This window comes from Platalea leucorodia (assembly GCF_965183815.1).
Source record: "Platalea leucorodia genome assembly, chromosome: 11".
Lineage (NCBI taxonomy): Eukaryota > Metazoa > Chordata > Aves > Pelecaniformes > Threskiornithidae > Platalea > Platalea leucorodia.
This window is the reverse complement of record NC_138833.1, coordinates 11,493,966-11,635,249: the sequence shown is the minus strand read 5'-3', so window position 1 is coordinate 11,635,249 and position 141,284 is coordinate 11,493,966. Positions and strand designations below refer to the sequence as shown.

Below are 141,284 nucleotides of genomic sequence, written 5' to 3'. Positions count from 1 at the left end.
AGATCAGCCCATTACATTAATCATGTAGAAGTATTGAAAAATTATATTTAATCATTTCTATTTGAAAATAAAACCTGCTCAGAGCTTTGAAACCTGCACGAAACCTAGAATTAAATTTCATACAACATTTTCTGCAACAATATACCTAATTATTCAATAATTCCACGTTTGTCTGGTGTTCAGTAATCTCTCATCTCATTTTCTCTGAATTGTGAGTTGTATTTAATCTTTTTTATTTAGTAGTTTTTGCTTAGAACATTCCAGATTTAATAAGGAGAACTAGTAAGATGTATAAAGCCCTATCCTTTGATCAAGACAAGCTGAACAGCAAAACAGCTCCTTCCTGAAACCCAGTTCTGATCTGACCACCACCAGGACACTAACACAGCTTCAAACACCTTCTGTGCTTATCCCAGCCTCTGCAAGAAGAGGAGGTACCCTTGCAGCATTTCTGCTGGCATGCTAGGCTGGGAACACAGTGTCTTCCTATAGAGTACCACAAATTTCCTTCAGGACCATGTGTAAGGATGACTGTCCATTCAGCAACTGGATGAAGAAAGCAAAGATGTGGCCTACTAGAGTTTGTCACTAGAAGTGTAGTGACAATGGAATTGTAAGCGGCATTAGTAAGATTAGTAAATTCTTTTGAATGCCACCCACTTAGAGAATGAATTTTTCCCTATATTTGACTTCTGAGAGCACCGAACTACACTGCATTTCAATTTGATCTGTCTGACAATTAAACTTTCCAGGCTTTGCTATACTCTGCCTGTATAAAGTCAAGAGAAAGCCAAGTCTGAAGACACAAGCTGCTCTTCAACAGGCCAAAAAGCGGAAGTTCTGCCTTGTACTTCTGGCAGGCTCACATGCACCATAAGCCAACTCATGCTAACATCTTTCAGATGTTTGAAAAGCTAAATACTGTATACCAATATGCCTAGTTTGTGGCATATGAAATCAAATGGAAAATGAGTGAGCATGATTCCTAATGACTCAGAATATATTGTCATAGAGCTTTACTTATGTCATAACTGCAGGAACAGTCCATAAAGTCAATTCTTGAAAAGCTGGGATCTGCAAATAAACGAACATGTACTTAATTAGAAAATAAATCTATGAAAATATAATAATGCATTTATGAACTCTAACAAGCCAAGTGTGTGTGTGTCTAGAATACATAAACCTATACATATAATTGAAAGCTTTTTCTTCAGAATTTTAGGGTCTCTGCAAAGGAAGCAAAGAATAAACAATTGATATAATACTAACAAGCTCAGCTTTTAGCTTTGAACATTAATAACTTATTTGAAATAGCTCAGCCTCCTGTATATGAGCCACCCTGTAGTGTTTCAGCTGATTTTGATTCTCTTCATGCAGAAACCTTTTAGCTAATCATTTTCATCTCTGTGTGTCAATAAATCTTGCATCTCTAGGGCAATGACTTTTACTCAGCAAATGTTAAGCAGAAATAAAACCACCCAGAACAGTCTAAGCATGAGAATTTCCGTAAGAATTTAGCAATATATTGATCCACTTCTCCCCTTTCTGACTTTTCATTACTATGTCGCTTTAACCTCCTGAATTCAAAAAGATAAAAAGCTAAAATAGCATGTGACTTATGGGCTTTAGTCAACCCTACTGAAATTATTTTTGAAGAGCTTCTTCACCAACAGCAAACTCAAAAAAAAAAAAAAAAAAAAAAGGTTTTGTAATACTAAAGGTGCTAGAAAATGGTCAATAATCTATTCTGGACGGGAAGAATTGGCAGTCAGACTACAAGTGAATGACCTCTTCTATAAATGTATACAGAATAAAAAGCAGAAATTAGAAGATAAAAAATTAATATATACAATAGTAGGAAAACAAAGCTTGTAATGAAAGCCATGTTTCTATGGATTTCTAAATGTAACATATTATTACATAGCCTACATTTCCTCTTCCTTGGAAGCCAGTTGACAAAGTATTTACATTTTACACTGTTCCTTAAATAAAGTAAAATTAAGTTAATGTAACTCTTGTGTAATTACTTATAAGCATCTACTACCTAAGAGCCACTTGGATGTGCCAAATCACAGTTCTGCACAGCAGTTGAACAAATACTATTTCCATTCCCCTAATATTTATCAATGAGAACCAGAAGATAATCAATAGTCACAAATAAATTTGATTGAAAACCCATCCTACTATTAAAATGGTCATTGAAAAATTTCTCACTGATCTTATTTTCAAGTTTTGAATTCTAGCATAAACAGATGGTAGATATGTGGTTTAACCCCAGCCGGCAACCAAGCACCACCCAGCCGCTCGCTCACCGTCCCCGCCCCAGTGGGATGGGGGAGAGAATTAGAAGGGCAAAAGTAAGAAAACTCGTGGGTTGAGATAAGAACAGTTTAATGACTGAAATGAAATAAAATATAATAAATAATAATAATAATAATAATAATAATAATGAAAAGGAAAACAACAAAAAGAGAGAGAGAAATAAAACCCAGGAAAAACAAGTGATGCAACCGCTCACCACCCACCAACTGATGCCCAGCCAGTCCCCGAGCAGCGATTGCTGCCCCCCGGCCAACTCCCCCAGTTTATATACTGAGCATGACATCATATGGTATGGAATAGCGCTTTGGCCAGTTTGGGTCAGCTGTCCTGGCTGTGCCCCCTCCCAGCTTCTTGTGCACCTCCTTGGTGGCAGAGCATGGGGAGCTGAAAAGTCCTTGACTTAGTATAAACGCTGCTTAGCAACACCTAAAACATCAGTGCGTTATCAACATTATTCTCATGCTAAATCCAAAACACAGCACTATACCAGCTACTGGGAAGAAAATTAACTCTATCCCAGCTGAAACCAGGACAAGATACTATGCCTCTTCAGTCCTAACACACAAGTATGATAAACAGTGATGAGCATCAAATCTTTAAGTTCACAACGTAGATAATTGTCTATCTCTATGGTCATCACCATTCACTATTGGGAAAATCACCATGCATATAATACTACGCTCTCATCAAAACCTATTGAGTACAGTTGAATTAATATACAGTTGAATTAATGTACAGTTGAATTAACAGTGACTGCCAGAGGAATTACAGTATTTACTGTATAGTGCCACAGAATGAGCTGTTAAAAATTTTTAAATAATATTTACTGATAAAAATGTATTATAAACTAATTTGAATCATTGCCTTAGCAACAAAAATTTCATAGAAGCCAGCACATCTAGCTTCTTTTGTCTTGTTTCTATTTTCCACCATTAAAATAAGTCACATTATCCAATTACATAGCAAGCATTGAAGAAAGGAATTATTTTCTTTAAAAAAAAATCATATAAAATCATTTTAATCTATGTAAGCACATGAAGTCTGATCCAGATAAATAGAAGTTAAAGACTACAACATCAATGATCTTTTTTAACCTCTCAAGTAGAAACCCATAATCAAAGCAAGGTAGTGTTTTTTACCATGTGTTTTTGGCCCATAACTACCTTTGGTTTATAACCAATTTTCTTCTGTCAAAACTGTTATTCAAACTATATAAGCCTCAAAAAATAAGTGAAGTGCATGCTATATTTCTTTATCTAATAGCCAACCAAATATTACGTACATAATTGTATCTAATGTGTTGGCTAACTCACCACTTGTGGTTTATCAGATTGCAATCTTGCAGTCTGATGTGGTTAATTTTAAAGCACTGTACCATTTTGTTGTCATCGTGAAAAGGAAGCATGGACACAACAGACAGTTAATAGAGCCACACAAATGGGCCACTTTGCAGCTGATGCAACCGCTGGTTCTGGGGAAGTCAGTGTAATTGGGCTGGTTGAGTTGAACCGAAGATCTGTCCCAAGGCACAGGCTATCAATTTCAGCAGAGTGACATGGACTGGCATTAGCTGGAATCTGATCACAAGAATCCAATGCAGTCATTAGTTTAAGTTTAAATTCTGTAAGTCTAAGAAGTTGCATTCTTTTACAACAGTGTTACACTGTTCATAATCCTGTTGCATTAACTTTCTCTGAATCACCTCTATTACATTTTCCTGATTACTTCCATAGAACAGGGGTTACTGATGATGTATATCAATAGCATGTTAGAGAAAAATATAGAGAGAAATCTATTTCAGTTCTACCAAGTATCAATAAGACAGACAGCTTTCCCACAAATATCTGTTTGGAAAGCATAGTAGTAATTATATTATATTATGACTGACAGCAAGAACAGACTGCTTGAAAAAATGAAAATATCTTGGTATTTACCAAAGTCAATAGGAAGTAATCTATACTGTTAAATATCAGTTTAGTACTGGTGTTTGATCCTCATGAAAGACTCGCTGTTAGACGCTGAAAATGTCTAAGGGTCCGTTCTTTATGAATTCTATACAAATAAACTGTTGTTTGCAACTGTCTGCAATTAAGAAAAGCATGACTAATGACTGCAGCGAGACCTTCTTCATACAACTCAGGCAGCCATCAATAAAGGCGTACATTCTCCTTTGATAATCACCCTCAGTTACACTTCTGACTTACATAGTTCAAAAGTGTCTTTGAAAGTTTGTTCAGGAATTCTTGCAAAATTCAAGTGTTACAGCTACTCTAATAATCTAAGAAAATTAAACATTGTACTGGTGCTGGGTCAGGTGTATTTCTAACCCCTCCGTGAGCTCATTCAGTTCAGCCAGTGGCACAAAACTAAGCTGGGCAAAAAAACCCAGGGAGTGGTCAAAGCCAGCACTAAGGACAGCAGTATGAAATTCCATGAGGTGCTAAGAGCCACGATTTCTTCTGAAGGACATTTAAACAGCTGGTTGATGGCACAAAATATCACATATAGGATATTAACTTTCAGACTAAAATTCAAAAGACTCTTTATATCATTCTCCCTTCATCCTCTTAAGTCATCTGGTCCTGCCATATCTACTAAAGGCTTTTTTCTTTTTTTTTTTTAACCAAAACCATTTCAACAGAGCAAGGTTAGAGAGTTACTATGCATGCTATTGAAATACATGAACTCTTCCTCGGGGCTCTTCTCAGATTTGGACTACCAGCTCCTTGTCAAGCTTGTTCCTAGCTTTTTTTTCCATGTACTTGTCCTTTTCTCTTCTTCATTGTTATCTCATACAGGCACCCCTCTTCCCAGCCCTCCCTTCCCACTAATAAGACTCCAATATCAATTTGTTATAATGGTTTTCAGCTTTTTTCCATATATAGAAACACTTCACAATGGAGGTGTAGACTCCAATAGAAGGAGTTTCAGCATAGCTACAACAGGTTGTTTTTGTTGATTCTTAGAATAGTCCACAGAAAACTGAGAGTCCACGCACCACCAAGTGAAACTACTGAGCCATAATATTGACACAGAGATACAAAACCACAAAAAGTATTTATCACACAGTTTCATTTTCTGATCAAGAAACAATTGTCTTCGCTTGCTGTCTTCTCTGCTTGCCTCTTCCCCTGCCAATGGAAATGGCTGAGGTCTGCAAACACAGAGTGTGATTTTCTTACCTTCTTTCAGAGTCTCCTGGAATCAGTTAACTGGAGAACAATTACAAAGCTTTCTATAAGTCATTAACAGTTACGTTACACCTCTCTAGAGGCCTTTGGAGTATCCAGTCTGTGTTTGCTCTGAGCCGAGTGAAATGCAAATCATTAGTACTTATTTCTGCCACAGTTATTCAAACCACAAGGGCTTCAAGACATGTCCAAGTTACTGAAGAACTACACATGACAATATATCAGAGAAGTACTAGGGGGCAGCAGTTTTCAGCAGGATTTGCCAACACACAGCTGGGCCCAGACAGAAACTGATAACCTATAATCCAGCTAAGCTGTAACAGGAACAGTGTGACTGACCATTCTCTGTCAAACTGATGTCACAGCACAACTTCACAAAGAGATTATGAGTTCTGGCACAAGATCTACTTTCTTTCAGTTTTAGCACAGACCTACCAAAGTGGGGTCATGATCCAAAATTTACACTCCCACATGTTTTTCCTGCAAATGTTGAAAAAATGGCAATGAAAATAAATGAATTTGGCCATGAAATGGAGTCTATATGCCAAAAGGTAGAAAGGGATAAATAATCCAAGGCAAAAGGACTATTTGCAACAATGTTACTAAAACTTAGAAGTAAAACTAACAGTATTCATAATGTCCTGTATATTTTGTGACAATGGTATTACTTTGTTTCCCAAAGGATCAAGGACATGTAGTTACATACCAAGGTGCCTGGAATACACCAAAATGAAGTCTTACATAGCAAAGCAGCCATTGGAAAAACTATGTTGCGCTATCATAGACAACTTTTTTTCCAGCAATGTGTCAGTTTAAGCAAAGCTGCATTAAGAACTTGCTTTTGAAAGTGCATTGCTTCCTATCCTGAGATGAAAACAAAACATGGAATTCAGAGCTTCCTACAGACTGAAAATTACAAGTTTATATCAGCTCCATTCGGCATAAAAATGCCAATCCAGTACTGACTGAAATCTCCTACACCTATTTCTGCAAGATGATAAACATAAGCTTCAGTAACACAAAACAATCAAGTTTTGTATGCTATGGCCAAGCAAAATGTTAACTAATCAACTTTATAATGATAAGTTGATCTCATCCTCTCCAAGCATCACTTTCAGCATCCAACGAATGTTAATCACATTTGTCCTAGCACAACATAACATTTCAACAGAATGCATACCAACAGGGTCTTTATGTAAATATTCAGAAAAGTTCCCTGGGGCATATTTTCCTGCAGCACTTCATGCAAGCCTGTGTACTAGTTCATTGATTTTGGTACATATCTGCCTAGAAAATACCAGTAATGGTTTTTATTTATTCAATGTAGAAATGAGAAAATGGGCTTAGAGTTGCTTTGTTTGTGTTTAAATATGAACATGAGCATATTTTCCAACTTCTCTGATATTTCAGCTTTGGTTTTCATAACACTGGAAGTGTCAAGAAGAAAGAAACAGATTCTGGTACCCCAATAATTTTTTTATAACACGGGTGATATGGTGCCAATAAAATTACAACATAAGTATGTGATAACATTTAACATGGTTGTCTCAAATAAAAGCTAAACTCATCTCAGAGTTCTGAGTGCCTTAAGTATTTTTCAAGGTCACATTGTACATTCATAAACTTTACAATAACAAAGTCCAAATAATTTGAAGTTTGATGCAGAGTCTTTCACAGATTGCTCCTGTAATGTCCTCATATAACAAAGGAAAATTGTGTAATTAATCATGACAATGGACTTCTTAAAAATTTAAATTTATCTACCATTTCAGCAAGAGAGTCTGCACTGTATTAGCTGCAGTTCAGATGCACAAGCTACAAAGCCTGCTTGTTCACTCACTGTATGTATCCCTTCTAAGATCAGGAAAAGGAACAATCTAACTAGAAATAATCCTGCCAAGAACAAATATCAAAGAAGAAAAGCTAGAAGAAAAAGGTTGGTTTTTTTTCCCCCCCAGTTGCCAGATGAGTTCGTTAACTATGATGTGGACTGTGGTCTTATCTCAAGCAAAGCATAATGCATTAGTCCATTTCACAACTGTTTGTTTATTATATCTTTTTAAAATATTGTGATATTTTCTAAACATAATGGGGCCTGCACAAAACCTGCTGATTGTTAAAAAAACAGGATACAGTTTCAATGCACAGAATATATTTAACACTAAGTAAACTGAGCTGCAGAGAAGAAACAAGCTTTGGTTTATGTAATGTTGTTGCCTAATCTCTAACTCTCATGATGGGAAATAAAGTGCCTTTTATGAGGTTCAAGTCCCTCCAGAGTTATTTGGTTATAATGACTTAACAGGCAAAGTTTGAAAGTAAAACCAATTTTTAAGCGAGCCAGAATCACAGCTCTTTGGAGATTATCACTGGAGATCAAAGTCAGCAACAAATACCCAGAGCCAAACAGAGAATGTCAGGGTTGTTTTCTTAGTTCATAGAAGCTTCTGAGTTTTATATGGTCTCCTTGCCAATTAAGATTCAATATACCAGTTAGCTGTGATCTTTGGTGTCTTCCACACCTGAATAATATTTTCTGACATTTAAGTCAAGATACATCTGAGTGTTTTAGCAACAGTAATGAACCGTACACTCAGAACTACATTAAAATAAGGTTTCCTAGGTTGGGTTTCCTAAGTTTCTTTGCAAATGTGGAGGTAGCACACAGTACTTGGAACATGTGGAGATGCACCTGAAATGGTGGAGGTAGCACACATAGTTGGAACATCTGGAGATGCACCTGAAATGTCATCCTTTTTTAAGAGTTCCAAGACAGCAGCAGTAACATACCAATACAATACTGTGACCTTTTCTTTTTTACTGAGACCTTTTCCTTCATCATTTACAGACTGCATACGGCAACCCTGAAACGGTTAAAGACAAAAGTAGGGCCTCGGTATTATGTGAAAGTTAGTGCCTTGGGTGGCCTTATGCCCTAGACCATTATGAAGCATTGACTCAAGGGAGATCAATATCCTGGCAGTACTGGAGTTTGGAGCTTATGAAACCCGACAAGATCACAGCCTGAAATGGTAATTGGCAGAGAATGACAAGTTTTTTTACTGCTCCTATTATACTTAAAAATAAACATGTTTGGTTTATGTTTATTGGAAAAACAACAAAACTATTTAACTTCAGCCTTTATTACTATTTTAGGGCCTCACATTTTTCTTCCTCGCTTCAGTCAATAGGGCCATTTTCAGATGAGGGCTTGGGGGTTTTCTTTTGTTTCTTAGAAGAGAGAGATTATTCAAATACAGGACTAGAAAATTTTGCTACAGTTACTAATACCATATTTCCAAGAAGCGGTCAGGGCAATGTGTAAAATCTTCTGGAATAGAACAAAGAGGAAAAGGAAAGATGGCAAGACACTGTATCTTAACAGCTGGATGCCAATTACTAACCTCTGTTAACAGAACACAGTCATCTACCAGAGGTGTCTTTGTCTCCCCACTTGCACAAAGTGGCAATTCCATTAGAAGTCTCTTCCTTTCACACAGCTCGGAATTTTAAACAGGTTTCACCTAAAAAGATTAATGTTCTCCACTCCATTTCATTGAAGCCATTATTACGCTTCTTTATTGCCACCCTAGTTATTATAAATTATGGCTCTTTCATCATTTGATAAATTCTGTAACTTTCATTTTTGTGTGGTTTTAAAGTTCACCCCTAAGAAGGAGGCCTTCTGTATAAAAAAGGAACTCTCTTGATCATGTGAGACAGTTACATGAGGTGAAGTGTCAACAGAAATTTGCCATGGTATGCACTTCTAGTTAATGCCACCTGTAGAACACTAATGTATTTGACATTACTAGACCCTCCAATTTTTTTTCTAGCTGAAAAATTTGTAATGCTTCCTTGGTTGCTCTGTTTCTTGGATTTAAGGAAGGAAGTTACATATGCCCATATGACAATACCACCAGCATTCAAGGTTAAAAGTATAAGTCAGGAACAGTATAAATTGAGGATCTAAATAGAACAAATTTGAAAGAATAATCATTTGAAGGCTTCTGGGGAGGTTTTGCTTTTGGGCATACAAGCCTTCAGTCTACACTCAGATCATGTTTTCTCTTTATTGTCTTTACCTAAAGATGGCAACTCCTAATCACAAAGTCCCTAATCCATGGGTTACTAGAAGCTTTTGGGATTTACCAAGGCAATGATTCTTCTTTCTAATTCTGACCTTTTTTTCCCCTATGCATTTACTGCTGGTATGATGCCAGGAGCCCCTGTGATTGACAAAAGGTGGAAACAAGGATGTTTAAGATAAAGCATTCCAGTAGCAAGTCTGTCATCCATTTTACTAATCTGCCATGTGGAGCCTCTGTGAGGTACTGAGGGCAGGCAGAAAACTGGGGGTTCAACAGGACATCTATATAACCAGCAATTCTTCCAACATACAATTTGGAAAATATGAGGTGTTTCAGTGCATTAAATCAGCAGAAAAACTATTAACTTTTGTTGTATTAGTTTTCTGCCAACTCAGTGCAGTGAAATGGCTCAGCAACCCAATGACCAAGGGAGTCAGGGAAAGGGTTTGGCCAGATGCAAGAGACAGCAACGAGGCAGCCAGCAGTTAGATTGTCTTAGCCTGCTGGAGAGCTACAGTCTTAATTTCCTGACGTTTTTTACCTTTGATTGGCTTATCAAGAGGTCAGATGGGGAACAGTGCTGTTGTAAGGAAATGGGAACACACAGCTGGAGGAAAAGGAGAACAGCAGCACTCCAGCAGCCCAGCTTAAATTAGTTTAAACCACTTGAGTCACTAGTGTCCTACGTTTTTCAATTTTGTTTCCAAAGGTGAGATGCTTACATGTAATTAATTCCCTCAAATGGAGTAGCGAAGATATTTCTAAAGGATTGTTGGTGATAGATCACTAACCAGTCTCACTGTTAACATCTAACCTGCCTACTCGAGTTTCCATCTTACTCCTGAAGCATGGAAAGGCCTTAAGAAAAATGAGCCTAACTTGTAATGTCAGGGGAACTGATAACACAGAAACAGCGAGGCTAACTGAGCTCCACACTTGCATTACCTAAAAGCTTAGGTTTCTCTTTGATTCTGTCAATAACTAAGGTGCTTTTGCACATCTGTGAAACACCTAGCTTATTTTTTTCCCTTTCCTCCCCCCAAAAAAATTCTTATTGAATCAAAAGGTCTGGGAGTTATCCTTAAGTGTGGGAAACCAACCATTCGTTACAGCTCTGCAAGGATAAAAGCTCTGAGGAAAGAAAGGAAAGGAGAGAGAGAAGATATTGTTTCTATTTAAAACAAAACAAAAAATCTAGCTGAAGATTTATTGACTTCACTTTCAGTTTATGCTCTCTAGATATCTTACTAATTAGCATGCAGTGTCATTCACAAAACAATCAGAAAACTGAGAAAATCAAAGGCAACAAAAAAGCCAGGTAATTGCACTTCTCACACTACTTGTTGCAATCTTTTTCAGCTGTTTGTTTACTGCATCTTACAGATGTGGCTCAGTTATGACACCTTAATTATTTGTGGAGAAGACTTAGCCAGTTTGTGCCACATTCTGCCCCCAGGTGCACAAGCACAGTGTCACCAGAACTGTATGCAAGCACCTAAATGTTCTTTAGTATCTCAAATGGAAAAGGTTAGTATAGTATTCCTATTGAAGAAGAAACTTAACACTTAAATATGTTGCAGGAAACGTAATACCCTTTGCCTAATTTCTCTTTTTCCCTGGAGCAGCAAAACACTCTGTTAACTGATATGTGCAGTACTTCGCAAACATTTAAACTCTAGAACACTGCCATTCTTATAATACCATTATTTAGTAACTTTAAAATAATTTTGCATACATTTCTATTGCATCCAGTGAACTTGCAAATTTACAAAGCTTTTCAGAAAATGACTGTGTAGCCTAGAACAACCAAACTTGTTGTTAGCTTGGTTGGGCAGGAAGGGAAGGAGAGAAACCTCGAAGTGTGGCTGGATGCCAAAAGGGTACTTGGCAGAAAAAAAATACTGGGAACCACTCACCACTGATAAAGTGATCATCTCATGATTTTTTGCAGCCATGATATAGCAAATCATGCCGGGGGCGGGGGGGGGGGGGGGGGGGGGAGGGAGGAATTTGCTCTTAAGTAAAATTCTGAATTTTTTTCAACCTTCATGGATAATAGATTAGATTTTTAATGATCTTCCAATATTTTCTTTTAAAATATACGACTAAAATCTAAAATAACTAACAATGTTTTTGTGTAGCGTAAAGGTGTTTTTCTAGACTTATCTAGGGACTATATAATGTATTTCATTGGCTTATCATATAATATCTAACAACATTTTCTTCTGCAATTTGCAACATTTCTATTCCATTAATAGAATGACATGAGCCCACTTCTTCAGCTAATTAAGTCACATATAAGTATTCTCATGCGTGTTAGTTGAAAACTGCATTAAGTAGCAAAAATGTCACCACATTTCAAAGACACGGCATTCATATCTTACTAGAATTCAGCCTGTAATCACATTTATAATTCCTTTGACCCTATGCCCCTCAGCCAAATCAATTTACACCACTTTTATAAAACCTTCAAAATCATACTTGATCTAAAATTGTTTGCATGCAATAGTAGAAAAAAGCCAAGCTAGTAAGAGCCAAGGAAAAAATACAAAACCAAAACACCGAACAGATAAGCCATGAAAAATGTAGCCCAAAACCACACAGGTCATGAAGTCTATAAATTACACTATTGAAACAGATGTGCTCTGATTTCCGATTTGGTCTGTAGGCTAGACCAAACTACACCATTCATCCAAACTTCCCAACTCTTGTAAAGTGCTTGGAACATTATGTAACAACTTCTAACAGACCAAAATCTTTTGTAAAACACTAATAATTTCATAATCCTACATGAAACTCTAGAACTGGTAAATGACCTTGAATTCATTAACAGCTAGGATTACATTACAGAATATTCCTGGACACATTCAACAGTCACAAGTTGAACCTCCTATAAAAGCTAGCCAAGCAACTACTTTCTTTTCTCCAAATGGTCTCTATTAACACAGCTCACTACAACTTCAGGAGTTGCTCAGGTAAGCATCTTAGCTTGTTTGTTTTCCAATTTTAAAAACTTTGTTCCAAGAAAGTAAAGCTTTTAAAAAGGCGTGGTTGTGCTGTTGCTCAGTTCTGTTCCCACTTAAAGATCTTCTCCAAAGTCCACGTGGTATTTTAAGGCTGGCACAAAAATCTGGTATTTGCAGTGCCTGCTGGGAAGGCGACACCTTGTGAGCTATTTATTTTTTCCCAGGTAGCTTCTCAACATGATATTTGCTTTCGGTGTGTCCTTGCTGTATGTTAGATGCTGCCCTGTGAATAAAGCAGTGCCGTAGTGTCACCTAGTGGGAAGTTCTGCTTGGTGCCTCTCTTTGTACAGTACCAACAAATAACATGTTAAATAACAAAAAGGAAAATCGGTGTGTTGTTTTTACCTGCATTCTGATATTCCACGTTCCAGCCCACTATACTCCTATTAAAAGCTTTTTTCTTTTCCTAAAAAGCAGGCAATAGTTCAGAGTAGAACAATACATACACTACACTTTTTTCTCAGACTGTCATTTAATAAATATCCGGTGAGCATTTTGTCTTAACTGGCTGATTTAAATATATACTGAGTTCTGTTGCTGTTCTTTGATTCCATGCCAATATCTTAATGCAAGATTCTCTTCAATATTCTACTTTATCTTTTCTTTTATTTACTACACTGCCATTGTTTAACCCCAACCAGCAACTAAGCACCACACAGCGGCTTGCTCACTCTGCCCAGGTGGGATGGGGGAGAGAATCGGAAGAGTAAAAGTGAGAAAACTCATGGGTTGAGATAAAGACAGTTTAATAGGTAAAGCAAGAGCTGTGCACAGAAGGAAAGCAAAACAAGGAATTCATTCACTACTTCCCATTGGCAGGCAGGTGTTCAGCCATCTCCAAGAAAGCAGGGCTCCATCAAGCATAAGGGTTACTTAGGAAGACAAACACCATCACTCCAACCAGCCCAGCCCGTCCCGCAGTTTCTATACTGGGCATGACGTCATACGGTATGGCATAGCCCTGTGGCCAGTCTGGGTCAGCTGTCCTGGCTGTGCCCCCTCCCAGCTTCTTGTGCACCTGGCAGAGCATGGGGAGCTGAGAAGTCCTTGACTGATGTAAGCACTGCTTAGCAACAACTAAAACATCAGTGTGTTATCAACATTATTCTCATCCTAAATCCAAACCACAGCACTATACCGGCTACTGGGAAGAAAATTAACTCTATTCCAGCTGAAACCAGGACAGACACACATTTCTGCCTAATACTATTTCCATTTCCTCTCAGGGACTCTAATGGCCTGTGAAAAGAGTTTCAAACCACTGATTTTTTCAGTAGTAAGGAGGATTTTTTTCAAGGATGGTACTAGCTGGTACATAAGGATCAGGGAGCATAGAGTTGTAGGGTTTTTTTGGTTTGTCGTTTTTTATTTTTAAAAGTAGTATTGATTGCTTTGACTCAATACAGGTGTGATAACACAACCGGAAATAATCATGTTTTTTAAAAATTACTTTTAAGATTAGAAGTGGTTGGAAAGAATGTTAGCTAAGTAGCTGCACGAGGTAGAACAACAGTTAAAACTGTTGTTTCTAATAACTTAATCACTGATCACTGTTATACTGGGGGGAATTCATTCACTTCTGTGGAATTTTTTGAGGGGCTGGTTTTGGTTTGGATTTTTTTCATAGAATCATAGAATCGTTAAGGTTGGAAAAGACCCTTAAGATCATTGAGTCCAACTGTTAACCTAAAACTGCCAAGTCCATCTATACCATGTCCTCGAGCACCACATCTATCCGTTCTTTAAATACCTCCAGGGATGGGGACTCAACCGCTTCCCTGGGCAGCCTGTTCCAATGCCTGACTACCCTTTCAGTGAAGAAGTTTTTCTTAATGTCTAACCTAAACCGGCCCTGGTGCAACTTGAGGCCGTTTCCTCTCATCCTATTCACTCATTACTAGGGAGAAGAGACCAACCCCCACCTCACTACAGCCTCCTTTCAGGTAGTTATAGAGAGCAATAAGGTCACCCCTCAGCCTCCTCTTCTCCAGGCTAAACAACCCCAGCTCCCTCAGCCGCTCCTCATAAGACTTCTTCTCTAGACTCTTCACCAGCTTCATTGCCCTCCTCTGGACACGCTCCAGCACCTCCATGTCCTTCTTGTAGTGAGGGGCCCAAAACTGAACACAGTACGCGAGGTGTGTCCTCACCAGTGCCGAGTACAGGGGGACGATCACTTCCCTGGTCCTGCTGGCCACACTATTCCTGATACAAGCCAGGATGCCATTGGCCTTCTTGGCCACCTGAGCACACTGCTGGCTCATGTTCAGGCGGCTGTCAACCAACACCCCCAGGTCCTTTTCTGCCAGGCAGCTCTCCAGCCACTCTTCCCCAAGCCTGTAGCGTTGCATGGGGTGGTTGTGACCGAAGTGCAGGACCCAGCACTTAGCCTTGTTGAACGTCACACAGTTGGCCCTGGCCCAACAATCCAGCCTGTCCAGGTCCCTCTGCAGGGCCTTCCTACCCTCCAGCAGATCAATACTTCCACCCAACTTGGTGTCGTCTGCAAACTTACGGAGGGGGCACTCAATCCCCTCATCCAGATCATCAATGAAGATGTTGAACAGGACAGGCCCCAACACTGAGCCCTGGGGAACACCACTCGTGACCGGCCGCCAACTGGATTTGACTCCATTCACCACCACTCTCTGGGCTCGGCCGTCCAGCCAGTTTTTAACCCAGCGTAGAGTGCACCCATCCAAGCCGTGTGCAGCCAGCTTCTCCAGGAGAATGCTGTGGGAGACAGCGTCAAAGGCCTTACTAAAGTCCAAGTAGACAACATCCACAGCTTTCCCCTCATCCACTAAGTAGGTCACCTTGTCATAGAAGGAGACCAGGTTAGTGAAGCAGGATCTCCCTTTCATAAACCCATGCTGGCTGGGTCTGATCCCTCAGTTGTCCCACACTTGCTGCATAATGGCACTCAAGATGACCTGTTCTATGACCTTCCCCGGCACCGAGGTCAGGCTGACAGGCCTGTAGTTCCCTGGATCCTCCTTCCGACCCTTCCTGTAGAGGGGCGTCACGTTTGCTAGCTTCCAGTCATCCGGGACCTCCCCAGTTGACCAGGACTGCTGATAAATAATGGAGAGTGGCTTGGCGAGCTCCTCCACCAGCTCCCTCACTATCCTTGGCTGGATCTCATCTGGCCCCATGGACTTGTGCGCATCCAGGTGGAGGAGCAGGTCAGTGACTGCCACCTCTTCGACAACTGGAACTTCACTCTGCATCCTATCTCCATCTCCCAGCTCAGGGGCCTGAAAAACCTCAGGATGACTAGCTTGACTATTAAAGACTGAGGCAAAGAAAGCATTAAGTACCTCTGCCTTCTCCTCATCCTTCGTAGCGATGTTTCCCTCTGCATCCAACAAAGGAGGGAGATTCTCCTTGGCCCTCCTTTTGTCGCTGACATATTTATAAAAACTTTTTTTGCTGTCTTTAACGGCGGTGGCCAGTTTAAGTTCCACCTGTGCCTTCGCCTTTCTGATCTTCTCCCTGCATATCCTCACAACATCCTTGTAATCCCCCTGAGTTGCCTGCCCCTTCTTCCAAAGGCAGTAGGCTCTCCTTTTTTTCCTGAGTTCTAGCCAAAGCTCCCTGTTCAGCCAGGCCGGTCTTCTCCCCCGCCTGCTCGACTTGCGGCACATGGGGACGGCCTGCTCCTGCGCCTTTGAGATTTCCTCCTTGAATAACGTCCAGCCTTCCTGGACTCCTTTGCCCTTCAGGACTGCCTCCCAAGGGACTCTGTTAACCAGACTCCTGAACAGTCCAAAGTCCGCCCTTCTAAAGTTCAGGGTAGCGGTCTTGCTGACCCCCTTCCTCACTTCACCAAGAACTGAAAACTCTATCATTTCATGGTCGCTGAGCCCAAGACAGCCTCCGACCACCACATCGCCCACCAGACCCTCTCTGTTCGTAAACAGCAGGTCCAGCGAGGCACCTCCCCTGGCTGGCTCACTTACCAGCTGCGTCAGGAAGTTATCTCCCACACACTCCAGGAACCTCCGAGACTGCTTCTTCTCTGCTGTGTTGTATTTCCAGCAGATATCTGGTAAGTTGAAGTCTCCCACGAGAACAAGGGCTAGGGATTGTGAGACTTCAGCCAGCCGCTTGTAGAATACTTCATCTGTTTCTTCGTCCTGGTTGGGTGGTCTGTAACAGACTCCCAACAGGATATCTGCCTTGTTAGCCTTCCCTCTGATCTTTACCCATAAGCACTCAACCTTATCATTACTGTTGTTAAGCTCCAGACAGTCAAAACACTCCCTAACATACAGGGCTACCCCTCCCCCTCTCCTTCCTAGCCTGTCCCTTCTAAAGAGCTTGTAGCCATCCATTGCAGCACTCCAGTTATGTGAGTCATCCCACCACGTTTCCATGATGGCGACCACATCATAGTTTTCCTACCACACAATGGCTTCCAGCTCCTCCTGCTTATTGTTTTTTTTTGGAGGTCTTCCTAAAGGAAACGTTATCATTTTCTAATACTGTTTTTGAACTGGCATTCACTTACACCAGTGCACAAAGGGAAGAATGATTTAGTTGTTTGAGGAATGGGGAGGGAGGGAATAGTACAACACAAGCAGGGAACCTTTTATTGGTATTGGATGCTGCTGTAATCACTGGAAGATGACTTTTGACAGTTGCACCACATACATGTATGAGCTTATCGCCATCATGCTAGCACAAAGTGGTGGCTCAGAAGTTGGTGGATCCAGCTCTACTCAGCAACCACTGAATTCTTCTTGCTAAATACTGTGACTTGTATTGCTCTGTGAATTTTCTACAATATGCTGTTAAACACACAACACATTAGGGGTTTTTTTATGTTATTCCAACTACAGCTACAGTTGGTATTTATTACTATTAGCCTTTTAAAGGTCAAAAACCTGATTAGCTCATTTGTAAAGCAATCTGTGTTTTGCTGACAGAAGATGTTATAGGAATACACGGTATAACTGACAGCTAATCATGAAAGTTCACCCTTTAGCATACAGAGGCATTTTTGCTGATTTAAAATATTTTAAGTGTATGATTCACTTGAAATGTTAAATGGCAAAAAAAGTTTCTTAAACCATTACCCCAAAACCCAATAAATCTGAGATACAGAGGAATTAACCAAAGAAACTGTCTTGCTGAGTATCATTGCATGAAAATTAATATTCCTTTCAATATCACTGAATGCAAATAATATAGCTTCTCCTAGTCTAAAAGTAACTATCTTCTATTTTGACTAGTGACACTTTTGTCTTAAATGTAAAGTTCCCTGATTAAAATAGGAGTCCTTCAGGAATAATCTATTTCTATACTTTAAATTCACCATTATTTAAATATTTCAAATGTGATTTTTTTTCCTTCTCAAGAAGATGGAGGAGGGGGACAGTAAAACCCAATAAGGTCATGCAAGGTCTGCATGAAAAAGGAACTGAATTTCACTTAGCTCAGACAGCTTCATAATGATACTTTTTTTTTTAGAAGCACCTTGTTGATTTCTGTGGTTAGGAAAAGCAAAAACTTAAAAGTGGGTCACTTAGTTTCCTGATTAACTTTTCAGTGAGCCCTAACAATTTTAAGTCTCAAAAATTCTATTTTTTTGATTACACAGAATTGACGTTTATGTACTCTGGCAGACCTAGACAAGCCACGTAATGGGCTTTTCAAGAGAAAACTCTGTTCATCTTCATGTGAGTAGCAAGAGCTGGACTAGTGGTCTGTAAAGAGACTACAGTGGTGAAATATCATCATCTGCAGAAGACAGAAATAAAAATGAGCCCACTTTCAGAGCTAAAAGTGAATAGTTCTATTCAGGCATAGTGCCCCTCCTTGATAAATCTGGGAATCGAAACCAAAGTAACACCACTTTTTTTTCTTTTTAATGTGCTTAAAGCTGTATCCTGTATAAACTACATCCTCCTCGGCTACCCCAAATGACTCCTTAGGAGACTGTACTTTGTAAACAAAACAAAACAAACCTCTTTAACTTAGGGCTCACTTACAATGTTACAAAACTTCTTGCTTGCTTTAAAATAAAAAAAGTGTGAGGAAAGAGGGCATTTAATGCATTCAGTGCCTGACTTCATAACATTTAAATCATTTTGACCAAATAATAATAAGTGAAGCACAATTAAATTATATGGCTGTGTAGCAAAAATAATTTAGCAAATTTCTTATGCACAGTATAAAGTTTCCTATTTTATGCCAGCAGACTCCTGAAATAAAATGATCAAATGTATTTTTAATAGTAACATAAGAAAAGTTGATCACAGGCTATGTAGTAGTTTCACTTACTTTTTTTACAAAGTAGCTAATTGCAAGGCTGTACCAGGGAGTCTGATGCATCGTTACCTTACAGGAGCAACATACTGAAAGGTAAATAGGAGTCTTGGTTTGCTCTTATTTTCACAGTCACAAAACTTTTATGCCCTATTCTTCAGATGTATTGAAAAAGAAAAGTTATTTCAATGCTTAGAATTCTGCTTTGCTTCTCTAGCCAATATTGTCCTGCCTCTAATATTGGGTGGATAGTAAAAGGCAGAAAACCAGTGTCAGGTCTTACTCAAGTCAAACAGAGGTATATTCATATAGTCAGCTGCAAGACCTACAAAGCTATTAGAGACTACTTCCTTACAAACACAGCCAAATACTGCTGGAGTCCACAAGATGGAGTAAAACTTATCTTTATAACCTTTTAGGAAAAGTAGCTTAAAGCCTATACTTAGCTCATATGAATCATGGGTGAGTGAATAACAGGCTGCTGATCTCTGAATTCTCAATAAAAATAGAAGAGCTTGCCTGTGCTTTGTGGAAGAAAAGTTGTTAAATTTTCAGTATTTGAGAAGCCAAGAGACAGAATCAATCTTAAAGTAGCTTATAGTAGGAGAACAAATAAGATACAGACTTGAAGATTTATTTTGCTGCAAGACTACCGAAATTGATCTTCAGCTCTTGTATTCTCTCTTCCTTCTCACATTTCTTAACAAAAAAAAAAATTTCCTCTATGAGCAAAAAAGCTATTATGCAGCGTCTACTATCTCATGACTAAATGAGTGATGTATCTCAAGCACATACAGTTGCTGGATGGAAAAATGGATAATAAGCCATGCATTAGTAGGCTACACGAATATCTGAGACACCCAGTAAGGTCAAATTTTCATACTAGGGTAATTTCAGTTCCTCTTCATGATAAATCTTTTCTACAAAACACAGCCCAAATATATTATCGAAGTAGCCTTACTGACTACAGTTATTTTGTAATGCCAGTGATGCAAGCAAGCACTTTTCACAACAGTGAACCTGTCATACCAATCCACCATTTTAATCAAGTTACGATGACTTGAATTATAGGCAGAGTAATAAAGATCTCTTTAAGTTGTCACAACTTAACTGCAAAAATCTGGGTTTTCAAAAGACGCAATAAATTTTCTAATTGAAAATTATGTTTGGGAACACAGCAATAAAACCCTGTAAAGTGTATTGTTGTTACTTTCATAACTCGTTTAAAAGTAAACTCTTTCTTCATCTTCCACCCCCCAGCTCTCATGCCCCCCGAGTCTTTAACTGAGAACGTCAAGCAAACTGCTTATTTCTGGAAAGGCTTGTCCTATAGTCCTGCTTATGCATGCAGCTGCTTTGAAATCGTTCAGCTGGCTCTTCGGTACCTGCCTTCCAAAGGCAGGCAGGCAGGCAGGCAGGCAGGCAGGGCGTGGGGCTGCCGGCTCGATTGCTCATGACTAGTGTCATATGATACGTTAAAGATGGCTGAAGGGGAGAGTTGCACCGCATCTGCCGCGGAAATAAAAGACGACTTTGAGATTATTGACAAAAACCAGATTCCTAATACGACTGAGTTGAAAAACGAGGAAAAAGAGAAAACGGGAGAAGCGAGGTGGTCTGCTCCTATCTTGTCGCTGGCCAAGAAAGCCTCTGAAAACTTAGCGCTGAGCTATGGCAACGCTCTGAAGTCTGCATCTTTGGTAGGATTCATATCCAAACCAGTCAGCAATGACAGCACAGCAAAAACAAGTATGGTTATGTTTATTTAGTAAACTTGCTTTTATGGTGCACAAATAAGTTTGCTCCCGTAAGTGCTGTTGATTAGAGCCAGTGATGCATGATTATTACTTTGAATTTATTTTTTAAAATCTGATGCTGCAGGTTTTTATTTAAGAAAAATCATAAAAACAACACAGATGTAGAACTTAAAATTTAGCGTAATCAGAAGAATCCTAAACTCTTAATATATTTGGGAAAATTTACTTTAGTTTTGTGCAGTAGGCTTTGATTTTATTCCTTTTTCTCCCTCTCCCTTAAAGTTCACCTCCGCAGCAGCCTGACTGCACTCATAAGTGATCTACTCCATTCATTATCCTTCCTAGGTGTGCTGGTTCAGAGAAGGGACTACACTGTACTTCTTGGATAGCTTTCATTTCAGAAAGTGGACAAGTGAACTAAGATATAGATTTGTTATAAATTACTTTTTAACTATGCTAAAAATGCCTTCTATATAACCACAGCTTGCTTTATTAGACATCTATATTCACGGATATAGCAACCATACAGATTTACAGAACAGGTCTCTTAGAACTGAATTAAAAGGGCTTTAGTTGAATTCATACGGAAATTAAATCTCAGTGATATTCATAACATGGAAACAAGACCGTTCAAATGTAGCAGTAATTGGGCCTGGAGTCTTGTACTCCAGGCTCTCAGACTAGCACTTAATGGTTTTGGAGCAATGGAGCTCAGTTTTGCTAACTGATGCTGACCTTTTTGTTTTTAATGATATTACATATTCAAGTTGGAGTTTTGTGGGAATGAATTGTGACTGCATGGTGAAATATGCTACTGCTGATGGACTTGTTTATTTTTTTGTAAAAATTCCTCAATGTTGCATAGTCAGAGTTTAAGCTTAATTCTGTCCTGAAAAAACTAGATTCTTGTCTTTCCCTGCATCTATAAGTCTCACGCCAAACTTCTCATAGATTTGTTTCCTGGATGCCTGTCTTGAGCACCTGGGATCTAACCTGACAAGGGGCAGAATATCCCATTGTCTTCTGTTGCATTTGGAATAATGTTGTGAATAGATGTCACTCAAAACAACATACAGCATTTGGCAAGGGGTAGGGAATAAAATGTTCTCTTGCCTGAAATTGAGCTCCCACACTTCCTAGAACTTTTACCACAATCTTTCAGCTTCTTAACTGTAAAGTAAGGGAATACAACACTACCTCCCTACTATATACTATCTGAAGTATTCAGATAATATGTTAATGAGTTTTCTAGAAAATTCCATAAGAAAAAAATCTGTTCATAACTTAGATATGAAATGTGAACAGGCACTAAATGGCCTATTCTGCCTATTCTACCTATTCATTATTACCTTTGACCAAGCACTATAAATTCAATTTAAAGCAGGTATTTTTAAGAAATAATCTGAGGCCTGCAAGACCACTTGTAGAAAACTAGCAACTTGTTCCCTGCTGCCATCTTTTTCCAGAGATTTTGTAACCTCTACCTGCTACTTCAGATCTGTTGATCACATGTAAACTCTGCTGCACACCACGCAGTCAGTTGGACATATAGAAAGGCATATCATAAAACCGGCATCTGCCATTGAAGAAACTGTCCTGCCTTGCAGAGAAGGCCAGGAGCTACAAATCTAAAGAATACAAATCAAGACAGACTTGCAGTCTTAAAGACTAAGAGATGGAGAACTGTTAACTTTTCTTTGTGATTCAGTGTTTTCTGACTTCAAAGTGTGCTGAATAATTACTGTAAACAAGGCATGGGCCTTCAAAAAGATGTTAAAATGAATCTGTGAATTGAATGAGATACGAGGCTGTGTGACCGCATTCTTAAAGATTGCAGCATCATGTCTGTGATCTTTTGCACTTAGGTTAACCTGATTCCTAATCTTTGAGGCTTGGCTTTGGTAACGTGTCTACTACTTGTCTATTTTGCATGTACCAACTTGTACATGGTTTTGCAAAAGATATACTTGACTGTATAAATTTGCAACAGTCTAAAAAAAAATTGTTCAAGTAATTATTTAACTTAATACAAACCCTTCTTAAGACACTTAAATTTAAATTTGTGTTTGTAAAGAACATTTCATTCACAGTATTCTTTTTCTTTTTTTTTTTTTTAAGTCTTATGGATAATACAATATATGTATCTTGAGCAAGGCTTACAAGCAAATTATTCCTGATAAAGTAAAAATTCAAATTCGGGAAACCATCAAAATAAGTTAGCATTGCTACTGAACACCTCAATATCCAATATGTCCTCAATATCCAATAACACCTCAATATCCAATATGTCACTGATTTTCTGTTTCTGCAGTCAGCTTTTCTCTGTTCCTGATGTGTAACCTGCAATATTAACATCAAAATTCAAGATATTACAGCTCATTTAATCCTCAGTCTCAAGACAGTATATGCAATTTTGAGGCATCCACTACATTGGCTATAGTCATTGATTCAATGAGTTACTGAGAAAACAAGACTTTGTGTGCTTTGAGATTATTAAGACCAATTTAATTAGAATGACTCCCCGTTTTCACTCTTCCTGAAGAGTTTTGCTTGTTTTTAATCCTAAACTAACATCATGTGCACACAAAGGACGGTAATAATGAAAATTAGTACCGAAGGAGACTTTTGCATGGTGTTAGGAATAGTGTTAACAATCTTGTGTGTGACTGACACAGGGGCTCTACCTGTTAGACTTGGTCTTCTGTAACTGCTGTTTCTGCAAGGGAGTATGACCGTGTTTGATCCACAGGTGACAGCAGGATTCTCCTAATGCAACAGCGTTGGCTCAAAAGATGACTTAGATGACCACTGGTCTGCGGTTGGCAGCCTCTGTCAGAACTTGTTGTTGACTGGAAAAAAAAGCGGTAGCTGGCCGCCTGTTTTTGTCTCGCCCTCCTTCAGGTTTGAGGGAGGAGGAGGAGGAGGAGGAGGAGGAGGAGGAGGAGGAGGAGGAGGAGGAGCGCCCGTCCCGCCGGGCGGGGCGGGGTGGGGCGGAAGGGCACCCACCTCCCCGGGCGCGGGCACGGCCGCGCACCACAAACTCTTTCTAAAATGGCGCCGGGCGCGGCGCGCGGCCCGCCTCGTCACGCTCGATCTCGCGAGAGTTGCCGGGGCGGGTCGGCGGTGCGTGCGCTGTTGCCGTGGTAACGCGGGCGGGGAGGGGTCGCCTCAGCCCGCGGTGGGGGGCTGCCCTCCGGCCGCCGCCCGCGCAGGGCCCCCCGCCGCCCCGGCAGGGCGCACAGCGCGGCCGCTGAGGCGGCGGTAGGCGCGGGGCGGCTGCCGCGACCCCCCGGGGGGCGGCGGGTGCTGGGAGCGGCAGGGCCGGGGCAGCGACCCCGCTACCCCCGGTGTCGGTTCTCGATCCGCGCGTACAGCGTGTTGGGAGTGGGAAGATTCACCCGCGTCCTGTACCCAGCTCTTCTCAAGCCGTTCACCTCCGCAAGATGGAGACCGAGACGGGGAGGCAGCACTCCTGTCAGCGCTGTGCCAGGCCAGGAGGAGTGCGTTTCTAAACCCAGCTTTTCTTTCTCCACCCGTCTCCGCCCGCCCAGGTGCGCGATACCACGCCATGGAGGAGCGCGCCAACCTCATGAACATGATGAAGCTCAGTATCAAAATCCTGATCCAGTCGGCCCTGAGCCTGGGCCGGACCCTGGACTCCGACTTCCCTCCCCTGCAGCAGTTCTTCGTGGTGCTGGAGCACTGCCTCAAGCACGGGCTGAAAGGTGGGCACCCGCTCCCCGCGGCTGGTCTGGCTGCCTCGCTGGGGAGACAGATAAATGAGTCTGTGTCCTGTCTCGCTGTGTCCCCAGTTCGACTTCTGTGTGACGTTAATATTGGTCACATACACCGTATGATGCTAATCAGTATTACAGATGTAACTATGTGGTTACCCTCTCATATACTCTGTATTTGGTGCCTCCTAAACTGTCAAGGTATTATTAATACCCCCTTTTCATTGACATACTAGGAGCTGGTGAAACAAAGTAAAACGTAGACTAAAATTTGTAATTCTGGCGTTGGGAGCCTGTCACTTTTCCTCACAAGCTTCTCTGTATACTCCCTTTAGTGAAGAAGACTTTCATTGGACAGAACAAATCGTTTTTTGGTCCTTTGGAGCTAGTGGAAAAACTTTGTCCTGAAGCATCGGATATAGCAACTAGTGTTAAAAATCTGCCGGAGTTGAAGTAAGTTGATTGTAGAGGATGATGCATTTCACTTATACTGCTGGGAAAAAGAATCCTTCATGTAGTCTCTCGCCTTCCTTAATGAGATCTTGTTCCCAAAGAGGAAAATAGGGTATACAGGAGGCATTGACTTCTCCAAGAGATAAGGAGGATATCTCAAAATACTCAATGCTTCTGATTCAAGTAATTCTGTCAGATTAAAAATATCATTTGGAAACTTCTATAACCTTGCTAAAAATAACCGTAAAGTCTTCACAGATATTTTCTTTCCTCTTCTTTCCGTCACTTTTATGACTTTGTGTCATTTTGTGCATGTGCTAGTAGTATTTCATCTGGGTAATTCAGGATGATGGGAAGAGACTAGTTTTAATGCTAGGATGCATCAATAGTTGGGTTATGGTGGTAGTTGAAAATACATATGTCTTTCCAAGTTAGGAAGACTTTACAATATATTTTCCCTTTGCTGAAGCAATGGGATATACTTAAATGCTTCTGTGTTCTGGAGACAATGCTTCATTTCCCCATGGATTTTTTTTTTTTTTTTTTTTGTGGTTTTTTTTTAAGTAAATAACTCCCTTTGTAAAGGAAGAATTTTGACTTGCACAAATCTACTTAATGAAATGCTTTGTTTTTACCAAAACATGCAACTTTTCATTTTAGGACTGCTGTGGGAAGAGGAAGGGCTTGGCTTTATCTAGCACTCATGCAAAAGAAACTGGCAGATTATCTCAAAGTACTCTTGGACCATAAGCATCTATTAAGGTAACAGTACAGACATACGTAGATTGTATTCATTGAATCACTGAAACCTTGCATTGCTGTAGTAAGAAGTCATTAATTGACTGGTTTAACTTTAAGCTTGTTATTGCAACCTGCAGAGCAGCAAGTTGTTCATTGTTTTTGCAGTGAACCTACAGAGGAGCAAGTAGAGTATCTTCTGTGAGAGTTCTGCATCTTCTGCCTTGTGCAATAAATTAGTGAGAAGGGGCTGATCAGCTGAGCTTTATAAGGGCTACATTACTGTTTATATGATTTCAGTGATGGAAGTACCATTATAATTGATGCACAGTGATGCCTTATAATATTTCTTCTAGTGAATTTTATGAACCTGATGCACTGATGATGGAGGAGGAAGGAGCAGTCATTGTGGGTCTGCTAGTTGGACTGAATGTTATTGATGCAAACCTTTGCTTGAAAGGAGAAGACTTGGACTCCCAGGTGAAGATTAAAGCTTAAATAATATCAGTCAGTATAAGATTCTAGTAGAATTAAGCACATCCATAAATACTTTACTGAAACGGGTCCAGAATTCTGTCCAGAATGTCCTGTGTTGAAACTTATCATGCTTTCCACGTTGAGTCAAAAAAAAGTACATAAGGATCCATCTCTTTAAGTAGCAGTTTATGGAAATGCTGTCAAAACTAATGACTGCTAGGAAACTGAGCACACTGAATATGGTTACTTTGATGCTTTTATGACAAACACTAGCTTGCATGTTTGCTTCAGCTAGGAAGAATATAGGTATTATCTGTCTCTCTAAACTTGAACTTAAGATTTTTACCTTTTTCCAAATACAAAGTAATGCCTGCTGCTACGCAGAATTGCACTGTGAAGGTGTGTTAATATCTTAAATATTTTTTTCAGGTTGGAGTGATTGATTTTTCCTTGTACCTTAAGGAAACACAGGATAGTGATGGCAAACAGTATGTATGGTGAATTAGTGATTCTAAATTGTTATGTTTTTTGTAGAACAAACCTGTCGGACCGTCTGTGGGAGCACATGAGTGCTAGAGATCTCAAACTCTTTTAATCATCCAAACAAGAGAATCCAAAATAGATTTTGTTAGCTAAACAAAAGTACTAACTGTCAAAGGTTGAGCCCATGGTAGTTTAAAGCACAATACAGTGTGGAGAGTTTGTGTCTTGAGCTGGGACCAAATTAAAAGCCCCAAAAATTTTAAGTTGTGTTTTTAATGGGTTTTAGGAGACATGATCTGCGAGGTCACCCACTACTAAACCACTGCTTTGTTTCTAAGCACTGTTTCAGAAATGCTCTCAATTAAGTAGCTGTCTTTGTGGGAGAGATCAGTTATGGAGCAAAAAAAGTACTTTTAGGTGAAATGTTAGGTGCATTAGAGACTGCAGCTGTCAGCATCACTGTATCTAGAAGCCCTGTAGTGAATGGAGGGGACTTCATAGTTTGCATGCTTCCTGCACTTGAGAGCACTTTACTGTTTAGCTGCTTCATCTCCCTAGTGCTACCGGTCTAGCTCAGGCACAAGTGTTTTTATAAGAAAAGGAGAAAAGGTTTGAACTCAGTTTGTGAGTCTGTGCTGAAAACTCTAGTACAAACTAACACTTTAGAATGAAGGAGTTTCTTCTCAATCAATAAATTCTCATTTTTACAACTAGAGATGGAGGGATTACAGCTGTCCTTGACCAGAAGCATTATGTGGAAGAACTTAACCGACATCTAAGGTGGGATTTTCATCTATTCTAATGTACAAACACTCCTCCTGTTTAGCTTTTCCAGTATGACTTTGAATGTCTCTGCTGTCAGTCTTGTAGATTTTTGTCTGACATTGAAATGCCTTTTCTGATTATATCCCAAAATCTTAGTTTCATTTTGTAATCTTATTCATCTGATGGCATATGCAATGCAGAAAACAAGTCTGTGTAGTAATAGTTGACTTTTTTGAGACTTATTAGTGATTAACAGAAAATTTTGGAGCTACTTTTTAAAGAGAAAACTATTACAAGTGCATCTGGAAATTCATTCTTTAGAGGAAGAGTCTCTGTTCTTACCCCATACGTTGCTCAGTGGGAGGAGCAGGCCTCGCTTACCCTCTTGAACGTCAGAGAGTTGTTAAGACTGCAAAAGCTAAGCCAGAACAGGGCTGCCAACTAATAAAGTAAGCTGCCAACTGTAGGCAAATGCATGGTCCTCTCAGAGCTTAAGAGGGACAATTGTCTTTCCTCCGAGTTTTTTGCCAGCGCACCAGAGTATTTCATTGTTAACAAATGCAAGATGGTAAAAGTATGGTTGGGGCTGGGAATAAATGCTGAACGCTGGCACTTATTTTGTTTTTATGCATATCTCTTCCTTGCTGCAGTTGCACGGTTGCAGATCTTCAGAACAAAATAGACTGTTTAGAAAAGACCAATTCAAAACTCCAGGAAGAGGTTTGTGTCTGGTCTGTTAAATATTTCTCATAGCTCTCTTCCATCAGAGGCAAAACTCCCTAAGAATATACCCTAGACCTAATATTTGAGTTGATACTAAGGAACTATGGGGACCTGGTAGGACTGGCATGAGTTGGAACATGGGAAAAGCTCTGTGGAAAGCTTCTACATTATATTAGTTGTTAAAATGCTTTTGGGCACCTATTTGTTAGACGAGTTTCTTTAATGAAGTTTTTTATCTTGCAATGGTGTCTCCACCCAAAAGTAATCCTACCACTGTAAGGAACATGATTTGTCCTTCTTCCTTCTGCACATACATGTTTGTATGTATTTGTCATGTGAGTTAAATGGACCTTGAAAAAAGAGAAGGAAAAGAATCACCCTTCAATTAAGAAATCTTTCCTAGCTGGGAACTGAAATAGAATCCAGCAGTATGCATTATAATGGTTGTTTTGGCTTTTGTTGTTGTGGTAGTTGTGTTTTACTGTTATATTATTATCTATAGGAGTTCAGAGTGTATCTGTGTAGTCCAATTTCCAATACTTTTTAGGGTATCTCCACTTGAAAATACCGTAAGGTTCCACCAGTGAATGTCAACCCTGACTTGCTATATGACTTCTAGTTCATACCAGAATGAATACCACAGACCTGTGGTGGATTTTAGCCTTTTACACCAGGATGCGTTTCTTTGCACAGTTAATATTTAAAAATAATCGATGAGGGCGTGAAGCAGAAGTCAAATGAACAAATGTTGGTGCGCTTATTAATTTAGGCTGTACAGTGAGTATGGCTGCAAAAGGGTCAGGCAGCTTCTGGGGAGAATGAAAGGGACAAAGGGGAAGTGAGCAGCACACCTGCTACAAAGGCTGAGCTACTAACTTTAGAATTCCTCCAGCTGTTGCATGCTTGCACAGTAATTAAATATAGATATGTTCTTTTTGTAAACAGCTTGCAGCAGCAACTGACCGAATTGGATCACTTCAGGAAGAGCAGCAGCAGTTAAAACAACAAAATGAATTAATTCGTGAACGGAGTGAAAAAAGTGTAGAGGTGGGACGCCTATTTAAAGATTATGAGGATCCTTAAACTAAGTGATCTCTTTTGATCAACTGTAGTTAGTGCTCTCAAAAGCACTTTGAACTGGAATGCTAAGTACAGTTTAGTATGCTACTGTGTAGATCACTGGTTTTGTGTGTAGTATACACAGGCGCTGGATTTTGCTGTTCTTTACTACACACAAACATATACTTGCAGAAGGGAGAAAGCATTAGAAGTATTAGAGTGGTTTATTTTTAATTTTACTCTATTCTTTGAAATTTCATCTTATTAACATTTGCCAGCTTCTTAATTGTAAAATAGTGGGATTTTACTTGAAATAGCACATAGAAATATTGTGTTACACACAAGAACTTAAAGCATACTTTAGATACATAGCTTTGTAATCTTATGTGGCTTTTTTGCTGATGTTGCTTGTAGGTGACAAAAGAGGATACAAAAGTAGAATTGGATACATACAAGCAGTCACGCCAGGGTCTTGATGAAATGTACAGTGATGTTTGGAAGCAGTTGAAAGAAGAAAAAAAAATTAGGCTGGTAAGGAAACTTAACTACAGAAAGTGAAATGAAAGATACAGGATTCTGCATACTTTAAGGTAGCATTACAAATACAAGATGTATACTGTGCACTTTTTGCAGCTATTCAGAATTCATAAAGGAATTGCAAGCAAGATGCTGGACATTGGTTGTTAACACTGTCTGTAAAGAACTGGAAATCTGGGCTTTTGGAATGCTGAAAATAAAACATCTTCCTCTGTTTAAGAACCTACCAGTATTATTATAGCTGACACTAAGATCAAAACACAAAGAGAGGCAACTGTCTTTATGGAGGAAGATATGGTATATGCACAACAGTCACTTGCACAGTGAAATGCTAATTAGTGACTGGTGAAGGGGCTGCCCAGAGTTGCTGAAGCCTATGGCTCTAAGTCAACCCAACTCCAGCTGCCAGGAGAAGTGCTTCATTTTACAGGCCGCTAAGTTACACACTGAGCTCTACACTTCCTGCCAGCAGATCTGTGCCCTTGCCCTGATATGGAGAGCTGAAGTAGTATTTTGGTCTTACTAACTTAATGTATTATTTGAGACCTAACTCCTCTGTAAAATCATAGTTCAGTATTATCTCAGAGTAATACATAGTTTGTGTATGGGGTTATATGGGTTTTGGAAATGGTTATCCCTGACATATGACTACATAGCAGTAACTAGGAAATCTCTTTGTAAGGAACTAGAGAAAGAGTTGGAGCTACAAATTGGAATGAAAACAGAAATGGAAATTGCCATGAAACTTCTGGAAAAAGATACTCATGAAAAACAAGACACTTTAGTTGCACTTCGCCAACAGTTAGAAGAAGTGAAGGCTATTAACTTGCAGATGTTTCACAAATCTCAGGTATGTACATAGTGGAGAATAAAAAGAACAGCTGTAGTGGTGGTCTTCTACACATTAATTGTGCACTAGGGATGCATATGCACTTATATGCATCTGAAGTAATACTTAGATGCAACAATTTCCTTAAAAATATCTATTTTAAAACTGTTAATTTTTTTTATTATGCTTTATTATTGGTATTATATTGGGTATGTTTGGAAAGAAAGGGGGTTTCCTTGAGTATGCTGGGTAGTGTGCCATAGGATCATGCAGCAAATGCTGAGACAAATGGAGAGCTCTCACAGGGGAGAAGGTGTTTATAGAATCGTTTAGGTTGGAAAAGACCTTTAAGACCATCAAGTCCAACCGTTAACCTAGCACTGCCAAGTCCACCACTAAACCATGTCCTCGAGCACCACGTCTACCTGGCTTTTAAATACCTCCAGGGATGGGGACTCCACCACTTCCCTGGGCAGCCTGTGCCAGGGCCTGACAACCCTTTTGGTGAAGAAGTTTTTCCTAATATCCAACCTAAACCTCTCCTGGTGCAACTTGAGGCCGTTTCCTCTCATCCTATTGCTTGTTACTTGGGAGAAGAGACCGACCCCCACGTCACTACAGCCTCCTTTCAGGTAGTTGTAGAGAGCAATAAGGTCTCCCCTCAGCCTCCTCTTCTCCAGGCTAAACAACCCCAGCTCCCTCAGCCGCTCCTCGTAAGACTTGTTCTCTAGACCCTTCACCAGCCTCGTTGCCCTCCTCTGGACACGCTCCAGCACCTCCATGTCCTTCTTGTAGTGAGGGGCCCAAAACTGAACACAGTACGCGAGGTGTGTCCTCACCAGTGCCGAGTACAGGGGGACGATCACTTCCCTGGTCCTGCTGGCCACACTATTCCTGATACAAGCCAGGATGCCATTGGCCTTCTTGGCCACCTGAGCACACTGCTGGCTCATGTTCAGGCGGCTGTCAACCAACACCCCCAGGTCCTTTTCTGCCAGGCAGCTCTCCCCCCACTCTTCCCCAAGCCTGTAGCGTTGCCTGGGGTTGTTGTGACCCAAGTGCAGGTCCTGGCACTTGGCCTTGTTGAATCTCGTACGATTGGCCTCAGCCCATCGATCCAGCCTGTCCAGATCAACAGGCTCTACAGAGGTAGAGCCTTCCTTCCCTCCAGCAGATCGACACTTCCACCCAACTTGGTGTCATCTGCAAACTTATTGAGGGTGCACTCGATCCCCTTGTCCGGGTCATTGATAAAGATATTAAACAGAACTGGCCCCCAGCCCTGGGGAACACCACTTGTGACCGGCTGCCAACTGTATTTAACTCCATTCGCTGCAACTCTTTGGGTCCGGCCATCCAGCCAATTTTTTGCCCAGCAAAGAGTACGCCCATCCATGCCATGAGCAGCCAGATTGCAAGGGTCCTTTGTTCTAATCACTTAGTGATTAGTCTTTAAAAATTTTCTTACTGCAGCCAAGAACTGTCTCGCTTCTCCCTCCCATCTGTGTTGTCTTGCCTTTCACCTGCACCACATTTAACACTGTTTACCATAGAAAGCAACAGTAAGCCTCTCTAAACCAATAGAAAACTATCAGTTATTTTTGTCTATCTATCTCCTGTAGTCTGTACCCAAATGGTCAGCTGAGTGCTATGGCCAGTGAAAAGGCAACACTGGATCTGGGGAGGGAGGAACTCTGCGGTCAGGCTGGCCTCTGGAGCCACCAGAAAGTTGTTGCATTGGTTTAGGTATTTTTGTTATACCCCCTTTAGCATGAGACCTGGCTCTCCAGATGTCAGATGGTTAGAGAAGTAAAATGAAAAGCATTTTGCTTTCTGGGCCTGTCTGCCTTCCTCAGTATCTTCCCTACCTGTGAGGTTTTTAGAGTTTACTTTCCCCATCGTTTGTGTCACAGATATTGCAGGGGTTTGGGGATGTTTTTATTGTTTTTTTGTTGTTTGGGTGGGTTGTGGTGTTTTGTCTCGTTGGTGTTTTGGTTTTTTTGTTTTTTTTTTTTTCAATTGAACAAAAGATACAGTGATAGGCATTTCTACAAGGAAGAGATGTAGTAGTAGTGTTCACACAAAATATACAGAGCTTGTCTCCATTAATGATATAGGAGTTTAACTAGACTGCTCCTCCCATATCTGGTGCCAGAAATCCAGAGGGGATTTCTCTCACTTTCTATGGGCTGTTTCCTGATGCCTGTTCAGGCTTTATCCAGGCCTTTGCCTCCTTCACAGATGCATGGAAACTTGCAAGGCAATGGGGCAATGGCCAGTGAAACCCCAGTGCTGAGGTATGCCTTTGCTTTCAAAAGCAATATTTATTTTGGTTTTTGTTTTTTTGGTTTTTTTTTTCTTCCTGGTTCCATGCCCACTGAGTGCAGTTGTTACATTTAAATCATAATTGATATTCTTATCCTGTCAATTTAATCTGATAATTTCTTTTTTCAAACTCGTTTCTAAAGAGAAGATTTTTGGCTTGTAGCTGATCTCATAGGTCAAAACTTAGTACAGTTAAGCCTTTTTCTGAGCTCTTAACAAAACAAGTTGAGGAGTGTCTGCTCTGGCATTATCAGCATTTTGTTTGTACATTCCAGTTAGACCAGGCATGGCCTGTAATAAGCTAAACATTGTTTATCTAGTGGCAGACTTTTCATTAAACACTAACACATTACGCTTTAGAAAACTAAAATGTATTACCTGGAATATCTATTCACTTATTCCTACAGAATGCAGAGTGTTCATTACAACAGAAAACAGAAGCAATATCCTCTTTTGAAGGAAAAACAAATGAGATGATGTCCTCTATGAAACAAATGGAAGAGAGGTAAGAATTACACGCTCAAAAAGTCAACACTGAAATCAGTAGAAAGTTTCCAACTGAAAGCTTTATAGCATGACCTTCTGTACGCCTCCTATGGACATTTGGGCATGTGTGCCAGCATAATGTTTTCCCAGGCAAATATGGCCATAATTGACATTCTCGAAAACCATACCTCTTTCCATAGGCAGGCTGTTTAAAAACATGTTGACTTTAGTTTAAGAACAGGTATGACTCTCGCTTTGGGGTTGTTTTTTGCAGAAGCAGTTGCTTTCAAAAGCAATTTTTTTCTCCACTAGCATTTTCAGTTCAAGCTTTTATAAAGATCTGTATGGTAAATCTAAAAGAACAAAATGAGAGGCTGTAGGTTAGAAGTATGTGAATTGACAACAAATGTACATGTTCCTTACTTTGTAGATTGCAGCATGCAGAAAAGGCAAGGCAGGCTGCGGAAGAAAGATGCAACAAGATGAAGCAAGAGCTTGCTGGCAGGCTTGACACTTGTCGGCAACAGATGTACCAGCTGGATAGCAAATGGTATTTAATCTGATCAGGGTTTTTTCCTTCCCTTCTGTCATTTCTTTAAGAAGTGCTTCCTGCTCCTTTTGTGCTAAGATCTAAAGAGGGATAGGTTTGAATTATGTTGGGTTCAGCAAGTATTGACAGAAATATGCAAGATCTAGGAAGGCGCTTCTGTAAAGTGCACAGTTAGCATGAGGATTCTGAAATGCTTTTTCCAGAACATCCGATTTAGAGCACAGAGTGCCAGTAGAAATCTGGTCATTCTGACTAGCAATGGAGCTTTCAATTGCTTTTTTACTGAATCAGGAGATAGACCTTGTCATGCTTGTAGGCTGAGCTTGTAAGTGTCTGTCATCCAAATGGATTGGGGTTTTTGGAGGGGTTTGGGGAGTGTCCTGGTGTTCTTAGGGAATGTTAATCCTCTAAAGATTTCTAATACCTATAGAAAATACTTATTTCGCTGTTCAGACTTCAGGGTAGAGTGTCATTTTAAAATACGGCTGTTTAAACACAGGTAGTCAAATATGTCCTTGTGGGAACTGGTTTTGGTTTTTTGGTTTGGGGTTTTTTTTCTTCTATTTTCTTCTAGCCATTCATTGCTGCTTGTTTTCTGTGACCTGAAAATGCTAATACACTTTTTGATGTCTGCTGCCATAACATCCCTGTTCTTTCCTTTCCCAGAACACCACTCTAGTTTTTGCCCTCTTTTGGACAAGGTTTCTTCTTAAGTGCTATAGGATATTTTTCTGCTATAGGGTTTCTTAGAATGAATTATTTTTAAATAGCTCAACTCTGGAAAAGGAGTTAAAATCTGAAAAGGAACAGAGACAAACTTTGCAAAGAGAACTACACCAAGAGAAGGATGCTACCACTCTGCTTAAAACAGAATTGCAACAAATGGAAGGCCTAAAAAAGGTATGCACAGTGCAAATGTGCCCAGTGCTCAGGATTAAAGCTGACTTCAGAACCAGTGTTCAGGATTAAAGCTGATTTAGAACCAGTGCAATGTTTGCATCTGTAGTAGAGTAATTTCTTCTGTACCACTCTCCTCCTCTGAGTGGTTTCAAAACCTTGGCTGACATAATGCAAGTCTGCACATGACACGCCAAGAGAAGGAACTTGGAGCAATATAGGGCTCAAGCAATGAAAACAGCTTAGCTAGAGCTGGCTGAGGAGGTTTCTGTCTGCCCTGCCTTAGCTGCGCAAGTGTCTGAGCCGTTCATCAGTCAGCAGCTGAAGCTGAGGTGGGATAGCTGGGGACAAAAAGCTCATCAGCTGTCCCATGGTGAGATACCCCTGCTCAGGTAGGAAATGGCAAGTTCAGAGCTTTCAGTCACTGTGTGATGTCTTTCAACTGCATGTAGTAAAATAAGAACCCATTTTCAAGCATTCAGAACAACTGAATGCAATTTATTTTTTACGCATGAACGTTCTTATTGATCTAAAGAGAATTTGCTCCTGTGTATCGGGCAGTTTAGATTTTGAAGGCACAATTGTCCAGCAGTATCTGTCTATATGCTCGTGCGTGGGCATAGGACTGCTGCATTCTAGCTATGTTCAAGGACTTTTAAAGCCTGAAAATCTTCCTCTCTTTCTGGTAAATATGGGTAAATGACTTCATTGTGCTCTACAGGAACCCATGGGTAGTTCCCACATGTAATTCTAAACATCAAGCCTTAGAAATAGGTGGCTTTGTAAAGGAGCTTATTCTTGTGAACTGCTTGGGTAGTTTGGATAGCCTGTCTGATCTAGGTTATAGGTCAAACCTAGCACACAGAAAATTTGATTTTTGTGCTTAATTTTATAGGAACTGAGAAAACTGCAAGATGAGAAGCAGCAGTTAGAGAAAGTCTGTGAGGAGCAGGAGCAAGCTCTTCAGGAAATGGGACTTCATCTCAGCCAGTAAGTTCTGGGAACTGAACTCCTGTAAGAGACGTGACCTGGAGGATGGAGTATCAAACTAATACAGCTAACTTTAAAATGCATCCAGTTATAAAAATCAATAAACATGAGAATTTTAGGAGGCATTTACTATGCATGGGAAACTAAACAGCCATGAAATAAAAGTGAGGGAAGGTCCTTGCACGAGTAGGCTGGCTGAGATAGCAAACAATACAGCAAATGCACCGTTCTTACAGTGGCACTGTGGCTTTCCCACATTCTTCTGAATATACTGAAAAGGGGGCAAAGCCCGAGGTGACAGAGCTTCCTGGTGAGACTGAGCGGTTCAGAGTTGTAACGGAGCTGACTGAAGAATTAGAGTTTAGATTCAGTGGCTGGACACTGGAATGACAGGTAAAATTGAACACAGCTAAATGTAAAGTCATGCAGAGAGAATTATTTTCTTTTTTCCAGATCGAAGTTAAAGATGGAAGATATTAAAGAAGTAAATAAAGCGCTAAAGGTAATCTACATCCCATGGATATTCTGATTGAGCATATGCATTTCATTTAACACCTTCAAATTTCACCACGGTTATCCTACTTTAAAAGATAGCTTTTGAAAAATACCAACAACGTTGGTAAACTGCCTTTGAAGTTTTATTTTATAAATTTATTTGTAGCTACAGTGAGGTTTTCATTCCAATTTTCTAGGGTCATACCTGGCTGAAGGATGATGAAGCAACTCACTGCAAGCAATGTGAAAAGGAATTCTCTATCTCAAGAAGGAAGGTGGTGGTGTTCAGTGAATTTTTTTTTTCCTTTTTTCTGTGACAAAACAAAAGTTGTGCTGTCGTACAGTTCGCTAGGGAAGACTGACGTTGCTTCAATTCCAGATCTTGTTGGCATGATAACTCCATAGAGAAGTAATTCGGTACTTACTTCCTGTCCTAAAAATAATGTTCTGCTCGGGCCCTTTCCTCGGTAGGGACCTGCTGTGGGCTGCGTGCTCTCACGATGCGGTTCATCCCCCTTCCCTGGTGAGCTGTGTGCAGCAAGGACTGGACGCCGGCGGGCCGTGCTGTGCCTTTCAGTCGCAGGGGGCCGCTGCCGGGGTCCTGCTCCGTGGCTCGGGGCAGCTCGCTGTGCCCGCGCGGGGCACCCGGCAGCCCGGGCACCAGAGCCAGGCCTGCGCGCGCGCTTCCCTGAAGGCCTGGGCCTGGCTGTGCGGTGCCCGCTCGGGGAGGGCCGGAGAGCGGGGGAAGGGCAGCAGGGCCGCGCCTCCAGCCCCTGCGAGCCAGGACGAGCAGCTCCTGGGCCTGGAGGGAAGCCGGGCCGTGCAGGGATCGCACCGCAGCCCTCTGCACAGGGCGGGGAGTGCTGCTGGGAGGGCTGGGCCGGTTGGGAGGTGGAGGATGAAGTCAGTGGACTCCGAAAACTTGTGTGAGGTCCGATTTCCCTCTGCCCGATGCTCAGTTTTAGGCAGCTGTGCTTACTGTAACTCTCTGTTTGTAGCATCACTGCAGAAACTGCGGGGACATCTTCTGCAACACCTGTTCCAGTAATGAACTTGCACTGCCATCGTACCCTAAACCTGTCCGTGTCTGTGATACTTGTCACACTTTACTACTTCAGCGGTGTTCATCTAATTCCTCCTAAGGCTTTCATAACCTCAACAGGACCACTTTAACATTGGAAAAGTAGCCATTATTTTTTTAATTCTGAACTCCAGGCATCTGTGCAGCAGACTGTCTGGTCTCTAGTATTTTCCACCATAAGACAGAGCAGTGTAAAATAACTTGTAGGGATTATGCAAGCTAATGTTTCTCCAACTGGAATAATTAAGAAAATTAAATCACCTGTAATTTCCCTTAAAGCTCTATTTGAAACTAAACTGCAAATTGACACTTTTCTGATTTTTATAGATATTTGTAATGAAATTTGTATATGCATTTCTACACTTACTTGATCCCTCTAGACGTTGCTGTCTTTCTGCACATTGACTTCAGCTCCTGTCTTCACTGTAGGTGCTCCTGTGTCTCACTGGCTAGTATACAGTTTTGTATTCGCTCCCAGTACAGAGAAGAAAAGTCAATTTATGAATTGTCTATAGAAAGAGCTTTATGATGAGTGTCAATGAATGTGCCTTCAGTTCACTGCAGTCACTTGTTCTGGAAGTCACTGTGACTACAGTACAGTAGTTACACAATAAAGCCTTTTGCAAAAACTGAAAGTAAGACTGAAGTTCTGATTTTTAACAGCTGTCAGTCACAGATCCTGGAAGAGAATGTTCTTGTACTGCCTCACATGTCAAGGGCTTAAGCTGGAGATGCCAACATGCATCCAGAATCCCTGATCAACATGTGCATGCTCACTGCATTCTGCTGAAAGGTTCCAGATAAAGCCAAGGCACTGCAGCAGTAACAAACTGCTTCCATACTTCCCCAGGAAAAACAGCAGGCAGGGCCCCCAACCTGCTGGGACACAGCAGGGCAGTTGCTCAGAGTAGCTGCCTTAAGCAGCAAGGCTGTTACCAACTTCAGCGTGTCTCTTGCTAATGAGATCGTTTTCTCAAGCACGAGCAAGGCTGCACTGGCAGGCTGCGATAGACCAGCGCTGCTGCAGGGGTGCGCCAGGGGAGCAGCTGCCAAATCACACCCCTAATACCAGCAGCAGGCAGGGGCAGGCAGCCCAGTGCCCATCAGCACCCACACTGCTGGGCAAGCGCTGCACAGTGCACAACAGTGCTCTGGCTGAAGGCAGCGTGCTGCAGCGCACAGGCTGCTGCCTTCAAAGGCTTCATTTCCAACAGTACAAACCCTGGTGAGATCCTGCTCTGCTATTGGGCTGTTCAGTTACCTCCAACTCTTGATGATGCTTGACAAGTTGAATTTATTGAAACACAGTTGCAGTAAGCTGCACAGTCCACAGATGCAGCACTTTTGCTGCTTTGTAGCCTTGCCTACACGTTAACTACAGAACCACCTCCTAACCCCCATTTGCAGCTTTGCAACCATGCCAAGCAGGCAGCTGGGGCCAGCTGTGGCCGCACCACAGCCTTTAGGCACTCTGAACCCCCACAGGTTGGGCAGCTGCAGCAGCAAGTGCTGGTTTTCTGAACTAACCCCCCTTGGCTGAGAAACAATTCCCACTTTCACACCCCACAAGACCAGCTTCCTGGTCAGAATTCTTATTAGGAGCAGTCAGAACACTCTTGGCAGACGCATGTTAGAGTACTACAGTCACCGCGGCCACAGGAACAGTGACACTTCTGGACATGTAGCTACACCTCAGAAGCTGGAGATCAAGAAGGAATGAGTTCCAGTTTTTAAAAGGAAGATTTATTTAACAAGTTTCACTTAGCGCAATACACCTAAAAAGGAAATCACAATACAATGAAAGATTAAATCAAGGCCTCAGAATTTTATACGAACACCAAGACCAAAATCCTAAAGTAGCCGTATTGCGTCTCAACACGTTTCCCCCATTAACTTAAAAAAAAAAAAGCTTTAACGTGCCTTACAGGATATTAAAAGAAATAAACTAGAACTAACATGCCAAATGTTCACTTTGAATTTCAGACACAGCTCCTATATTGTTTCTTTACAAAAAAGCATGTCTCTTTCAACATGTATTCAAAACAGTGTTGGATGTAATATGGTATAAGAGCAACATTTAACATAATTCAAACAGCTTTAACCTAAATACGCTTACTGCTTAAATACACTCCTACAACAAAACTAGCTTGAGAAACGCTCAAAGTTGTTTAACAGTTATAGTCTTTACTCAACTTGGTTATTACATCCTAGATGAATGTTCATTTCTGTATGTTCAAAAATACTGAACCTGAAAGGTTTTAAAATAACAATCCTTAATTCACTTACAGTAAAGCATAAATCACAAGCTTGTATTGCAAAACTGTTAAACTTAGTTTTTTGTTTTTTTGTTTTTTAAAAAAGATTTGACCAAAAGTCGGCGATTGGTTACATTCCCCAGCCACCACTCATGTTGGACATGTTCGACATGCCACCCATGCCGTTCACTCCCATGGAGGCGCGGTTCCCGCTGCTGTAGTAACTGCTGTTCATGGCGCCCTGGCTCCCGGGGTCTGAGGGGGAAAACCGACAGCAGGTTCACAGCTGCCTCGGGCCGATTCGAAGCATCACTCCCCCAACGCCTGTCCTTGCTGGGCCACCTCGTAAACACCATCTACTGTGCCCAATACTGCAGAGTGTCAGTTCACAGCTCCATACCCAAAATGACGTTCATTGGTTGTTCAATGAGAGAGCCAGCTCTGCCTTGCCCTCCTTTTGAATTCAATGTTTTCTATTGCTGTTCTGTGGAAGTGGAGAGGACCCAGCCTCCCAGGTACCTTCCCATTTGTACTCAAGTATTTAAACCAGGTTGGTCTCCAGCTTCCATACTGAGAAGCTAAGAAGCCATCAGCATGATGAAGTCTGGAGACTGGCATTTCCTACCCCCTTCAGAATAATTTCCCATATTTCCCCCCTTCAGCAACAAGTTCCCACTTTGAATCTATTCCCCTCCCGTTTTCACAACAGCCAAGTCTTCAACTTTCAGGGCTCGTGCTGCCCGGTCTGTACCATGGCCCGTCAACCAGTGAACAGCACCTTAAGGCATGCTAAGCCAGCTGCACCGGGCCCACCTAAAACCAGTGAAGAAATGCTCTTACCATATCCACTCATGCTGCTTTGACCACCATATCCTCCTCCATAACCCCCACTCAACTGCTGGTTAGCTGGACCACCGTAACTGGATTGGCTTCCTTTTAAGTTAAGGATAAAAATGTTAAGAGCTTGCCTGTCAAAAAGTCTGCTCATTATCAACAAATCCACCCTTCCCCTAATAACACTTGCACCCTGGCACTAGCGCACTCTCTCCCCAAGCATATAAGGTAACAAGCTCAAAGGAAGTGATAGGGTTTCTAAAGACATTCCTACAATCAAGCAGCAACAAGAACTTTAAAAATTATAGCAAGCGCTTGCGATTCTCAACCACATGCTGTGAGGGTTTGCTTTTGCCATTTCTATGGACTATACACAGCGGGATCGATCTGCTATTGTATATAATACACACTTCAAGGGATTTAAACTTGGCTTTAAGTGACCTCACACCAGAGTGCTGCCCTTCAGGAGGCATGCTGACCCATTAACTGCAGGCACTCGTCTGTTTATAGTCCCGACAGACACCCTGCTGTTCCAGGCTGGTTGTGCATCACAGCAGTGCTACAGGAGACCTCTACTGAAGCTTGCCAACTACTGCTCTTCACCTCACCATTCATCTACGCCCCCCCCCCCCCCCCAACTGTTCTGTAGTTAAAGTATCAGCATCAGACTTCAAACATTTTGTAATCAAAGTACTATAAAAGGAGCAGTGTATCTACACACGCATACACCCCCACCCCACCACCCTGGAGAAAGAAACCCCCCCAAAAACCAACCACCATCTTAATCCCTAAGAAACCAGACAAGTCAGGTATCAAGAAGGGTATCTGCTTTAGAGACACAACAGTGGCTTTAGACTTGCGTTGCAAACACACATTTTAGATCTTCAAACAATGTTGAAGTTTTCTAGAGCAGTTCAGACAGTTTCTCCAAATTCCAAATAGATTTTCCCTCACCATCACAACCAGGTTTGCATGGCAGGCCACAAGCAACAGATACATCCTCCATCACCAGACTATGTTCTGGTCTCCAAAAAAAAGGGAGGGGGAAGGACAATAAAGGGACAGGCATCTCCCACTTCACTTCCACACCACCACACTCCCAGGCCGCTCACCCCTCCATGCACACCACATTCAGCACCACAGCTTATTCAACCTATTAATTGTTCAAATGTATTCCCAAAAGGTTTATATACCTGGCAATGTGCTAGTGTTCCAATCTTGGACTACCCCTTCCGATTCCTTGACTGTGTAATTAAGACAGAATGTTGAATTTCAGTTTTTATGCCAGGCATAGAATAAGCAGGAGCTGTATAAAATTAGCCAGCTTCGTTAAATATCGTGTTGTTTAAAAGTGCAGTTAGACTGTTTACACATACCCATTGCTCCCATCATTTGACTGCCATAGGCACCACCACTTCCTCCTGCTGTAGAATTCAAGAAGAGTTCTACATATCTGTGTTCTGGAAGAAGAAAATTTTGCCGTAAGAGCATTTCACACCAAACCCAGGCACAGTTTGCCCCACTGCAAGTAAGGCTACAATAAAACCTTTGGCATTCCGGTTATAGCAGATGCACTACACTGCACTGTTGCATCTTCCCTAAAGTCACATATTCAGAACGGTCATACTTACGCATATTTGCTTTGTCTTTGGACATAGCAGCCACTGCATCCTCATGAGTAGCAAATTCAACGTCTGCCTCTCCAGTTACTCTGCCATCTGGTCCAATTTCGATGTGTACTCTTACAGGGTTCAGAGGTGAGAAGAACTACATACGAAATAGTCACACAGATTAAAACGCACCAATGCAACAGTTCAGTTTCACAGCAAGCTCTTTTCCCTAAGGGAACACTCATTAACTGCAGTGCAGTTGACACGTCCAATAATGACCCCAGAATCTTAAAGCCATGCACTTAACAGCAAATTAAAGCCATGCACTTAACAGCAGATTTGGAACTCACATTATAGATGTCGTTCTCCGTAGCTCTGTAAGGCAGACCTCTCATGTGGACGCAGTGGCCAGTTGTACTCTGGAAGGTGGATCCCCCGTCGCCGTATCTGTGGTCCGACATTCCTGCAGAGAAAAGAGTCCATTCTAGGTCTTTCAGATGTATTTTAGTTTCTTTTGAGACGTATTGTAAGTTCAGTTACTATTCCTATTAGAGAAATCTTACCTCTTCCAAATCTATCAGAACCAAAACCATAGCCATCATTATACCCATTGTAGTCATCATAACCTCCATAACCTATAAATAGATTGGACAACATGTTCATTTCAGCTCCACATACATGAGCACACTGCAGACAACTAGTATTAGAAAGTTCCATTTCTTCTAGGAAAAATAAAGCCAAGGACATATACAAACCAGTAGTTACAAAGCAGGGAAGACACTACCGGGTCCAAGTGTTGCTGCTTCTCAGATGAGCAGCTCCCTCTTGGACTTCGTATACTTACCTCCTCCATAAGCTCCACGCCTCATTCTTTCCAAGCTACTTCCTCTACCAAGACTGTTATATCCCCGTGTAAGACCAGGTCTGTCGTAAGGACCGGGTCTCTGCATTGCCAACAGCTTGCGTGGAGGGTCGTAGTGAGTGCGCACTTCTGCTCGACTACTCTTGAAGATCTCAATGTACCTAGAAGTGTTTCCACAGAACAAAGTCAGTCTTCAATTCCTTCCACAAATACCTCACAACTTCACATTAAAACAAGCCATTTAGTCATAGCCTCAAAACTGGCGCTATATTTTAAGCCAGATTTCTTTACATTATGTAGGCAATGACATACTATTATAAGCACTACATTACTTCAAATCAGTGTATTTTCAAGAAATTACAATTACTGAAGGGTTTACATGCTCCTCATACTTCACAGTATCCCAGCCTTAAGGGTGGGGGAGCACTACTGATTCCCCACCCTCCTCCCCCCAATTTAAAGTGTTAGTCAAAAAAAGTAGGAGGGACTAACGTCCACTCAACTCAGCACTGTTTTGCTCATGTGGCAATGTAAACAGAGGGTTAAAAACCCAGTCTCCACCAAGATTTTAACCCATCAGGATGCTACAAAAAGCTCTGCATGTGCTAGTAAACCCAGCCTATGCTTCAGTGATTCAGCACAGGCAAAAAGTGCATGCTTCAATGAAAAATAGTCACAAGTAAAATAGAATAAAAACCCTTTGTGACAATTTCTTGAAAGCTATGCTTATTACATTGAACATTAATACAGTAAGAAAATTTGTTACATTTCAACTTATAAAACAAGTTTAGAAAGTATCACATTTTCTTATGGTAATAAGAGTACTGTGCATGTCTTTAAAGCTAAAAGCATAATTGGTGCTATTTGAGAAGTTAAAGCCATAGTCTCTCAACTTCATCACTTTAAAGCTATCAGTTTTGCACTCCTCCAGTATTACAAAGTTTCCCAAGCACACTTAAGCTTAGCCCAATTTTATCTTTTGTTTTGGGTATATCCAAACAGTCTGTGCCATACGCACATCAGCAATACCTTTACTTGTCACCAAGTTAGAGACCAACATACTATTCCTATTCGGATGTTAACACTTTCAGAAGAGAGAATATGGATTTAATTTTTTACCATAAGAAAAGTGACATAGCCAACCAACCATCCATCCCCACCTGTGCCCTATTCTTTCCTTGTGTTTCTTTAGAGCCTTTTCAGCTATTTCCTGTGAAGCAAACTGCACGAAGGCCTCCCCCGTACTCCTCCCCTGGAAGTCCACCGGCAATGTTATCCCATTTGGCACGATTTCCAACCCTTCAACCCAAGGACAAATAACCCCAGTAGGGGGGCAATATTAACATCACAAGCCCAGTCATGAGTTTTTCTTATAGCTTTAAATACACCAGAATTTTAACACTTGAAAGTGAATGGTATGTTGACTCTAGAACACTAGAAGAAAAAGCATGTCAACAAAAAGAGATCCACGATCACATACCATTCAGTTTACGTTCTTAATCCACCCTGCAGAGCACAAGTGTTCTGAGTGTCATGGACAACTCCTCAGATAAAGCATCTAATGCAGGGTGCATTAAGAAGTTCACATATTATTACAAACCTCTTCAATTCTGTGAAAGTATTTAAGATCAACTTTTTAAGATAACTTAAACACAGCAAGTTAAACATCTTTATATAACAAGTATTTTTACTAGAAGTCAATCAGGTAAAATAATTAGTCTTATACAAACATCAAGTTTCAGCATTAATTTTTCTTATCTTTAGGAGTGCTTAATTAAGAAAAAATCATGAATTTCCAAAGTATTAGTTTCTGAACAGAAGAGGCACATTTTGTATATTAAGTACATTAACAGTTTTTAAAGCTTGAATAACTTAACCATGTAAGAAACAACTTAAAATGCACATGCTTAGGAATTGCTCTTGTTTACAACATATTACTGATTCAGAAAACAAAAAACAAGTTCTGAATTTGTAAAACTGGAAATATTTCTACTGTATTTTAAAGCAAAACAGTAAGCTCAATCATATTTTGTTATAGCAAAACATTCCAGCTAATTTTAACACTCACATTTAGAAATCTACTACTTTGAAAATACTACCAAGTTAAATCCTAGATAAATTTCACTCTTAAGCATTTATAATAGTATTCCAGTTCCTGAAACATACAACAGCTGCAAAAAAGTGAGAATGCGTCAATACAAGACATTATCTCTTCACCCATAAAAAAAACTTTTAAGCTAGACAACATTAAGGTTTCTTTTTTTTTTCCTCCCCCTAGGAGGGGGAGCGGGGAGGGGGGGGGAAATCTGTACTTGGGTAGAGTTCAGCAGGTTGGTTTTTTTTCTGGAATATTATTCAATATTAAATCTACATTTATGAAATCATGGGCACAATGCATACCCCTCCTCAGATCCTGCTCTTTGTACTGAGCCCAGCAGTAAGGCTGTTCTACGTCCTCCACTGAACAGTGTGAACCAGTTAAGACTGTGAGTGAAAACATCCTCCCATCTGAACTGTTCACTTTTGATTTAGAAAGCAAGACACTCGTTTTCCACTATCCTTACTTGAAACAGTATGTCCCACTAAGTACAAATTAGAGCAGCTTTTCAGAGTTCCCTCAGTTATTTAATAAACAAGTACTTGAGGAATTGATCCCTCAAGCCCAGATAGCTAATGAAGAATTGCTCTTAGTATCCATCAGTATACTGTTGGAAGTACTACTGGGTGATCCATGGTGGGGTTTTTTAGCATAGACCAATAGTGCTACAGCTACTACTTTTATCCCACATACCTGAAAAAAACTGTACAATTTCTTCTTTACTACAGCCAAATGGGAGTCCTCTAAGACGTACAAAACCATCATTAGCCGTATCAGGGCTGTTGGGACCAGTATGCTTCAGAACCCAATCCATTTCAACGTTGTTTGACTTGAAAACTGTAAAAGGCACTTAGAATTAATGCATTCTGGAACACACAATAGTTTTAAAAGCCATTTGCCTTGCAACTAGTCAACTTATGATATACAATTCCATTTGTCCTTTCACATGCATTTTAAAGAGACAGAAAAGCAATTAACCAAAAACCCATCAAGCACAAACACGTTTAGTCAGTTACTAGACCAACTGAGTCAAACCTTCAACATATCTGTGTCCCATTGTTTCTCTGTCTTTTTTCAGTGCCAATTTCACATCCTCCTCTGATTCAAGTTCAGCAAATGCTTCTCCACTTGGTCTGCCCTCCCTGGTGTAGATGAAACGGATACCCAAAGCCCCGTTGAGAATTTTGCAATCTGAAAATGAAACAGAAAGGCCAGAATTAATTTAATCACAGGAACACTGTGACTTTAAAAGTTTCCCATATTCTAAAGGCAAAAATCTAACCACAACTATCAAATTATATCAAGAAGACAAAACCAACAGTATTCTTGTTATAACTTTCAAGGTGACCAATAAACTAAGGGACTAACTAAGATCAAATTATCCTTCTTATAAAGTCTGAAGATTAGCAAAACATTAAGGATAAATGCGAATTAGCTATCTATTTTTATGGCTTTGCTGCCTCGAGTCAAGTTGAATGTGCTATCTGCTTTTGATCGTAACTGACTTAGACTTTCTCATCAGCATGAAGTGAAATAAGGAGTAGTAACAATTTGTGTAAGCATAATGAACTAAATCAGAACCAAGTCCAATAGGCCAAACTCCTGAAGTAGCTTTAAAATCTCCAGTCACTGAGGAAAGCACATATTTATCACCACTATTTATTACTGCAGGATACTGATAATTTGGGGGAAGAACATGACACACTAAACTCTTAACGCGCACACACACACACACACCAAAAGCCTGTTAGGACAGCACCAAGAACTAAACTGATTTAGTTCAACCCAAACCAAGAATTTTGAAGTTTTCTTTAAAATGGAAGCTTCTCTCTTCTGGCTGCACAAGAAGCTAAGGCAGTTGCAGCTATCCCAGCAACTCACGGACAACTCTTTTGTGTCTAGTTCCTGCTAGCAAAAGCATAGCTTTCCATACAGCATCCCACCTGAGGTACTTGTTGCATTACAAACTTCATTAGATACTGAAATGCCCTACGCAGTTTCTGGAACCGCTCACTGCAGCATTCCCACTGCCATTGTGTCCCCAGGAGGAACCCAGGATTGACAACCGAGCCCAGCCCCTCTCCCAGACCCCTATGCTCCCACAGTTCTGCTTACCGGAGAAAAACCTCTGCACCTCCTCGGTGGAGCAGGACCAAGGCAGCCCCCTGACTTTCACCACGTATCCCTCGCTGCTCTCCGTGTTGAGCATCACATTGGGGGTGAGGCTCGGCTCCGTCTCAGCTTCTGTGGTTGCTGGAGAAGACCAAAGCAGGCCCTTTGAGACGCTGCACAGCACGGCCGCCACCCGCAGCCCCTCAGAGCGCCCGGCGGCCCCCTTGGCCTGTGCCCACCCACCCCCGAGCCTCCTCTACCTCGGACCGCTGCCCGCCTCACACACACAGAGCCGCTCCCGCCCGGCGCACGCCTGGCCCGCCCCCCCCGGCCCGCGCCCAGCCCCCGTCCCCGCACGCACACATGGTGGGGCTCCGCGGTGGTTCTAGGGCTCCGAGCCTGATCCGCTGTCCGGAGAGCGCCTAGTCCCAGTCAGGCGGCAGCGAGCGGGCGAGCCTGTGGCGAGAGCGCGCTAGGAAATGGCGGCGGGTACTCCCGCTTCCGCTGGGCCGGGCCTTCCGCCGCACAAAGAACCCCGGCCCCAGACACCGCCCTGGCGGGCCCGACGACTCGCGGTCCCCGCCGACGCGCACAGCACCCGCGGCCGGCAGGAGCGCAGCGTGTGGCGAGCGGCCGCCGAGGAGCACGGGCCGCCCGCGCCGCTCACCGGCTCCCGAGAGGGGCTGCGGCGTGGCCGGGGGCAAGGCGCGGGGCGCATGCGCACGGGCACCCGCCGGGCTCCTGCCCCGCCCCGGGAGGCGCAGCCGCGCATGCTTGGCAGCGCCACTGCGCTCCGCCGCGCACACCCGCGCCGCGAAGGCCGCCCGCACCGCCCCCGCCAGGTTGCGCATGCGTCCTCGCTAGTCTGCGCTCCTCCGCCCCCCGCCCGGCAGCTCGTGCGCATGCCTCGCCTGCCGCCCCGCCGAACAAAGCCGCCGAGCGCGGGCCGGGCCGGGCCGGCGCGCGCCTCTCAGCGCCGCTCTCCGCAGCGCGCATGCCCCGCGGGCCGCCCCCCGTCCTCCCGCCCGCGCCCTGCGCGGGGCCGCGGGTGCGCGCGGGGGGGCCGGGCCGGTCCCCGCCCCTCGCCCCCCGCACCAGCACGGCAGGCGTTGCACGGAGAGCGGGGAGTTCTGGCTGAACAAAGAGGTGTGTGGGAACTAGCACTTACCAGCTTCAAATGCTGACGCTACCCCACGTGAAACAATCTGCTCGCTTCGGTCACTGAAGCCTGGTGTGTTTGTAGGAGATGGGGAAAGAAGAGACATGGGTCACAATTATCATAAAAGAAAGGAAAATATAACTCCCTCCCATCTCCTCCAAACACACCAGACCTAGCTAGGTTTCACCCTGAATCTCATTATTACAGGGGCAACAGGAAGTTACAGGAATAACTACAGTGGCACAACCTCAGATAGTTGCACCTGCAAAGCGTTTAACTACCAGCTAGGAATCCCTTCTTTACCCTGGAAAGAACAAGGACTTCATCTTTCAACTGGCAGTTGCCCACACAGGTGATAGGGAACCCATGCCAAGAGGCAGATTCTGTGAAACCCCAGGCATGCCAACGCCAACACTGGAATTTTGGAGCCAAGAAGCAAAGCTACTCAGGGCAGCATTTAAGCCTCCATCCATGCGTGTTTCCTTCCCGGTCAATACCAAAACGGACAGCCCCAGGCTGAGCCACTTCACTGCCTGCAAATCTACATGGCCTCGTCTCTCACATAACTATGTAAAGCATTCTGTTTAACTGATACTAATCTGGACCACTAACAGCAGCCTCCCCCCAAAGCTGGAAGCTTTCTGAAAACGAAAAAAAAGGAAGGAAAAGAAAAAAGGATGCTCTCAAAGTTTATGTGTGTAAATCAAACAACACGGAGAACTCGTTTACGTTAATGCAAATCAAATCACGAAGGGGAACCGTTTTACGGCAGCTTCCTGAACAAAGCAGCCCTGCTTGATCTCCCTTGCTAAACGCCGATTTTAAAAAAAACCTGAAGGCAGCGGCTTGGCAGAGGGGAGCAGCGGGGGAAGGAGCGGCCGGCAGCCCGCCGCGGCGGGGAGGGGGCAGCGCCTCCGCCTCTTCCCGGGGAGTGGCGGCGGCAGGCGGCCATCCCGCCCTCCGGCTGGCGGGAGACTTAAAGTGGGCTGGAGCAGGCGGCAGCCCCGCGTGCTCCCGCTCGGCGCCGCCATGTCTACCCCCGCCAAGCGGCACTGCCACGGCCCCGCCAGCTCCCTCGACTCCAGCTTCCAGAAGCGCCTCAGGAAGGTTTCCATCGAGGGGAACATCGGTGAGCTCGGCGGCGGGGGAGGGAAGTCGGGGCCCGCGGCGGTTGGGGCCTCAGGACGGAGGCGCCCTGAGGTGGCAGAGATGGCCGAGGAGACGCAGGGGGAGAGGGGCGGCGGAGGGCCTTTTCCACCCACCTCTACAGGAAGGCGGGGGGGACCTTGCGGAGAGAAGCGCAGCCGACGCTCATCCGCTGCCACCGGGCCGAGACCCGCTCGCGGCGATACTCGGAAATTGGCGCCATCGCCCGGGGTAGGGGAACCCCGCCGCCCTGCCCCGGCCGGACGCGCCAGGCGTCCGCTACGGCGCGGCGGCAGCACCCACGTCCGCGGCCAACCGCCGCGTGGGTGGGCTTTGAGGGAGTAACCATCCCCTCCTGCCCGGGCTCCGGAGGGCCCCCCCCCCCCGGGACGTTCGCGCACTTCCCGCCTGCTCAAGGACCGCGCCTAAGCACCGCGGGGCCACCCCCGCGCGCCCGACCCGTTCGCGGCGTTCTAGCCCGCAACTGCGTCACACACCCCACCCTCCCCCCTGCGACAGCTCGCCGCCCGCGCCGCGCACGCGCAGCGGCAGTCCCCCGCGGCCCCCCCCCCCGCCCGCCGCGCAGGCGCGGCAGCCCCCGCCCCCCGGCTCCCAAACAATGCCGCGCCAAGCCCCGCCCCGGCGCAGCCTGCTCCTAAAATGGAGGCGCGGCCCCGCCGGCTCCTTATCGGCGGCCCGGCCTCGGCACGGCCTTCTGGCGCTGGCGATTACAGCCGTTTTCTCGGAACGTGCACTAGCACTGTGCGGGCGTCCCCGCCTGCCCGGGGTCCCGTACAGCTCCGCACCTCCAACACTGCAGCGACACTGCCTACAGCCTCTTCAAGAAACCTCACAACTGCCACTTTATCAGTAAGACCAGTCTAACCTACACCCTCAGTGAGCTTTTCCAACCTCCTCCAGCTGCAGGGAAGTCAACATTTGTCAGGCTACTAGAGAAACACAGCGATGAGTGGGAGATCATCCCTGAACCCATCGCCAAGTGGTGCAACATCCAGACAGCTGAAGATGAATACAAGGTAGGCACACTGGATTTGGGAAGCTTGGGGAGAGAGATGGGGCACAGAAGAAACTGCATTGATTGGCTGGGGAGCCATGCCAAAATTCAGCTACACTTAGTCTGGAGCATCCAGAGTCATCCCCACTATTATACCAGTTGGTCAAACACTCACATTGTAAAGGCTACTTAGGAAGATACTATTAAATGCATATTCCAAATAACCACCGCTACTCCACAGGAATCACACTGAAGTCTAAAACTCAATGATCAACCTATTCTGAAGAAGCTGCCATAAAGCTACCATCAGCTGAGGAATGTATCTCTATTCCTATGTCTAAGCATTCTCTTAAAAAAAAAAAAGAAACAAGGCCATGATTTCAACATACCAAATTCTAGATTAAGAAAAAGAAATAAAATCCTGCAAATATGCTGGTATTACATTTTCTCTCTTGTCCCCTAGGAACTTTCAACATCTCAGAAGAGTGGAGGAAATCTACTTCAAATGCTGTACGATAAACCCACAAGATGGGCTTATACATTTCAGACCTATGCTTGCTTGAGCCGAGTAAGAGCACAATTAAAACCTGTCTCAGCCAAGCTACATGAAGCAGAACATCCAGTGCAATTTTTTGAGAGATCTGTGTACAGTGACAGGTAATTACTCTCAGTGCAACAAGAGTTAGATTAAAAGCTCCAGGTCTTTATGCTCAAAGACATGGAGCTGGGGAAACACTTTGTATTAAACTAGTATCTGCAAGGAGCAGGTTTGACTCAACAGGTGAGAGCTGGATGGTATTAAAAGTACTTATGGATGTAAGAATAGCAGCTATTTGTCCCGTACCATGATTCTGATTCTAATGAGAAGTGTTTTAGTAGTTCACTTTGGTCATTCCTGGCACAAGACTAACATCTTTTATTGCAGATATGTATTCACTTCTAACCTGTTTGAGTCTGGGAACATTAATGAAACAGAGTGGGCTATTTATCAGGACTGGCACACATGGCTTTTGAATCAGTTTGAATCAGACATAGAACTGGATGGCATGATCTACCTAAGAACCACACCTCAGGTACGTTCACTAAAGATTAAAATATTTCAGCTCCAACTTCAGTTTCCAGGAACTTGAGAGTACAAAAACCTAAGTATTGATGACATAATACTTCAGTGACTAACACTGAATTAGCTCCCCCCACCACAAATGTAATGGGAAGCCTATCATAAATTCAGATTTCATTCAGAGACCAAATTAAAACCCCTCCCTTCTGAGCTACTACTCTGATGTCAACAAATGCTAGTTACTAGCATCCACCACACTCAGTAAGGATCCAAGGCTGAAACTGAATTTCCAAATCAAGTTTGACTTCCCTTCCCATACAGTCTAGAATTGAAGCTAAGATAATCTTTTAGTAAGAAGTACTGAGAGTTAGCTAAAGTGGCTCAAGTTTGGGGTTTTTTTGAAGGACAGTTATTCTATATTTAACTCACTTATGCTCAGCCAAGCATTTAAAATTAATGCTCACTAATGTCTAGCATTAGTCCTGATCTAAGGACCACTTTATCTGTTTAGTTGATTTAGCCTTCACCACACGATTAATGTCCAGGCTTGTACTTCCCCCCCCCAGAAATGCATGGAAAGGCTACAGATGAGGGGAAGAGAAGAGGAGCAAGGAATTGAGCTTGAGTATTTGGAAAACCTCCACTATAAACATGAAACCTGGCTTCATGAAAGGACTATGAGGTATGAACCCATTTTCTGCAGGCAAATTTCAACTCTTTCCTACTTTATGTTAAAGTTGATTAGGGATAAAACTAAGCTTTAAGTCTACCTTCACTCAGGCACAGTTGGAAGGACTTATCTTTAGACCCATTCCAGGTTTCTTGGCACAGAGATTACTCTAGGTTACATGCAGAGGGAAGGTCACCTGTTGGCAGGGAAGTAAAAATTGCTGAAATGGAACTTCATCTAATTTAAAGCCTTTGTTAAGCATTAGCTTCAACTACAAAGCTGTATAGCTCCTACTCCAGCAAGGATATGAATTTCATTAACTGAAAGTACACAGGAATAGGACAGAGTTGAGATTGTGTTCAGGTGGCCGATCATTTAAGTTATCTACTAAGCAGCTTCCAGTTCCAATGGAAGGGAGGGTAAGGTCCCAACTACCTTTAAACTAGGCTGACTGTATCTCAACAAGGTTTAAATATTAACCTTAGCTTCAAAATAAAAAGTCATCAGAAAGGCTTTTGGCAGGTACTATTGCACACAAGAAACCCAGTCAGCAGCTAAGAGTTCTCTGCATACCTTCACCCCCCAACTTCCTTCCCATGTAAGGAATCTCTAAATGTGAAAGCAGACTTCAGATTTTCCCCTAGAGGAGCCTGAAATACTCTACTGAATGGGAAACATAACAATTCCAGGAAAAGTACGTTATCAGTCACATCTACTTCCCTAAGTTTCACGCAGGATGACCCAAATGCTTAGGAGACAAGGAGGCACTGCATATTGTGGAATTTTGGGAACATTTACATTGTTTACTCATTCCAAACTTGTGAACAAGCATTTCCTGTATTTTTCATAGGAACACTTAAGTCTGCAAACACTAGGTAAGAATGTTGTTTAGCACACTTACTGCATTTTAGAAATGCTTTTTGAACATAGGAAGAGAGAGTAACTACTGCTTTAAGAGAACAATACATCCAAGTTGTACAACTACTGGTCCCATCTTTTCCTAACCTGTAGCCAAAATGGTCTTGCTCATCTCTGAGCCATTTTAAATGCCTGTCTTATAACCTGTTAAAAGAGGTCATCCCCACCAAACAGAGCTGTAAAACTGTGTAATGGATTAGCAGTTAACTGGGAGAGACACAGGGCAAGTGATATTTTAAAAAAATACTCCCTCATATTAAAATCACATTCCTGATAATTGATTCCACAACAAAACAAATGAGGTAAAGGAAACTAAGGTAAGATTACATTATCTCCCCCCACACACACACCAGTACAATAAAAATAGATATTAAAAGGACAGATTTGTGAAATATATTAAAGTTACAGTGATACAATGTTGACTGGGTTATAAAAGACAATTAAGGACAGACTTGACATGGGCTTTACACTTAAGTCATTGGCATCAGCATTAACATCTCTCATGTGGTAATCTGAGTCATGCTGTACCCTTAAGATGACTTGGAAAACAACTAGAAGAGCTAGATTGTTTTATTACACAGTACTTTATATCATTTTTACTAGCACGATGTTCTTCCACTTAACAGAGTTGATTTTGAGAACCTTAAAGATATTCCCATTTTAGTTTTGGATGTTAATGAAGACTTCAAGAATGATAAGATTAAACAGGAGTACCTGATTGATAAGGTGAGTATTAAATGTTTCCTCATCTGATTTTCTTCTGCAGTAATAGCTGTAAGTTATCACAAAGTTTAAGAATGTAAATTGATAAGTACTTGTTTGGGGCTAGTCTAGTTAGTCTCCTTCATAGACTTAAGAAGCTCTGTGGCTGCAGAAAAGGCTTTTTGGTTTCCTTCAAAAAAAAATCATTAAATCCCACCTCATTATCCTCACAATTCAAGGGAAAACTGGGTGTTTTTAAAGAGGGGCAATTGTGGGGGATGCAAGTACACAGCTGCTGGAGTAGTCAGACTACTCTCTGCCAAGTCTGCACTGCCATACTGTTCATTAAAAAATTCACAGAATGATAGTCTAATTCATGTCAGCCATGATGTCTTTAGAAAAATCCCGAAGTCAGCCTAGCACTATTTATGCCCCCTTGCATTCTGGGGATCTAGGCTCTTCCTGGACAGAGCACAAGACATCTGACAAATGCAGAGATAACTGAACCTTGTACATAGGTCTAAATGCACAAAGTGACACTTCTATGTGGAGTTGGGAGGGCAAGTCAACAGCCATTTGAGGAAACAAGGTGGTAATAAATAAGTCACTTGAGTCAAAATGGTGTTTGCTAATTCCACAGAAAGGTGAGACTTGGGAATTAAATGCCCAAATAAATTCTTCTGCTGGAGCCATGTGCTGCATGCCTAGTCCACAAAAAAAAACCAACACCCTCCTAACACTTAAAGGCATAGGGCTCACTCACAACCCTCTAAGCAGAGCTGCAACATTACTTATTTCACTCACTGGGACACTTTAACCCTTCTTTCTCTCACTGCCCCAAGAAGACTTAAATAACTCTAAATAAACTGGGGAGGGGAGCACAACGTTCAGTTGCGGAGGTGTTTGTTAAGTTATATCCTCATGGAAACCAGCAATTAACAGCTTAGAGAGTTATGAACCAGACTACACTTATACATGCTATCTTTCTTTTAAGTTGCCCCACTGAAAGGCCACCAGTGTTGTCTCCACTAAACTTCCTTCATCACCCAGCATATGACAAAGTCAGCTCTACTTTTGGCTTAGGGTAGGGGGTACAGCACCATGCTGAAAATGCTACCAGATCTCTGGCTTCGTTTTCTGACAATACCTCTCTTCCTAGGGAAGAGCTACCTAATGAAGTTCATTTTTTCTTTAATGAAGTAACATTCTGTAAAGCATCCAGAAACCAGCTTTCATAAGTACTTGCTATTTTTGAGTAATTAAGTTACTCAATTCTACCAAGTACTAACTTACAAGTCTTAGGGCCATCTGCTATACTGAAAAGCATTTCAGGTCATGAATTATATGCAGAGGCAGAACAGCCCTGGCGACTGTACAGTAACAAACCATTTGTTCCCCAAGAAAGGGAAAAGCTTCACGATTTAGCTTTTCTTCTAATGCATCAACTACATATACTTTTTGTTTTCACAGGTCAAGTCTTTCCTGACTTCTTAAGAAGATGAAAGTTAATTTGAATGACAAGTCCCTGAAGTTGCAGAATTAAACCTAACAATCAGTGTGTTAAACAATTTACTTTAACTACATGTATTACCTGTATGGCTTATTTTAAGGCAAGATCAAAGTGCAAAATATGGTTGTTGGTTTTTTTTTTGCTTGTCTGACCCGTGTGGGTTCCGATAGAATTTTCTGTATAGTTAAAACAAACAAATAGGGGGTGCTTTGATGATGTACTTCGTGTATATTCTCTGCTGTTTAATAAAGGTTTTAAAATAAAATTGACTAATAACTGGCTTTAACAGTAGAGGAGTTAACCGGTTATCAATGGCTGAGAACCCAGTAAATAGCGATAGCAGGCACAGAGGCAGGGCTGTTTTGCAATAACTGGCATAGTTCACCATTTTAAGACGAGACTGTTATGGCGTCCAGAAACCTTTACTTTCAACTTCTGCTTTATTGAGTGGCTGTTTTCACAGGATTTACGCTACTTAGGGATGGACATTACGGTAGTCGCAAGGGTTACACCTGCAATAAACTGCAATTTAAGCATATCTTGTTTACAACCTCCCCCCAGTAAACAAAATCCCTCCCGCCCCCCCTGCGCGGTGACGGCAGGGAGCAGGCGGGGAGGCAGCCGCCGGCGCTTGCACCGGAGGCCGAGGCAGGACCGAGCCCCAGAGCCGCTCCCAGCCCCCCACAGCGCCGCCCCCGCCCCAGGCCCCGCAGCCCACAGCGCCGCGGCCGCCACGACGCACGCGGCGGGGGGGAGGGGAGGGGCGCACGCGGCCGCGCCGCGAGGCCGCCAGCCGGCCGAGCCGGGCCGCCGCCGCCGCCAGGGCCGCCCTCGCCCGAGGCCGCGCCGGCAGCGCGGTGCGCGGCCCCCGCCACCAGCAGGCGCCGAGGCGGGGGCTCAGCGGCGCCGGGGCCCCGGATCGGGCGGGACCGACCGCCCCTCCCCCACCCGCGGCGGCCCGGCCGCCCCACCCCCCGCTTCCCCCTCGCCGCCGCCCGCCCCATCCCCCCGCCGCCGGGCCTTACCCAAGCCGGGGATCTCGCCCTCGGTCTCCTCGGTGTGACAAGGGTCCATCTTGGCCGCGCCTTCCCCACAGGGGCCGGCAGAAGACAAAGCTCGGCGGGGGCGCTCGGGCGCTGCGCAAACGGAAACAAAGGCTCAGCGGCCGCCGAAAGGACGCTCCGGCGACGGCGTATCGGGGCTTTTCGGTCGCTTTTTCCCTGCTCCCACGGGGATGAGGCCCGATGAACCTGCTCCCCTGTCCGGGCCCGACCCGCCTGCTCGCTCCTTCTGCGCAGCGCCCCTCCGCGCCTATAAATAGCCGCCGGCCGCGCTGCGCAGCGCCCTGACGTCACGCACCGCCCGCCCCGGCCCCCTTGCCGGCCTCCAGCCAATGGCAGCGTGACAAATTGAACCAGCCAGTCGCGTCCCGCGGCCCCGCGCGGGGGGGCAAGGGCGGGGGAGAGCAGCACGGCCGCCCGGGGCGGGCCGCAACGGCGGCGGGCGGTTGGGGGCGGCGGACCCGCAGGCCTCCCGCCGCCGCCCGCGCACTGGGCCGGGTCCGGCCCCCCCCGCTCTGAGGGCCCGCCTCGACTGTTTTTCTACCCAAATCCCAAACATGGCGGCGGCTTTGTCCCTCCCAGCCCGCCGCGCCGCGCCGATCGCTCCCCTACCGCCGCAGCCGCCCCAGCGCCCCCAGCCCCCCCGCTCACGGCGGGCTGCGGCCTCGGAGCTCCGGCGGCCGGCCGGGACCGGGGGCTGTGCGCACTGCAGCAGCGCCCGCCGCCGCCGTCAGCTGTGCTGGGCTCCGCCTCCCGCCGCGGCGGGGGGGCACACGACGGGGCGCGGGCCCCCTCCCGCCGGGGCGGGCGCCGAGAGGCCTGGTCGGGCCCGTCCCGCGGGGCGCAGGCCGCTCCGCCGTGAGGCGGGGTGGGGCGGTCAGGCCGCGCTGCCAGCCCCGGAGGCGGCGGGGGAAGGAGCGAGGGGCCGCCGCACGGCCGGGCAGGGCGAGGCGCGGCCTGCGGGAGGCCCCTGCGCCGAAATGGCGGCCGGGCGGGCCGGGGCCTGGGCTGCGAGGAGGGCCTTGGTCGGGCCGCCCTGGCACCGCTGAAATGGCGCTTTTTGCAACTGCTGGCACGGCAGCGCTAACAATGGGGATAGCAACGGCAGCGGCTGAAAATGTGCCAGCCTTGACCTTTCCAGATCGTGCGTTCAGAGTGGCTGTTTGCTTGTTTGGGCTTAGACGCAGGCAGGTTTATTTGCTGGATCTCCGACTGGAAATCACCGAGTACCCTGGCAGGGTGATACGAACGGCTGGTCTCTCGCATGCCTCCTGCACCCTGCAGTCCGTTTGCCCTATGCCTAACCAGACCAATCCCCTCTGCAAAATAGTGTTACAAAGTATCATTAGCTAAAACGACTTTAGATTAAAATAGCTATAAGGGGACCTGTGTGATCGTTCAATCGCATAAGCGGTGACCTTAGGACCGTGGAGGTGTGGCATCTATTCACAGCTTTGTTTCTGACTGGTTAGTGTAAAGTGAATCCCTTTGCTGATCCCTGTTGAAGCCTTTGCATTTCTAGCAGTGAGTTAATGGTAATTTTTGTCTTCTTAGAATGCATATTAATAATCATACACTGGGGTACATTTACTGTGTGTCGTTTTATTAGTCCGATTGGTCTTTTTAGCCCCCATTACTGCATTTCAATAAGGAGGGAAAATGGGTTCTCTGTTGTTTACACATTGTGAGCCACGTCACTTCTTTGAAGTGGGCTGTACTGGCTGATTTCTTGCTATCTAATTTTCAGTGATAAGTAAAGCCTGGTTTGCCCAAAACTTTCTTGATCATATGTTTATTGCAGTCAAACAGCATTCTGACATAAGTTTTCCCTTTAGAGGTCTCTTAGGAAATTAAAATCATCCTGTGCCTACACCAGGAAAAATTTCTGCTGCATGCATGTTCTTCCGGTGTTAGAAGAAAGGTCATATGACTTTTTGCAAATATGTAATTGCTATTAAGCATAGGCAAAATACCTGCCTGCCTTGAAACTTAACACATCCAACAGGAAGCTGGGTACAGCCGCTTCTAGGGGAAGAATGTGACTGTGAACAGCTGAGGCAAACAAAGACAGAAATAGTTATCAGAAGAGTTATAATTAGTCAACGTATATGTGGTGTTTGAAAGATGAAAATAATTAACAATTCAAGTGGAGTTATTGTTAACAGCAGCAGCCAATTTCCTGAGAGGCCATCTCTGGTAAGTGCTTTTGCAAGTAAGGGTCATCCCATGGTGTGTGAGCACTTGCAAAGAATGGGGTAGGGGATAAAAATCATGCTGGAAACATCTGATGCAAGATTTTATTTGGTTTCTTGAAGCAAGGAAACAACTATGTATGTATTTTACATATGCAAACATCCAGGTCTTGCTTCTGTGATTTCTTCTAGGACTCAAGCATCACCAGTTTACCTGGCTTTTTTGTTTCATGGTGCCAGCACGACACCTGTACCTTCCTCTCCAGCTGACACAGCTGAACTGTAGCGTGTCTCTCAGCATGTCTGTCAGCAACTCAAGCTGCAGCTTCAGGTAATTGTTTTTCTCTAAAATAGCTTTGTTCTACTTCAGAATTTCACTGGCCCATTCCTGCAAAGCGGAAAGGCACACCTGCAGCTCAGACTGCTAGGGAGAGGAGCTGCTCTCATTTTCCCACTTGCATTCCCAGAAGATAAATTTTGCCTTGTTCAGGTCAGCCTGGGAAGGGCTGTAATCTAAGCCGAGCTCAGGTCTGTTGGGTTTCGTAGGCCATCTGGTAGAAAATGGGCAAAGAGGTGGCCTCTTGGGTAGAAATCTGCTGGAGAAATGATCTGCCAGATAGTCACAGAGCCCCTGAGCGACATCCCCAATTCCTTCAAAGTTCATGGTGAGCAGGGCTGGGAGCAGAGACCCGCACCAGGACAGCATGAGCACCAGTCCAACCTGCAGAGAGATGCGTAAAGCTGCGTAGACATGTTAAGTATTAAGCTGGACCAAAGGACCAAAGTAAAGCTCTTCCTTGAAGCCTGCTGCCTGCTCAGGACATTTCTGTTTGGTACCAGTCATAAATCTCTATTTGTTAGCTCGCTTAAGTTTCTTTCCTGGGCAAGAAAATAATGGAGAAACTCTGCAGCTCTAGTTCAAGGGTTTTATAGGCATTTAAGCATATACCGAGGCACTTTGCCTGTCTGGAGGTGATGCAGATGCTAATCTCTGAGTAGGTTTTGGAGACATTATTGCAATGCAAAAAATAATTACCAGTAATTCTTTTATGGGTCAGCATTTGCTGTTTCAGGGAGAACAGTGATCAGAGTTTAAATGCCTGCTCTGAAAAGATTGCAGAACTCATTATCCATCATCCTGACCCCATCGTTCTATGCGCCTTCCCGTTCTCTCTTTCCTAGCTAGATGTTATCCGTTTGTTCTTCTGCTTCCCTCATAAGCTTCATTCTTCATGTCTCAGCTATGTGTTGCGTGTTCCTTGCATTAGCATATAAGCACGTATAATTCAGGATCTTACAGTTAATCTGCAAACCTGATTAACTCCCAACAAATACCACTAGCAGCTGACATGCTTTATCATCTGAGGTCTGAAAACGAGGAATGCACGGAAGTCTCATACTACCAATGCTTTGTAGGTTTCTCTGTATATGTGGCCTCCAGTCAAAAGTCCTAGAATTCAATTATAACCTTTCTGTTGCTACCCGTGGCTATAGAAACAGCCTCTAGCTGTGGTGCTGTGACAAATACAGGCTAAACAATGCTATTAAATATGCATGATGTGTGTTCTGCCATATTAGATAACGTGGCCAAGTTCATGATCTGCTAATGCTGCCAATTCACAGCTTTGCTAATGCAGCTTCCCTCTCGCTTTTGCTTTGAGCAATTTAAGAGGCTTTTTGGTTATACTTCACCTGTACTTTCTTCCTTTTCACCTGTTTTGTCTTTATTCATTACTCTGAAAATGGTGGTCTGAAGCAGAGGCTGGGCAGCAGCTCATGTTTCCCAGCTTTCCTAATCTGTAGTTCACTGAGAAGCCAAGCTGGTCTGGAAACCCACTGGAGGTGTTGATAGACACTGCTTTAGTGAAAAGCAGATTCCCAAGTCCCTCCTTCTCTCTGAGGCCACTGCTGTACTGTTTGCATCTATCACTCTTCCCTTTATACAACCAACTTATCCACAGCTTATGCTCAGCATCCTTTGTCAAAGGGAAATGGAAGAATTGCCTCTGTTCTGCTCCCTCGGTGATCACACCCTCTCAGGCTCAGTTCACCTGTCTGATGCCTTTCTGTTCATTAGTGTAACTCAGGCCTGTTACCATTTCGGTTTTGTAGCATTATGATTATGGCAGTTGGCAGAATACCTTGTGCTTTTTACTGATACAGCTAGCTACCTTGCTGTGAATGCAGTTCCAGCAGTAGAAAAGGTGTCTTCTACCAGCATACTTTAGGTATCTGCATGTTTTGCCTGACTCTGAGCTAGGTGGGCATGAGTCAGCTCTGATCCAGAAGTCATCTGGCCGTGCAGCGCTGTACTGAGCTCATCAGGCTGCTCTCGGAGAAGGTTTCTTCACTCAGGCAGCACATTTACAGCTCTTTGACAGTTCAGCCATCTACGTGCCAGGAGAGAGGTGGGCACATGTCCATTTGCATCCATTGCAACAAGCCTTGCCTGCATTCCCTTATGCTCTCCCAGAAGGAGAATGAGCTGTAAAGCCGTAAATACTTCACAGTGGGGTGACCGAGCCCACTCTTTGGAGAATGTGCTGCAGTATCAGGACAGATAACACAGTGCCTGAGCTCTTGTTGTTCTAGCCACCCATGTTCATGAAATGGAGCCTATTTTAGACACTCACCAACTGCAGGCTCAGGAGCAGTGACCACAGCAGCTCACTGGTTTCATCCTTGCTGACTTGATGATCCCCGACTTCCAGCCCTTGCAGGTAATGTTGCCTTAGCTGTTTGGGGTCACCCAGCTTTCTCTTATCAAGTAGTGCAATGTCAAAGCAATGCAGCTGATGCACATGCTGCTGGCACAGATCCTCTTTTAGTCTCTCACTCCAGGAGTTCTCTGTGAGTCCTCCTGAGTGCTGACCCTGCCTTTGTTCTTCCTACCTTTTACCTTTAGCTCTTAGACCTGGAAATCCCTGAACACAGAGTTGGGCACAGCATCGACAAGGACTGGAGCAGAGCACACTCCTTCCTAAGCTACCACAGCAAATGTCTAAGTTTTCCTTTGGAGGGAGGGCATTCACAAAAGGGCATGTTAAGCCCTGTCCACCTTGTATGTATTGTGGCTCTGCCCTTACCAGGGGAAAGAAGTAGTCTTGGTGCTCTCTTATCACTTACAAGTGATAACTACTGGGAGGTACAAAACTGATGATGAGGTGAATTGTAACCTTAGAATGTGGACTTTCCTAGCCTCCCTGTCTTGACCTGCTAACATACGAAGTGGCAGATAGCTTTGGTTTTGCTTGAATTTTACCCCACTATCTAAGCCAGGAATGGTTTTTACTGCATAGGGCTGTGGCCTGTGGTAATGTAAAGGGAGTATTTGCCTGCGGGCAAGGCACCTGCTGTCACAGGTCTGTCTGAAACACCCTGCGCCTCCATCCACGGCTGCGTCTCTTCTGCGACGGTGCGGTGCTCAAACCAAACACAGTGTGCTCAAACTGCAGGTGTGACACGGGTCAGCCACAGTCACGCTCTCCACCCCAGCCCATCTCAGTCTCTCCAGTGAGCATTGTGCTCTTGCACCCACACCCTCCTACTGCCCCCGAGCAAAGTGCTCCTCCTTCCTCTGGTCTTGCTCTGCTATGCACCCCACGGATCTATGTGTCCATGCGTTTACTCGGATCAAGAGGGTTCTGCGTCTTACTGCCTCTCAGTTTTGGCATTGATGGATACATCATTCAAAATGACCGTGCTGCACACAGGCAAGCACCAAAACGCTGTTACGTTGACAGTGAGGCCTCTGCAGACTCAGCACATAAAATGGGTCACTACCGCAGTTATTTCAGTTACACAACTCCAGTGTGACTGCCTTTCTTTTTCCTTGCCCTTGAAGTCACTTGAATGTAAACAAGTAAAACTAAGGCAAGGGGGTAACAAAATGAGGATGAAGAATGGAGAGGGGAAAGGAGAGCATCCCACAGCACTAGTCTGGAGACTAGCATCCTCACAGCTCCAGCCAGCTGGTTCCCCAGAGCTCTGATCCTGGAGCTGCTGCAGAAATAAAGACCCATTGAGAAGTCTGGCTCCAAATTAGCATTTGAATTCCCTTATAGTCTGTTGTCAGATGGGCAGGAGGTGGGTGCTAGTCTCGGTCTCTCAGTACTGATACACAAAGGTGGCTTTAAAAGGTCCTTATTTTTCTGAGGGAAAGAAATGCATTGCTCCAACTATGGACACTTTGTGTTTTCCTTTTTTTTCCCATTTTTTTCCTTCTCTTTTCTCTCTCCCTTTCTTCTGTGTTTCATCCCCTTTCCTGAATCAGGCTGAGCCGTAGATAGACAAGTCTGGGTATTGTAGCCCAGTCTGACCTACTTCTTTCCCTCCCCTTGGCCCCGTGTTATGGATGCTGGTGCTATGGAAACAGGGGTGACATGCCAGTGCTACAACGACGGGGCCACCAGCTGCACCCTCCTCTCCCAGCCCTATAGGCCCTTCCCCTCCCACACACCCCCCCTCAAAGAAAGTTAGCAGTGCTGCTTCCTGGGGAAATTCAAGGGTGTGCTCCGTCCGCCCCACCAAGCCGTGCTCCAGTAGGACCGGGTTGCTCTTCCTCGAGCTCGGGAGAAGGGTGCATTTTTCCCTGGTCCCAGGGCACAGCGTTTCGGTGCTGGGGCCACATGTAAACCTGCTGGTGTCTGCACATGAGACCTGTCTGTGCACATACCCTGCACAGGCTGTCACATGATGGTAGGAAAGTACACGTGGGCGCCCTTGAAGTTTTCAAGACAAAAATAAGGTACGAAGTTCTGCAACACGTTACAAAAGCCTTACAGGAACCTGGCTAGGTTCCTATGAATACAGATATGGGAACACATGTGCGCCGGCTACCCCTGCAGCAGATGGCAGTTGCTTCGTCGGGGGACAGAGCTGTGCACTTTCATTGTCACTCGTTTGCTCGTGCGGGAACAAGCCCCATCAGGGACGGAGGCTTGTTTACAAGTTCAGCCTGTGCATTTCTTGCGATAAAAAAGTTCTCACTGGTTCTGCAGGTTTCCTTTGCTCTCTGCTGGCCTCCTGTCCGGCCGCCTGCTTCACCTGGGAGGCTGTGGCAGTATCAGAGTGGATTTCCTTTCAGATATCTCACGCCAAACCTTTCCCTCCCTGTTGCTGACACTGAACTGGCAGCCGTAATGTGCAGAAGCAGGAAGGAGCCCGGGAATCCGCAAAGCGCTTGCAGGGGGCTCTTAGGTCTGTTGTGAGCCGTCTCCAGGAGATTTCTGCGAGGCTCCGGGAGTCCCCCACCCCAATAACCTTAATACCAGGGCCTGGCCCAGCACAGGCAGAACTTGAAGCAGGAGGGTTTGTGCGTGAGGGCCGCCACGGCTCTGCGTGCAGGCAGCCTGCGTGACCGCTGCCCTGGCCGCCTCCTGGGGTGCAGCGGCAGACGCCGCTGGCGCAGGCCGCCGGCCCGGGAGCAGCCGGCTGCCGGCCTCCCCCGCCGCCCCGTTCCCGCCAGCGCGGCGGCCGCAGCCGCGTGGCAGCAGCGCCCTCTCCCGATCGGCGGCGGCCGGAGCCGGGGGAGCGGAGTCGCGGGCGGGCAGGGCTCGCTGCCGGAGCTGCAGGGCCGGGAGGGCCCGGGCACGCACCGGCGGGCTCGGGCACGGCCTGCAGTTCCTCTGCTGCGGGCGCAGCGGCCCGGCCTCAGCTCTGCTGCCAGCGCAGCCGTGCCCCCCTCACCCGGCCCTTCCCTCAGCCAGCTTAGCTCAGCAGACCAGAAGAAAATTAAGCCGGGACACAAATCCCCAGGTGGGGGGAGCTGAGCTGGTTTCGTGGGTCAGCCCCCGCCAGGGCTCCCAGGAGGCCGGGCAGGAGCGGCAGCGAGCCCGCAGCTGCCGCAGCAGCAACGGGGAACCTCACCCTCCCAGCAGTGGCAGTTGCAGTTCTGCAATTGGCCGTACCAGTGCTGCCGGGCGGTTGGATTGCCGTTAAACTGGCGCTCACGGGGACGGTCGTTACGGCAGCCGGATGGTGACCCCGGCGCCGCGTAACCTTGGGGTGGCACGGGCAGACCCTGTCCCACCCAGCACGCGTCCTGCTAGTCCAAACCTGGCTCTTCAGCATCTCTGCAGCAGATGCGAGTGGGCAAAGTGGTTTCATGCAGCGCCAGTGCCATATGCTGTGCGGCGGCAGGATTTTGAATTGGATAAATCCTGAAACATCGACAGCATCACTGAACCGTGGTGCCATGCAAAGTGATTTTCTTTGATGACAGTTATGAAGTAGCAGAGTAATGACAGCATCCTTGGGTGACGGGGAGGAGTTTTCCTTCTGCCAGAGGCACCTGAAACGACCCCTCTGACAATTGCTTCAAGGGGATGATGTGCTGGGCAGTTTTTCTGTGGCAGAGCTAGCGATGGTGGGCAGCTGGGGCCAGAGCCTCACTGTGCTGCACCAAGATTTTTAGTGGTCTTCTGTGCACCCAGGGGGAGAAGGCAGCTTGCCACAGCCTCGCTGCTGAATCATTAACTTCTCTCCTCTGAGTCATTCTGCAGCCCTGTCACACACAGAGCTGAGACAAGCAGGGCTGAGGTGGGTAGTGGCGCCAGGCCGATACGGCAGGGTTAGAAAACTGGTTGCAGGGTAAAAGATGGAGGCTGTGTCTGCAGAACCAGTGAGCACCAGCTTGGACTAACCCAAGACAGCGGGGTTTTGACACGGAGCCAGGACCTGCACGGGCAGCTGCAGCTGGTCCTTCTGTATTAACCCTCTGGGAGGTGACTGGTTATGCTGGTAAAAAGGTGAGGACTGAGAATTAACTTCAGGAGATGGTGGGATGTGTTAAAGGCTAAGTAAAATCTCACTGGGGGCAGGTGGCATGTCTCTTCCTCCCTGGCCTTGCTGAGGCGCAGCCGGGGTTAAATGACGCTCAGCCTTTTCCAAAGTGTATTACCAAAGCTGCTAGAAAAAAAGTTATTTTGTTGTTGTTTATCTTGCTGTGACACCCAGGGGTTCCTGTGAGGATGGGGCTCTGCTGCACTGAAAATTTTGCGGAGGCAAGTGCTGTACAGTTACTTTTGTTTGGATTGAAGCCTTCCCCTGCAGTGTTTGCCAACTTCAACATGGCAGCATGACTCCAAGGCAGAACCCGAAAGGGAAACAGACTGAGGGCTTTGCTGGATAAGCCAATTTAAAATGCAGGGAAGGAAATGAAACAATGTGAAAAATTAGTCACTTCTTCCAAAAATCCCTGCCTTTTGTTCTTACAGTCTAAGTATGCAAACTGCTGGGGAAGGGAGGGGTGGACGGCAGGCTTTAAAATGTGGTTAGACTGGCAGCATGTTAATGCAGTTATTTTCGCTCTCCGGGTTTGGTGTGAAGTCCTCCCATGACAATGGCATGGAGCACTGCTGGTGTTTTCTGAGCTGTGTCGCTAACATGAGTGGACTGATGGCCAAAAGCATCAGCATTGTGAACGCTGAGCTCCCGTGAAAATCCAGCCTTTCCTGCTGCAGGGGGGCCAAGCCCAGAGGGGGACCTGAGCACACGCCAAACCACCCAGCGGGGACCACTGTTTGGTGCTGAGCAGCTCAGCCCCCAGTCTGGGAGCTCGGCACCTCTGAAAATCAGCTTGTCCCTACTCAGAGCTCTCCTCCCGCCAGACGTAGGGTCACAGGCTCCGTTGCACTGCACAGCGGGGAAACAAAGGCAGCTGCCTCACGCTCAAACGCTTGTGTTTTTGTTCTCTGCTAATTGCAGACCCACAAGGAGACACCCAGCACAGCAAGCTCAGTGCCTTTTTATTTGTGCACATTGCTGCTCAGCAGTATTAAAAGTTATACATGCGGTAGTGGTTATGAATTTGTGCAGTCTGATTTACAATATCACCCACAGGCAATGGCTAATAACCATTACAAAGGCACTAACAGACTTTTGCATAACATGTTGGTGGCTGCTCCCGTTTATTCCTCGCCTCAGCCCACAGCTGGTTTCAAACAAATGCCTTTCTTAGGTGTTGGCCTTGGAAAACTGGCATGAACCTGCCTTCGGTGCCTGGGCTGAAGGCAGAGCCATTGGAGTAAGGGGAACACATGGTGATTCCCTGGGGCAGCTCTCTGGGAAGCTTGGGATGAGATGAGTTTGCTTTTATGTGTCCAGTTTTCCTAAAATTCTCCTTGTTTTGGAGTGTCGTTTCTGCATCAGGCATGACAGAGCTGCCAGATAAGGAGCACTTGGCATGAAGAGTGCTGTCAGGGGAAAAATACCTCCTGAAGAGCTCAGCAGTTCATGTTGGTGCTGGGCAGTGGGGAGGAAGGTGTTAAAAACTCAGGTGAGGGTGGATTTGTTGCTTGTGCAGTATTAGGTACAGCCAGTCTGTTACCATGGGCAGGAGGGAGCAGGACTTGAAGGCGAGGACACGGATGAGGGAGGAGCAGGTCACGCTGTGAGAAGCTGGAGGATGTTCAGCCCCACATAGTGAGAGAGGAAGAAATGCAAGATGCCCAAGACTGACGCTGCAACGAGAATCCAGAGAACTCCAGTGCTAAAATATATCGGGGTGAGCCTGTCAGGAGAGAGCGAGCCTGCTGAGACCGAGCATCACTGCTCTGGCCCGGGAACAGTCCCTCCCTCCCTGGGGAAGAGGGGTGGAAAGGCAGCCCCTGGCTGTCCCCTTTCCCTTGCGTGGGGTCCTATGCGCGGCCTCCGCCTCAAGGGAGCACATGCACACCCGCAAGGGCTTGGGGCAGCTCCAGCCTTGCCCCGTATCTGTGTCTCTGGCCCCAGCCCTGTACCCATGCCCACGTTATGCCCCGAGGAAAGTTTGGCAAGGCTGAGTCATGCGGGGACCCCAAAGCAGCCAGAGGGAGTCCTGAGCTTCCCCAAAGCACATTATGTTCCCAAATGCAAACCCCTAGGGGTTACCACGTACTCCAGGCTGGCAGAGGCCTTTACCTTTCTGAGGACGATGCCTTGTATCCCATAAAGTAGCAGTAGCGGGCATAGAGGTAGAGCAGACCCAAGGCTGCAGCGAGACCTGCAGTGGAGAGAGATCACAGTGACCATCTCCAAAGGCTTTTTAGAGCTACTTTGAGCCAAGCAGGTAGCTCAAAGTGAAGGAATAGAGGCTCTGTGTCCTCTGGCTCTACCCTCCCATCAGAGGGAGAATTACTACCTAGTTTATTGTTCAGGAAGTGAGCAGGACCTGAGTACTGAGCCAGCACTCAGCGGAACAGATTCAGTGACAAACCAGGTAATGGGCTGCTCTCACCTTGATGGAAGAAGAGTCCAGCCTGCCACAGAAGTGCCAGGAAAATGGGAAAATATTCAGAGGAATTCACCCTGGCAGGAAAGAGGAAGGTCATAAACAATGGAGAGGAGGAAGATCTTCCTTTTTTGCTTCCGCTAGCAGTTTCCAGAGGCTGGAGGCTGTTGCTTTTTAGAGCTGATGTCACCAAAAAAACCTCCAGGCTTGCACCTTTCCCCACAGTTCCCATCCCATCTTTATTCACAGGAATAGAACAGTGAAAGGAACTGGGTCTCCAGGGCACAGGAAATTAAGATGCCCAGGTCAGACCATGCACAGAAAGGCTCTGTGAACCACCCCCACTGCCCCTTCCTGGGTGCCACAGCTTAAACCCTGCTGTAAAAGCCCCAAAGCCCAAAGCTGCAAGGAAGGTCTGCCCCAGCAAGCTGCAGACACATTGAGGATGAAGTGCATCTTAAGCAGATAAGGCCAGAGCAGCTTGGGTTTCAGGCAGGAGTGGGAGGGAGCACTTAGCTGTTTGGATGTTTGTATGCCATGCCCTGTCCCCCCAAAGACAAAGTAGCAGGATGCTGGATGAGGCTGAGTCTAGGCTGGCAACAGAGCAGAGAAGGGGATGGCTGAGGGGATCCTGTTCCTGCTGCCCGGTTGCTTTTTTTCAGTGCTCAGCTACAGCAAAAGTGGAAGCTTCCTCTCTATCTGCCTCCCTCCCCCGCTGCAGCCCTAGCACAGAAGTCATGGCAGAGATGCTGGATTGTGGTATCCTCAGCCCAGCCCCAGCTGAGATCTCTCTGGGAGCTTGTCCTTCCCAGCAAGCAGGGTTCAGAGCAGGGCTGAAGCTGCCTGAGGCTTTGACACCACTTGGCTAAAACCAGCCTAAGTCTCAGGCACCGACAACTATGTCTTTAGCAGCCCTTCACTCTACAGCAGAGATTCCTGTGTGATTTCTATCAGCAATGCATTTAGGACTTATAAGCCAACCCAGTCCTGATGCTGACTCTTAAGCCCATTAACTTGGAAGGTGAGTAACTGCTGAATTAACAGTCCCAAGAAATGAAAGGCAAAGCAGGGGAGGGGCAGTGCCATTAGACATGAGATCTGGCAAGCATCACATAAGAGGAGTTTCTTACTGTGCTCGAAAGATCCTCTCGAATTCAGGTGGGCCTGAGATCTTTGGAGGAGAAATGCCAAACACCCTCCTAGCATAGATCACCTGGAGGAAGAAATAGGCTGCAGCAAAAGAGAGAGAAGTAGCAGTAGTCAGTCCTCTGGCTGGGCACAGTGGGGCCAGGAGACTGCCAGAGGTAGGAGCAAAAGATCTGCGGTCTCCTCCTAACCTTGCACCCTCACATAGCAGAGAAAGCTGGATAAAAATCCCAGATACATTTCAGGCAAGGAAAAGCAATGACCCAGTGCAACAGTGAAGCGAGGAGTATGCAGTCATGTACCACCAGCAGATATCTGCTTTTCTCTTGCATAATTAACAGATCATCTATTATCTATAGAAATTGATACGCAGTGCAGATGTACTTTGTTACTGCCAATTTTTTTTCAATCTTTAATTTTTTCCCCCTCTAAATCCCAATAGCTGAGTAGGGAGGGAACTGATGCCATAGATAAGCCACCCAGACATTGAATTAAATTGTCATGCAATGTGAAACCACATCTGGGAGATGTTCCATGTGACCCACTGCAGCCAGTTCTTCCACCTTTCTGCCCCACAGTGCTCTTTGTATGCTAACGTCTACACAACCCTCAGGAACTGCTGTAAACCCATTTTTCAAAGAAAGAAATTCTACGAGTTTGCAGAAGAGAAGATCTACCAAGAAATTTCTGAACTGAGGAGGTAGGTCAGTTCAGAGGAAGGGCTTCCTAGGCACTGGTTTTGTTGAATACGTTTCAAAACCCAGACAAAATACCAGTCCACTGTCTGAAAAGCAGGGAAGTGCCAGTGCAACAACAGAAATTAAATATGGAAGTGAAAGGAAGTCAGTGGAGGTACAGTAGACTGACCCAGCAAGTATTTGGGCACGTGCATCCAATGGCCCCTACCTTGCTCCAGGACTCCCAGGACTGTCACGGCAGCCAGCAGATGAATCTGATCCAACATATTGACTCTTCCAGACCCTAGAAAAACTGATTTCCTGATTAGAAGCTCCTCTGGCCAGGTTTAGTCCTTGCTGATGTGGCAGTTGGTGGTGGTAGCTGGCAGCATGGGTTTTCTCTAAATGAACAGGGGAGATTTGTATGTGGTGCTTAAAACCAGGAGTCTGGCTTGTCCATTACCATATTCACTGTGGAAATGTAAATCAGTGGAGAGAGGTCTAATGGAGTATTTCCGTTCCACCCTCCCTTTTCCAGGAATGAGTTTTGAGGAAGTGCGAAAGTGAGCAGGGAGCACTAAAGTATCAGAGATAAGAGAAGGGAACTGGGAGCTGAATGGGGGGACAGATCTCAACAGCCCAGCAATCCACTCCCCCTGCGGCATCTGGTTTAATACCGCTCCTAACGAAGGCCAGGTCACGTCTCTCTTGCTGATATCGCATGAGAAATTGCATCCCCGCTTGAGCTGCTCTGCATCACTCGAGCATCAGGACAGGCAGCGTTTCCGGGTACGTATCATTGCATGCACAGATTCTGGAAAGCGTGCATTGGGCACAGAGCATGACTTATAGCCACAACACTGAGACAGCATCGAATAAAGCCCCCAAGTGAAAAATCCACTGCAACAGTAAGACAGGATGTGATAAAGTATAAAAGGTACAGATCTGTCTTGCACAGTAATACTTTATTTGGGGATGGGTCCTGCAAAATGTCAGACACCCAGAGGGTTTCAGAGCTGGCCCTTGTACTGGAAAGGCTGGGAGCTGTGCATTTAAGGCTTCTGATCAATCCTCAGCCAAATTAACTCTCATCATAAACACCACAGAGTTCTGTGTGGGTAAAAACCTGCAGAATTCATCAGGATATAGCAAAAGGAAATTATGTTTTAACATGTCTGGAGAGAGCCACTCGGCTAATTCCTGTTTAACAGCACAAAGCTGGCATGGCTGCAAGCTGCTGAGACTGCCAACTTTGTTTCCTTCTTCTCCCTTCATTCAAAGAATTTTCCCTTCAGACCAGGGAAAAAGGAAAATGGGTCAAGACAAAGTGATCATTAAACATCACTATTATAGAAAATAAAATCAGATTAAAGCAGTTTACAGAAGTTGCCTGATGTCCTTCATAGACTTGCTAAGAAGCAATAAACTGGTTCCAGTTTTCTGCCTCTCTATAAGGGATAAAGGCAACCAAAGAGGCTATAACAATGTCCCAGCTTAGTATTTCTCCAAATATCAAATGCAGACACCCCTGTTTTTCAAGCACCAGCAGTAAGAGTAATTCTTTCGTCTCAGAATTGATCCTTTTTAATTCCAGCAACTGTTTAAAAATACAAGGAACGTTGTATTTCGTTTTCTCCCATTTAGCTGTCAAAGAAATAAAGGACTCTCCTGTGTCAGCTCAAAAAGGGCAGGGGTCTCGCGGTGCTTAACGACCTTTGATTTCCCTCTGCTCCTGTCTGATTACAGCCAGCTAGCAAAAGAAAATATAAAGCAAAACAACAGAACAAAACCGATCCGAGCTTACACCTCCATCGGATGACAGTGCAGCGTATCCTGCATCAAGTGTCAAATATGTGTAAAGAAAGCTGGGCCAGGAGGAGCTGTGAAGGCTGCCATAGAGCACTCCCGCTCCCCAGATCATCACTAGATGCAAAATACTTCTAGTATCATCTAGTGTAGTCTAAATATAATAAAGGCTAGTAGAAACATGAATGAATAAACAAGCACAGATGTCTCTCCCCTCCTCCTCCCTCCCCTATAAGCATAATTTTTCAAGCTGTCTTTACCTCCTGAAGGGAACAATGTTTTTCTTGTCCCTGTTTGTCACCATCAGAACTTGCCTTATTTTCTGTTCTCACTCTGTGTTTGCAAGGAGCAGACACAAGTACCCTCCTCACAGCACAAAATGCCCTTCGATGATGGGACTGTCACCACTGGACAGCCTCAGCATCCTGCGGACTGTGGTGGCCACCAGCGTCCCTGTGTAGGGGATGCCACGGCAGGCTCCAGCCGGCAGACAGTGTCCCACTCACCGCCCTGGCCTTCACCACCTTCCTGCCATTTACATCCGACCTAACGACTACACAACCACATGGTGATTCAGATCACACCACTGATGGAACAGAAAACTCTCAGTCCGCAAGCAAACGGAGACCTGCCTGCAGGCAGTTCAGTGAGCTCAGCTGGCTGCACAGCCACTGTGTCCCTAGGCTTCGCGGGAGCAGAGGGGCGGGAGGGGCAGCCAGGGTGGGGAGATGGGGACAAGGCGTCATTGCTGTCATCATCTGCCTGCAATGCCACTGAAATAAGCATATTGCAAACACTCACCCTCTGAGGCTGACGCAGCCAAACTTCCTCCCAAGCAAAGACAAGTTCTGTGGTCCCAGGCTCACCTCGGGATGGATTTGCTGAGCAGAAGCTAACGAAACACTGTCCCCCTCTCCCACTCCCCAGCGTGTACTCTCCTCTCCACGTTACACTGTGCAAACATGGCCCTTCTATCACGGGACGGCTGGACCTGGCACGGTCCAAACTCCTCGCACCTCCCACTGAGTCATCGCTAGAGGCATTTCTCTGTGCCCACGGTTGCTTCTACTGCCTCTTCCTGCAGCCAGTAATCCTTTCTGCCTCCTAATTATCACTGTAGGGCTGTACTGTGACCTGGATTGCAACACTGAACAGGATTAAAAATAATCTTGGGAAGAAAAATAAGCAACACGAAAGGCTTAGAGGAGTTTTAAGCATCCACAGAGTTTGCAATACCTATACTACCCAGGAGCAGCAGGGCAAGGAAAAGCCAGCAGCACCAAGTCCAGCACCGTTACATGCAATAACATTCCCTAGAAATGTATTTCATGAGAGTACAAAGGGCCAAGAGCTTTCTGTTTGTGGAAGAGGGAATATTTTGCAACTGAGCAACTTACCCTTCAGCTGTGAAGCATGGAGGTGCCTTGTCCTTCCAATCGTATTGTAGAAATGTGGAAGTATTTTCTAATCTAGTTGGCATTTGTGCTTCCTTTCCCTTCAAATTCTTTTGCAGCCACTGAGCACATCCAAACCCGTGACTGTGGAACTGCTTGTGAGAACAGTTAATGTCTTTCTAACAGCCACATAGAAAAAAAGAGAGGTGTTTTCATTCAAAAGAATTAAAAGCCACACAGAGAAAAAAGAGTTTTTCTAGTTCAGGAGAATGAAAGAGATCTCAGCCCCGAGCACCTCAGACTGTTCAACTAACTGCTCCCTCAAGCTGGAACGGTGGGGCCAGAAACACACCTTCCTGACCTCCCGTGCCTGTGGAGACTTCTGCTAACTCAGACCAACATTTGTTGAGATTTTCCTGGAATTCTTGGATTTTGCAGCTGTAATAGGAAGGACGGGCTAAAAACATGGCAAGAAAAGGCCAATTCACTATTTCATCCCTTACAAAGATGCAGCTGGACACGTCTGGCTGCTCCTAGGAAGTGGGGACAGCTGCAGACGATTTCTGCTCTGCGGTTCCCACCAGGGCTCCCAGTGAGGCACAAACTGGCTCAGATCTCCTGAACATTTTGAAATATGTCCTAGGTTCTGCATTTTGCAATAACCTTAAAAACTTTGCATGACAAGAATTACCATGTCTTCCTAAAATGTGCATCTATACAGAGGCTCCTCCTTTCAGAAAGTAAAATAGCAGGTGGTTGGTTTTGCCAACAACATCCAGGTTGGGATTATGTGAAGCATCCCTTGGAGTACAAGCTCAATATATATTGGAGATGTGTTGATCTAGATGGATTTCAGACAGATGTTCCTGAGATTTCCCTATCTGTGGCATATCAAAGAGGTCACATAAATGTTCTCAAATGATTACTTATAGCAAAATTTCTAAGGGCCAAACCAATCTCTGCTTTAACCCTCTGCTTGAATGCCACTGCATGGAGCAGGACCATGACCAAGCGCTCTTATTGACAGTGCTTCTCATCTCAGTAAAGGTGAAGGGGTTTACTTTAAAGATAAAACGGGGTGTGGTGGGTTGACCCTGGCTGGATGCCAGGTGCCCACCAAAGCCGCTCTATCATGCCCCCTCCTCAGCTGGACAGGGGAGAGAAAATACAATGAAAGGCTCGTGGGTTGAGATAAGGACAGGGAGAGATCCTTCACCAGTTATTGTCATGGGCAAAACAGACTTGACTTGGGGAAATCAGTTTAATTTCTTGCCAATCAAATCAGAGTAGGGTAATGAGAAATAAAAACTAAATCTTAAAACACCTTCCCCCCACCCCTCCGTTCTGCAGGGGCTTAACTTCACTCCCAATTTTCTCTACCTCCTCCCTGCCAGCAGCGCAGGGCGACGGGGAATGGGGGTTGGGGTCAGTTCATCACATGTTATTTCTGCTGCTCCTTCCTCCCCAGGGGGAGGACTCCTCACACTCTGCCCCTGCTCCAGCGTGGGGTCCCTCCCACGGGAGACAGTCCTCCATGAACTTCTCCAACATGAGTCCTTCCCATGGGCTGCAGTTCTTCATGAACTGCTCCAGCGTGGGTCCCTTCCACGGGGTGCAGTCCTGCAAGAACAGACTGCTCCAGCGTGGGTCCTCACGGGGTCACAAGTCCTGCCAGCAAACCTGCTCCGGCCTGGGCTTCCCACAGGGTCACAGCCTCCTTCGGGGATCCACCTGCTCCAGTGTGGGGTCCTCCACAGGCTGCAGGTGGATCTCTGCTCCACTGTTAACCTCCATGGGCTGCAGAGGGACAGCCTGCCTCACCATGGTCTTCACCAGGGGCTGCAGGGGAATCTCTGCTCTGGCGCCTGGAGCACCTCCTTCTTCGCTGACCTTGGTGTCTGCAGAGTTGTTCCTCTCACAGACTCTCTCTCCTCTCTGCGGCTGCAATTGTGTAGGTTTCCCCCCCCCTTCTTAAATCTGTTATCCCAGAGGCACTACCACCGTCACTGATGGGCTCAGCCTTGGCCAGCGGCGGGTCCATCTTGGAGCCAGCTGGCAGTGGCTCTATCGGACATGGGGGAAGCTTCCAGCAGCTTCTCACAGAAGCCACCCCTGTAGCCCACACATTACCAAAACCTTGCCACTCAAGCCCAATACATGGGGAAAACATTCAAAGCCATTTTTTAAAAAGCAAGATGGAAAGCCAAGTCTTTGGGAAATTATATAAATGAGTATATATACTCATTTATTAGGGATACTTTGGAGAAATTTTTTTTAAAGCTTTCTTCTAAAGGAGTTTGATGAGCTTTGTCTGTATGCATATTAAATTTGACTATAGGGCACATCAGTATAAAAGCAATGCCAAAATTCTCCCCTTATCCCATCATCAAAAGGCACTGATACATGCAAATGAATAATAGTCCTTCTTTTATGGTCAATATCTGTTAAAAATATTAAACCAGACAAATTAAACCCCTCTCTTGTCCTGCATTGTCTCATGTTAGTGTCTCATGAGGCAACTCCTTTCCATGTGTTTTGCCAATTTTCCTATTCCCTTTTCAGCAGAATGTCAGAAATAACAAACAAAAAGGCAACGGCACTTCTGGCTAGCTCAAAGAAGAATGAATCTCTGGAGCGATAAGTGCATATGGCAGGGAGGGGGAGGATTTCCCTTTGCGGAGGGACAAACAAGCCTTTCAAATATCTTTGGCTGCTCTTATGGTAACACACACTTAGTATTATCCTATAATGATGTGGGGAAAAAAATTGCAAGGCTACAGGGCACATCGAATACGTCAAAGACTGAAGAGTGGTCATGGAGTGCAGCTTCCCTTTCTCTAAATTATAGAGGTGAAGAAATAGAGCTATTTAGCTTTTCTATCTCGTTTGGACCAGAAAGCTGGATGCTGGCCAGCCCTGCCCTGTTATGAGATAGAGCTGGGCAGGGCATCGGTGAGGGGCTGAGCGAGGGCAGCTCTAAGGAGACATTTTTTACAGAGGAGATTGACATTCCTGATAGGTCTCCTGTGAAGGAGAGACCCTTGGCTTGCCAGGCACGGGGCAAGAGTGGGGAGAATTTGCCTGAACTGGGGAGGTGTTGCTCTGTGGGGTTGTGTGTGCAGAGATGGGGCAGTCAGGATGGCAGTGGTCCCTCTGTCGTCACGGTGACTTTTCACACCAAAGTTCTCTCCCACGCGGGGTTAGGGAAAAGGAGGAGTTTCAGGGAGACAAAGGAGGTGGTTTGAGGGGAGATCCATGGGAGGCAGAGTGTGATGTGGACAGAGATGCAGGCAGGGCTGCCCAGCTCTCTAAGTGGGGACCACACCACTGGGAAGACATGTGAGCTGCAAAAAACTTCTGTGGGGGATCCCTGGTTCAGTCAGGAGCTGCATTTAACCTCAAGGCCTCGCACTCGTATTTTGCCATGGTCCCCTGCATCTGGTCATATTCCTTGACCCTGAGCTTGGCTTCCTCAGACATCGCTCATCGTGATGGGCTGGTGTGGCCATCTTTGGGCTGTGTCTGTTCCGGTCACCCTCACTGGAGCTGTTCTGCTCTCCTTGCTTGGCACTGTGGGACTGCACCTGGTGGGACGCAGGTCCTGGCAAGCATTCTGCCCCATGTCACCCCATCCATCGCCCTGGGCCACAGCTGAGCTGGACAAACGCGAAGGGTGAGACCACAGAGCCTCCAGCAATTGGCACGGTACAAGGGACGAGACCTGCAGAGGAACTCATGCGAGGGCAGAGGTGCTGGGGCTGCACAGCTGGGTGTGGTAGGAGGCAGACGGATGTTTCTTTAAAGCTTCTCTGACATCACCAGTGTTAAAAAGTTTTGAAATACATCTTTGGAAGGAACCAAAGGCAGCTGCTGCAGATGAGAGCTGGTCATCATTTGACTGTTGTTCTTCGAACTCTTTCACTTTTCTGCTCCCAGAAGATGCCCTGAGTGATGTGCCCGAGGGGACAGGGCAGCTGGGCAGGGAACGGAGCCCTGGCACCAGGTGGGCTGCCACAGTGAGGGGTACACACACCATGCTGCAGCTGCGAGGCTGCAAGGGCAGCATAAGCAGTGCGAAGAGGCTGCCCAGGTCATGTAAACAGCTGAGCCCAGAGGAATGTCTCCGAAGGAGAAGTTAAACAGAGCCAGTCCCTGCATCTCCTGCTGGCACAAGACCAGGGAGCCAGTGGCAGCCATGGGTCACAGGGGCAAGATGCGAGTCTGGGAGCGGACAGGCCTCTGGTTACTGGCTGTTACCTCTTGTAGCCTTTGTGTGTTGGAGCCTGGCCGAGGCTGAGCTGACCTGGGTGTACTCGACAGTGGTGGCAGCCACAGGGAGAGTGGGGCGGGGGACAGTCCCTCGGGAGAGGTGCCACAAGAACGCAACTCCTCCGGCCTCACATGGAGCCCAGATGCAGCATGAAGGCTGACCCAGCTCTGCTGTCCACCAGCACAGGCAGATAACTCCTACCCCCAGCGTCTGAAGTTGGGGGGCACCATTTAAGGTACCAGAATTGGAGGCTCCTTCTGAGCCTTTCCCCTTCTGTCCCTGTTCCCGGTTTGCAAAGCTGGGCCAAGTGCAATCCCAGAGGTGCCACTGGGGCCAGGCACCCATCCTGGCATCCATCTTCTTCCAGCACCTTCTGAGCAACTTCAGCCTCTCCAGCTACGGGGGTGCTGGCCCACAAAGGCAGGCAGGTAGGGGCTGTGTCATGGGAAGCCAGGACAGACAGACCGACAGGGGCTCTAAGTTAGAAAATCTTCCTCTTCACAGAGGCCTTTGAGAAGCAGCTGATAAGCTCATCAAGGACAGAGGGCTTTTGCAAAATGCAAGAAACTGCCTCTCAGCAGTCATGGAGCGGTGAGCAATCCGACACTAGGATAAAGGAATTGCTTTAAAACCAGCTGAATTTATTTTTAGGGTGTGAAATGGTTGCATGATGCAATTGTGTAAAAGAATAGAACAACCAGAAACAGTGCTAAATACCAAACTTGCCTGCACACCCTTGCTTTTAACCACTGGGAGGCTGAAATGGCAATTAAGTGATGTTACTTTGCAGACTATCTGTCTCCTGAAACCTGGAGATGGATGTTGTCTATAAGTGCTCTGACAAGAAGAGTGAGTGACACCAGGTAATCACTGAGCTCCTGGTTACAGCTGTACTACCTGGAGCTCTGCTGGGAAAAAAGGTAGAGAGAACCTCCCGTAATTTGAGGATTTCTTGTAGCCATTACACAAGAAGTATTTCACCACTTCCAGTTTCATGACATAATTCCACTGCCCTCTTCCAGCAAGGTGCATTCAATGTTTGTTTTAAGGAAAACTTGCTTTCTTAGTGATACAAATCCCTCACAAACCATCACGCTTTCCATACGCTTTCTGCAAAACATGTAGACTTACTCTTTTTGATTTGTGCCTGTGACAGCAATAAGCAAGATGGACAGTACTGGGACGTGGATCCTGCTGCCCCTTGCATCACACTTAAGGAAACCCATTTTCCAGCATCCATCTAATGGCTCCACACTGCACAGGACTGGGATGCTACCTAATGACTTTACATGGTAGCCACTTCCATTAAGAAAATTCTCAATGCCCAAGTCCGTACTCAATGCCTGCTGCCTATGCAGGCTTCTGTCTGCAGGACAGCATTCATGCCCTACCTCTGCATGATCAGAGTAGCCTTTATCTGGGGTCTGGCGTGGCAAAGCAGAGTTGAACACAGCACACAGGAGCTTGGTCTTTGGTATTTGAAAGCCCTGACATTAGTGCTGGTCATTGCAGTTTTACATTGCAATTTATAGTCCTTTTGTTTAGCACCTGCAGAGATCCCAAACTGATGCTATGCCCTGTACAGTTTCACTGATTACATGTAACAGCTCCTGAACTTTATTCACTGTCTTGGTCTTCTCATCCTGAATACCTCTCTTAAATTTTTGGCTGTTGCTATAGTTCTGCAAATACCAAACAATAATTTGCCCTGCTGTTTGAGTGGACAAAAGAGCTCTGGTATCTGTGTGACAACTAAGCTTTTGGCAGCAGGAACAACAGCACTAGAAATTAAAAAGAAAAGCAGATTATACAAGAAAGGGATTTAAGGGAGCTCAATCTCAAATTCACGCAATTGCCCAAGAGGAGCACTGGTGTCTCACAATCTATTTAAAAGATCTTTCACTAAGCCATGTGCCACAGAAAGAGAATTAGCAATAACCTGTATGACTGCTCATCATTTGCTGATATAGTCCAATGCTATAAGGATATGGCCTGGGCCAAGGCAGCCAAATTGGATTTTAATTCATTGACATCACCAAACAAGTAATTGCTTGCTGGTTTATAACTGCCCGTCTGCCAGACTTTCTAGTGCAGGCAAGACTAGAAGTGATAGATATGAAGCAACCAGAGAGCTTCTGGGACTGGCTACAGCCAATCAAGCAAGCAAAATCCCTTCTGAGCTAGTTACCTGTGGCAGTGAAGATGGGCAAGAGAATGGGGACTTCAGCTTGAACCTCCATTTGGAAAAGGGCATCTGGAGGAGAACGTAGATGCTCACCTACAAGGGCGTTTATTGTACACGAACTTTAAGGATCAGTCTCACCTTTTCTATAAAGAAATGCCAACAGACTATGCTGCAAGGAAAAATCTTTTATTTTGTCTGATAAATAGCAGGATGGATGTCAAGCAGACAGTAAGGTCCTTACAGAGTTATCCTTAATTCAAGTTTTTGTGGGAGGTTTTATTAGGACATTACTAGTTTCTATAATTTTAACTTCTGTCAAAGAAGGATGTGGCTATTCAGGAACATACAATCCAGTCTGTTGGTACAGGACTTACCAGGGACCAGTGTTTAGGTCATTACTAAAGCAAACAGAAAAATCTCCGCTCATAATTTCCAGAGGTTCAATATTTACAATAAACACAGTCAGCTGCTATCTGCAGAACACTTTTTTTTACTCCAGTGAAAATGAGTTCAAATTCCTCCTCAAATCGTCTAATGATCAATAGTTTCAGTATTTAACATTTCTTGTACCAGTGATCTTTTTAACCCTAAATATAGGGTTTCTTAACCAGATATATACATACAGATTTTTTATTATGTCTATTTTTATTACATATAGATTTTTATTATACATATAGATACAGATTTTTAATATATATACACACAAGTGTGTGTATATATATAAAAATCTATGAAGAGCTGTAAAGCAGACGCTGGTTTAGTAATCAGTTAAAAAATTAGTAAACCATTAGAAACAGGTTTCGTGTTAAATTTAATTAGGGATTTTTCTGAGTTTGCCTCAGATCTACATCTTTGTATTCATAAAGGGAGGAGGATCTCTTTGATTCTTTTTGCTGCCTTGTAAAAAGGTATCAGAAAACAACCTCCAACAAAAGTCTATCTACTATTACAGAAAGCTTACAGCTCCATCCACTTGTATCTTGGATAGGGGTTGTCCAGCAGGAACAGAAGGAAAGACCCTTGCCACTGAGTTGATGGACAGATTAAAAATGTACCTGTTCACAGGACAAAGTCTTAGATTAAAATGTCCCAAAATAACAAAGGAAGATAATGATGTGCTTTTATAAAGTAAGTCAGCAGCTGATTCCAGTTCCACATATAGACATTTGCAAAAAACAGAGTCTAATGGGGGAAACATTTAGAATAAATGAAAGGAATGAATGGGAAATGTAAAACAAAAATAGTGAGCTTGTCTGATGTGCACTGGATAGTTATAATCCACAGTTTCTAAGAAGGCAAACGAGGGAGCAGCTCAGCTGCAAGCCTGTTCATCTCAGCGGGGTTAAAGAATTCAAGCTCTTACCTAGCCTGGTTTCTTGATGGGAAAACTAAAGCACCATATTTTTGACTCTGGAATTTGCGTTTGAGAACAGCAACATCCCCTGAAGCACAGCTGATATTTTTATTAGTCTTAATCAGACCTATCTCTTCATTCCTCCTCATTCTTTCGAGTTTCCATTGAGCTTGGCAGCAGCTTGCCTTTATAATTTGATCTATTTCTTTCAGTTATAATACTCACCCCATGATTAATTGAAGTCTTGAGTGATAAGATCTAACTCTAAGCTATTTGACTTGAAAATGAGAGCAAAGGTTGTCATGTTTCACTTGTGTAACCTTAACCATTCCTTTCACTCTTGTGCCAAGCAGACATTTTTTGTGACTGACTCTAGACTACCTTCGTTTTCCTATCAGTTCATATATCAAAGGAGGCCTCTCATCCCCCAACTTCTGTTTGATTTTTTAAGAGCCAGCCAGTTCTGAAATAAATCCCCACCTCCACACTCTCTTGGGTTTCTACATTAGAAAGCTTCTCCATCTTCTAACTCTGCAGAGAATACTGCACCGCTTGTTGCACCTGCACACAGCCACAGTGCTGCTTTTCAATCTGTGACTCACCATTTTCCCTGGAAACATTATTAGAACAGCCACGTTTAGGGCTGTTTAACAATTTCCAGCTTTTCAGCCGGCTTCACTGAAAACTGGGGCAAATCTAAACTCATGACAGTAAAGAACAAGGAGAACATCACACCCTTAGGGCGACACTGATCACCCTCGTTACTCCTAACTGGAAGAAAATCCAGTGGATTCCAGACTCTTGCTTACATCTTCTTTGGTTCACGTGCTCTTGCCTAGATCTGCTTTAAAAAAGGTTATTTGATTTCTGAAATAACACTAAGCATCATTTCCTTTCATTTCCCTGTAATCAAACGGCAGTGGCAGCAAGACCCAAACTCAGTAGGTAAGACTAGAGAACGGGCTCTTGGTCTGAGTCAGGATGGACAGAACTGTTTGGTGTTAATAGAAGGAGAAACAGAGTCACCAGGTCTGTTGTCTCCATTTTGTCATGCACAAGCAGCTCCAAAGCAGAGCCGTTGAGCTGATGCTGGGGAGGGCTACAGAGCTCTCACGGGCACTTGCCGGTGACGTGGACAGCCTTGGCTTCCCATCCAAAGGGTCTTCTGATATCTACAAAGCCAATAGGGACACCACAGGCTGTGTCTCAGGTTCACCCTACACTGCAGGGAGCTCCTGGGAGCAGTCAGCTCAGGTACAAGATAAACATAGATATTCTCATGAAAGAAACCTGGAGTACCTCTCCATAGTGCATATCTTTTGCCTGTTACCAGATGCTTTCGGGCATGCTCAGACTGACAAGAACTAGTGAACCAAAGGAAATCTTCCTCTGTAACCATTAAAATGAGGGAGGGAATGCATGCAGCACTGTAACGTTATCTTGGTTTTGTCAGCCACAGCAATGTAAGAAAATGCAGTGTATTCCCACAGAAAACTCTGGCAGACCACCAGGTTAGACTTGCCAAGGTTGCCTTCGCTGCACATAGCTCCACGCAATGGGCTGGAAGTAGGGGCGTGCTGCGGTCCTCCTCTTCATCCTGCTGCCGCATCTGTGCTGACTTCACTGCTGTCCCCGGTTACAGCATGGCTCGGCAGCCGTTCACTCTGGTGGTGAGTAAGTCCTTAGCAAACATTTTGTTCCTGCTGGACTTCAGAGGCCAGGCAGATGCGGGATCACCTCCGGACCCAGCAGCTAATCTTTTCCTAGGAGATGACTACCACAAATACAAGCAGCAGCAAATCCTGTAAACCCTTCACTCCTGGTTGCTTTGCTCCTGGCAACCAGGGATGGCAATCCATTCACCATTCCCAACCAGCTAACACCGGGCAGCCAGAGCAAGAGAGAGCCTCGGAGGTGCCTGCACCTTTTGGGGCTGTTGGCAAAGGGCTGCCAGGAGCTGAGAGTCCCCATGAGGCAGAGCAATGCTGAAGACACATCTCATCCCTGGAGGCAGAGTCAGACCCTTATAAACACAGGGTTTGCTTATTCCCCACCTTCTTTTCTGGCACAGAATGGAGCCTTTTTCTGCAGAAAAGAGGAGGAACTTCAGAGTGACTCTGCAGGGAGGGGAAGGCCAGGCGATGCCAGGAAGGGTGCGAGATGGGGCCCCAAACCACACACCCAGCGCAAGTGTTTGGTGCTGGCTTGGGAGGAGAGCCCGGGCTGGGAGGGAGATTTTAATGCATTTTTGCCACCAGAAGGCAGTGGGGAGCTGCAGATGTGAACAGTGGGTGTTCAGCAGGACCTTCCCCTGGGAGAAACAGCAGAAGGAGCCTCTCCCTTCTCTGTGCCTGGTTATAGTCCTCTTGTTCAGCCCCCTTCGCTGTGCTTAGGAAAGCACAGGGGATTGCAGCTTACCAAGACAGCCTTGTAATTTTCTTTGGGAAATAAATGTGCATCAGCATTTTTTCTGAATAACAGCTATACGAGACAGGAAAATAAAAATGTCAGAATGGAAAGGTGGAGATGGTCTCCAGGAGCCAGGATGCACAAGCAGCCACGGGGCAGCAAATGCGTTGGTGGTGCTTTAGTTGGGAGCACTGCAGTCCCCCAGGCACAGCAAGCGGTGTCCTGCTTGCACAGTGAGGGATCCCAGCCTGGGACAAACGTGCCAGAGATCTTCTGGCTGCTCCGTGGGGCAGAATGTCTCTGGCTGCACAGGACACCTCTCCGCCAGGCATAGTTAAGTCAGGGAACACCCCAAGTAGTGGAAGGAAACACAGACACCATATGTGGTTCAGGGATTTGAAACCAGCTGGCAAGGCAGCCGGGAGGGAGCACCACTGGCCAGGCGAAGGGGATGTGCAAGGACCAGAGCTGCTGGTGACTGTAGCTTCTGCAGGGCCTCTCGTTGGTTTGTGAGCTTAATTAGAAGCTGGTGTCAGGAAATGGCTCTTCAGTAATTTCCAATTTACACGTAAATATTTTCACCTGATTACCAACAAATTTAAGTTCTAACTGAGAAATGGACATAAATCCTCAGCACACACAGACTTACCTTGCCTCTCCATCTGCTGAAAACTTCTTGGGGTGAGCACAAGCATAGACCACCCCCGGCATGGACCACTCCCTTGAGCTGGGGTTCTCCAGCACTGTTGTTGTTTTTGGAGAGGGAGCTAAATGTGCAAAGTCACTCTGCCCTGCTGCTCCAATGTATGACCGAGTGGTTAATAGGGATACAGTGAGTGCACATGAAATCCTTATTGGCCAGTTGCAGCCACTGTGGCGGCAGTGCAGCTGTGCTGTGACCCTCCCTGCAGACATGCACTCTCCCTCGCATCTCACGCGCGGTGGGGAAGGAGCTGTTTCTAGGAAGGGTTTTACCCTGAGAGGGCTGATTCTCAGGAGCAAGTCTCTCCTGCACATTACTGACTTACAGAGCTCTTGATTTAAGAGGTTGTAAAGCTCAGTTTTCCACCTGGGCCATCCACCACACACAAAGACCCACCAAAATGACTGAAATATTTGTCCCCTGTGATCCAGCCTCTTCAGCGCCAGGAGCTGATGGTTGCGAGTGGGAGAGTGGCAGGTCCAGAGAGGTCACTGAGTTAAGTGCTGCTAATTCTGGTTTATTGACTTCAGCAAGTCAGGCTTAGGATGGGCCAGGGGTGCGAGGTGGCCTTGTGCTGTTTATGTGGCATGTCAGGAATGCAGATGCTCTACCACGATATTTGCCTGTTTTTTAAGACGAGAATGCAGTGGGGAAGGCAGGCAGCTGCTGAGGGGCAGCACTGTGCTGAAGCCAGCTCAGTTACCCCAGGGTTGCATTTGGCCCCAGATGCCTGGCTTCTCATGCGGGGCTGGAGGCGTTTGTGTCCCTGAAGCCAAGGGGTGAGCGGGGTGTGGGTGGGGGGCTCCTGGGGAATCCTGGCCATGGGACCTTGCCATGCCCTTGAGCAATCACATGTTGGCATGGGAGAAGAGGCTTCCTGCCTTCCTTCCTTCATAGAGCCAGTTGGGAAGTTGTCATGCCCTTCTTCCTCCTAAATAATAAACCCATTTACTGCTTTCCTTTCTCCCTGTGATATTCTACATTTTAGTGGAATTTCAGTTGCCATTAATTGCACCCCATTAGTCTGTCAAAACTTAAGATGTTTGGAAACTTGACGATTGATAACTGAAAATGTTTTTTTGTTCTTCAAAACAAACAAACAAACAAAAGCTTCCTTGGCAAAACACCTGCTTCCAAACAAACAAACGAACAAGAAGCCCTGAAGCAGACAGTGCCCCAGCTGGCCACGTGCAAGGCAGGATGGACTCACGCGGGGGTTGTGTGTTGCTGTACGGACACCGGTCATAGAGGAATTAGCACGGAGCCACTAAGCAGCTGGGGGACAGCAGGTATTGTCAGTCACTGTCGGCCCTGGCTGATATGAAACGCGTGAGCTAAAGCGGAAAGACTTTCTGTTTCAGCACAGCAGAAACACAGAGACACAACGTCTCTTTTGGCCACGTTGCTAATAACGCTCTCAGCCCCTCTCTGTGCCCTGGCTCCTACTGAGCTGTGTGGAATGGGGATTTTGTGCTTTGAAAAAAGTTTTGGGCATTGCTGATTTTGTGCTTTGAAAAGAGTTTTGGGCATTGCTCATGCACTCAGGCCACTGAAGTGGTGGTAGCCTATTGTAATGGCTGGCAGTCTTTAGCTGTTTGGGGGATGCTGTGTTTGCATCTGAAGGGTAATCTGCATTTCCCTACTGAGGGAGTAACTCCTGTTGCGTGTGTTGCAACCATGCTTAGATAAAAATGCTTCAAGTGTGAGACCTGCAGGGAGGACACAATTCTGGGGATATTTGAGGCCCACTCTTCAGCAAGCCTACATCTGATCTGTGAAAGAACTGGTGGAAAGGGGCACAGTGGGAACCAAATGGTGCCCAGCAAACCAGTGCAATGCCTAAGGGAGCCACAAAAGCTGTGTACAACCCATGAAAACCATCAGGATTTCCCTAGCTTGTGTCCAGACCAAACTTGCACCTCTTTTCTTGTCTGGGGTAACTCTGAGCTTCTGGGTCCAGAAGTTTTCTGTAAAGTTCCTGTTCCCAGGGGGCACTTCCTAGCTTGTGTGAATGTTTTCAGGTGGATGGGTTATCTTCTTCCACCTCCGTACTCTGCCTGTTTCCTCCCATCCATCTGCTTCTGGTTCTCTGTTGGTTTTTCCTTTTTCTACTTAGCTGCCTCCTCTTATTACAATTAATATATACCACTGCTTACATTCACATTTATTAGCTTTGAAAATGGCAGGACTTTATTATCTCCTTTAGACACTTAGCCCCCACCCGTTTTGATAATGTCAGTGTATCTTTTCCTATCCTTTTCTTAGGCGTGCTCTCCACAGATGTCATTGTAAAGAAATGTGTTTTCCATGAAAAGCGTACCAGGGCGCATGGACATTGCCCCATGCAGAGATGTGAGCTTGTCTTCCCTCCTGCAGTTCAAAGTCTGAAAGAGCAAAAGTCAGCGTCTCCCGCTAGTAATCTGCCTTGACTGCCTGCTATCTGTCAGTGTGGTGTCACTGATGTCCCACAACTCCGACCTGCTTGATTTTCCACTCACTTCTTGCCAGTTTTCCAGAGGAGAATGAGTCTGAAAAGATCTGCTACTAATGTTTGAAATACAAGGAGAGCGCTAGCGATGTGACAATGCCCTGCAGGGATTAAGGAAGGAGGAATTCTTCAGAGATCGAGGTTAGAGGGAATTAAGAATGGAAAGTATCAGCTGAAAGCACAGGAGGTTTCTCTGTCTGGTAACAGTCAGGGCAAGGAAAGTTCCCAAAAATACAATTATTCAAAGCTGTGGTTCACTTATAAACTGAGGATTGCCTCTCACCTCTGAGTTCTGCATATGCAGGCTCTGCCAGCCTCACCACACTGCCCCTTTTCTGCCTTTCCGCAGCATGCTCCCCAAGTGTCTATCAGTAGAATGAGGCAAATTTCCTGTGGCAAAGCCTGAACACACCTGAATGGTTTTCCTTGACAATGTCATGTTTGCTGTGTGGTATCTGCTGTCCCTCTTTCTTTCATTGCCCCTGCCCTGGCATTCCATAGTCTGGTCTAAAAATATCACCACCTCAGCTGCCAAAGCAGTTAAATCTCTCTGCATGTTTCTTCTGTTCCCTTTATCCGTCTTTATTTTTTTTCTTTCTGGATTATCTCTCTCTCTCATGTTGATTTTGTATTCCTTTTATCTAAGTTCAAACATCTCAAAAATCACAGTGTAGGATATGCTTTTAGCAGCTTCTATTTTTTTGTTTTAACTTATGCTGTTCTGTTCCCCTCGATGACAAAGCAGCACAGGCAGGAGCGGGCTCCAGGGCTGCCTGCCTGTGCCATGATTCAGCAGGTTGTAAAAGGAAGGAATGTCTTCTTTTTTGGGAAAGGGTGGGAGAGAAAGGGAAGGCACATGTGACAGGCATGTGTGAGTATATGCAGCAGTGGTATTGTGCTGTCCTGTCAGTTATGTTGGAACTAACAACCTGTTTCAAAAGAGAGGCTTAAAAGATATTTGGTGGAAAACTGCATTTTGCCTAGATTGGGGAGGGAGCCTGCTAAATTATACTGCTTTGTTACCCTTTAAAGTATTCCTCCATGGTGTTTTTAGTTTCTTATTTAAAGTGCTTGGTATCTCATGTGCTTCCTGTTGCTGGTGGCTGTTTCCCTGCCTGTCTGTCTGCATCTTCTGTTCAGTCTCTGGGTGTAGCTCAGTCAATGGGGAGGTTTAGGAGCCAGCTTGGTGGCTTTCTGGAAAAATGTGAGCGTTTGATTCCAAACTTCAGTGTAAACAGGGATTTGCTGATTTCATTTATGCTGAGCCTTATTGCTGAGTGCCGGGGCCCTGCTTGCGTTGTCCTAACACAGTGGAATTTTCTCTGTGGTAAGACTTACGTTGCTGACTCATTGCATCAACTCAAAACAGATTTATGTTTACAAAAAATCCCCTCATCTTTCTTCCTTCTCCCCGCCCCTCCTAGCAATATTGAATTTGGTATTCCTACAGACTACCTCCTATCTGCTCAAACAGGCTGCAGCACACAGACCACACAGGAGCTTGCTGGGTAGCTCAGATACAGTTTTCCATTGAAGTGTTCTCAGCTTAAGCAGCTCAGATACAACTGAAAAGTGGTATTACTGATAGGGTAACAGGACTCTGCTTTCCTCATCATAGGACCTCATTCATTGCCATCCCACACTGCTGTACGTACGCAGCAGGAGACAGGGACTCCTGAAGTTTAATCTTGCTCTGACAGTTACTTGCATGCTTCCATGCAAACCAGTTACCTCCTCTGGCCTCTCTCCTTCCCAGTCAGTACAGCAGGGACAGTTATTTCTGCATTTCGCTTTGTTTCTGTATTTGTTTGGATGTGTAAATGTTGAGCATTTACACAGTATTTCACGTCTACAGGAATACATTATGTTAATTTTGGAAATATAGCACAGCTTAAAGCTTCTGATATTGAACAAAGTCTTTAAACAAGAGGCTGCCTCAGCACCACTGCCATGCTCTAAACACATCAGAGCCTGTGTGAAGTGTTCCAGTTTCCTTAAAACTTCAGCTTGTATTTGAGAAAAACATACTAGATATGCTGAATTTTCTGAATAGGCAGGAAAACTTGAAAACCCTTTCCAAGGAGGTAAGGACAGAAAAGACAGAAGCAAAGGTGAAATTGCTCTTTAATATCATGGTGCTCAGGCACTGGGACAGACCTCCCGGGTGAGCCCCCCCAGCATCCCCAGCTGCACAGGCAGACCCAGGATGCCTCCGCTGCGCAGGGTGAAGCAAGGCCGGCCGCTGCGGCCTCGCCTCAGGGCCTGCGGCAGCAACGGAGCAAGGGCCCCCAGCAGCGCCTCCCCGCGACCCGGGCGCTACCGTCCCCGCAGCGTAGGGGCCGTAAGGCAGCAGGCGGCGGCGGCGGGACGCAGGCGCTACCTCAAGCCCCTCCCGCCGGACACCCGCCGCCTGCGGCACTACCGGACAGATATCCGCTGGGTCCCCGCCCACATCTCAACAGCCTCCCCTCAACCAGCCAATCACCCAACACTTCCTGCAACCCCACCAACCAATTATAGCACTCCACGAAGGGTAGCGCTGTTGGGGCGTGTTTTGAGGCGGGCAGGCCGTTGAGCGGCGTCACCGCCAGCCAATCAAGACGCCGGACTGGCAGCCGGGTGGGCGGGCAGGCGCGCTCTCCACCAATGGGAGAGGCGAAGCGAGGTGGGCCGGGGGCGGGGCTGGCGCGCGGTAGATAGGCGGGCGGCGGCCCTGGGCGCGCAGGCACGTGACAGAGGTGAGGGCCACGGAGGGGCGGGGAGGCTGGGGGCGGCGGACGGGGGCGCGTGGGGCTGCGGCGGGTGAGTGTGCCCCCCCTATCCCCACCAGCCGGTGCGGCCAGGGCAGCTCCGCGACCGTGGGGGTGGGGGACCGGGACCGGGAGCGGGGAGCAGGCCCACCCGCGGGGCACGCCGGGGGATTGGCGGGGTGAGGCGGCGGGCAGCCCGGGGGAGCCGGGCCTGCCTGGGGGCGCGCGGCGGGCAGGGCCCGGCGGGGCGGCGGGATGCTGCTGGGCCTTGGGTGTGGTGGGCGGCGAGGGGCCCGTACGTGCGCCGTGGGGTGGGGAGGGCGGCGGGTCCCCCGGGAGCCGGGGCGAGAGGGGCGGCCGTGTCTGGGGAGCCCTGCGGCGGGGGGTGGGCACGGGGCTGCTGCAGGCGCCGCCGGCGCCCGCTCGGCCCCCGTAGGCTTCTGAGAGGCCTGGCGGGGAGCGGCGTGCCTTCTGGTAAGTTCTGGGACGTCTGGACTGGGAGCGGCTTGTGGCAGGGCCGCGGCTGGAGTGGGGCCGATGGGGCACTTGGTTGCCCTCCTTCCTCCCCCCCCCAGGGTGGGACGGGGAGCGGCTTCTGAGGGGGAGGGAAGCGGGGATCGGAGGTGGATGTGGGCTGGTGGGGTCGGCTGTGGTTTGGGTTTAATTTGGCTTCTTGTTCTGGTGCCGGCCGCTAACGTGTCGAAGTGGTCTTTAGCCACCTAAAACTGCTCACCGTGAGTAGGAAGCCCCGCAGAACTAGAAGAGGAGGTGAGTGCGGAGCACAGTGTGTGGCCTGGTTCGGCCGTGCGAGGGGAAGTAGAAGTCTCTGGAAAGGGGAGTTCAAGGCGCAGAACTGGAGGCCCAACAGGTGGGGAAGATGTGGTAATCAGACAGTGAGGGAGGCCAAAGGTGAAGTACAGGAGACTCTGCAGCAGCAAGGTCTGAGAATTTTGGGGACTTAAAACACATGCTTTGATTTTTACTGCCTGAATATCGCTTGTGTTGGGTGTCTCCAAAATAGTATATATATGACATCTTAGTTCTCATTTTGTTGGCTGAGGATTGTATTGTGTGCTTTTAAAACAAAAAAAACTCCATACCTTTGAGGTAAAGCCTGCATAGCCTACTGCTTTCTTGTCTGTACTGATTCCAAAGAGTGAACTTTCACGTGCAGTCTTGTGGTTAAGAACTTTCTAGGCTGTAGAAAGAGAAATGCTGTAGGCGATTTGGTTGTGAAGGGAAGCAGACCTATTAATAGTAGTAGTAATGGTAAAGGTCCAGACTTTATTATTATTGTTAACACAATTAATGCTGCATCGTTTCTGCAGAGCATTGTAGAAAACTTTCTGGAATTTATTTAGAGTATGTTAGATGTCTGAAAACTGGTCACTGGGAATGTAATGTATTTCTAAATGCAGTATGTTTACTTAACATTGTCAAGTAAGTATAGCTAACACACAGGTTTTATGGGACATTTTACCCTCTGGTTTAGGTTACTGCTAAAATATTGCAAGGAGATGGCGGGACTATAATAATATATGAGTTAATATGGATAAAATACTGGTTAAATACAGGTTGAAATATGTTACTCTGGGTTCACTCTGATGCACTTGAAATGACTTCAAAAACCTCCTTACTGTTGATTTGGTCATATTACATGGGCTTATTCAAAACACTTAACAAAACTAGGAAAGGCTTTGAGTTAAACTTTGTGTTTATATTAAGTCTCAGTATTTCTAGTTTCAAAAAAAAAATTATGAAGGGAATACTTGTACAATTCACAGACAACATCACAAGCTGTGTATAGGATGTAAACTGCTTCCTGGTATCAACTGCCCTCCTAGGAAGAGAAGCCTAATGGAAAACAGTAAGAAAGCTTGCTGCTTCTGTTAGATTACCCTCTCATTTGATGAGCTGCAGCACTTCCCCCTAAGTAAATGAATAAATCCGTTACTGAGAATACACTGTGACTTGTACTTAGCCCTGCCTTTTACTTCCTTTTCTGGCCTTTCATTTTTCTGCCTCTAGTACTGATTGTGGTGGCAGCCTGTTCTTGTTGGAATCAATTGTGTAGCAGGGCAAACTTGAATTGATTTCTAGGCATGATGGTCTGAAAGATCTTGGGGCACCTCCAGATCTCCCCCCACCTAATGTAATTTTCCTAGCAGCCCATCTGTTTTATGGTCGAAAAGCCTTGCAGTTCTGTCTTTGCCCTCCAAGGACTTCCAGTTCTGTGGGAATGATCTCTTTGCTGACAAATGGTACATGGTGTTTTCTCCCTTACTGTATCTGCACTGTTGTACATTATTTTTAGAAACAGGCATATTTTAAATGCTTATTAAAACCAAGCTTTGTTGCTGTCACCTTTCACACCTAATCTCTTGCCTGGTTTGTGCTCCTTAAAACCCAAACAGAAAGCAGCTTTTTCTGTGGGGCTGTTGAGCTCTCCAGGAGAGGTTTGGCTAATCCTTTCCAGGAGACTTTCCTCAAATCTTATGTAGCAGTGTATCCTAGTGTATCCTGTCCCTCTCAGAGGGGTGGTGAGGTAATGTACTGGTGGCTGAAATTATAGTGTTTGGCCACACAGTTAGCTGTTCAGCTTTCCTGCAGAGTGTAGATCTCCCAAATCTGCCTAAAGACAGGTCTGTCTTAGACAAGCGCGGATGACAGAACTGCACATGAAACTATGGCATTAAGCTGACTCTGCTGCCAACAGCTTAATTTCCTTTATCCTTGGCTACTTTATGTCACAGTACTTTCACTTGTCCTGCTACAACTCTTTTTGCCTTTGTGTGCTGGATTGGACTGGGGTATTGATTCAGGGTTAAAATAACATGGCAGAAGGACTTCGAGCCATCTTAAAACAGCTGCTAGTTCATCATGAGGCTGTGTAAACAGTTACCTTGGCACTGCAGAGGAGCCAGGATGTGGAAGGTGGAGGGATTGTGAGATACAGAAAAGGTTTCCTCTGCTCTTTGGTAGTTCTGACTTTAAGAAACCAGTGGACTACAAAGTAGGGTAGCCAAGCCTTTGCCCAGAAACTGTAAAAATCTCATTTGAGAGGGAAAATGGGTATGTCTCAGCCTTTCTGTTCTTGTCTCCTTGCCTTTTTTTTTGTGTTGTGATGAGTTTCTTTACTTTTGTGCCTTTAAATTTTTCTTCCATAATTCTTGCCTTGCATTATGCTTGTTTTTACTGGTGTGCTTCCCCTGTAAATACCGTACTGAAATCCAGTATTTGGAACACAGGACTTTGCTAGCAAATTTTGCCTTTCCTATATTTAAGTCATTCAGCTGTCACTTCAGGTGTTGCTGAAATAGAAACCACTGATGCTCTTCCAGTTAAATTGCTGAGATGTAGTTCATAGTAAGTGACTTATTTTTAGTAAAACCCATTTAATCTGACTGTTAATTCTTCCAGAAAAAAAAGAAGTAATAAACTAGATAGCCAGTAGCAATTCAAATGTAGTTATACATTCTGAAATATGCACGGTTAAGAACTGGCTTGATGAACCACTCAAATAGATTAGTAACCAAGGAGATGATTAAACTGGTTTTGCAGGCTCTGTTTGACCTGACAGGGAAGTTACTTTTTAGAAAGTATGTTCTGGAAGTATGATAGCAAAGGACTTAAACATCCTTTGCATGGACCCTTTCACTGTCTGTTGTTCCCCAGGACATGTATGTTAGAGAGTGGTGACAACTCTGTGCTGTATGGGTCAAGTGTTTCTGGGGACATGCCAACAATTAAGAACAAATTTTCCCTTTATGCCCAGTGAAAGGGGAATTCTAAATAAAAACAAATCTCTGAAGCTGCATGACTTTCTTGAAATCCAAAGGTAGCAATCACTTGGCCCTACATTTTAAGAGTGCCACTTCTATGGCAAGAAGCTGATCTTGTCTCTGAATCTCACTCCAATTTGGTTTAGTTTTTGCTTTGTAAAGTCTGTGTAGTGAGGCTGTTCCAGGTGTCTGTTTTCAGTGCTCTGCTATAGCTCCTGTAAATTCCAGGGGAAAATGCTTTGGCCTTTTGACAGTCAGGTGAACAGTGCTTAAATGTCAGCTATAAATTTTCTAGTGTAGAAGCTGGCTGTGGGTGGACACACAGACAGAGAACAAATGATTTGTTAGCCCTGGCAGTCTCAAACTCTCTTCCTAGTTAGTACTATGTTATTATACTGCAGGAGTTTTCTCTTTGATCCAAGTGGTGTGCCAATGTCTATAAGTGTCTGAAGACCTTATAAAAAAAAAAAAGTAGATGAAGTTTTAGTCATCTCTGACTTGACACATTGTTATGGTGAAAATGAGGGTTGCATTGAAGTAGAATGGAGATGTCAGAAGCTCTTGCCTATTATGAAAGGGTTCCTTTGTTAAAGACTTTTAGCAGTTGCATGATCAGAATACACTAACCTTCAGAAATATTACACGGTTAAACCCAAAGAAGGGAAGTGCAGGCGGAGTCAAAAATGGCTAATGATAATTGCTTGGGAATTGGACACTTCTTCAAGGAAGAAATCTGATCATAATAGAATAGATGGCTGTGTGCCTGAAGGTTAGACTGCATTTTAGGTGACTAATTGAACACTTGTAGTTGCTAGCAACTTAAAGCACCACTGAAAAATTGTTTTATACCTGTTCTGTATAAAACCTGAGTTTCTTCTCTCTCCCCCTCCCCTCCCTTTCTATCTTCTATTTAGGAATAACTGAATTTACTTGGGCATAATCATGTTTCTGTTGTGTCCCTAAGGATTGTGTGAAGTTGAAATTTTCTCCTGTAGCGGTATCCATTATGGACAGAAGTAGCTTTTTAAATACCAAAAATGTGTGCTTCACTTAAATTGCTCTTCTGAGAACATAGTGTCTTTTATTTCTTATCATTTAGTTAGTTCTTATTCTGTTAATCTGTAACAATATAAAGAGCTTGGCATGACAACTGGCAGTTGCAGGAGATGCTACCAGTCCGCTCACGGTCTATGAATGGTAGCTTATGTTGAATTTGAGACTGATTTAATATGTAGGAGGTGTCCTGAACAGCTTTCTGTAGGGATACAGACTTGTGAATACTGCTTTCCGATGATTATAAAGAGGCAAGGACATGAAACTGGATTAGCTTCTCTTCATGCTTTTAGCTTTCTCCTTTTTTTGGGGGAGGAAAAAAAAAGCTTGCTTGGGAACTTGAACAGATAGTACTTCTACCTTGAAATGAGGTTCAATGAGGCCTTAAATTCGGACAGAGCATTAACTGATAAATGCAGACCCTACAGGGTGGATACCTATGGTTGTGTCAGGAGCAGAGATGTGCACAGTGGCATAGCTTCTGCCCCTGCTGTATGGGTCACTGATAGAATTGTCTGGTTTCACTAGGATACATTGACAGAAGAATTTCTGGAGCAACCTTGCGGGCAGTATGAGGCTCTGTGGCTTTGCCACTTATGTGGTAGCATTTACCAAAGTCCATTTGCTGCTGACAAATATTTCCGAAGGGTTGTAGTTGGGATGGGATTGTGAAGTAGGTAATTATTACATATGGAGTCAGTACTGGCATGGAAGTTGGGGGGATGATTTAATTCTTTCACCAAAACTTTATTGCTGGTTGGCTAGTGGTGAGATTACTTAAGGGATTACTTGCATGCTAAATCATTAATGTCCTTTGCACAGGCTTGGGAGGAATGCAGAAACTCCTTCCTCTTAGAAGGATAGAATTGTCTTATTTCTAACCTTGCTATATGTTTAAGATTAATTTCCTCGTATCACTTTTGAAATCATGAAGTGGTCATTCTATCTGCATAATATAATTTGAAAGCAGTTATAAAACTTGGGGTAAAATCTTCCTGAATTTAGCTCTGTTAAAGATGTATTTGGTGAGGCCCTGTTGGTAAGGTAAGACAAAATTCAACCCTTCCCTTGGACAGGTGTCCTTCTGCCATCTCATCTGTAGTTGATTCAGTCACACAGGACAGATCCGGACCTCTAAAGATCACTTTTTCAAATGAAGTTTCAGGCTCTTGTTTTCTGTACCTTTTTTTTTATGCTGGCGGGCATGAGTTATTCAGAGAACGTGCAAGAGGAATTTGAACTTCCAAGGGTACCGATGTTGGCTTGACAGTTTTCATTCCTTGGATTTGTATTGTGGTTCCCACATTAGTAATAAGAGCTATGAGCTGCTATGAGGTCTGTAACTGTTTTCAATTTTGGCTCTACCCTGTGCATTAAGCAAACAAGCTTTGCTCATATTTAACAACACTTGAAAGTTTTTGTCAGCTGATCATGCTATGAATGGTGTCCTTTTGGCTCAGAGGTGTTTCGGTGCAGTTGCCTGAATTGTGAGGGAGGAGGGTTGTGAGCATGCATTTAGACCATAATCCTCAAGGCCATCACTATTGTTAGAAAACTGGCTGCAATTGCATGTTGCTGTAGTGACAAACTGGACATGACCTCAGCACAAGTCTTCAAAATACAGTTTTGTTGTAGTTATAAAACATCCCCTCTGTCATTAGAAGTAAGTTAAAGAATAATCTAAGAATGGTAGATATGGTATGCAACGTAGTTTTGGAGTATTGGTAGATCTGCTATGCAACGTAGTTTTGGAGTATTGGATAGTGCTGATAAGCCTTTAAGACTGTAAATTCTTCTGGTTGCCTAAACATGCTTTGGAAAGTTGAAAGTTTGATTTCTAGGATGATGTTATGCCACTATAGGCACTATTAACTCTGCTTGAGTTATGTTTGTAAGTGCAGGGCTACAGCCTGAGGCAGGAGTGTAAGGGAAGGAGGGGATGTTTGGTTTTATACTTGCTTTCAAAAAAGTATTAGTCTCAGTTACAACTCTGGTTTTGGAAGAAAAATTTGGAATGTGATTCAAAGGAGAAAAGATGAGCAAGGCAAAGGTTTTTGTGGGGGGTTTTTTTGGCAGATAAAACTATGAGCAGCATGCTAGGAGTGTTGTCTTCTGTAGCAACCTAAAAGTGCAGTGATCTTGCAGTTTTTCTAGCAAGAAAGTAAAATTGAAACCCATCTTACTTACAAGATCTTTTGAGCTATGGCTTGCCAAGGTCTGCCATATTTTAGGTGTGACAATGTGCTGGGCACCTTATAAGTTAGTTGAAGTGTGATATTTTAATTCTGTAAAGCCTCTGTTAACAGATAGCCTTTTTTTTTGTCATCCTGTTAAATTAGAGATCGAAAGATGGAAATCAAATTAACTATCTGTTAAATAGTAAGAAATTTTCTCCTGAGCCTGCCTTAGTAGCCTCAATTGCTTATAGACATCTGCCAGTAGTATCAATAACTGTTGGCAGTAATTTCAGCATAAAACCTGGGGAAGGGGACTGATGAATGAAAATGCCAGTGTCCCACAGTTGAAAGGACAAAAAAATATTGAACAGGAGACAGAATTGATTACTCTGTAGATTACTCTCTGCTTGAAAGACCTAGCTAATTGTATTTCAGTTCCTGAACTGAATGGAAATCTCAGTTTCTGCATGAGGCATTTAAAGTCCTTCATAAGAAAGAAATCGGTTTTCTGTTTAGGCTTTTGCAGGTACATAGGTTGTGGTGTTGTGTACATGTGTGTGCTGTTCTGCTCACGGACTGTGGCAGTGTAATAGCAAAATCATGACATTTCTGCAGCATGATCTGCGAACTTGCACACGTGGTCCTCCACTCAGTTAATGTATGTTTTGTATTAAATACAAAATGTTGTATTCCTCTCCAGCTTTTAGAGCTGTCTCAACCAGCCAGATGCAGTAAATAAGAGCTGAAAAGATAAGTTTGCACTTTTCTTTCAGTGGTATGGATAGGCACTTCACCTGTTGTCTTGGATGCTTGATTTTGTACTGAGAAGCAATGCCTCGCTCTGCATGCAGCACTGATTTAATGTCTTTGCCTTGTTTTATTTATCCAGATCATGGAGCTGAAATGGCTACTGTATGTGACCCTGCTTGCTCTTGGAACTCTTGCTGTCCAGGCACATGATATGGATGATGACAATGATGGTGATGATGTAGTTGATATTGAGGATGACTTGGACGATGGCATTGAGGAGGTAGAAGAGTCAAAACCTGAAACGAGCACTCCTCCTCCAACTCCAAAGGTTTGGCATGGAACTTCTTTTAAAAATTGAATTACTGCTTGTGTTGTGATTAATGTAAGTCTGATTGGAGTTGTCTTTACTTTGCTAACATTTAACATGTTGTGATATTATTTGGGAGTAGGGCTCGGAATTAAGCCTAGCTGTTTCATTCCCGTTCTCATGTCCCCCACGTTCTTCCTGAAAACTTAGATCCACCCTTGAAACCTGTGATGTGATTATTAGGAGTTAATGCTAACGTTTCCAGCTATATACTTTAGTTTTAGTTGCAGACAAGAGCACAATGGCTTGGCACAAGCAGCAATATTTATGTAACTTCTGTATTTATGCTGCAAGAGTGTTCCAGATAAGCTGTACATGAGTGTAGACAGGGCATGTGAGCTGTATATGCCTGTATTTCTTCAGTGTAGAGAATGCACTTTGAAAGGTGCATAAATGCCTCTCTTCTCCAATAGGTTACCTACAGGGCCCCAGTCCCAACTGGTGAGGTGTATTTTGCGGAGTCCTTTGATAAAGGAACTTTGGATGGGTGAGTATAATCTGGAGGATTATTCAGTATAGCAAATAATTTAAAAATTTGGTGAAAGGCAATGAAACCCTCACTAAAGCCTGTGTTATTCAAAGTTGAATCAAAAGGCAGTGGTTGGTGAGGATTACAGCAGCGACTATATGTGCCTGGCTGTTAGAGTGCTGAGCTAAACTAGTAGTTCCTTAAGTTCTAGTAACAAGGGGGAGGTGAGCCATACATGTGTAATGTTTTAATCCTCATCTGACTTTTCACTTTCTTCAGGTAATGCGAGGATGGTGAGGTACTAATATTTTTTTTTTTTTTGCAAGAGCAAGACACTGAGGCCATGAGCCTACTTTGGGGGTGGGGTGGGAAGTGGTAAATGCAGAAAACTTTGCAGGCTTGGGGCTAGAACTCCTCAGGGGATCAAGACACTGGGGTATAGTCATAGGACAGTAAGGCTTCTCTTAAGGGCAGGATTTTTAGTGGAAAAAGGTATGGTGGTTTTTTTTTTTTTTTTACTATTGGATGTCTGTCTTCTAGGTGGATCCTTTCCAGAGCAAAAAAAGATGATACGGATGATGAGATTGCCAAATATGATGGTGAGTCCAATCCAGGTTTTGGATGATAGATGTTTCTGATGTCTTTTGTAATACCTGAAGAAGAGGTGGAAGCCTTTGTTTTTTGTTTCCCAGTGAAAATTATATTCATTGAAGAACATGGGAGGACTGTTTATGTACCTGAATAAGAATATAAAGTGTAGTTCTCATTTAGACAAAATATTGACGTGGAGATTTTAAAATAATTTTTAGTGAAGATGTTATGCTAATAACTTGATAAGGTACCCTGTAGGGTGTTATTTTGGAATGCTGACTACCTTGTTCAAAATTGGGCTAAACAAAGACTGTCTTGAATGAGTTTTGATAACATGTGGTTAATTTCTCTCCAGGTAAATGGGAAGTCCAAGACATGAAGGACACTAAGCTTCCAGGAGACAAAGGGCTTGTATTGGTAACCCGAGCCAAGCATCATGCAATTTCATCCAAACTTTCAAAGCCTTTTGTGTTTGATACCAAACCCCTTATTATACAGTAAGTAAAGGATAACTTAGTGTTCTGTTATTTCAAGGGTGACATGATAGCAGGCTGAGGTTATTTCCATAGCTGATTTTTTTGTTGACTGGGGGGGTCTAGATGACACAAGATGCTGTAACCTATTATTATACTGTTTCAAGTGAAATGGCAACCCATATTCCTAAAGTGGCAAGTTAGGAACAGCATGGGTCCCTCTGAAGCCTGAAAAGAAGTATGAAAACTACACTTGGTAACCTATCTTGGGACTTCAGTTAATTTAATTGTAGTAACAAGGTCAGGCAACTGACTTGTGTACTGCTAATTGTGAAAGTCCTTGTCCTTTTGGAGAAAAGCTGGTCTGTATGTAGGTCAGGGCGTTTCCTTATGCGGTAAACTGCGCCCTGTTTCTGAGGTGGAGTGGACAGAGTGGTAAAGATGCACTCGTTTCCTTCTTCCTTAGTTCATCTGTCATGGAAGATGAACAGCTTGCCTAGCTCTGTTTGGCCGTGACTGGTGTAGAAGAATCCACTTGCATGTGTGTTAGACTAGCAAGAAGGGGGGAAAAAAAGTCAGTGAGAACAGTTGAGTTGTGGATTATTGCCTACTTTATCAGTTTTAAACAAAGAGTAAGCTAATTTGTATTTGCACAAGATAATGAATTGGTCACTTTGCTTTGCATGACTGTTCTAGTTTTGGCTCAAAATACAAGGCTAAAAATAAATCTCAGTGGTCATCCGCTCCAGCTGCTGGCATTGAGAGAGGATCAAGCATACTTAGCCTGTTCCTGACAGAGATGTTTTGATTTTTTCAGACTCCTTGGCATCCCCAAATATACCGTTGTATGCTTATAACCCTAAAGGGGCTTCTCCTAGGATCCTATTGTTGTTGCTTTGGTGGTCTTGCAGATTGAGTTGTCTGTGCCATAGTAGCTGTGGGGAAAATAATTGGCTTGCCTTAATCTCTGTTGCAGTTTCTTATGTACTGGGAAGCTTTTTCTTCTTTCTCTCTACTTCTAGATCATAATCTAGACCAGCATTCAATTCCTTTAATCTTTTCTGTCAGGTGAAGTCTTCTAAATTCTCGGGTTTTTTCTTGTTTCTTAGGCCCTTATGAATATATGCTTAGTCCTTAGAGTGCAGCATGTATTTTTAATATTCACTGGACATGTGATTTAAAGCAAACAACAACAAAACAGTCTTACTCTTAATTTGTACTTGGAAATGGTAATTGTGTATTACAGAAGTAATTTTTCCTCATGTATAACATATTCTCCCCTTCTCTAAAACTAAAATTAGGTATGAAGTAAACTTCCAAAATGGAATAGAGTGTGGTGGGGCCTATGTGAAATTGCTTTCAAAAACCCCTGAATTGAACCTGGTGAGTAATGCTGCTACTTCGAGTATTAGCTGTAAAAGAAAACTTTTTTCATTTTGCTTCTTCCTGAAGAAACTTCTTCAATAAAGGCAGTGGGGTGTATTTAGGGCCTGATCTCCGAAGTACTTTGCACTCAGCAGTTTGTGGCCTCTTGAGTGAAAACTCTGGAGTTTCCTAGTAGCTGAGCAGTTCCAGACCTTTGCTAAAGTCTGCAATACTTTAAATTTCCCTAGGTTCTAGGACCAAAGAGGTATCTTACAGTAGCCAGTGTATGAGGAGAAACCTTCTCAGGAAACTGTTGCCCAGAAGGAAGATACCATGTTTCATCTTCTAAAACAGACTAGTGCAAATAAATAAAAATATACCTTGCATTTATTGCCTTGTCTTTGACATGTGAACCTACTTGTCAGTTACTGGGTATACTTAAAAAAAAAAAGTCTTGAGAGGTTGGACTGCATACAACCTTATAAGTTCAGCTGCACACACTAGCTATATAGAACCATTTGCTTCATAAATGACCCTTGAATGCATTGTCTTAAAAGTGTGGTCAATGGAAGAGACCATGCTACAACTCCTAAGGATTAAGAATAATTTTCTCCCCTCTCTCCTCTCAATGATTTTCTCTCCTCTCAACCACTCTAAAGTGGTTTAGCCTACTCAGACAAAGCTTAACTGCTGGGTCACCTTTCATAGGCTTGTGTAGCCTGTGGGTTTTCTTTAGCCGTCTTCCTAGACTTCATAGGAAGTGCCTTTTATGACTTGTTACCCATCCTTCTCCTTTCCTTCTGCAGTCTCGTTGGAGTTATATTATTACTACAGATTCCAAATTATTAAAAAAAGACACTCAAAAGACTACTTGACTGTCTAACCAGTTTCATATGTGCATTGAATTTTAAGATAACACTAGCAAGAACAAATAGACTTGCTTGCAGTGTTCAAAGGTGAGATTATATCCAGTTAGCGCTCAGATTGAGACAGTACACCAGCTAGTAAGTGTGTAAACTAAATACAACTCTGTCTCACTTTTAATGCTGCGTATCACTTTGTGTGAAAGAAACTCGCTGGACTAGCTGGTTGTTCATTATTACCAGTAACTGATAATTCTATATTGATAGCTTTTAAAATCCTTTATTGTAATGTAGAGATATACTTAAACATTGTGGTTGTCACATTTATCTTTTTGATAACACTTGAATAGCTGTTGTTTTCCATCTGGAAAGTAGAGACCAAAGGTGCAAAATCAAGTAGCTGGGATTATTCTGGTGCTTTCTCTAGAGGCTTGTGTTCATCATACAAGCTTTAGTGTGGATACTTCACTGGCTTGATATCCAAGTTGCAGAATAATTTCTAATGAATTGGGAGTTCTTATGCCAGGCAGTGACTTAAGTTGTATTTCAAAATAATGGAATGAAGCTTTACATTGTTTTTAAAGGATCAGTTCCATGACAAAACTCCATATACAATCATGTTTGGTCCTGACAAATGTGGAGAGGACTATAAATTGCACTTCATCTTCCGGCACAAAAACCCAAAGACTGGCAAATATGAGGAGAAGCATGCAAAGCGTCCAGATGCAGACCTGAAGACTTACTTTACTGATAAGAAGACCCATCTTTATACTCTGGGTATGGTGACTGTTAACTATGCATGTTAGTAACTACTACTGTTTCCTGAATCAAAAGCTCATAAAATGAGCCAGGTGAACAACTGAATATTTGTGTCTACCATTGAAGGCTCTGAATGCAAAAACTGATCATTTTACAGAAAGGCTTATTTCTTCCTTGCAAGAAGTCTTGATTCATGTAAGAAAGGTCGTAAGACCTTGAACTTAATAGTTAAAGGAGAACTGAATTTCAGAGCAGTTGTGTGTGACTTGATATGCTAAGTATATCCAAAATAATTATCAACATTTATAAACTGCTTGAATGCTGCCCCCTAGTAATTTGAGGTATACTAGGCTTTAGATTTAGAGGGATAGTCTTTTTTTTTCTTGCTGCTTTCATAGCACCAAACTCAGTGGTTCTTGAAGTAGAGTGTCTGATCTGGTATATTAGCTATGACTAAAATCTTTCAGGGAGTTCTCAGGAGGATCTCTCTAGCTTTTCTTACTAAAGAGACAGCAATGGATAAAGGAGTGAGATTAAAATCCTGTGAGTCAGTAGTAGGGAGTCTTATTCTTGAGTAGAATGTGAATACATATGTTACTACTAAAGCAATACTTATTGTGCCAAAGCCAACTTGCAGTGGTAACTGGTAAATCACTCTACAAGCTTCTTTGTGCTTTTAGCATATTTAAAGTAGGACTCCTGCAATGAGTCTTCTTTCTCACAAGGTGAGATGTGGTACATCATCACTAGTTATACTTTGGCATAAGGAGAAAGATTCTTAACAATTCTTTACAACAGTTGCTGGGTAGGTAGTAGCTTGGATTGCTGAAGTTGTACAGTGGGGATGAGTGATACTTTGATGCATGCTTTGTATCACATATGTAATGGTTACATCAATTTTTTTCCTTACAGTCTTGAATCCTGATAATAGTTTTGAAATACTGGTTGATCAAACAGTTGTCAACAGTGGGAATTTGCTAAATGATATGTCTCCTCCTGTGAATCCACCCCGAGAGATTGAGGACCCAAATGACCAGAAGCCTGAGGACTGGGATGAGAGACCAAAAATCCCAGACCCAGATGCTGTTAAACCAGATGACTGGTAAGCTGTTGGAGAGGTGGAATTGAGGGAGGCCTTGGCCTGATAATTTGGTCCTGATCAAATAAAATAAAATCATAGAATCATAAAATAATAGAATGGCTTGGGCTGGAAGGGACCTTAAAGATCATCTAACTCCAGCCCCCCTGCCATGGGCAGGGATGCCACCTCCTAGACCAGGTTGCTCAGGGCCCTGCCCAACCTGGTCTTGAACACTGCCAGGGACAGGGCATCCACAGCCTCTCTGGGCAACCTGTTCCAGTGCCTCACCATCCTTTGAGTAAAGAGTTTTTTCCTAACATTTAATCTAAACTTCCCCTCTTTCAGTTTGAAACCATTCCCCCTTGTCCTATTGCTATCTGCCCTTATGAAGAGTCTCTCCTCTTTTCTATAAGCCCCCTTTAAGTATTGGAAGGCCACCATAAGGTCTCCCCGGAACCTTTTCTTCTCCAGGCTGAACAACCCCAATTCCTTCAGCCTGTCTTCATACCAGAGGTGCTCCAGCCCTCTGATCATCTTAGAATGGATCCAGAGGAAGGCCACTAAAAGGTCCACATCTTTCTTGTCTTGAGGGCTCCAGATGACTTATAGAAGGTTTTCAGTCTCACCCTTGTAATCGGAACACAGTTGGTTTAGGTGCCTGAGCAGCAGTTTGGTAGACAAAGGCAGACAGGATCCGTGTCCTCTGGGAGTTACTGTTTAGTGTTCCTGTTACTATGCTGGCCACAGATAAAGGTTTTACTGAAACAGCTATGCTAGCTGATGCTCTCATCTTTGATGAGATCAAAAGATGAGCTGCAGAAGGTATAACTGTAAGATGTTTGTAGTTGTGTAATGCATAGTTACAAGTGACTGAACTATCTGACATCCTAAATCAGAAACTGATACTGGGTTTCTGTCTTTGAACCTATGCTTTGTGAACCATGGACTCAATTTCAAGCTCAATGTGTGTTTGCAGTGACCACTAAGATATGGGATTTGCTGTAACCTTTCTAGGTTGGTTTTAAAAAACAAGCAGTATTACCTTACAGTTGGTGCTATGACTGTGCTATGAGGCACATGTATAGGTAACAGATTGCAAGGCAATTCTGTTCTGAAATCATGGTGTTATGGTTACCCTATCAGAACTGAAGCTAGCTGGTTGGCTAGATCAGTGGGCTTTTTCAGAGTCTGTAGAATCATGCCTTGGGGTTAAGAACTTCTATGTCGTGTGTGTTAATACATAATATTCTGTTCTTAAGGGATGAGGATGCTCCTGCAAAGATCGCAGATGAAAATGCTGTGAAACCAGAAGGCTGGCTGGATGATGAGCCAGAATATGTAGCGGACCCTGATGCTGAGAAGCCTGAAGATTGGTATGTTTGCTGCCTCTTATAAATCACAACAAATATTTCATGGCTTTGGTACTGGCTCTTACAAGTATAAGAATAGCTAGTTCATTGCTGCTTGCTAAAAAAGTTGTCGATTCAGGCTATCTTGCTTCAAAAGCAGAAGGCAGAGTTGGTCTGAGGAGTCTTGTGTTCACTTGTGCACTTTTCAACTCTGCTGTTCTGTGGTTGTAAGCTGAACAGGGCAGCGATGGTCATCTTGCAGTTGTACCATACTTGGAAGGGGTGGCAGGGGAGGCTGTGTTCAGGGACTGGCTTTTGTTGAGTTTCTGTGCTTCCAAGCTACTTCTTGAAATCCTCCTTCCTTCTGTGGTGCCTTTACTTATAGACCAGTGCTATACAAAGTTTCAGTATCTCCATTTTATGGTAGGGATTTAAAATTCCCAGAAATCAGACGTTGTCTGATACATTACTCTGTATAAAGACAAAGGGCGGACTTCAAAACTGAATTTCCCTTTCCAGGGATGAGGATATGGACGGTGAATGGGAGGCACCTCAGATTGCAAATCCTAAATGTGAGACAGCCCCTGGCTGTGGTACCTGGCAGCGACCAATGATTGACAATCCAAACTACAAAGGCAAATGGAAGCCTCCTATGATTGATAATGTGAACTATCAGGTTGGTGTTTTCATTGCTTGAATTGCTGGCCAATGCAGCATTTCTCTTACAAAAAGCAGAATGATTTAGATTCAGCCAGTGTAATTAGGAATACAAATACTGTCATGGTTGTACTGTGCTTCAGGTGGACCCATTCAAAGTGTTTTCTTAACTGGCTTCACTTCTTTGTAGCACAAATGAAAATTGATTCCCAAAACCTGATGAGTTGCACTCACAGACATCATAATTAAGTTCAATGGATTGGTCTTTCTCTTAGTTCGAAATGGGCTGAAAACTAAAAATTGTATTATGGCAGGTGAGGCTGAATGGCTTTTGTCTTTCCTAGGGTATATGGAAACCTAGGAAGATCCCAAACCCAGATTTCTTTGAAGACTTGGAACCTTTCAAGATGACTCCCTTCAGTGCTGTGGGACTTGAGCTATGGTCAATGACTTCTGACATCTTTTTTGACAACTTTATCATCTGTACTGAAAGAGCTGTGGCTGATGATTGGGCCAGTGACGGATGGGGACTGAAAAAGGCAGCTGATGGTGCTGCAGAGGTGAGAGATAAAGGTTAAAGTGTGTGCTTCTGACTGGAACAGTAGGAGCATTGCTGCTGTTCTCTCCCACAGTCTTTATCAATATATACCTATATGTACCAAGGATAGGGGTTATGATAAACCAGATTGGAACCTCAGTTCCTAATTATAATATGGCAATGGTTGCTATAAGTGGCAGTGAGTACTCACTGCTATTTTATGAGGTTTTTGCTGTGACAATTGGGCTGTTGTCTTTAGTCTAATTCTTCATTTGTAAACTATGGAAAAAGTACTTGTGCAGGTTAGCTTTCATTTTTTTTTAGGTATGAAATATAACGTTCAAAGTTGCAAAAAGCCTATTTGAAAATTCCGTAGCTTAAACTTCACTGCTACAACTTGCTGTATGACATAAAATTTGACAGTTCTTCTTATCTTATAGCCTGGTGTTGTGGGCCAGATGATGGCAGCTGCTGAAGAGCGTCCCTGGCTTTGGGTAGTCTATATCCTCACTGTGGCTTTGCCAGTGTTCCTTGTTGTCCTTTTCTGCTGTTCTGGGAAGGTATGTATTTCCTCCGATAATTAGTAGTATAATGTTTAAAAAGAGAACCAGCAAAATGTGCCTTAATGTCACAAATCATTTCCTGGTTTTGACAATTCTTCTAGAAACAGCCAAGTGCTGCAGAATACAAAAAGACTGATGCTCCTCAGCCTGATGTGATGGACGAGGAGAAAGAAGAAGAAAAAGAGAAAGGGGGCAAGGAAGAAGAGGAGGAGGAGGAGGAGGAAGCAAATGAGGAAAAGCTAGGTAGGTAAACTAGGTAATCTTGAATCAGTTTGAGTTTTCTCTCTGGTAGAATAAAACAGCAGGATTGGCAAACATGGAGTAAAGTCAATGGTGAACTGAAGGTAAGTCTTAATGAAAAGACAATGAGTTGGAGTTTTTTATTTCCTTTAGAAGAGAAGCAGAAAAGTGATGCTGATATAGGAAGTGCTAGTCAAGAGGAGGAGGAAGAGGAGGAGGAAGAGGACAGGAAACCTGCATCAGAGGTAAGAGTGCTTAATCTTTGAGGGAAGTCTTGGGCTTTTTTTTTTTTTATTAAGTCTTGTAGAACAAGCCTCACTAAAGTGTTTAAAAGTAAACCTGGCTCATGTGATACTCCCTCCCAGTGTGAGAACTTCGAAAAACTTAATCACCCTGCAGAATAGGAATTGCTGTGGCCAACTTCAGCAGAGCTGGGCACCTTGCTAAAGGCACTGCCATAGACCCTGCATTGAAAGGAATGGGATTGTGTGGAATGCATCTTCTTGAGGCAGAAGGCTTGTTCAGCTTTGTATGCAGTCAGGATGTGTGACCTCTTAGGTACTCCACACTAACACTGCCAGGGGAGATTTAGATTAGATACTGGGAAAAATTTCTTTGCAGAGAGAGTGGTCAGGCATTGGAACAGACTGCCCAGGCAAGTGGTGCAATCACAGTCCCTGGAAGTGTTCAAAAAACGTTGTGGATGTGGTGCTTAGGGACATGGTTTAGAGGTGGACCTGGCAGTTAGATTAACGGTTGGACTCAGTGATCTTGGAGGTCTTTTCCAGCCTTAACAATTCTATGATTCTATGATAATGGCTGACTTAATGGGTGGAGTGTTGCTTGAAGTTAAAGGAATTCTCACAGCAACAGAAGTTGTCGAGTACTCTCAGCAGATAGTGTACATCCATTGTAAAAACAAGAGGATTTGTGTTTGCCATGTATAGAAAGGAAGGATAATAACAGCAGTAGGTCCTTCCTAAAAATTAAATCCTAATGTAGAAATGAAAGTAGATTGTCCTCTTTGTAGATTTGCTCAAAATGTTGTTTTGTTTTGGTTTTTTTTAAGGGTATTCTTAGATTTTATTTCCTTGATGTTTACACAAATTACTTTCTTGCAGGAGGAGGAAACTGTGAATAGATCACCCAGAAACAGAAAGCCAAGGAAAGATTGAAAAAAAGTCCTAAGAACTTGATCTGTGATTTTTTTTTTTTTTTTTCAAACGTGGTTCTGGGAGAGGACCTTGGACACCTTACATTGAAACTTGGACAAACCTCAAGATTTCACCATCCACAGGTTCCAGTCACGCTATCCAATGTAATGGAGTGTCTAGCAGTAAAATATTTGCAATCATCTGTTTTAAAGAACATCATTCCTGTAGAAAGAATGTGTTTAATGGGCTGTGGATTTTGGAATGTAACATAACTAACCTTTTCATTTTTGGTTTTAAATATTCTTTTCTGTTTTTAAGTAGATTGGTAGAACTTTTCTGGTGTCAAACCTTGGCTTAATTTAATACATTAATCAGTGAAAAATAACAATGAATCTTGAAAGTGCTAGGTGATAAAAATGCAGTTTTATAACGAGTTTTTTTTTATAAATACATAAATTCCTAAATGCACCAATGTCCCTATATCCCTTAAAATTTGATAATTGTTTAAAGAAAAGTTGTCAATGTATTTGACAGCTCCTCTGCCCTCAAAAGAAAACAAAACTAGGGGGGATGTATGGGGAAACCAGTAGTGAAACTCTAATCAATCAACTTCATTCTTTTGGGGGGAGGGGAAAGAAGAAGAAGGGGTGGAAGGAAGGGGTTAGTCAGTCTATAAAATATGCATAGTGTGCATGGCTAAAGCCCTGTTAAGTGTTGACAAATGATCTAGCATTTGGAGTGGATCATCTTAAATGGCATTTAATCCTGCGGACCTTGTAGATAATGGATTTTGTTAGCTCTTGAACTCTTTTTTTTGTAAAGCTAATGGGTTGTTTGTGGGGCGGGGGGGGAGAGTGTGTTAGACTACTTCCCCGTTTCCCCTCTGTTCATCCACTGATGGTTTCCTTTCTGTGTGGCTATACAGCTTTTTCTGAGTGCAGCTTTGCCTCAGTTGCTGGAGCGCTTCATGTTCAGCTCATCATCAAACTATTTTTATAGCTAGGCCTACTCCTTTCCAGGGTCCAAACACTGGATAGGACAGTGTCCCATATCCTCTACTGTTATCAGTGTCTACTCCTGTAGAAATGGGGGAGGTAGTCAGGTAGACAACTGAGTATTTGTTAAGAAAAAACAAAACAAAACAAAACCAACCAAGATGTCAGTATTGTAGGTGGGGAAGGAGCATGTGGAATATCTTAACTGGTATGTGAAACTGTTTAAGTCTTTTATCTGCTCTTCATGTAACAAATGCATCCTAAATTATATTGTGAATGTTAGGGAGTTCCAATTCCAGCTGAATAAATTTTTTTAAAGCATTGAGTCTACCATATTATATTGTTTCAAACACTTTCTCTTTTTGTGGAATGCAGGTGATCACTACAAAAGCATACCTCTGAGGGTGAAATGTATGTAACTTCATTACACTGTACTGAATATGTTGGCATTTGGATGTCTATATAGATAAACTTTTGCCTTTGTTTAGAGTGAAATTAAATGTCCTGAAATTACTCTTGCACTGAATTTAAACACTCCGGTGTTGTTTGGTCATAGCATAGGTATAGCGTGGGGAATAAATCCCAGGGGTTGGGGAGGGAAGAGTGTTCCAATTACCTTGCAAACAATCTAACCAATTACTAAAAGACTTGGTTTTTGGGGTTTTTTGTAAAACATCTTTTGCTGCCTGTCCTTATGTTGTATCCCTTGGTTGTTGTGTTTGAAATATTAGTGATCACAAATGCGTAGCAGGATTTCTTGATCTTTCTGCAGTGTGCAAATAAACTATTGTAAGCAAGATACTGAAAGTAATTTCAGACTTCTGTTGGAAGCTATTGCATGTTTAGAATGCCTTTGCCTGTTGAACACCTGGTAAATACTGCTCCTTATTGCAAAAATAGCTTATACTCTGACATGGAAGATGTCATAGCTTAAGCATTGCTACTGGCTTGTTCTCAGGACTGTATTTTTATCAAGGAGCAGCTGCTATTTATGACTCTCAGTCCTTTGAGATGAAGTATATGTAAATGGTTTCAATTCAGCTAACATTTTGGGCACAACATAAAAATCTATTAATCTAATTTTTTTTACCTTAGTATGCAAATTGCCTTAAATTCCTGAACAATTCATGTGCATACATGTTCTTTAAAAGCATAAAAAGTGAACATAAGATCTGCTATCAGCTTTTAAATAGTATTATATTAAAGCTAATTGTAAATCTACATTTGCTTCTGCTAAATCTCCTGAAAAGGTCTCCCGTCTGCATGTTATGGCTTTTTTTGATACCATAGTGTATGCTTCTTAAATAATCACTACAATAAATGAAGACTTTCCAAAATGGATAGACAACTCCAAAGTTACTTTTTATCCTGCTTTCTGACTTGGGTGGCTCCGTTTAACCTCAGAATTACTTATGTTTTTAAAGTCTTTGAGGAAAAATTAGGTATCTGCTTGTCCTGAGGACTTTTAAAGCATAGCTGTGTTTTCGAAGGCCTGAAGCTCTAGCTGGTTGTAACCTGTGAACTAGATTTGGAACTGTTACAAATACCTGAAAGTGTATTTGGGCCTTTTATGAGTGACGGCTTCTGAAAAGGATGCTCTACTTAGCTGAACATGCTGTGTCTGAAGATGGAGGTGGGGGGGTTAGACTGAGATGGTAAATCAAAACAAAACCCTAGGGGAGCAGGTGCAGACAGGGTCTGAAACACAAGGCAGTAGAAATGCTGAAACCAGTTTTTCCCCTGGAGTTTGTAAAGATGCAGCTAACCAACTAACCTGTTCTAGAAGCGTCACTGGATGTGATCTATCCTTTCTGGGTCTGGGTAATAGCGAATTATCACGGTTTGAGGCTGTGACCTATAAAATGCATTGTGAATGTCTGTTTTTAAGATTGACTCCTGGGCCTGAGGAGGGATTCTTGCAAGTGCTAATTGCTAGGAGATGTACATCTGTGTGGTTGTCTCTTGCTTTTCCCTTGCTCCTTCCTCAAAAGCAGTGCTCCACTTAGGCTGTGGTTAGGTGTGTAGGGCTTGTGACTGCTTGCCATCCCTAACTGTTCCCCAGTTAATACCACCGTTGCCTCATGGTTTCAAAAAGGGTTTCTTGGGTTTGTGTTGTGTGTTTTGTTTTTTTTTTTTTTTTTTTAGTGTTGCTGAACAAGGACTGTGATTTAATTTGCAGAAAAGACCTGTCCATTTCAAAAAGGTACCTGTAGATGCAACTTGGAAAAAAAAATTATGTAAAAACTAATCAATAAAGAAACTTAAATCTGTTTGGCTTTCTTTGTCTAATTAGCAAAACTGCCCAAGTCTTCATCACTTCTGTTTGACTTGAAGTGAAAGGAGCAGGTCAGCAGGTGATGAAGAAGAGCTGACAGTGTCCCGTCCTGGTGAGGTGATCACTAACTCTCTCTGCTACGGGACTGTGTTTTCCAGGTGCTAGGTAAGCTCACGTCTTGACCCAAAAGAAGAGGTTCTGGAGCGCAGAGGCTAGCTCTGCCTGGGAGCCACTTTGGGCGAGGGCTGAGGCCGCCCCGAGCGCCGGGGGGCGGGCAGGTGAGCCGGGCCGGGGCGGGCTCCGCTCCAGCGCCCTGGCTCCGGGGGGCTCCCGCGGCCGCCACCGCCCACCGCTCCCTGTCGTTCACCCGTGGCTCCGCCTCCCGGCGCGCATGAATGGCTGCGCCGCCGCCCCGCCCCCTCCGTCCGTGCCTTTTAAACGCGCCGAGGGCCGCCTGCAGACAGCCGCCCTGCTCGCGGACGCCTCTGCGCCGTCGTTCGCGCTTCCGGGTTCTTCTATTGGCTCGGAGGGTTGTCCCTCACGGCTCGTGACGCGCTACGCGACGTGACGTAGCCCACCACCCAGGAAGCTCCGCCTATTTAGTCTCAACTCGGCTCTTGCGGGGAAAAACAATTTCAAGATGGCGGCGGCGCGGATAACAATGGGGAGTCGGGGGTTCGGGCCGGCCCGTGCTTGAGAGCGGCGGCTGCCGGGCCGCGCCGCGCCGGGGGCGGAGCGGAGCGGGCTCTGGCCGGGCCTCGGCGGGCAGCAGCCGCCGGGTAGGGCTGAGGGGGGGAGAGCGAAGCGGCACCGGCCTCGGGGGAGAAGGAGGAAGTGGGGCGGGGGGAGCGGAGCGGGCGCCGGGCCGGGCCGGGGGGAGGAACCGGGGCGGGGGCGAGCCCGGCGGGGAGCCCAGGTAAGGCCCGCGGGAGGGGGAGGAGCGGCGGAGGCTGGGGAAGGCCCGAGGTGGGGAGCCCCCGCCATGGCGGGGGCTGATGTGAGGAGCCGGTGATCGGCGGTGGTCGCCCCCCTCTCTCTCCGGTCCATGGTGCTGCCCCCTTGTCCCATGGCGGAGTTCGTGGTGCCGCGGCACAGCGCGGTGATGGAGCGGCTCCGCCGGCGCATCGAGCTCTGCCGGCGGCACCACAGCGCCTGCGAGTCCCGCTACCAGGCCGTGTCCCCGGAGCGCCTGGAGCTGGAACGCCAGCAGACATTCGCCCTGCACCAGCGCTGCCTGCAGGCCAAGGCCAAGCGGGCCGGCAAGCACCGGCAGCCGCCTCCGGCACCGCCGCCGCCCGCGCCCCCTCCGCCGGCCGCCGCCGTCGCGGGAAGCGCCGACAGGACCGGAGCCAACGGCCTGGACGCCGAGGCGGCCAGTGGCGAGCAGCACGGCCGCAACAGCACGTTGATCGCGGTAAGGGGCCGGCCCGTTCCCGGTCGGGGGCCGGGGTGGTTGGGGCCGTGGGGGGAGCTGGCGGTCGGCGTGGTTGTGCCCGGCTGGCAGCGTGACCTCTGCTGTGGAGCTGGCACCGTGTGGAGAAGGGAAGACGAGCTCTCACGGCGGGTGTGATGGCTTGTGGTGGGAGGGCTGAGGTTGGTGTTGCTTCGAGAAGTACTCGTGTCTGCTCTGTTACAACTTTGCAGCTGATAAGGTCTGTTTTATTTTTCTCTCGTCACCTTTGCATGCTGGAAGAGTACACAAAAACTGCTGCCTGTTGAGGCAGGAATAGAGGGTGGCCTTCTGTGATGGTTACAGTCATCCAGAGTAGCATTCTGTGAATTATATTTCTGGCTAATTCACCTAAAACGTCCCTGCAGAAACTCTCAGGGGAGCATTAATACTGCGGTGGCTTTGGATTTTTTGTTTGCTTGCTTATGTCTTTGGTTTAGGCTGTCAGGGTTTAGTGGATTCACTTGATAAGGATGTGCTCATTACCGTGGGGGAATTTTTAAGACAAATAACATGTCTATTAATTCTGGTACATATTGGAAAGAATTTCAGTGGAAACGCAGCTGCTTATTTGCTACTCTAGTGGGTGTGAACACTATGGGAATCTCACTCCACCCACTAAAAACTAGCTTAGCTCAAAATCTTAATGTTTCTCTGGCTTCTCTAGCATTTCTGGTTGTCAGGATATATTCATACAGCCCTGTTTGTATATCAAGATAGCTATTGCTTAACTTATTCTGAGCCCTTTAAATATACTGCTATGTACTAATGTGTCAGTAATGTAGGTTAGTAGGGTAACCTCTTAAATGTTGCCTGTCTTAATACATGTCTTTCTTAAAACCAGGTATTTCTAAATGGTGGCCTGCATGAAAATGATACAGTACTGTTCTGAGTGCCTTTAAAAGGGGATACTGGATTAACCTGAGACATTTCCAGGTTAACATAGAGATTAAATCATATTTTTAAGATGGTATGTGTGTTTGATCAGGTTAGAAGCAAATCCTTTGCTGTCTTGGACTTCATTTAGTTACAGTTTTTAAAATGGAATCATGATAGAGCTTACTGTATACTTGGGTATAACTGGGCATGATGTGAAATAGTGAAACATGGGGCACATCGATGGCAGCTCTAATGTAACTAGCACTAGGCAGGATGTGTGCAGTTTGTAGTATTTACAAGATGAACTGAAAATGTTATTCAGCTGAGTTGTTTCTACTCTTTCTAATATACATATGAGAATCTAGGTTGTACTGACTTTTCTGAAGACTAAGGTACTTGTGACACAGTTAGAGCACGTCAGATGGTTGTTAAAGAAGAGTCTTTGAGAGGAAACCTTGTGCATTCCTGATGGTGATTCTGTAAAACTTTCCAGGTAGCTGTTGTTTAGTACACTGATCTTGAATGTAAACTTGTGTCAGAACAAAAATGACTCAAACTCATATTTTATTATCTACAGACTTGGTTGGATTTCTATTTATTTCCTGTCTGGGCTCTAAGGCTTTTTGCATATGGGGCTCTATCCATTAATAATGTGTATTTTTGTTACACACAGAGCTCTTTAGCACGTCAAATCCTGTTGCTTAAACTGCCACCGCATGTCTTCATGTTGATCTTCTAAAAGAAAGATGTCTTTGATTCATTGCTGTTGTTTCTTTTAAGTTGCTTTGGATGTGGATTTGATCTAATTAGCAGCCATTATAATGAGGACTCTCAACAGCAGTGAGGTTCTGAAATACACTGCACATCTGGGGAAGCCCTTCTTGTACAGGAAGCTGCTGCCAGTGGCCAATTTACACAACATAAGAGGGTTTTAGTGTATGAATGACTCTTCCTCATGCTGGCCTGCTGTTTCCTTCCTAGGATACATGACTGTAAGCTTAATTGTAGCTGCTGATTCATCACCTCGTAACTAGGGTATAAAGTTTGTTTGCTTAGTAATTCAAGTTTTGGTGAAAAAAACCCAAAACAACAAAACCCCTCTGCTGCTAATTTAATTCCTTTGGTGTAAAAGGTACCTCTCTAGGTTGGTATTTTCCCTCTAGCAGCCATGTAGCTGTTATCAAGACTAAGTGTGTGCTTTGTGTGGGAAGGACATGGGTTTGGTTTACAATATTCAATAAAGTTTGGATGAACACCAAAATTACCTTGTTTTAAAATATCCTGGACGCATTCCTTTCAAAAGAATGCTGCTAGATCAGTGAAACATGCATCATTTCAGCTGTCACTGCTGTTACAATCCAGAGTTTTCCATGAAGCTGCATATGAATCTTCTCTTGGAAACTGGTTCTTTGTGTTGAAAGTTAGTGAAACATTTATTTTGATCCTTGAAAGAGAAAGCAACTCGCGTAAATGTAAACTGTTTGTGATCTAGCATCTGAGGGCTTCTGGTAGAAGGACGTGAAGCTGCACTGCCACAAGTGTGAACAATGGACAATGCGTGCACTCCCAGATGCTGCACTTCAGAGCATCTTCTGCAAATGCAGAATAGTCATGGGGAACAGGATAGCACTGTCACTTCCCTATTAATGTCTTGTATGATTTTTTTTTTTCATGTGACCAAATTCATATATTTTCTCTTCCATTAGTCTTTTCTCTGTTTTAGATCCTGAAGCTGGATGGATCCTGTTTACAAGCAGAAGCAAGGGGCAGATTCATCCTTTATTTTCTTGCTAAGCAGCTCTAAAATTTGAGCCACAGAAACCAAGAGAATGCAGTATTGATACAGAAATACCTTGGATGATTTGTGCGCCATGTAGGCCTGTCCTTCATTTGAGGAGAAAGATGAAAAACATATTAGCTTCCTATTTCTTAAAATTTTGAGACCATTATTTAATAGGAAATTCAAATGTTGAAATTTACTTCGTATTTCTGTTAAGATGACATTATTAAGCCTATGTTCAAAGTACAAGATGCTTAGTGTTTGGATAATGTATTGTCCCTTGTGTTAATCTTACATTTTTGAGAAACAGGGAAGTTAGGAAGAGAAAGGACCTGTCCCCTAGCACATTTTTGCCTCTTTGCCAGGTCCTGATTTGAGAAAGTTCATTCTAATACACTGTTTAAATTCTCTGCAGTAGAAAGGCTGGCTTCCTTGTATCTCTCTGATAGGCTATAACATAACGTATCACTGAGCTGAACAGAAAGTGTTTTCTTGACACAGGAATGAGAATGGCAAGATGTGGATTTTCATCTCCACTCCTTATTTTATGATGTGGTCTCTTGGAAGAAGACCTGCTCCCTGTTTCTTACTGTTTTTTTTTCCCCCCACCTGAGAGCAGTTGTTGTGTAGATGGCTTGCTTTGTCTAGGACTGCCACAAAACCACAAACAGTGTTTCTGGAATGGGCAGAGAAGGCCTAGTTGGTGGCCTGTCTTGGGAATGCTTTGTGTTAAAGCTGAAGAGCAGACCAGCATTTATTTGTGAGCGATAGAAGTTTTTATGTTAGTAATAGGTAAGTTCTAATTTAAGCAAAGGTACTAAGTAAAAAGTTTAAAAAGAAATTTAAGTATAAGGAGAGCAATGCAATGTTTCTTGGTTGAAAAGACCTAAAATAATAGATTAAAGGCAATAGATTGCCTGGATTGTACTGACAAGCATTAATAGCATTCCACTAATGAAGCTCAGGCTGGTACACTAACAATTCAGAAGACCTCATTTTTGTGTAAGCTGTGGTATAGGGGTGTTAAATTGTGAAATTATGTTTTACCACAAAAATAGCAAATTATTTCCACATTATTTATATGTAACTATAATTCAGTGTCCTACCACCATTGTTTGTTTTTGCTGACAAGTCTGATAGTTTGTTGCCCAACAACTCAGGCAGGTTTTTCTTTGTCTCCTTGTATTCTATGTGAGGTATTGTTGTATGTTTGAAACATTTCCTTTACTAGATTAGTTAGATATGCAGTGATGCTTCCTAAATTGTAAGGATCTGGGAGTGACTGATATGCTGCTGCTGTTTAAGTTCAAGTGAGGTGGAGAATCCGGCATTGCAACTGAAAGCACAGCAGTTTTTTTTGATTCAGCAGAACAATTCCTGTAGCAGAAGCTGCCCCTTGTGACTAATGCAGGCTTGGCTTATTTATAGACGTGCGTATCCATAGCCCTTCTTCACTCCAGCAGGCAGTCGCCCAAATACAAAAGTCTTCTGGAATGAAAGTAAAAGTCAAAATTAGTCCAGCAGTTTGGTTCTGACAACACAGTGAATGCAGGAACACGTTGGGTAATAAAATGCTTTCCTTGCAGGGGGAGTGTAACTTTGGAAACTGTGAGTAGATGCACAGCAATTGGGAAGTTCTTACTATGTCATATTGTCAAAATGTTATGTTTTCTATCCAAAATTCATACACTACAATTTCTGATATTTGCATTGTTGTTCCAGCTTAAGAGGTTGTAATCTTTGTTGCTTCTGTCCTTGGCCAGGCAGGAGAGGAGAACCTGTGTCTATAGAGGACCTACTGTAAGCTCTGGTTCATCTGTGCTGCAATACTGCCACTTCCATGGCAGAAAAATGGATATATTCTGTTTTGGTTTCCCCTTCTAGGCAAGAATGCTGGTATCTAGCTAGGAGGCATATTGGAACTAGATTTTTATTATGTTTCTAGAGTAAAATAGCATTTCTTCTTTGAAAATGGACAGCATTAAATTTCTCTTGCTCGTATTTCATGACAAATCCTTGTAGACATAACTTAATTCTGAGACTGAAATGTTAAACTTATTCCAAATACAATACAAAAAATTAAAGCTCTGTTGAATCCTGTAAGAATATTTTAATCTCTGTAACAGATGCTTTAAAAAAACTAAACAAGAACATTATATGCAGCCTAAAAGGCACAGTATAAGAACCAGATTTTTTAAAAGTTTTGTTTCTGCCATGTTCAGTAGGTATTTTTTCAGAAAAAATGAGACTTGCATACAGTTTCTCTTTTTTATATCTATACATATTTACTGTCTTCAGTTACAGGACTCAAAGTATAACAAATTATTGGATTTTCACAAAAGGAGTTTAGTTGACTGTCCTCAGTTTAAAAATTCTGCATTGTGAAGGATTTCTTGCTTTCAAGCGAACAATGTGAACTAAACTTTCGTGCTTGTTAAGTTCTAACGCATTGAAATGTCATTGGTTTCAGATTATTATCTAAAACTAGTTTCAGGTATTGAGTGTTTCACATTGATGTTTTGATTCCTGGAATAATCTTTCTCTCTTTTCAAAAATAAATAAAAAAAACCCCAAAACACAAAAAAACCCCAACTTTGTGCCACTGTTTTGATCAGCGATTCATGCCCCTTTCCCACCAAGGCAGTAAGAGAGCACTGCACTGGACTCTGAAGTTTTGAACTCTGCCAGTGCTAAGTTTTAAAGCTTTTCCGGTTGATTCTTGTTGGGCTTCCGTGATAGTTTGTGGACGGCTTTTATGAAGTCTGCCGACTTGTCCCTGCAGTAAGATCACAGTATGGCTGAGCACCATTGTGGTAAAACTGGTGGGTTTAAGACAGAGATTGAATATAGCTTATCAAAATCATTTGTGTGCTGTCTGTTTTCTGATGGAAGCCGTGTAATTTGACTAGACATGCATCTGTCTCTGGCATTGTGGTCCTGTGTCCTAGTCAAGTATAGTGTGTATATACTGTGAATTATATGATCAGAGTCTGCTTGTGTTGGACATCCCTTTTGTTGTGATGGATGACACCTGGGTTTTATCAGTTTGTGTTCCTCACATGAGGAATCCACACTTATGGCCTGACTTACATGTGTGCTCCTGCCAAATAAGTGTGTTTATTGCCATGTTGAGGACTGTCTATTTTGCTGACGTGAATAAAATGCAGCTCTGATGATGTGATGTGGAGGAGGTGCAGCCTATGGTGCTTTGGTGGCTCTTTGTATGTATTATCTTGGGCCAAAGGACTGAGGCCTGCTTACATCCTGTTCTTTGCACTCTTCCTATATTGGTTTAAATACTTCGGATAAATGTTTTTGGTGTAATGCTTTTAGCCAAAGCTAAATAGCAGAGATCTTGGAGATTCATCTTTTGTTGGGAAGTTGAGTAGGCTGAGAAAATGGGAATACATTTCTATATCTGATCTTGTGACAATGGAGAGGATTGGCTCCTGTATTATAAAATTGATTGATTGTGCTAAGGCAACCTTGGACAGCATATCAGAGGGCCACTGTGCCTTACAGAATGATAGTGGACAAAAAAATTAAAGCTAAAGGGATTTTCTTAGTGAGTAGCAAGCTATGCTTTACTTTGTCAGTGTTTCTCTTTTTTGAGTTTTGGCAGAAGAGAACAGGTTTTTCTTGCCTTGAGAACTCTGTTGGAGCAGTTTGATATGTAGATAGCTTGCAGTCTGACTTGTATCTCACATGTTCCTTCTTATTTTTTCCCCCAAAACCAGACTACTTGGGTAGACGCAGATAAATTGGGGAAGAACTGAATTTAATATTTCTCTTTCTGTTAGGAAATCAAGACCTGAGGTAATATGTAAGAAGTGTATATAAGAAAGGAATTTCACAGGAGAAAGTTGCATTATTTGCAGAGTAGTTATATGAATGTATTTTGGTGTGAGAATTTCAGGTTCTATTACTCAAAATTAAACATGAGTAAATAGAAGGTATCAGGATATATTTCTAATGTCAGAGGAGAAGGAACCTGTAAATTTTGCCTCCCACAAATTTTTATAGCATTGTCTTTTCTTGAGAGAGGAATGGAGGTAGAAAACGGAATGCTGTTACTAGGTTAGTTTTAAGCTGGTTAGCCAGCCGTATTGTAGATAGCTAACTACAGTAGCATAAATCTCAGTGTAGACTTACTGCCACGATATCCAAGTACACTTTTGACTCTTTTTAGGGTGAAAAGTGAGCCAGGATGCAAGTGCAGTTGGTGATTACCTTCTAAAACTCAGAAGTTGTATCCTGCTTACAAACTGGGCCCAATCTTTTCTGATATGGATAGAAGATAAATAGATTTTCTTTCATATGTGTCTATTGTCTGTCGTGTACGGGTATGATATCTTTCAAATAATCTTAGATTTAGCTGAGGTGGAGCAAGGCTGGAAGCAGTCACCCCCAAATTTTACTTTGTTAGTGAATTTTATTAAAGTTATTTTTTCTTTAATCTCCTTTTTTGACAAAGGAATCTAGTTTTAGGTGAAAGGAGGACTTTGTCTAGAGCTACTGAAGTCAAGATGTCACCAAGAATCAGATATCTGAGCATTATACTGCTAAAACCCATATAGATGTGAAAGCTCCTACATGTTTTTATTGATGGAAAGAGCCTGCGATGGGTATTAGGGGTCTGTAACTTTTTCTAGACTACAGTAAGTGTGGCTTATAAGTATGGACTATTTAATCTTAGACTAGTTAGCTGCATATATTGCAAATGGTGTAGTACAGTAGCAAAGAACTTAGGACAGATTAGCTTCTGGAATATTTGTCCAGCAAGCCAGGTGGGTTTTGCAACCTGTGAAGAGCTGTGTGCAATTACAGCTATAATGCTACCAAAATCCTAGTTGCCTTGAGTTGTCTATATGAACTATAATTACAGCAGTGACCTCAATGGGCACGTACTCTGTTTTAATATAGAAATTTGCTTCAACTATGAGAAGAGTATGTTCAGTGTACAAAACTAAGTTATTACTTGTATGTCAGTTTTCAGGGAGTGTGTTTTTCCCTAATGGTTTAGAATTAAGGAGGATCCATTCCCAAACATTGAGTGATTGACTCATCATATGACCTTGGGCAAGTTACTTATCCACCTTGAGCTTCGGTTTTCCCAGTTGGAGTATTAAGTAAACAATGGGTAACTTGCTGAAAGCCAAATGTTGTGATTGAGTTGAGGCTTCCTTGCTTTCTGTTGTTTTGCCTTTTTACAAAAAAGTAAATTTCCATTATTCTTTCAAGGCAGCGTTTGAAAAATTCACTCTAGATCTGCTACTCCAAGCTGTAGACCTAGTGTTCAAATTAAGAGAATTCAAGTTCCAATCTCTTCTCCAAATGTACACCTCACATTGTCCTACTAGGTCTTCTGCTGATCTCGCTACTCTGCTGCTATTTCTGTGAACCATCTACACGATCATAGTCTCCTGGGAAGCTGCAGTCTGTCCCTCAGATAAAAATAAGATTTTGCTGCTACCTATGCAAGCATTAAACAAATAGTGTTTTTTTCTGAAGATCAGCTAACTGTAGACTGTTTTTAAAAAAAATTACAACAATTAACTGTGAACCAGTTCTTTTGTCCTTAAATCAAAGAATGCTGTTGCCCAGGCAAGTGCTGTAAAATTCTTCTGATAATTTGTGCTGGCTCTACATACAACCTCTTGCTTGAGTGATGAAATCTTGAGGTTTCCCCTGTTCGCTCTTGGATGAGGCAGTTTTCCCCAAGGGTTAGTGGACTGCATTGCGGAGACTGCAAGTAATAATAAAATAAGCATACTTGTCTTGAGGTTTAATGAGCTGCTTTTGTGCCATCTGAGAGAACTGTTGTTCAGTGAACCATGCTTCAGATGGGTGGCTTTTTGTGGGGATTCTCCTCGTGCGCTCTGCTGAGATGTACAAAGGCGTCTCATACAGGTCAGGGGAGCTGATGTGAGCTTTCCCTCTTCAAATGCACAGCTCTGTTTGAGCAGTGTCTCTGCTCTACAGGTTTGTCTGTGTTGGTGTAGCGTTCCAGCATAAGCAAAGCACAACTTTTTTTACAGAATGCACCTGAGGGAAGGAGAAGTTTACAGTCATCTTTGATGTGTGCACGAATTCTGTTTTCAGATGTTTTTGAGGTCAATGGAAAGAACTTTATATTTGAAAGAATGCTGCCAGGAAGGAGAAGTTGGACAGACTCTCCGACTCTGGTTGTAAAACTGTTGCTGTACCCTCTGGTCGCTTCTAGGTGGCACTACAAGAAAAATAATGTGTGCATTCACTAGCTATGAGAAGCCAACTGTTGAGCTGGTTGTGGCTCTGGTAGTCATACAGCAGAGAGGAGCAGCTGGCAAATACTCTAGGAGAAAGGAGGAAAGGAATAAACTTACCCTGCTGTGATAGAATTGACTGAACTCTGAACTGCATTTTACATAAGTGTGAAACAGTGGTCGCTTAGTGACAAGCTGGTTTTGCTTTAGTGCCAAAAATGTGATTGTGTACAAAATTTATATACATAATTCTCCAAAAATTATAATCATAAGAGAAATGGTTCTCTTTTTCTCTAAATATTTAAGTGTGAGACTGCTTTATAGAGCAGTCTTACAGAACAATTATACTGTGTGTACATGGGCCAAATAAAATACAGGTTTTCATTATCATCTAAAATTTGAATCTTAACATTCTTCGATATTTTTTCATTTTGAATAGGAAGAATCATAATATATTCCAGTTCACAGCCATTTTTCAACTTTTTGTTGGTGTCAAAGTATATGACAGCTTTTGGTTTTGTTTGAAGGAGGGGCTCTGTTTGATATGGTACATATTTTTGAAAGTTTGCCCTAAGAGATTATAGTAAGGAAATAATCTCATGTGATGACTTGTAAAACAAATCTTATCAAAGCAAAAATGGAACCTTTATTTTTTTTTTTAAGTCTTTTTTTCCTAAAATGTTTTATTCAGAGCTAGACAATGTTCTGGTAAGAAATAAAAATCCCAATCATGAAACATAAAACTAAATAACTAAAACCTTCCTTTTTTTCAGCAGCTCCATGAGACTGTGAAAAGAAAGCTTGATAGTGCTGCTTCCCCTCAGAATGGAGACCAGCAGAATGGCTATGGTGATGTATTTTCTGTGTCCAAGAAACTGCGTCGTGATGATAGTCTTGCTGGAGTGGGTGGTTCTTCCAATGGAATACCCCCAGTGTCTCCACTCCATCATCTTGACAAGAAATCTGGGAGTGGAGATACCTTACAACTTAATGGAAAACATCCGATAGGGCTAGATGGCATCAGCAAGAAGTGTCTTCCAGATTCCAGCTTGCAAATGAATGGAGGTGGTGATGCTGATGACTCGTTTCCTCTAAGTTTGAACAAAGAACTGAAGCAGGAGCCTGTAGATGATCTTCCATGTATGATTGCTGGAGCAGGGGGTTCTATATCTCAGAATAACTTGATGCCTGATCTTAATCTTAACGAGCAAGAATGGAAGGAACTTATTGAGGAGCTTAATAGATCAGTGCCTGATGAAGACATGAAGGATCTCTTTAATGAAGACTTTGAAGAGAAAAAAGATGCAGATTCTTCAAATTCAGCTGCACAGACTCCGTTGCCTCAAGATATTAACATAAAGACTGAGTTTTCCCCAGCACCCTTTGAACAGGAACAAATGGGATCTCCCCAGGTGAGATCCACTTCATCAGGTCCAGCATTTATCGGTGCTGCTTCTGTACCTGTAAGTGCTGCTTCTCCAGCGGTTGGTAGTTCTCAGGCTATGTTTCAGCCTTCCAGTCAGTCAATGACTGAAAATCCTAATCAGCCCATGATGCAGGCATCAAACCACTCTCAGAACGTCCAGAGGCCTCTCCCCAATGTGTTGTTACCTGGGAAGGGCACAGGAGGCGCCAAAGAAATGTCTTCTGCTCATCAACTTCAGCAGATTGCTGCCAAGCAGAAGAGAGACCAGATGTTACAGAACCAGCAGCAAGCTTCACAAGTCCACCAAACAAATCAGATGTCTACATGGCAACAGTCTGGGCCTTCTCATAGTCCACTGGCTGTCCCATATACCATGGAAAATCCCACCAGCCCATCGGTTTACCAGCCAGACTTCAACAATCAGAAACTCATGATGCCTAATATGGGAAATAAAAGCTCGCCGAGAGCTGGAGGCAATTACCATGTGAACATTTTGGGTCATCAGCAAAACAGCTTGAACCAGAACCCTGTGAATAGTCAAGGCTCTATGCTAGACTATGGGAACACCAAACCTCTTTCGCATTACAAAGCAGAATGTGAACAGGGGGTTACAGTGCCTGGTCAGAACAAGACTCCCATGTTGGCATATATACAACAGCGTCAGCAGCCACCGCTGTCTCACGTGAGTGATGACCAAAATGGAATGATCCTGTTGAAACCCAAGTCTGGAAACATTGCCTACCGACTACCGCACAGTCAGGTGAATGTTCTGTTTTTTGTTACCTTTGTTTAGTAGCAGATTTAAGGTTTTGCAAGAGGGTGTTGGATAGGTAAGGCTAGAGTACAGATTACTTGGGATTGTTTCAAAAAAGTTGCCGCATGATTTTAAAGAAGAAAATGGTAATATGCAACAATCTGAGTCAAGAATCAAGAACTCTGTTTTCCACTGGGGACAGTTTTTAACACTTGGTTCTAGGTCATGTGGTAATGTGTGATTTCCAGCTTAATATACTTTGTGGGCAACAAATTATGTCACGCTTCATAGAAGCTTCTACTTACAAAGATAAATAGATGCTTTGTGAACTTTTGCCTAAAATAACTCATGTAAAACTGTAAACAGTGTTCTCAAAGAAGCTTTGATTTCTTTACCTTCTTTTTAGTCCCTACTTGTGTCAGAGTTGGCTTACTATAAAAAGACATGCTGCTTTTTTGAAGAGAGATGGAAGTGGGGTCTGCATTCCTGATTTCTTGGGTGTTCCTTGGGGCTTTTCAAATCTAACAATTTGTTACTGATTAAGTCTCTGGGGATTGGGGAAGCATGGGGTAGGAGAGAAATATATCTTTAAGAATGACTAATAGTAATGTTTGTCTGTTTGAAACAATATGCTTCAGGTTTTCCTGTAAAGGAAAATTCCAGATGGTGCTTCTTTGCCTTATATATAACTGATACTACAGATATGCTGCAGGTGAAAATTTATGTAGTGGATGGAGGTATAGACTCATTGGGATGCTGTAACATGTGTCTGCAATGCTCATACTAAAGGCCTTGTTGAGAAAAAAGGTCTTTGTTATAAGGATTAAAGCTCCTCTAGCAAAAGCTGTTGGAGATCCAACTCTAGTAATATGTTCCCAAAACAAACCAAAAAACTTGTGAAAAAGATCTGATTAGTCTGTGATAAAGACCACACTGATAGACAAATAAAAATCTGAGATCAATGTGTGCTTCATAAGGCACAAAAAAAATTAATCTCTTTAAAAGCTAGCAGAAGTAACAATTTAACAACATTTTGATGGAAAAAGAAGGGGAAGGGTAGAGATGATTGTGTAGGTCACATCTCCCCCTCACTGAAAACATGAGGTGACATTGCATCTACACTGCCACGCTTGCACTGAGTTAACAGAAATACTGATGAACGCTTCTGGAGAATTTCTCAAAAGCTTGCATATAGAACAACTTAGCACAGCATTACCTATATTTGGCTCGTGATTTCTTATGAAGCTGCAGAGAGTAAGAACCAACAGCTGAACCAGCTAGCTGAATTCTAAACTTGAAAGTAATATTTGTTTGTGTAATTAGAGATGAGGCTGAACTGTGCTTAAAAATTATAAAAATTGTCAAATTTCAAATGGATTTGCCAGTACAGAGGACAGTATCAGATCTTGAATGACAATAGTTCCATGTTATTTTTGCTTATCCCAAGTTCCAATCTCAAAAAAAAAAAAAAAAGCAGACTTATGAAAAATTAATACTAGCAGGCTTATCTGTAGTAGTATTTTTCTCTGTGGAATATGGTGATGGTTGGATTGCTGGAAAAATGCATTAAGACTCATTTTGATCAGTGATAGCTGTCTTCCCCTTCACCTGCAAATAGTAAATACTCTGATACTGAAAAAAGCAACTTTGGGAGGGGAGGCATAAACACTTGATGAATTAAATATTGACCGAAGAGGCAGGATTTAAGTAAATGTTTTGTATAACGAAAATTTAAAATGCAGGGTTTGAAAAGCTGCTACCGAAGTTAACTGAAGCTGGTGTGTTTGAATTGCTGTTTGTAACTGGTGCCATTCCTCTGGCTGAGCAGAAGCACACAGAGCTATACTCACCTGCTTGAGATGGACTTTGGGAAGTACTTTGAGACTGAAGTTAAAGCCTGACTTCCTGACTGTTGTGGAGCTTCTGACCTTAACTCCGAATAGTCACTTCTGTGTCTGGCACTTTGTAAATGGGTTTTTAGCTGTCTTTAATTACTGGAAACTGTATCACACTTGCCTTCTCTGTTAGAAGGTTCACAAGTAAAGAAGCTATTGGATAAAGATGGCAAAATATAAGGAACTGATCTCATTTCCATTAAATAGTGTAAATGTACAAATAAGCACTAATTGACAATTTCTGGTTTTGACATGTGTTATGATTCCCTCCCCTGTGTAGACTTTGTTTGTAAAGTCTCTCTTCCTTATCCTGTAAAATGATAAAAATAATACAAATCATGGTCATCACCATGAAAGTGCCTTTTCCTCATCTGTGTAACTACATACAGTTTCTAAATTCTGGAGGGATAACCTCTTTCTGAAACTTATGTCATTTTTCTCTATATTCTGCAGGATCAAAACCCTTCTCCTAATGTTCCTCGCGTTCCCGTTTCTGTCCCGGGCCCTGGCGTGGGTGCCCAGGCTCCCAATGCCTCCATGGCAGCTAACCACAGCAACCCACCTTATCTCAGCAATCAGCAGCAAGCAGCAGTGATGAAGCAACACCAAATGCTGATGGACCAGCAGAAGCAGAGGGAGCAGCAACAAAAGCACTTGCTCATGGAGCAACAGAAGCAGCAATTCCTAATGGAGCAGAGACAGCAACATCTTCTGGCTGAGCAGGTGAGAAGGGCCAGCAGTCTTTTTTTTGTTTGCACTGATTTGCTTTGGACTAAAACAACATTTGAGATCTTTTTGAATAGTTGTCACATTACAAAATGAGGAATGTAAACTGCAAGGTGCTCTGATATCGTAAGTATAATTGCTGTTTTATGTTTCTATAAAAGTAACCCAAACACTTGATAGCACTTGATTCCTGAGGTTTATTTTTTCTGTTGTTACAAGGCACTGTGGTGAATGAAAAGAATAAAACAGGTAGAATTGAGTAGTGTGAAAATGCAAGACAATATGTATGTGGAGAGAAGGTATCATACCAGCAATGGTGTAATTCTGTGTGAAAGAAGAAAGGCGAATGAAATCAGAGCAAAAATAAAAGATAAGGTTGGCATACTGTTGATGTGCTCTGTAGAGCTTTAAAAATGGAAGCAATGACCAAGGGACTCTGTAAGCTCAGAGCTTCTACCTTTCTTCCCTGTGAGATCCACAGCAGTTCACGTTTCAAATTTTAAAACATCTTTCACTTGTTTATTTAGGGAAAATGATTAGGCATCTGCATCCAACTTGCATTTTATCATGCCAAAATAATTTAACTCTGCTGTCCGTAACACTGCAGAAAGCTGCATTAGCCTCTCTTAGGGCAATGGGCTCCTTGTGTGAACCTTTCTAAGCTTTAAAACTTCTGCAAGTCTTTCAGCTGGGAATCAGCCCAAAGGGCCTTATTCCCATCATCAGTGCTTTTCTTCTGTATTTTTAAAAAAGTGCATGCAGGCATGTTCCAGGCACTGGCACTGCACATACAGAGAAATTATCAGTATCTGGTATGGAGGAAGGGGAAGATGACTTTTTCAAAGATGGTTTGTGAGGCCCTGGGAGAACCTGCTATTCAGATTTTCTGGAAAAAATGTAATGATCTGTACTGCTGAAAAGTGTTGTCTTTGAGGATAATGGGAGAAAAAAACCAAAACAGTGGTTTAATGAAATTAATAAAGTGAACTGCATTTATCCCTGAGAATTAAAAAAAAAATAAAAATTAAATGCTCTGGAGTCCTTCAACTAATAACAGTTGAGAATGTGTAATCTTAATTTTCAGCACTGTTAAAAGGTGATAAATCTCAATGTTCTCAGCTTTAAAGTTGAGAATTGTTATCCTGGAAGATAGGATTTTCGCTGTAATAATAGTTTGGAAAATAGAGATGGTGAGAGAAGGTCAGGTAATGGTTGTGTGTGTGTGGACAGCTTAACTTTTATTGCAGCAGGTCTCCATCAGAAGCTTTAGTTAAGAAAGAAGGAAATTATAGAGTCTCCTCTGAACTGAAAATGTGAAATCTTGGTTGGGGAGCACATTTTCAGGGGAAGAGGGTAGTAGAATCTGCAGTATTGTGGAGCTATGGCTGTGCCAAGTCCTAGCTAGTGGCTTTTTTGATCGCTTAAAGACTTGTGTTAAAATTGAGGACTAGATTGAGGTGACAGAAAAGCCCCTTCAGTTCTTGACCCAGTGTAGATAAAAACTAAAGAATATGTTTGGCAATGTTTTATAGAAAATTGTATGAACATTGGTAAAGATATTTGATATTTCGGTAAAAACACAATTTGGGCTAAGGGAATGCTGTGGTGGAAATATTGCTTATGTTGATAAATATGCTATCAAAGACTGAAGACAAAGAATGCCCAAATCTTCAATAAAATAATATTTTCTATATGATTTCTGTGATCTATAAACTTATTTAGAATCATAGAATCATTAAGGTTGGAAAAGACCCTTAAGATCGAGTCCAACCGTTAACCTCTCACTGCCAAGTCCACCACTAAACCATGTCCTCAAGCACCACGTCTACCCGGCTTTTAAAGACCTCCAGGGATGGGGACTCCACCACTTCCCTGGGCAGCCTGTGCCAGGGCCTGACAACCCTTTTGGTGAAGAAGTTTTTCCTAACATCCAATCTAAACTTCCCCTGGCGCAGCTTGAGGCCGTTTCCTCTCGTCTTATCACTTGTTACTAGGGAAAAGAGACCAACTCCCACCTCACCACAGCCTCCTTTCAGGCAGTTGTAGAGAGCAATAAGGTCTCCCCTCAGCCTCCTCTTCTCCAGGCTAAACAACCCCAGCTCCCTCAGCCGCTCCTCGTAAGACTTGTTCTCTAGACCCTTCACCAGCCTCGTTGCCCTCCTCTGGACACGCTCCAGCACCTCCATGTCCTTCTTGTAGTGAGGGGCCCAAAACTGAACACAGTACGCGAGGTGCGGCCTCACCAGTGCCAGGTACAGGGGGACGATCACTTCCCTGGTCCTGCTGGCCACACTATTCCTGATACAAGCCAGGATGCCATTGGCCTTCTTGGCCACTTGGGCACACTGCTGGCTCATGTTCAGCTGGCTGTCAACCAACACCCCCAGGTCCTTTTCTGCCAGGCAGCTCTCCAGCCACTCCTCCCCCAGCCTGTAGCGTTGCATGGGGTGGTTGTGACCGAAGTGCAGGACCCGGCACTTGGCCTTGTTGAACGTCACACAGTTGGCCCTGGCCCAACGATCCAGCCTGTCCAGGTCCCTCTGCAGGGCCTTCCTACCCTCCAGCAGATCGACACTTCCACCCAACTTGGTGTCATCTGCAAACTTACTGAGGGTGCACTGAATCCCCTCATCCAGATCATCAATGAAGATGTTGAACAGGACCAGCCCCAATACTGAGCCCTGGGGAGCACCACTCGTGACCGGCCGCCAACTGGATTTGACTCCATTCACCACCACTCTCTGGGCTCGGCTGTCCAGCCAGTTTTTAACCCAGCGTAGAGTGCACCCATCCAAGCCGTGTGCAGCCAGCTTCTCCAGTAGAATGCTGTGGGAGACAGTGTCAAAGGCCTTACTAAAGTCCAAGTAGACAACATCCACAACCTTCCCGTCATCCACTAAGCGGGTCACCTTGTCATAGAAGGAGACCAGGTTAGTGAAGCAGGACCTCCCTTTCATAAACCCATGCTGGCTGAGCCTGATCCCCCGATTGTCCTGCACGTGCCGTGTAATGGCACTCAAGGTGATCTGATTTAAATAAATCCAATACTTTTTAGTAAATTATTCAGTTTTTGATGTCTTGTATGTTAATACCAAATGGCAAAAATTACTAATTGTTACTCTCCCAAAATGTTAACAAACAGGTACTCTTTGAAAGAAGGTAGGGAGAAAGGAAATATGGGGTGTTGGCATCCTGCTTGTACTTTTGCACCACGGCTGCATGGCAATTATTAGAGCTCTTAGAACTGTGGCCCAGTAGGTTTCCTTAGCTATGTAATGGACCTAACACGTCAGACCTCTCTGAACTGTGGGGTGATATATTAACAGGGTGATAAGTAGCATATCTCAAACAGTGTTGAAATATTTTTTTTCCCCCCTACCTATTTACTGCTGCTTAGACAGCACATGTTGCTGTAGTAAATATCAGTATTATGAAAATATTTTATTCCTGTCCTAGTTATGGTAACTACAACTAACTTCTACATCTTGCATCTCTGTATAGTGATACTGGGACTCTGATCCCAAATAAGGAGCGGCTTTGCTTTGGAGCTGAACAGGCTTGGATATTGCATTTGCCACACTTCTTGTCCTTGTGCTGCCCAGTCAAGTGAGATCCTGTTAGCATGCTAATTTGATATTTATTTCTTTGGAGACACATGATACTGGATGTAGTTTTACAAAAAGATTTCTGAATTGGTTGATCTCTATTTTGCAGGAGAATTACGGTTTGAGGTAGCTTCAGTGCTGTTCCTTGCCACTCTAAAGCTTTTGTTTCTTTGCATTTGGTATTCTGCATTTTTTTTATACACCCTCCCTCACGCCCCTCACCCTGAGCCAGGTTCTGCAGCTCTTGGTTTCTCTCAGAACTATAGCATCTCTCCTTGGCTTCTGTGGTCAGCCTCTTTCAGGTTTGACTGGTCCTGCAAGTAGCAGGTCCTTTCTGTCAAGCAGCCTGCCCTCTTCATTCCTCTGCATGTCTCAACAGCTTCTTAGCTGTAGACGTTTCAAAAGGATGGCAGTAATGTGTATCTGCCTATTTGTTACATTGCACTAGTCTCTATTTGTTACATTGCATTAGTCTCAATAAGTTTAAAGGCTTATTGCTTGTGTCTTTACCCCAGTACTCTTGGAAAGGAATTTCTGTCCCCTTCTGTGCCCTGTGCAACTTTAGATAAGTAGGTAGTTGTGCATTGTATCACTACTTAATTATCTCAGAATTTCAGTCTGGTTGAAGATATCTGTGGAAGAAGAGCCAGAAATGCTATGCCTGATATGTTTCATATTGTAAAAGCAGCCTGTTGGCTGTTTACGCTGTCAGGATCTCTGAGTGTATTGCTAGTGCATGTACATACACTCTTGACATTCCCCTCAAGGCTTTAAATTTCATTTTCCCCAAAAGTTTCCTAATAGAAAATGTGCTTATTTTATTTTTCAAATGTTTTTATCATAACTTTATGGGTTTATAGGTATGGGTTGAATGTGCTTTTAAAGAGGCAAGGTTATTTTGAATCATTAGCAGGGTTTGTTTCAAGTGATTGGTGCATTGTTAAAAAAAATGGTTTTGAAAAGTGGTAACAAAATTTGTATAGCTTCTGTTATAAACTTAGTTCTGCAGTTTTCCATAATTGTCTAGGAAAAACTGTGCTATATAAGGGTTTGTGTATAGTTTTTTCATTTTGGAAAACAAGGACTAGAAAATATTTACGTGTTCATCTTTTACTTTTCTGTGTAACATTGTTGATATTTATAACTTGTACTTTAAAGAGGTCTAAAATAAATAGATCTGGGGGTAAAGAGCAAAGAAGTGTGTGATTATTTTTTTTCATACACACTCGCTTTTGCTCTTTTTATACCTGTTAGTGTCTTTAGAGTATTGCTAAAAATGCCTGTTGATTATGTTACTGATTAAAAGACTAACATCTCAGATTTTCAATGTTTTAAAGGCTTCACTCTGCAATGTGTGCTGTTGTCCTGTTGTCTCCGAGTTCCTAGTCTTGCCACTCATCAGATTAAACTGACTGTGTTTGAACCTTGAGAACAAAGGTCTGAAGTGACTTTAAGGCTGCAGAAGCCCCTTTAATTACCAGCTCCGCATGCAGATAGCTTGCTTTTATCCAAGATAGTCACCCCTGGAAAAAGCTTAACTGGTTTCCTAATTGTCTTGCATTGGACCTTTTCTAGGAGAAACAGCGGCAGCAGCAAGAGCAACAGCTGCAGCGGCATCTGACTCGACCACCTCCCCAGTATCAGGATCAACCGCAGAATCTGTACCAGCAACAGGTTGGACAGTTCACAGGTAAATAAACATGGCAATTGAAATAATGGAAGAAGAAGAAATATCAGGAGTAAAAAAAATAAGGTGTCTTCAAATTTCCTGGATTGGATAGCTTTTAATTAATTTATTACAACATCTTTCCACGTCACGGTGCCTTAAAACTTTTAGACCTATACTCTGATTCAGTTGCAAATTAACAACTTCCCCTGTCCCAAATATCTGGGACAACTTAAGCTTCTGATTCTTAATATTGCTTTGAAAATGGGTAAAAATCTTAAATACCTTCATTATTCTAAAGGCCTTTTTATACTACCGTTTCACTTTACAGGTTGTAAATTCTCCTTAAATTTCATATATTCAGATTCAGGCTTTTTTTCTGAAGCCTAACATTACTACTGCTTGTATCTATCACAGGCCCCCATAAAAGAATATAAGTGATGTATTATTTCTCTCATCTACTAGGATGAGTTTAAAATTCTCTAATATTCTTATCTCTGCTACCTTTAGAAGGGAATGCAATTTGAATTCTCCTCATTACATGTCAGTGTCCTACATGATTTTTTTTTTTTGTAGGAGAAGCAGCTTGGTATGTCTTCAGTGTATTAACACTGATAAATAAATGATGATGTTACCATTAAGCTGGAATAGCTTTATGAATGTTGAAGAACTAGATAACAGTAAAAACATATCTTCTTGCCTGAAAAATCCTTACTTAACAGGGCATCAAGAAACCACTTGTCTTTTTTCATAAACTTAGAGTACAAAAATGCGCTTATTACCTTTGTTTTGTTTCCTTACTCTCTATGTTGCCACAGAAGTAAATACTGAAGGGAAAAGATGCAAATAGAAATGCGATACCCTCATTCTGACAGTGTTCGTGACTGCAAAGTGTCTAGTAGAGCTATGACTGGGTTTTGTTACTTAGCTGAAAAAACTTGATACCAATACAAAAGGATTGTGTGTTAACACAGTGATCAGTAGCATCCTTCAAATATTGCATTGAAACTTTTTTTTTTTTTTTCTCCTGCCACTTTTCTACAGAAATACAGTAGTATACCTGTTAGAGTATGTTTTGCTGTAACGGACATCAGTATTATTAAAACTGTTTGTTTTGATTGTAACTATTTTTTGCATCTTAAATCCTGGTATGTGTGCTACCGCTTCACCATAGTGTTCCAGTAAGACTCTTCCCCCACACATCCACGCCCCCTCCAGTAACATAGGAGTTTTTATGGTGTACTTTGTTGATAATTAATTCATTATAATTTGAATTATATTTCAATATATTTGAATAAAATTATATTTGAATAAAAACTGAATTAATAACGATGGAGAGCCAATATTCCTCAGCTATCTTAAAATATGAAAAAATTCTGCAGCTTACTTTTTGGTTTGAAAGTAGAGAAGGTACTAGTGTAGGTAGGTTTCCCTTCGTTGACTGTAAGAAGTGGGGAGGGATTATATGCATTACACTTCACTGTGCTTTTGTATTCTTTTTTTTTTTTGCTTTAAGTAGGGGGCTGTTTCTTCTACAGGAAGAAACTTTTTTACTCAGAACTTACGAGAACAAAGGACTCTTTTTTTGGTTTGCTGAGAAGACTTACTTTTGCAAATTATCTTGCTTGCTTATCAGCATTGCATATTAACATAGTGAGTATTTTATTGTGGAAATCCAAAAGATACTTGACCAAAAATTTCTGAAAGTTATGTAAAATAGAAGAAATTTCTGGAATTGGGAAAACACAGGGCTGGAAACACTACAGCTGTACAATAAGAGATACACAGTGTATGCACGGACTAACTGACAACGTGCGTGTGCAGTAAGTGGTACTTTTTAACAGCCCAGCAATTGTGTATGCACTTTGAAGTATGTGTGTATACCTTTGTTCACAAAGAAGTATCGGAGTCCTGCCTTTAAAGTCTAATTTTTTTTTTAAATTGATGATGCTGAACTCTTAGAAGTGGTATTCAGATTTTCTAGGACATTGGCATATCTGTGTTTGAGATCAAGGTGGAGGTGCTAACTGGAGCAACAGTTGACACTCTTTAATTAAAGTACTGCTGTCTGTGTGTTGGTCGCATAGGGTGGTTTATACAAATGCAGCTGCACCTCCGTTCTGGATTATAATGTCTACAAGCCTAGCTTGGCTCTGGTTGAACATTTTGTACATTTATATGTACAAAATATTTCTGTGTATTTCAGGGTCATCGTCAGCCATGCCTGGCGTCAGTAATTTAGGACAGTCCAGCTCCAGTAGTCCACGGATGTTTCCTCAGACCCAGAACATGATTCAGATGGGACCTGGACACAGTTCTGTTCCTCCACTCCAGTCGGCTTCCAGTCAGCAGGATCGGGGGGTAACTCAGTATACCAATATGCAAAACATTCAGCGAGGGGGATTATACAACTTGGCGTCTGGTATGACACAGATGGTTCCCCAGCATGCAACACAAAGTGCCAATGGACAGCCACCAATGCAGAGACAAGGCAGCTTGGGCCAGGGTGCTGCAGTACCTGCTGGGTATGGGCAGAATACCTTAGCAAACTCAAGTATTTCTCAGCAGCACAATAAAGGTGCACTGAATCCAACCTTATCTAAGCCACAGATGGCAAGAGTACCGGCTGCTATGGGGGCTCAAAATCCATCTTGGCAACACCAAGGTATTCCTAATATTAACAACCAGACACAAGCGAACAGTGGCTTAGGACCATTTACTGCCAGCTCTTCTTTCCACATGCAGCAAACTCATCTAAAGATGGCCAACCAACAGTTTGCCCAAGGAATGCCTCAGGTAAGCCTAAGCACCAGCAGACCGATGACCTCTATGAATGCTGCTGTCTCTGGGCAGATGTTGTCGTCATCTCTAGGTGCGCAGCAGCGGACAAACCCACCTACACAACAGCAGGTACCCTCACAGCAAGTCTTGCCTGGCATGAACCAGACTGTTCCAGATCTGAATGCTTTCAACCAGAATCCAAATCAGCAAATGCCCAACAGAGGTAATCTGCACTGTAGTCAAGGGTACCCTGTGAGGACAACCAGTCAAGAGCTGCCTTTTGCCTACAGCAGCCAGTCGGGCAACAATGGACTTCAGAATTTAACTGGTGACACAGATCTGATAGACTCTTTGCTGAAAAACAGGACTTCAGAGGAGTGGATGAATGATTTGGATGAGTTGTTAGGAACTCATTAAAATGGGTCTGGGGGTGGGGGTTCTATTTTTTTAATTATTTCATGAAATATAAACAACACTTGGACCAAAAAACCTGTGGCATTGAGGAGACTTGCAGGCATTAGAGGTAAATGGTTGGGAAAGGGACTGGAGCTGCTTCTCAATGAGTGTTGATACATGGTAATGGCACACCAAGCAGGTCTGCAGGAACAGTGCGCTTTATCTTGCTGTCTCTAAGGAGTCGCACACTTGAACAGGTCAAAAAAAAATTGTGCGCATCCTAGCCAGCCTTTCAGAAATCTCACTTGCATTGTTCTAAAATTATTTTTTTTATTTAAAAATAAAATTCCACAGAAATACTGCAGAAAGAAAGCAAATAGTTGCACAAATTGTGTTTAGGGCTTAGTCTCCTGCAGCTATTACTTGCAATCATTATTTGTTCATAGCTTGACATGCTATTATAGTACTGTCCATCAAACTCCTGACTTTTTATTTGAGAAGAGGCTGTATGCACCTGAGTACGCTTGCAAAATGTTTTGAATTGTTTCTTTTCCCCATTGCTGAAGCATGTGCCTGTACTCTCAATAGGCAAGTGATATTTCACAGTAAATATTTCTAGATGCTGGTGATAGATGAAAGAAAGTATTAAAACCTGGCCAGTTAGTCTAGGTAGTTGTCTTAATAGTTTGTAGTCTTTTAAGCTGCAGTTTGCACTCTGTTGTAGAGAGGCACAGTTCTTGGCTTATACCTTGCTGTGTTTAAAGGGCGAATTTCTTACGGGAGAGCTTTTAAACTATAGTAGGTTTAACATGAATTGTAAAGCCATTTACTTTGCACCTGTTTCTTCATAAGTTATTTCCAAAGGTAGTTGTATTTAAATGAAGGCTTTGCTTCATGACAGCTCATCTAGTTTTCTTTATTGTAAAAAGTAAAACTAACTTTTGAGATCGGATCATTCCCTAAAGTTAGCAGTGACGCAATGAGCACAAGACTTTGTCACTTCAGGATAAAAATGAGGAAAAAAGAATTTGGCTGAGAGGTGAAAAGTCCTTATCAGCAATAATAGCACAGGCAGCCTGGGAGAACACTTGTATTAGGGTTGCTCCGATATGGAAGTCTCCTCCCTTTAAATACTTTTTTTTTTTTTTTTAATACTGGGTTACAAGTTTGATAATCTTTCTATAGACTGGTGGATTTACTTCTTTAATATCCCTTGAAGCAGATGCTGGTTCTTCAGCTCAGCCCAAGGAGACCTCTTATCCATATGTTGGGGTCAGATTCAGAAAGGACAAAAAACACAATGGGAATAGTCAGTGTTCCAAAGTCCTTACTTTCTACCAAAAAAATCCCCTATCCACCAACAAACCACCTTGCCTTAACCTTTATTTTAAAATGAAAATAAAGTTGAAAGCTTTTATTTTAAATGCACAAATACCTCTTCCCTTTTAATTCCACTTTTTGGGAAAACTTTAAACTTTCTAACCAAACCCAGAATTGTGATTTAAAAGCAATTTCCTTCAGTACAGACTGGCTTCTTCAGGAGTTTTCTGCACTGCAGAGATGTGTGAGAGAGGGTTTTTTTCCAGAGCGGGTGAAGGGAAGGATAACATTGATTTCAAAGAAGGAAAACATTTTACTGTATCTGCAGCTCCTTTATGAGACAATTTGCACTTTTAAAAACTGCTTTTTAACACTAATACTTTAACCCTTTCCAAATATGCATGGAACATGGTTTGTCCAGCACACTTACCTAGCGTGGATGAATTACGCTCTGTTGAACAGATTTGATATTGTATCATGTTGAACTGTTGGTGAAAGATGTGCGTTGATCAGTGGATCCCACCATTGAATAGTGGATAAAACTTCATGGAAGCAGACTTAATCCCTTATAGAGCTTGTGAAAAGATAACATAAAGATTGTCTTTGGGTGGGAAGACAAAGGTGTTAGTGACTTTGGTTGTTGACACTTCTGATATTTTCTAGAATAAGTAGTTGAGATGCAGGTAACTGATGCTAACTTTTCTCATACTGGCAATCCAAGAAAAGAGCTAGTGAATTTGGTTCACTATTAAGTTAAACCAAAAACTGGTCCAAGGTAAGTGTCATTAGGAGAGTATAGATCTAAACTAGCAATGGCAAGGGACGGAGTGTTTGCTGTATTTTTATTTTTAAGGGTTAACTTTGCACCGGTGTGCCTTCCCTTCCTGTCGGGGGTGCTTGGGACCTCAAAATTTAAAGTGACATCCTTCAGTGTCACTAGTTTGGTTTTTTTTTTCCCCCCCTTACAAACACTTGAGAGAAATAACAGGGTAGTAGCATTCAGCTTTTCTTTCTTCCCTCTTTAAGTTGTGGTGAAATCTGCTACGTTTTCCAGTAGATTTTGCACACAGGCTTTGTTCTGAGTAAGTCAAAATATAATCCATCCAGTTGTAATTTCTTAATTGGAGGAAAAGAACATCTGCTGTTTGCATTATAACTACCAAAAAGGCAATCCAACTAAATGTCCACGAAAATGCAGATGTACTCTTTCCTCCACTGTTTCTGGAAGCTAAGGTGGATATTGCCATGCTTGACCAGAGGGTTTGTTCAGGAAGGTATCTAGATTTGATGACAGGGCCTTTTCATGCTACTGTTGAAGTAAAATTGTGATTCTAGGCAAACTGGCCTGTAATGCCCATTAGTCTTCATATGCGAACAGGATCCAAATGGCATTTAATCTGGTAGAAGAAACAGCCGTCGCTTCTGGTTTTGGTCCCTGTCTACATAATGCGATCAGACTGTTGGAAATATGGTATTGCTGTAACAAAGTTGAAACAGTTCAATGGAAATGAAAATACGGTCTAGATGTACATAGGTGCATGGGTAGGGCTGGGCTTTGCCTTTATGCCCTTTAACATGTAACTGTCTATATATGCACTTGGGCTTTCCATTTGCTGCCGCTTCAGAGCAATAAAATGTATCTCCCCTGAACTGTACCTAGCCAGCCGCTCATGGCTTTATTTATAAACTGCGGTTTTGGTTGGGTAGGAAAGGTGAGAGTGTCACTGTGCAACATCCACTGCCTTCCAAAAAACATGATTCAATTGAAAAGGGTGCTCAAAATTTTGTTATACACATTTCCTTTGTGTAAATAAATGTTTACAATTTTATATTAAAGATTTGAATAAGAGTTAGATCTTCTGACTGTATATTTTTTACTTTTTATAGATTTTAAAATGATAATTCTTTATATATGTGTTTGGGGGGTATTATGGTAAGTTCTATGCTTGTAAATGGAGAACAGTTGAATTTGATGCTAACCTTTATGAATTTTTGTCATTGAAATGTATAAAGAGTCCATTAATCCCCTTATTCTTTTACTACAATTACTGGTGCACACCAAAAAGAAATCCTTCATTTCTGTTTTATCATTATAAAATAAATATTTTGCTAGTGTATTAAACATACATGGTGTGACTTTATAAATTTGTGTGAGCTGAGCAGAGTTCAGTGTTGTTGTTCCTAGTGAGATGGTTCCCTTCTTCCCAACACACAACTTTGGTCAGCCTGTTACTAAGGCTCAGATTCTTCTGCTGTGTCTTAATGGTTCTTACGGTTTCAGAAAGTCCATTTAAACAGGCCAGAACTGGATAAAGAGGCCTCAGAAAACTTTCCTTTGAAAACAAGGCTTATGCTATACCCACTGCTTCTGGACTTTTTTTAATGCAGTTGTAGGCCTTAAGCTAGGAAATATGTCTGCAGAGGTGGTTGTTATTAGTGAAAAAGATGTTAGTAACTACCGAGACCTCACATGTGCAAAATTGTAGAGTTCCAAAAATGTGTTCAAATTCCCTGGAAATAACAGGCTTTAGAGGTTCAAATTAGTTTCCTTGAGACTTGTAAAAAGACAAAGATTATGTATGTTTGACGTAGGCAGATTGCACCAAAAAAAAAACCAGAGAAATGAGGAACACATACTGCAAGCATGAGTTATTGTTTCTGAACAAGGAACAAAATACTGACAAGCAAGTTGCATGAAGGTTTTGGCTTAAAGCTGGTAAGGTCCCTGAGCCACTGCATAGAGCTGGTGCGTTGAAGAGGCTGTGGAAAATAATAGCAAAATAGGTCTTTCAGACTCTGCTGGATTGTTGAGCCTCTTAAGATGGACACTTAAATGTATGTTGGTTAGAAGAGAAGTAAAGCAACAATCTGTGGCTCCATCGGTGCCCAAAGGAGCTAGCTTTGGTGGGGTGTGTTTGAATGTTAATATGTTCTTGTTAACAACAAGCTATTACTTGACAAATTACTCTGAATCGAACATTTCAAAGCAATTCTCTTAGTGAATCATACCACTTGCAGCAGACCCAAGAATTCAGTTATTTATGTAGTATTTCCTGTTTGTCAAGTATGCCTTTTAACTGATGGTATCTAGACTGAAGTTCTAAACTAACATCTCAAATCTCACCAACCACAGATTTAACAGTCGCCATAAAGAAGAATTTGCAAAGGGTGACACATGCATTTCTTGCTAAGGCTGTATTCATTTTACATGTTACTGTAATTTCAGGCATCCCCCTATGTAATAAGAATTTTAATTGGCTTCAAACATTGAAGGATCATTCTCCAAGCACTGAAGTTGGTGTTGTCTTTATATAGCTATTGTGTTTAAGGCCCAGCTCAGAGCCTTCAGATTTCCTCACAAAGTGCATCCTGACTTAATCCGAGTATATTTTGAGTATATTCCTACTCTACAAGTTTTGAGTTGTGTTTGGAGGGAGGAGGGGACCTGTAACTCCAGAAGCTTATAAAGAACCAATGTAATATTAAGCAACAATACCAGGACGAGCTGCTTCTAGCCTGTGGGGAACTGTGAAGTTATTACTTTATTAACTTCTGCTTTATTGCCCCATTAAAAGTGCTGTATTGTATTTCATGTTGAGTAAAACAGGAATTTTCCAAACTGTCCCCTGTTGAAGTGACATATGCATGTTTTTCCAAAGACTTTGAGTAGTCAGTGGCAGCTTGTGCCAATCTCTGCTCAGAAACTGATTTTTTTTTCTTTTTTTTTTTTTTTTTTTTTTGGCCTGATGTTAATGTTTTTCCTGAGGCTAATGTAACTCTGTAATGGAAGTGATTTCTAAAGCCTTAATTGTTTGTTGAAATGGTGTAAGCAGAAGTAGACTCTTGGTGGCATGTCCCTCTGACTTTCACATTGGACACCCCAGATGAAATCTTGGGTCACCAATAGATTCTGTTAAGGTTAATGTTTCCATTTCAGTCTGGGTCTGCTAGCAGCTTGGAGTGTCTAAAGTCACATTGTATGAGTGTTTTGCGGAGAAAGGGACTGGTTTTGCTATTCTATGTGCATTTTTTTAAAAGTGTGCAATTGTATATTTGAACTAATTAACTTAAGTTTTCAACTTGATAAGCTGTCATGATGGGGTTTTGAGGCGATGAAGAGCCAAACCAGAAGAATGAACTTGGTGTGTCCCATTCAGGAGAAACTGTAGGTCTGGTCACTTCTTGTTGCTATTGTGCACAAATTCTGTACTGATGTCTTGTGTGTGACTGTACAGAGAGAAATGCAATAGCTCAACCGTATCCTGTCCCCTCTCCATGAAAATTAAGGGAAAACTTTAGTCGGTAATGAATGATAACTTTTTTTTTCCTTTTTCTTTTTAAAACCTTCTAAAGTTAGAGTAGTCTTTTATTCATATAAAGTTGCTCCAAAACAGAGGATAACTTTTTGAACTGATGCATATTTTGCTTTTGTGGAGTGGGAAGAAAAGTTATTCAGGGCTAAAATACTGCTGCTTTTCAAACTTTGCATTTCACAGATATAATTCTGATGTCAGTGTAACATTTTTGAGGGTCCGTGTGTTTCTACATCCCATGCTGCCATCCATTCTGAACTGAGAACTTGTGTTTTGTATGTTAGCCATAAAGCCAAGAGAAGGTTGGTACTGCATAATTTTAAAAACATCATAAAACTACAAAAAGTGACTGGGTGCTAGAAAAGAACTGTACTCTTATTTGGTAAACTTACAGTATTAGTTAATAGGATAACATATCTGAATGTTCTTTTAAAAATTCAGAATCCAGTAACACAATTAAGTTATTCCAGCTGAAGTCTAGAAAATCTTTTCACATGATCAACTTCACTACTTGGAATAAGAGCAGAAGGACAAGTCATTACTTTGTAAATGCTTGTTAATAATTTTTTACAATCTTACACATAATTTAGATGCTTTAGAGCTGATTAAAACTAGCAGTAAAAGGGCTGGAAAAATTCCCGTCATCTTTCAATTGTCAGCAATATATAATTCAATCATGGTACAAAATCTGTAAATATAATTTCAAGAATTTCACAGTTCGCGTATGGAAAACTTTTGCTGTTACGTAGTTCAGCAAAAGTGACTTGTCTTGAGTAGACATTTTCTGATGGCTGACTGCTTTGGAAAATTGTGTGGCATGGGGAGAGTTAATGTGTGGTGGAGGAAACAGGTGTTGCTGCAGAGCAATAAGGCGGCTCTGTTGTAGAGCATGCAGTAGTGGGAGCATGGGAGAGAGGGTTGGAGAGCAGCTATACTCATCGTACCTGGCTAGGGTTTTGGTCCACAGTGAGCAACATGAGAAATCGGATAGACCTGCTGGCCACTCACAGTTTTGGGAGTCCTGGAGCAAAGTAAATGTCCTTTATATAATGCTAGGTAGTATTAAGCTAATTATATTAAACTTTGTGGAATTTGGTTCCTCTATTTTGCTTGGAGTCTCTGTAGAATGAAAGTTGCTGTTTTCCAACATGGTAAAATGATGCAAATGTTTGGCCATTCCTGTGGAAGTGTCATGGCTGAGGATGTTCATTATTTAATAGGGACTAAAATGATTCACAAACCTCAAAGCCAGCATCCTAGAAGGAAATTAAATTTAAGTTTTACTTTTAAACTTAAAACAATTTCAACAATACAATGTCTTCAAAGTAAAATATCTTCTGTGATTGAATTTTAGCAGGTAATTTGTAACTTAGTGGCTGGAGGTAGCCAAAATAAAGGCAGGTTAATAAATACTGTGATGAAGAGGTCAGTGTACGAACATACATTGTATGTATATAGAAAAGAGCATCATATATGCATGTATTTCTTCTCTGTGACTGATATCATTATATGTTCAATTTATAGAGCTTAGCTGCACAGACCAGATGACAAGATGAGTTCACAGCACACAGTAATGTGGAAACTAATGCAAGCCCTTCTGGTCAGAAATAGATGCAGACATCTTCAAAGAAACTCAGCAGCTTTTCGTGATTTAAATGGATGTGTTTG

At 43.5% G+C, this 141,284-nt stretch overlaps 6 protein-coding genes across 20 annotated transcripts; 4 read left to right on the top strand and 2 right to left on the bottom strand.

Moving 5' to 3' along the window:
• Nucleotides 1-20,384: 20,384 nt before the first annotated feature.
• Nucleotides 20,385-39,262, top strand: RUFY1 (RUN and FYVE domain containing 1; the record flags this gene model as incomplete). 2 transcript variants are annotated; one of them, XM_082324460.1, is made up of 18 exons in its annotated part: nt 20,385-20,652; nt 24,212-24,385; nt 24,730-24,847; nt 25,508-25,609; nt 25,942-26,065; nt 26,492-26,550; nt 27,260-27,325; nt 27,961-28,030; nt 28,979-29,080; nt 29,507-29,623; nt 30,312-30,479; nt 33,191-33,288; nt 33,700-33,819; nt 34,590-34,719; nt 35,612-35,706; nt 36,160-36,208; nt 36,399-36,476; nt 37,200-39,262. In XM_082324460.1, 18 exons carry the CDS (start codon nt 20,385-20,387, stop codon nt 37,341-37,343), a joined length of 2,082 nt encoding a protein of 693 aa, XP_082180586.1. In that variant the 3' UTR covers nt 37,344-39,262. The 2 variants fall into 2 exon arrangements, with proteins under 2 accessions (XP_082180586.1, XP_082180587.1); XM_082324461.1 differs by having other exon boundaries at nt 20,520-20,603.
• Nucleotides 39,263-39,551: 289 nt separating this feature from the next.
• HNRNPH1 (heterogeneous nuclear ribonucleoprotein H1) lies at nt 39,552-56,553 on the bottom strand. Of its 9 annotated transcripts, none has more exons than XM_082324463.1 (14): nt 56,259-56,553; nt 48,222-48,281; nt 47,057-47,194; nt 45,977-46,132; nt 45,635-45,778; nt 44,004-44,142; nt 42,826-43,004; nt 42,545-42,616; nt 42,332-42,444; nt 42,003-42,138; nt 41,748-41,831; nt 41,565-41,615; nt 40,378-40,470; nt 39,552-39,792 (listed from the first exon to the last, which is right to left on the bottom strand). In XM_082324463.1, the coding sequence occupies exons 1-14, from the start codon at nt 56,305-56,307 to the stop codon at nt 39,668-39,670; spliced, it is 1,539 nt and encodes a 512-aa protein (XP_082180589.1). In that variant the 5' UTR covers nt 56,308-56,553; the 3' UTR covers nt 39,552-39,667. The 9 variants fall into 9 exon arrangements, with proteins under 9 accessions (XP_082180589.1, XP_082180588.1, XP_082180595.1 ...); XM_082324462.1 differs by having other exon boundaries at nt 42,332-42,465; nt 56,259-56,552; XM_082324469.1 differs by lacking the exon at nt 56,259-56,553 and adding an exon at nt 47,415-47,509 and having other exon boundaries at nt 42,332-42,465; nt 48,222-48,270.
• LOC309596357 (deoxycytidine kinase 2) lies at nt 48,288-55,904 on the top strand. The gene is made up of 6 exons (XM_082324471.1): nt 48,288-49,341; nt 50,280-50,395; nt 50,837-51,030; nt 51,299-51,446; nt 52,000-52,115; nt 53,648-55,904. The coding sequence occupies exons 1-6, from the start codon at nt 49,242-49,244 to the stop codon at nt 53,772-53,774; spliced, it is 801 nt and encodes a 266-aa protein (XP_082180597.1). The 5' UTR covers nt 48,288-49,241; the 3' UTR covers nt 53,775-55,904.
• Nucleotides 56,554-58,798: 2,245 nt separating the features above from the next.
• On the top strand, nt 58,799-108,423 carry CANX (calnexin). Of its 5 annotated transcripts, none has more exons than XM_082323710.1 (15): nt 58,799-58,817; nt 96,781-96,969; nt 97,422-97,495; nt 98,018-98,076; nt 98,424-98,565; nt 99,843-99,924; nt 101,354-101,546; nt 102,441-102,630; nt 103,869-103,982; nt 104,478-104,634; nt 104,960-105,175; nt 105,594-105,713; nt 105,818-105,959; nt 106,110-106,201; nt 107,078-108,423. In XM_082323710.1, the coding sequence occupies exons 2-15, from the start codon at nt 96,784-96,786 to the stop codon at nt 107,129-107,131; spliced, it is 1,821 nt and encodes a 606-aa protein (XP_082179836.1). In that variant the 5' UTR covers nt 58,799-58,817; nt 96,781-96,783; the 3' UTR covers nt 107,132-108,423. The 5 variants fall into 5 exon arrangements, with proteins under 5 accessions (XP_082179836.1, XP_082179835.1, XP_082179834.1 ...); XM_082323709.1 differs by lacking the exon at nt 58,799-58,817 and adding an exon at nt 88,835-88,867; XM_082323708.1 differs by lacking the exon at nt 58,799-58,817 and adding an exon at nt 88,892-88,931.
• On the bottom strand, nt 66,060-69,911 carry LOC309596099 (leukotriene C4 synthase-like). Its single transcript, XM_082323861.1, has 5 exons — nt 69,750-69,911; nt 68,828-68,927; nt 67,704-67,774; nt 67,388-67,469; nt 66,060-66,998 (listed from the first exon to the last, which is right to left on the bottom strand). Exons 1-5 carry the CDS (start codon nt 69,805-69,807, stop codon nt 66,872-66,874), a joined length of 438 nt encoding a protein of 145 aa, XP_082179987.1. The 5' UTR covers nt 69,808-69,911; the 3' UTR covers nt 66,060-66,871.
• Nucleotides 108,424-110,848: 2,425 nt separating the features above from the next.
• Nucleotides 110,849-135,426, top strand: MAML1 (mastermind like transcriptional coactivator 1). Of its 2 annotated transcripts, none has more exons than XM_082324138.1 (5): nt 110,849-111,794; nt 121,511-122,920; nt 125,263-125,532; nt 130,716-130,830; nt 133,013-135,426. In XM_082324138.1, exons 1-5 carry the CDS (start codon nt 111,426-111,428, stop codon nt 134,002-134,004), a joined length of 3,156 nt encoding a protein of 1,051 aa, XP_082180264.1. In that variant the 5' UTR covers nt 110,849-111,425; the 3' UTR covers nt 134,005-135,426. The 2 variants fall into 2 exon arrangements, with proteins under 2 accessions (XP_082180264.1, XP_082180263.1); XM_082324137.1 differs by having other exon boundaries at nt 121,508-122,920.
• The last annotated feature ends 5,858 nt before the right edge of the window (nt 135,427-141,284 follow it).

What these genes read in the sequence shown, in the direction of transcription:
- MAML1 (XM_082324137.1), top strand. Translation starts at nt 111,426, where the DNA reads ATGGTGCTGCCCCCTTGTCCCATGGCGGAGTTCGTGGTGCCGCGGCAC. An exon ending in GCAACAGCACGTTGATCGCG is followed by an intron (nt 111,795 to 121,507) that starts GTAAGGGGCCGG and finishes CCTTTTTTTCAG; the next exon opens with CAGCTCCATGAGACTGTGAA. An exon ending in AACATCTTCTGGCTGAGCAG is followed by an intron (nt 125,533 to 130,715) that starts GTGAGAAGGGCC and finishes GACCTTTTCTAG; the next exon opens with GAGAAACAGCGGCAGCAGCA.
- CANX (XM_082323710.1), top strand. Translation starts at nt 96,784, where the DNA reads ATGGAGCTGAAATGGCTACTGTATGTGACCCTGCTTGCTCTTGGAACT. An exon ending in ACCAAACCCCTTATTATACA is followed by an intron (nt 98,566 to 99,842) that starts GTAAGTAAAGGA and finishes AACTAAAATTAG; the next exon opens with GTATGAAGTAAACTTCCAAA. An exon ending in CAGCTGATGGTGCTGCAGAG is followed by an intron (nt 105,176 to 105,593) that starts GTGAGAGATAAA and finishes CTTATCTTATAG; the next exon opens with CCTGGTGTTGTGGGCCAGAT.
- HNRNPH1 (XM_082324462.1), bottom strand. Translation starts at nt 56,307, where the DNA reads ATGGACCCTTGTCACACCGAGGAGACCGAGGGCGAGATCCCCGGCTTG. An exon ending in GAACACTAGCACATTGCCAG is followed by an intron (nt 40,471 to 41,564) that starts GTATATAAACCT and finishes TTAACTTAAAAG; the next exon opens with GAAGCCAATCCAGTTACGGT. An exon ending in AAGCAGCATGAGTGGATATG is followed by an intron (nt 39,793 to 40,377) that starts GTAAGAGCATTT and finishes TTTCCCCCTCAG; the next exon opens with ACCCCGGGAGCCAGGGCGCC.
- LOC309596357 (XM_082324471.1), top strand. Translation starts at nt 49,242, where the DNA reads ATGTCTACCCCCGCCAAGCGGCACTGCCACGGCCCCGCCAGCTCCCTC. An exon ending in AGATCTGTGTACAGTGACAG is followed by an intron (nt 51,031 to 51,298) that starts GTAATTACTCTC and finishes CTTTTATTGCAG; the next exon opens with ATATGTATTCACTTCTAACC. An exon ending in CTTCATGAAAGGACTATGAG is followed by an intron (nt 52,116 to 53,647) that starts GTATGAACCCAT and finishes TCCACTTAACAG; the next exon opens with AGTTGATTTTGAGAACCTTA.
- LOC309596099 (XM_082323861.1), bottom strand. Translation starts at nt 69,807, where the DNA reads ATGTTGGATCAGATTCATCTGCTGGCTGCCGTGACAGTCCTGGGAGTC. An exon ending in CCTGGGAGTCCTGGAGCAAG is followed by an intron (nt 68,928 to 69,749) that starts GTAGGGGCCATT and finishes CTTTTGCTGCAG; the next exon opens with CCTATTTCTTCCTCCAGGTG. An exon ending in AAGGCATCGTCCTCAGAAAG is followed by an intron (nt 66,999 to 67,387) that starts GTAAAGGCCTCT and finishes CTCTCCTGACAG; the next exon opens with GCTCACCCCGATATATTTTA.